The sequence below is a fragment of the Onychostruthus taczanowskii genome, unplaced genomic scaffold (genome assembly GCF_017590055.1).
Source record: "Onychostruthus taczanowskii isolate IOZ18803 unplaced genomic scaffold, ASM1759005v1 scaffold2, whole genome shotgun sequence".
NCBI lineage: Eukaryota > Metazoa > Chordata > Aves > Passeriformes > Passeridae > Onychostruthus > Onychostruthus taczanowskii.
In genome coordinates, this window is record NW_024499239.1 from 6771589 (window position 1) to 6893526 (window position 121938).

The window sequence follows — 121938 nt, forward strand, 5'->3', positions numbered from 1 at the left end:
ACCAAGGCATATATGAAATACATTTCAAAGTACAGATATCAGCTCATTTACAGCTAATTATAATAGGCAAGTGGTGCAGTAAATGGAACACCCGATTTTCTCCCCTCTTTTTTTTCCTTTTGGTTGAAGCTTTTGTGATGTTCTCCAGGTGACTCCTATGCATAATGTAACACTAGCAATGCTGTTTGCATAATAAGCTATTTTCTACCACAGAAGCAGAAACATTTTATCACTATAGAGAAGGCTTGGATTATGAATATATTTTCATATAAGTTGATTTATGTGAAAATTACCAATAAATGCATTCTAGCCATAAGTAAAATGTTTGTTCCTACTTTAAGGAGTAGTATTATTTGAAACTTACAGGGAGGAGGAATGCACATCCCACCAAGGGAAACTACTTCATTAGTGTGATTCAAATGTCAGAGCTTGCAGTCACCTTCTGAGGTGTGGGGCTCCCTGAGTTTCCTCCAGTGAAGTCAAATGAGAGTGGAAAATGCTCAGCGCTAGATAGAAGTATTCTGCATCTCACTACACTAAATTCCCAGCTCTGTGGCATTTAATGCAGTATAAACACTAAACCAAACCTGCCTCTAACCCATTGACACCTTCTGCAGTTTTCACAGCAGTTGGTTGTTGCCCTCTTATTTCAAAGGCAGCTACACTTTAATATTTTGAGGTTTCCTTATTAGTCTTTCTTTAAACATTTTTATTTAAATTGGAACAACACTGTCAGTAAGACCAGCTCTGGAACCTCGCCTCCCTGTGAGTGCTCTAGGAGCAGAACTCTGAAGGCTCAGCCCAGCCCAGCAGAGCCAGACAGGCACCAGCACCTCCATGTGCTCACAGAGACCCTCACCACTCTCACACCCTCACTGCAGCAAGTGGAGCAGTGGCCTTACAAAAGCCCCCACATGGCCCTACAGCCATTTCAACATCAGCACAGGACCACTGTTCACGTGTTTGGTCACAGATGAAATCTGACCTAGATGCATATAAAGTACCAGTCTCAAAACTGACACCCTTGAGACTGAGCTGGTGCCCTTTGAAGGCAGCAAAATAGAGGGCTTTGGATGTGGCCATTTGCATTGGAGGGTGTCCCAGAACCAATTAATTGCCATTGCAAGTGTGTTTTTGATGAGCTAGGGTAAAGAGGCATTCCTCAGGGAGTGCTGGACTTGCTCCTACTCATTGAGGAGCTGTTCCTGCAAAGTACAGTCTGGGAGCAAACCCTGGTCCTCCTGAGCCTGTGGAGACCTCAGCATAGCTGTCTGGGACAGCAAGGTTATGTCTCAGCAGAGCAGATCAAGCCTCCACCTTTGAAATAATGAATAAACCTACACCTCAGTTTTTCAAAGCTATACACTGCTCAGATCTTCTGCTACTGTAAATCAAGGTGGTTTTATCGACACCAGAGGAGTTCTGCTGGGTTACATGAGCTGAATGCCTGACCCAATGCTGGCAATCAAGACTATTTCTGCTTAGTAGGTAACGCACAGAAGAAAACTTTTCATACAATATGTCAATTGTTTTCAAATCTACAAAATTAAAAGGCTAACTCTGTAGTTGGAGGGGTTTGACTACTGCAAATGAACAACATATACCATTTTTTGCCTGAAACACTAGTCTGTAGTTGTAAACATTGCTTAATGTCATAATTTCCCTGTAGATTTTGTAAACTTCTGCAAAGCCACTCTTTGTAGAAATCCATTTATTTCACCTGCATTATACCAAATAGGTTGGTGTGAATTTTCTTCCAAATACATACTTATTTTTCTAAATGCCTTCCAGTTTTACTAATTAACTTCTCTCCCTTTCCCCTGCAGGTTTGCCTGTGACGAAAAGCACTGTTCAGCAAAGAGCCTTGAGCAGTATGCGCCACTCTTCAGCTCAGCAGCTGAGAAAATGCTGTGACTCTTCAGCAGGTATCACTGAACCTCGGTGGGAAGCTGGGTCCTCCACAGCAAGCTCAGCTGTGCTCAGGCCCACATTGCTTGTGGTCCAGCCCTTGTTGATGGCACGATACACAGTGCATTGTCTTTGTTCGAGATCTGACAATGCTTCTGCCCTGAGTTGCCTCCAGGCAAAATCCTGCATCATTCGCTCCCACACTCTGCTGCTGAGAAGTGTCTGTACCTACCTCTGCTTCTCATTTACATTTGCTGTTAGGGTCACCTTATAGAGCACAGCTCACTGTATTTCTCACCAGAGAGATCAACATTTTGTATGAAAAGGTAAATTAAACCCTTCTCCTAGAAGGGACATTCCCTGGACACATCCAGATTTCCTACATGACCCAGGCAGCACTCCTGTGCCCTGAAGTCTGCTGCTTAGGTGTCCAGCTCCACACCATTAGCCCAGAGGCACAAGTCAGCCAGCTCCTGAAACTTGTGACCTGTGTTGTGTTTTCTCCCTCTCAGGTGAGCATTGCAATCTGCATATTTTGGCTCAGAATCCCTTTTAATGGGTACCAGAAATCCTTGCAAGCCTCTCCTGCATGATGTCCTCTTTGTGCTGTGCCTGTCTCGTAGCCTGCTTGGTAGCCCCCACCTCACATCCAGGAGACTGGTTAATAGCTGTAAAGATGCCTTCACAAAGTTCCTTTCCCCATGAGTTTCCTGTCTGTTCTCTGTGCTCTGACATTTGCTGCTGGCACTGGTGCCACTGGCCCCAGCTTGGGTCTCTGAGCCAAAATCTCTGATATAATGAAGGAGAGGCCCAGGTTACCCTACTGTGGACATGCCAGGCTCTCCTAAGCAGAAGGTACCAGGACAAAGAAGTCCTGGATATGCTCCCTCACTTATCATTGAATCTGGGGATCCCAGCATGAGCAGTCTGGTTCAGCTTCCCCTGTCCTGCTCCTGTACATAACAAAACTGATGCTAATTCACAAAGTAGCACTGACCCCTATATTTTCATATTTTCAATTTTAAAACATTTTAACCTGTATCTATTTTACTACCATTAAATACATTGGAGTCTCTTAAGATAGTAACTAGTATAACTGCTAGAGCATGGATTCAACTAATTCATGTTCAGATGAGATGGTGTGGAGACTAAAGGTGGAAAGCAAGCTACAGAATAGGGGTATTAGATCTTGCACTCTTAGTTATACATTTACTATATCTATAACAGCTCACTTTTCCATTTTAAACCCTACTAAGTGGAGTCTATTTAAATGTACTGCTGTAGTAATAAAGAAAAGGTCAACTCAATGTCTGTCTTGGCCATTAATCAATCTTCTCTATACTTCCTAATTATCTTGATTGCCTGATTGAATGAAGCATGGGACACTGATCATCTATATGTTCCTTGGTTATATCTGTTCTTGCTTTTTTTTTTTTTTTTGAGACAAGAGAGGATTTTTTTCATGTAGTGACTATTTTTCAAAAAAGATCACCAACTTCTTGCTCTGATAACCATCTCCTTTGCTGCCTTATCTCCCACCATTTTCTGTAGCAGTTTTGCAGACTGTTCCCTATAAAATGTTGAAGTGTCTTTAATCATCTCAGGCAGCAATTTTTTTGTTGTTTTTTCCCTCTCCTTTTCAGCAATCTGGGATTCCCAGCATTAGTCTTGCTCTCTGTCTCTCTCTCTCTCTCTTTTTCTCTGTCTCTCCCCCCCTCTCTGGTTATGAATTGCAGGGTTTTTTTGTTTTTAGAGAGAGCTTAATGCAATGCAGTAAAACACAAACACAGGAACAAATTATAGACATGAAAAGATCAGATTTTTTTTATAGTGATAATTCTCTTTTACTCCTGGGTGTCACATATCCATGAGGGACCCCAGAACTTCACCAAGAGCAGCCAGATATCTTGTTACCAAGACGCTCGGGGGCTGCACAGCACATCTCCATCCCCAGGTGACAGGAAGGCCTTGTGGAAAGAGTGTGGCAGGGGACAGGCAGCAGGTCACATGCAGCCTGCAGAGATCTGCACATGCAGTCTGCAGAGACCATGCAGCCCAGGGACTGAAAATACATGTGACTAATGGCATACAGAAAAGGACAATTGTGCTGCTCCCATATGAGCTCTGGGAGATAGTTTGGTCTCAGTTCAGCTGCGCAGGGTGACAGGAGACCTGCAAGGATGTAAGCCTCATCTTAATTTTTCTGTACTGAATTCATTGGGAGTTTGAGAGAATGTTTGAAGAATGCAAAAGGGGATCCTTTGGAAGCATTTCTCACCCCTTTGATTATCTCTACAGCTTGACTGAATGAGTCATAGAACACAGCTCCTTCAGATATCCATTAATGCCAGGCAAACAAAGCATATTCAACACATCACTGTCTCACTGTGAAGTTTGTTTTCTTCCTGTTCATAAATAGTTTGAGAACAAATGTTTTCATTGTTTGAAATCTTTGGCCAGTAATTTGTGCAACTTACACAGAGCCTACGATTTTCTGAAGTAGCTTATGGTGAGCCCTGTCTTCCTTCAAAGCTGCATCAGCAGGCAGGCAGCATCCACGAGCTTTCAGTGACAGGCACCAGCAACCTCTCCAAACCTCTGCACAACCTGGCCCTTGCTAGAACCAGTGTGCACTGGTGCTGTGATGCTTAGGTGCTCCAGCCACATCCAAAAGCCTGGATCAGACTGAACTTCTCCATTATGATATAAAAATGGAATAGGATTATTGCTGGGCAAGTATTCTCCTATGTTTCCTGGTGTGAATGCTGTAACTGAGAGAAAACTCGAACTCTTAACATCTCCATTCTCTACACAGTGACACCCCCAAATCAGGATAATTTCCCTAGCAGCTCTGGGGCAGTGGGCTGAGGCTGGTGGAACCTAAGCCACTGCATTCCCCAGTGCAGCAGCAGGACCCCCAAAGTGGGGTTGAGCCAGCGGGCACCTTTCCAAAGCAGATACTCCCTTAGTTCCTGAAAGAGATCAGCTGAGATCGCTGGGGTGTCACCCTCATTTCTCCTCCACTCAACCTTACTTCTATGGCAGAAACCACCCACAACGATGCCTGAGCACTTCCTGCTGCCCAGCATATCCTGAGCCTTGGTGCTTTCCTGCTTTGCACATTAACCACACAGCAGATGTACCTGTCTCTGCCCTAAAGATCTAGAGAGTCTGGTAGTATGACTTTCTTTCTTTTCTTCCTTTTCTTGGGAGCATTTCGTAGGAGCCAGCTGCTGATTTTATACATTGCAGAGCCACACTTGCAGTACCTGGGTGGATGCCACCCCTGGCAAATGGTTCACTCTGCTAGAAATAAACAGTGCAGCAAGGTTAGCACAGGTTGAGGGAGATTACTGTTGTATGACTCTCTTATTTCCTAGTCTTCCAAAGACAAACTAGCAGTGATAAATGAAACGGTACCCCTAATGGAAAATTACTAGCTGCAAAATTACAAACTTTAGATTCAGTAATAGCACATTCAGGCAATATTTACATGACAAATAAGAAAAACCTCTGACAGAAGAATCTTTCATGTACTTGTCTGGCTTTATCACTCAGCTCACAGTTTTATCTTGCATTTAATCATATTGCCCTTCATGTGCCATCCAGTAGCCAAAGTACTAAAATATCCTTAATCTCTCTGTATCTCATTACAATGTGAGACAATGGTTTTGGAAAACTTTCTGTTAAGTATGATATATCTCAGCTGCACAAAGTATATGCTCAAAATTCATACAGTACATGGAATAGTACTAAAAATTCTAGGACCATCTTAAAAGCGGGAGAACTGGATAAAATGATGCAGAAAATAGAGAGTGATAGGTAGGTAAAATGTTATTAATAGATCATAAAGACAAATGAAAAATATCAAATGCAATTTCATTTAATAAAGAACACAGAGCAATACATATCAGTAGGTCTGATGGCATAAGACTTGCTTTGAAGGTTGTATCCTTCCATCCTCCGAGGATGACATCTGTTTAGGGCAAGTACAATTGGAGATAAATCACTTTGTTTTGTTTTTGATACCTAAATCTGTAGTCAGTATGGCATAACATATTTTCAGGCCAGAAGAACATGATACAATAAGACAATAATATTTGTAAAGATTGTTATTTACTCTATTAAATCCTTATCAGCTTTAGATCATATATATTCAGGACTGTATAACACTGGGTCCTTAATTGCATGTGATTTTTGTCACACCTTGGTGTTAAAATTATTCATCATCTACCTGCATTTACAAGTGGAAATCCCTTTGAAAAAAAGTAAGTGTGAATAACATTGTTATTCTTGTTATTGTTGTTGTCGCTATGATTATTATTATTATTGCTATTATTTTAGCCTCATCTTGATGGGGTTTTACATTCTGAAGAGTATCAAGTGGCATTGTGGGAGTCGAAGTCTCTGGAATGACTGAATTTGGGATGCTGCATTATACTGCAAATAGCTGGCAATTTATTAGTTACACATTCCATTTAATACACCAGTTTCTGTGTATTTTAAGATCTCTGTTTTTAAGTCTCTCTAAGACCCCTGTTGTTTCAATTACTTATCACTGTGGCCTGAGGTATCATTACTGTGCTGAGGATAATAAACAACTCCTCCTATTTCTGCTGCTGGAGCTGTGACTAACTTAGCATGATCAAGAAGCAGCATAGGATGGAGAAGTAAGTGCCATATGGCAGGTAGTTGATCCTAAATCATATTCCACTCTGCCAGCTTTATTTTGTGGTCTGGGGCAAACCTCTAAACCTTACTTTTTGGAAGAGCTGAGTATCATATGAGCCCACAACATTTATTGACTACACAAGATCAGATAGTGGTTTTGAAATCATGTATCTTCTGCTGTTTCTTTGCTGTAATAGGGTTGAGGTCTGTTGTTAGGAATAGCAGGAGTCTATTTAACACAGCAAATTTAGAAATGCAACATTGAAGGACTAAGCATCAGAGCCATTCCATTTGCATTGCAGCATGGAGCTGGATGTGCATGTTCTGATGGGGATCTTTAGCACTTAGGGTCTGAGACGTTTGTCTTCTCACATGAAGTCACAATACCTTACTGAGTATCAGTTTTGACAACTATCCCACAACCCTAATGTTCCCTTTAAAGTTTAGATATGGTTTCACTTGGTTCTTCCTGTGAATGTCTTACTAATATTCTCTCCATAGCATATTTCTATATTCTCTTACCCATTACCAACATGTGACCAATTTAAATCAGAATTTAGGTCATTTAACCTCTGCTAACTTGTTTTAACCAGGTTCATTCTGTTGATCTAAAAAGTCTTAGTTTACAAGAAATTTGTCAGCCCTGAAGAATGTCGTAGTTCAGAGTTATCTCATCTGTGTCTGTGCATCATCTGACTTATGTCAGTTTTAATGACAAAGAATTATGTCACCTTTCATTTGCTTAGAATGCCTCAGAAGTTATATATCAAGAGCTTTTTCCTTTATGGAAGAGTAGAAAATTAGTAGAAAAACATTCCCTAAACTAAAAGTTCATACAGAATCCTGCTGTTACCATTCTTGCAATCATGTCTTTTAGCTGATTTATTCCCATTAAATCTAATGTTATAGAAAAAAACTGCTTTGCAAATATTTAATGGCTTCTATGAGTCTGAAAAAGTGAATACATAAGTTAGTGCCTCTTTCAATATCTTTTTTTCCCCCCAGATATTCAAAAGAAGCAGTGTCTGGTTGCTTTTTCCTGCAGGTGGGAGATTGTGAGGTCTCAGGCATTTGAACATCTTTTTCAGTAGTTTTTTGGACAGGCTAACTTGCAGACTTGCTGACATGAAAGTGGATTTACCATCCAAAAAAACCCTGACACTTCAATAAGAAGGTTCAGAACACATTTCCAATGCTCTTCTATCTGTGCCCAAGCATAGCCAAGGTTTCATCATATTGCCTGTATCCCATCTTCCACCAGCAGCTCTGAAAAGAAACTGCCTTGCCCCATCAGACTGCTGACCCAGGTGTGTAGACTTTTCAGAGTGCTGGGAAGTCACACAGCTGTGAAAGATTCCCTCTGCAGGCACCTTTAAACTTGCTCCACCCATGGGTTTGCCATCACAGCAACTCTTCTAGCTCAAATGTCTTTGTGCTGTATTCCTGTGATATTGTCATCTGCAAGGCAGGTGTAAAATCCTGCCTGTGGCAAGGCACAAGTGTAATGGGAACTGGCACTGGAGACACATCTTGGAAAACAGAGCTGCTTGCAACCATGTCAGCCCTTCAGGACAGCTGTCCTCCACAGACCTGGCCCTGGATGGAATATCAGCCAGCAGAGATGAGTTTTTAATACCTCCAGGATTATTTTGGAAAGAAATTCTCTTTACAAGATGGGAAGAGTCCACAGAGAACTCATACAGGTCCCCATGGATGGACTGTGAGCAGAGCAAGGCTGCCACGCTCTCCAGAGACAGTAGCTGCTGGTAGCTGGGTCTCTCACAGAGATGAAAAGACTGATGGCTTCTTCTCTATCCATTCAGTGGAATGGTGAGTCCACAGTTTGGAAGAAAAAAAAGAGAAATATCGTAGAAAATTAAACAGAGAGACAAGGATTGTTTACAATCTCTGCATTAAAGATGTGCAATGGGATGAAGAGATACCTTTGCCAGTGCTGAGGGTGTTGTGCAGAGACTTGTTGCAGTGCAGAGTGTTTATACAATGCTTGTATTTTATACCCCACACATAAATGGCAAAACAACCCCCTCCCCAAATAAGTAATGACATTTTTTCAGAATACAGATAAGTAAGGGGACAGCTGCATATGGTCAGCACTTTAGGTTATGTCCTTACAATGAGATTGTAATTCCTCTCACACTTACTTTTCCCCTCTCTCCTTGAAAATCCTATTGTATGAGTCACTGTTGCATGGCAGATGTAAACACCAAGCTTGGTTTTCCTCACATACAGAAAGCTCCTCCCTCAATAAAAACTGAACAGCTTTCTTTATTTTGCCTCACCCAGATATAATCTTGAGGTGTTACATATAGATCTGCATTACAGAAAGTTACAGACATTTTACAAAATACAAAAATGAAGAATTCAGGTCTTTTGAAGTGAAAACTGGCACTGCTTTTATGTTGCTTTATCTGCAAAGGCATGGAGAGCCTTAGACTTCAGAGGGTGTAAAAATCATCACTCACATGTTTGGTAAAATATCTTTAATTTCCTAAAAATAACATTTGTACATGCTAAATCTTCTAACTGTAGATTGTTTGGTGTTAATTATACATAATACCTTGCTATCTGTCAAGATTTCATCAAAATCTAATTCCCAGAACTAATATTTCATGATCTTCAATTATGTAAAATACTGACTTCTAGTCCAACGAAGAGTGAAATAACAGACCTTAAACCTTCAGTGGAGCAACACTCTCATTTCAGGCCTGTCAGGGAGTAAAGGAAGGACTGGTCTTCACTTTGGGAAAAGAAAGGCCCATTTCTTTTGCAACCCAGTGAGTTTTTAGCAACAATTGTTTCAAGAACCTCATTAGCATAAGAAAAAGGCTCTTGGTAAAAATGAATTAGCAGTCACAGTGCAGGTGAAGGAGGCAGATAATATATACAAGGTAAATGGAATAAATTGTGAATGTGGTCAATCACATGGCTGTCATCTCCACCTGATTTCTGTCTGACATACACTTCCATGTCATAGGAAAACAGCCCCATTTCAGTTTTGTGCTTCATGTGGGAACACAGCCTGTACCTGGAGAGTGTGTCAGCTCCTGTGTCCCTTTGGGCGTCCCAGCTCCAGAGCTCCCAGGGTTGCTCACTATCACTGGCTGGCCCAAGAGCACTCCATCCCATCCAGCAGAGGGTTTTAACAGTCCCACAATCAGCACCTGTCACTGGAGTCAGGAAGAGAAGACTCTGAGGTGCAGATATGTATGCCTCAAACAGCTGAGAAACATCGTGGAAGATTCAGCTGTCCTCTGCTCACTGCTTAAAACACCCACTTCCACAGTTCTAAGGTAAGATCCTGCTTGAGTTTGGAGTAATGAACAGGAATGGAGTCTTACAGGGAGAGTCCTGCAAAAATTTTAGGCTAGGTTTTTGGTGTGCACAGAAGCATCTCCAGAAGGAGCAGTTTGGAGGATGGGGTTTGCAGCTGGTAAATAGACCAAGGAGTCACATTCACCTCTCCTTTCCTTGTGGCAGGGATCCCAAACGCTGGGTATTACTGTCATCGTTGTCCTCATTAGTTTGTATGGAAACACTGGTAACTGCAGTGCTTTGAAAGCGTGGCTAGCAGTGGTTGTTTGGAGAAAGAACAGAAGAAAAAAATAAATGAGCCCTTCACAGGTCGATCCTCCCAGCCCCTGGTCACCAACAATTAATGACTTCTTGGCATGGGCAGTGTACCTCTAGCTCCACGTAACAGTCGGCAACAGCCCTATGGCCAATGCATTTCCCTTTTGGATGCACTGTCGTTTGGATCTTCTCAGAGTCTACGGTGCTGAGTCCGTGTGTATGGCATGTAAAATAAATGTGTTTTAAACTTGCTAGTTGAATGAATGCTCCCCAGCTTTCACAGATGAAGGAGTACTGAATCATCATTCTTCACTCACCTTCCCTACACCACACATTCTTTTAAAAACCCTTGTTATAACTCTTTCCAGGTATCCCTTCTCCAGACTGATAAGTCCATGTTTATTTGAAATCTTTTTGTATGAAGGTGAAGCTGAAGCCTCCCTACTGCACCTCACACTTTGAAAAATGAAAAAAATGTAGATATTATACTGTATAATCTGAGAAATAATATTTGATCATGTAATTAGACTGTATCATAGGCAAATGCTCTAGGGAACAGAGTTAATGTTGCATGTACAACCTTAATTTTATTTCTTGACTTTTAAATGCCGAACTAGGCAACTTTAACATTTTCTTAATGCAATTTTTGTATGGAATATTATATAGGCTATTACTTATGCATGCATCTTGAAATCTGGAATACATTAGGCTGTAGCACACAGACTGTGGCACACACATCTGTGTACTAGATGTCAGCACTGGTCTTGACTGGCACCAGCTCAAAATTACACAGGTCATTTCAGAGTGGTGGTCTCAATGTTTTTGAGTGTCACTGTCCTGTTGTTTATTTGGTATTTCTGTAAGTCTTACACAGGAGTGTTACAGAGAATTAGCTTGAGAAGTAATTTTTTTTAATGGATTGATGATACTTTTCACAACCTCCTTTTTACAAAGCTAGCCTTATTTGAATACTTAGGCTTCAGCAGCTTAAGAGAAAAGTATGTCCTCAGAAGCTTTAATAATTATGAAAATGTCAGAGAATACTATAAAAACATAAAATAATTTTCCAAACAGAATGACACCATGGCTTTACTTCCTGATCTCTGCAGACCTCCCTGGGTATGAAGTGTACAATCAGAAGCTAAGAATTTCCCCTTTCAAGTGGTAAGTGTAAGAAGTCCTTTTCTAGCTACAAAGGGCTACAAGATGACTGACTTCAAGGCTGACTTGTAAAGGATTAGACCTTGTCCTTTCTCCATCTTGTTCTACACTGTAATGTCAGGGTATCTCTGAAGCTATATGACAATTTTAGAGGTTAGAAGAAATCCTTTGCAAAGAGAGAGTACTGAAAAAACTGCAGGGTAGACACTTAGATAAACCAGAATATAGGAATGATTGATGTAGCTATCTAAATAATTCAATATTCAATCATCAAATAAAAAATAAAACATACCATACATGTATTGTCATGAATTTGTGACACGAAAGTGTACCATTGGAAATGGGGTTTTATTTCCCTGGTCAAAGACACCTAATACATGTCAGCATTACAAAAGTTTAATATCATATGACAAGAGGAAGATATCTACTGTCTTTGGAGGTTACTCTTGAAGAATGTCACCATGGACTGGATGGAATATACCACTAATAAATCACAGCAATGTTCTTCCAATAGACTAAGTGATTTTTGAAAAGGGCAAAAAAAAATCAAATAACGTATTCAGCTAACAGGATTTGATCAGCCGATCATCTAGTGAATATTAAAAGAGCTGATCTGATGAATAAATTATTCAGTAGAAGAAGGCAAAATTAACAAATTATGTATTTGCTGAACAACAGCTAAACCATTCAGCACATATATAATTAAATATTTATTCATACATATTTATAAATAGTTCTTACACTTTTTTTTGTTTCATCCAGGTGAATAAAAACTCTCAGCTCTTTTTTTCTTTCTTCTGAAGAAAGTGGAAAGAGCCTGTCTTCAGAAAGCTTGATCTCAGGTCAGCATTTCATTGAAGCCAGCTTCATTTGCATTTTTAATCTATGTAAGTGAACATGTGAAATCTTAAATGTGTGTCAGGTTTTAATATTTAGCTTTCCAGTTTTCTGGAGGCAAGTGTATGTATCTGCAAGTCTGCAATTGTAAAGAAAGGCTATGTCTGTGTTCCTGCTTTGGTTAGATGTATTGGGGCAACACAGCTGTCTTTTTTGATACTTGGGTTTTCCAGGAGCCACAGTATCTTGCTTTCATACAGATATCTGGCTAGGAAACAACAGTTTCTTTGGAAGTCATGGTCTACTCCACCATTAATAGAGCTGGCCAGAGAGGAATTTTTCCCAGCAAAAGAAAATTACAGTAACCATAGTATTAAAAAATAAAAGTGATTGAAGAAGTACAGAGACAAAAAAAAAAAAAAAAAAAACGGCTTTTTTTTTCTTAACAACCTAAATTCTACATAAGTGAAATGGTTGTTTTTAGAGGGACAGCAAAAAATGCTTCCTTGAAGAGACACTCATCTATCAGCTTGGAAGATTTTAATAAATTGTTAAACATTACTCCAAATTAAAATGATGTAAATTATCTAAATTCTGATCTCATCTAGTCTACATAAGGATGGCAGAACCAGCATCAAACCCACTAGATACTTTCAAGGGGAGAGGCTGATAGAAGGCTTCCTCAATTTTAAATTAAGATTCAGAGAAAGAGCATTAGCTAAAGTTAACTCTCACCTCTCTGTTGGTATAAATGGGCAAGTTCTTCTTTTGTATGCCACAAACTCACTGCCATATAGCAAAGAAACAAGAATATAATAATGAGGATGCTCAGGATATAAAGAAATTCTCATGACAGAGTAATCACAAAAGTAAAGTTGATGGACACTCAGGGTATTCTCATATCATTTTCTGAGACAACCTCACACATCTCATCTTTTTTTTTTTTTTTTCCCAGATCTTTTGCATTTAAACAAGTAAAAGCATACATCTCTGGATGACTTTTGGTAGCAACTGATCTGTGTCTGGAGAGCCAGAGGTGGGGGATGCATCAGAAGAACTCCAGCCTCTGCAAACACAGCATCTGTGCATTTACCTTCAGCAAATGTGGTTTCACCTATTTTTTTTTCCCTAAGCAAATGTAGCTTGTTGTGGACACATTCCCACACATATAGACTTGCATGGCAATGGAATTCCTTCTCACATGAAACTGCAGCAGTCTCCTGGCCCTGCTTCCAGAAAATTTTGCCTGTATGTGCTGTTGCCTTCTTTTCCCATCTCTATTAATGTGGAATTCAATTCAGTTTATGTTTCAAAGTTTTTGGAACCTCTCACAACTGAGCTATTTTGTGATGCACTAGTCAGTGTGCAATTGAGGTCTCAGGAAACTCCAGGCTTTGCCCATCACTTTCTTCTTTTCTAGGAAATTATTTTGCCCCCAGCTTTTTAGGACCTCCCGCGGGATTACTAGTGCTGCTTCTACATGATTACTAATGTAGAGGAAGTCCTTCATTTCAGTTCCATTAAGTGGTTGAACTCTGCATTTAAGGATGCAGACAAGCTGTTGTCATTATTTCATGTAAGTTTTAGGGGCTGCCTGAAAATGGGATAGCGATGAAGGGAAATTCAGGGAAGAATTTGTATCCTTCTGTTCCTAGGCTCTCTTTAAAGTTGGGAAAGACATCTAATACAGGCTGAAATCTTATTTCAGCAAAGAATCGTGTCATTCCCATGCCTCCATCACTGTTGGTATCTTCAGGCCCATGTTTTTAGTCCAATTAAGCTGAGTTGACTCTCTGCTCAGTAGACACCACAAGGCTGATCTTGTGTATCCTGTTGTGCTTAAACCACAGTCAGGTTCCCCATCTTGATCAGTTTAAGGAAGATTCTGCTTCCAGCTGTTTTCCTCTGTCCATCCCATCAGTGTTTTCATTGTAACTGATGTGCACAGCTTGCTTGACAAAATTTGACCATATTTTTGAACAGCCACCAACTGTGTGAGTGCTGGGCCCAAGTGTAACACTTCAGTGCAAAATATCAGTGAAATCTCTGCTTGGGGAAATCAGCATTTTCTACTCTAATTGGGTTCTAGCTCAGTGTGACTTCTGACCTGCAAGGACCGCCTTTTTGCAGGCCTGGGCAACAGAGATTGGAAAGTGCATGAAGGGCCAGCAGGACCAGCGAGAGTCGCCCAGGTTTAGTCGAGAAGCTGGGTCCCAGCCTGTGGAGCAGCAGCTCTGCCTTTAGGTGCACAGCCAGCAGACCTCTCAAGATGCTGGTCTCAAAATGCCAAGTGTGCAAAATGAGGACTAACTAAGCATTGCAAAGAACAGCTCTGCAATACAGAGCAACTGTACATTATACAGTGATGGCCAACACCAAGAGAAAGCACCAGCAAGCTTGGGCAAGGGCTAGGGAAAGAGCTAATGCTCCAGAGAGGCGAAGCTGTTCTAAAATGCTCCAACACAGACAATGAAGATTTTTTAGGGCAGATGGAAGTTTGGACTGTGTTATTTCATTCCTTTTATTCATTATACATTTCTAAAAAATGCTCAGCAACAAGTATCCTATACTGTTTCTCCCTGCTTGAAACTGCTTTATGTAAGCTATCTTTAATTAAAACAAGCTTTTTCATGTGTCCACAATTGATTCCTTAAAATATTAATATTTTCCCCTACATTGGGTATCATAGCCATTACTTTTTCCTGTGTATCCTTTAACTATATTTAAATAATTCATTTATCCATTTTCCAGCCCTCGGGGAGACTTGGGGTTTCTTTTACACCATGTGATCCCATTTAAAACAGAGGTTATTTCCTCTTCCTAAAGTTATAGGACATTTTCTATCTTTCTAGTGTTTACTAGGCATAAGAAATCAGTTAGCAACCATTTTATTAAGACACAAATGTAGCATGGAAATATGTGTCTGCCTGTGTATAAATGCCCTTTCCACTGCTCATCAATCTTTTACTAATTAGAAAGACAAAAATATTTTAAAACCAATTAATGTCACTGAGAAACATTCCAGTAATTCTCAAAATACAATGTAACCATGATAGATACATTTCAATTATTTCAAAGCGTGTTCGCAGAGCACTGAGTAAGCATAAGGGAAAAGAAGAGCCTAAAAGCTGCGCTGCTTGGCTGATGAATCTCTGACATAGGATGTGGATTAAGGTTTAAGTGAGACCAGCAGTTCACATTCTCCCTCAAAAAGCCCCTGAGTCACCTGATTAAAGTGCAACCTTGACAAATATGCACAGCGTTGTCTCTCACAGTTGGAATCACCAAAGAGGCTAAAAACAGCACCGTGCACTGCATAATCTCTAACCTCAGGGGACAACAAAAACAGAGAATTGCTGTGTCAATCTCATTTCCTTGTTAGGCTCATTATCATAAATGCGGGCCTTTGGTTTTGAATGCTACACTTCAATAAGATTTACCTATCAACAGCTGCCGAAATATTGAATTCCACAGTCATCTTTTCCTTTTGATGCTTTCCCTTTTGTTTCTTTATCCATAAACATGAGCAACTGAGCTAAGCTTAAATTAACTAGCCGGGGTTAAATGTTTAGGGCAGCAAATTATGGCTAGCCTGCCTGCAGAGTGGTTTAGATTACAGAGGACAGTTGCCAATCTCAGCTCTCATCCTACACTCCAAATGTGCAGAGCAATATTGGCAGTTCATGGCCAAATCCTACATGCTTTAGCTATCACAGGAACACTGCTCCCATGAATAAGTGGAGCAAGATTTAGCCCCTGCTCGGAAGATAGGGATGAATCACACTTTTATTCTTTGAGTACCTCACAGTACCTTCAGCACAGACATGTTCAGTGATTGATGGCCTGTGTCTAGATTGGGCATTTTTCTATACACTGACAAATATTCTCTTTGCTATGATTTCTAGGAGCAGAGGAGCGTATACTGCAGCAATGTTGGGTTTCTTGTTTTTCATTGTGCCTGTTGTCTTTGTTTTGATTAGGTTTTTTACCGAGGGTCAGTTACTTCCCATCATTTTTCCACTTAGAGTGCTCTGCAATAATCCTGTTACAGATCCCCAGCCCTTAGTGTCAGTGAAACAGTGAAAACTTGAATCAGTAAACAGGTAGGGAAAGACACAACCTTCTCTTCAGGGTCAACCCCCAAGTCATGCCACAGTCTAAGGGAAATGAAGGTATTTGGCTTTCTGAAAATGAGCAGCTGATATCAGCTAAGAGTTTTGGGTTTTTTTAGTTTATCAAGGTAAAGGCTAGGTGTTAACTGTTTTCATCCAGTGTGCAACCAATCTGGGTCTGCAATTCAGAGTTAAATGTTTGGTTAATAATAATTTCATGACTACATGCTGAGACCACAGGGGAGCAGTAGGCTGTGCCACAGGGAGCAGCCATGGAAAAGGGCAGCCCAAAATGCTCACAGAAGATACAGCAGCATCTTCCCATACTTGGAGACCATCACTTCACCAGCCTGCCTCTTTGCCAGTCCAGACCCATGTTCCTCCACTCCAAAGGCACGTAGTCCTCCTGCAAGAGTGGCTGCATGCCTGTACAGAGCTCAGGAGCAAAATGGGGTTTCCTTATAAAAGGGCATTCCACAAAGGAAAAGGTGGGACCACCAGGGTTAAACACTTTTATATCACAGGACTGACCTGCAGGGATCCATCAGATTAGGCACAAAGCACAGTCATTTGGCCACAACACCAGAGTCCCTCATCTGAAACTCAGGGAAAAACATAAAAGGAAAGGTGGGGAGACATCCACAGATTTTTTTAGGTATACATACCCAAAAGAATCACTGAGAGCAAACCAGGGGAAAAGCCAAGCTTTCCTAAAAGCCACTGTGATATTTTAGTAGTGATGGGCACTATCAAAAACCTCAGCAGAAAGAAATTCAGTGCATATTCCATTTTCCTCACAGATGAGGTCCCTGCATCATTTCAGTGGCTTTGAGCCCCATTAACTCCAAACTTGCTTCTCTTTTCCTGTCCCTGGAGAGCCAGCATCTGCCCAGTGATCTGCCTGGACCCTGGCAGAGGGCAGCTTGGAGGGCACGACCTGTCACTCCAGGTTTTCTCTGTCTGTACAAGGCTCATGTTAGGGAAGGATTGTTCTTTCCACGAGGAGCTCAGGGGTAGGCATCTACACCAAAGAGCACTGAACTCTATGAATGTAGTTGACACCTGAGAAAGTAATTGTGGGCTGTTTATTTGAATCTAACTTTTAGCAGCCTAATACTAACCTTATACAATTTTAGTACTGACCTCCAATAGCTGCTGTGGCAGAGGCAAGTTGGATGAGACAAGGTAGAGGACACATTTAATTTCTGAGTGGGAACAGTTTTTCTCACACATATTTCCAGTCTTTATTTTGCATTATTACAGTACTATTTTTTTTTTTTTTTAAACACAAATGATCAGACTCAAGCAGGAAACAAAGAGACTTGTGATTGATTTTGCTTAGGTAAAACAGCGATTTCTATCACACTAGCCTTTACTTGATGCTTTTGGCTGCTACAAGGAATTGATTTACTCGTCATAAAAATCAAAACCAAAGCCACCGCAGCTCCTGGTACACCCTGCATGAAAAGAATGCCTGGATTGCAGAACTTAACTCCACTTTTCTGCAGTATATGGGCAGGAGTTAATTACCATCAGCAAAGGGTTGCATTTCATTACCAGTAAACCCAACTCTGACTAAATAAAAAAAGCTGAAATGGGAGAGTGATGACCACAATAAGTGGCCAAAATTCCACGTGGTGAGAGGAATGATTTCCCACTGCCGACACTTAAATACAGCTAAGGTGTTCTGCAATTTTACTTCCACAAGCCAGAGGGTTTATTGTAATCCTGATAAATTATAGCAACAGAAGCAGGCGAGAAGTGGGACAGAAGAAGGGAAATAGTAATGCAAAATATAAAATTGCTTGGCAGAAAAGAATGGAGAGAGCAAGTGAGCAGTTTGTTATCGTTTATTTTTCTTCAACATATCATTCGGTTTCAGCTGTCTCCCATCTCACCCAGATCTCCACCATTTCTCAGAAACGTCTTTCGATGGCATCTCATTCTCCTCCTGTCTTTCACCATCGCTTCATTATTTCTTAACTGTCCCTGAAAGGGCCGGGCAGGCGACAGGGGGAAAGTGAGCCGGGGACGCGGGACCAGCCTGCGCCCCACGCGTCCGCCGCATTTAAGCAGTTTGCAAAAAGCGGGCGGGGGGCGTTGCAAATAATGTTAAATGTGATTAATCTCCCGGATTCCTGGAAATCTGACATGCATGAGTTACAGCAAAACCTCTTTTATTTCGCCATGAAATGCTTTTGCATAATGAGAAAGAAAATGTCCTCTGTGCCCTAATCAACTCTGACAGGTCCTGGACTCCCAAATACTTTTATTTATGGCATTATTTATTTCACCTCTGATAACCGGGGAGGCGGGCCCGCGGCTCGCACCGTGCGGGGAGAGGAGGGGAGGGAGGGAGGGATGCCCGGCGGGCGGCGGGGCTTCGCGCCCTCCCGAGGGGACACAAAGTTTTCGCGGGGCCGTCGCTCGGCGGGGCGGGGCGGTCTCGTAGCCCGCGGCCCCCTCGGGCCGGGCGGGCCGGGCGGGTGGCGGCAGGGGGGCCCGGAGCCGCTCGTCCCCCCCGGCAGCTCACCTGCCCCCCGGGGGGGTGCCGGGGGCGGCGGCGGCCCCGCCAGCGCCCGCCTCCCCGCCCCGCTGCCATTAGCAGAGATTACCCTAAACACTTGCCGGTCGCCGCCCGTCTCCCTCCAGGCATTGGCGCGGCCGCCTGTCAATCAGGCCGGCGCCCCGCCGCGCCGGGGCTCCGCCGTGCCACAGAGACGAGCCGCGGCGGCGGCAGACACAGCCCCGGAGCGGGGCCGCGCCGCGCCGCGCCGGGGGAGGCGGCGGAGGATGGAGGAGGAGATGCAGCCGGCGGAGGAGGGGCCCAGCACCCCCAAAATCTACAAGCAGCGGGGTCCCTACAGCGTCCTGAAGACCTTCCCCGGGAAGCGGGCGGCGCTGGCCAAGCGCTATGAGAGACCCACCATGGTGGAGGTGCCCCGCGGGCGCGGAGCGGGGCAGCCCTTCCCTCACGCCGCCGAGCCGCTGCCCTACGCGCCGCACGGCCCCTTCCCCAACGGGCCCGCCCGCCCCGGCGCTGCCCCCGGCGCTGCCCAGGGCCACCCCCGCCCGCCGCCGCCGGCCCCGAGCTCCTCGGGCCGCTACGGCCCCTGCCCGGCGGTGGCGGGGGGCGGCGGCGCGGAGCTGAGCGCAGGTACCCGCAACTCCTCTCTCTCCTCCGCGCAACTTCGCGGGGCACTTTGCAGCAGGCGGGAGCGGGATGGGGGCTGCGGGCTCCGCCGCCGACGCGCGCAGCCCTCTCCCGGGCGGCTGGCGGAGGGCGCGACGCCCGCGGGGTGCCCCCCTCGGGGCTGGATGCGGGCGGGGACGCGCCGGGCGGCTGGGTCTGTCCGGTGCTCGGGCAGCGCCGAAGTTCCCGCGGCGGGCGGGGCCGCTGCCCGGCCGGCGTCGCCCCGGGGCGGTGGGCAGGGGTCGCCCCGGCCGGGGCTGTGCCGGCAGCCGCGCAGGACTTGGCGGGGCAGGCGGCGCCGCCGGTGCGCACCTGCGGGGGGGAGCTGCCGCCGCCGGCGGGGCGGACGGGGGGAGCCCCGGGCCGGCCGCGCCGCTCCGCTCCGCTCAGCCCCGCTCCGCTCCGCCGGGGAGGGCGGCAGGCTGGGGCCGGCTACCGGGGGAGCTGCTGGTAATGGAGAGGCTGCTGATAGAGAGGTGGTGATTTTAACAGAAAGAAAATAGATCGGCTGCTTGCCTGCGCCGTTTTCATAAGATGCAGTGACAAACAGGAGATCAATTTTTCTTTTTTTTTTTTTTTTCTTTAAAGGTGTAAGATACCGAGATGCTGAACGCATATCTTTCCTCTAGTGATGGCTTGGAGTTAAAAAACCACGTAGATCTTGATATGCAACCTAAATTTGGCATCAGGAAATGGGAAATTGCATCTTTAAGCAGAGTACAATCAAAAATGAATTACAATAAATCCTATATAATTGCATAGGTCATTCTCTTTAATGAGATTTTATTAACCTGACTGTCAAGCTTTTGAGTCAGGCAGATATTTTATCTTCTTCAACTGATAAAAGTGTCAGCTATAAACCACCATATAAATATTCATAAATCTACACATCTGTGGCAGCCTATCAGCATCATTCTTTTGGACATTAAAAGCATTCTAATTACTTTCTGTCTAGCAGAGCTGAAATGCTGCCTGTTATAGTATGTGCTTGGCAGGCATGATTGCTTTTGTTTGCCATCACAAATAGCAGCATCCTATTTTATATACTGATGGTCCAGAATATATTCAGGGTTTGACTGAACAGGATGAATATTATGAAGCACCATCTGGTTTTGATAACATCGGGTATATTAACTCATCTGTTAATTTTTGACACATCATTGATTTATTTATTTAGAAAAATTGGATCCTGTTTTGGTATGTTGCTGTTTGCCTTTGTAACAAATGTGATGACATTTCCTTACTAAACAGGGAGATACTCTAGTTAATAGGATATATGGCTACGTTTTAGTGCCTGGTTTTGCTTAGAAGTAGCCTTGTACTGGATGAATTTAGCATGTCTTGTTACAAATAATTCAAGTACTTTACCAAAAAGTTTAACTCTTGAATAGATTAGTCAGAGAATTCACATCTCTGGGGCATAGTTCTGTGATCTGTGGCAGAAGGTCATCTTTCTTTATGAAATTGCTTCTTATATGAAATGCCCAAATGGTGGTATTTAAGTATTCTTTGTGGCCCACGATCAAAACACTGATGATAAATATGACACCTACATTTCTTTACAGAAGCAGATTACGCCGTGGAAAACATTCACCTGTCTGGTAGATGATATATGAGGCCATATTCACGGCAAAGCCCTCTGGGCTTCGATGAGCAGAAGTTTGGACTTTCTTTTTCCTGAGTACATTGTTCTAACCAGGCACTAGAGCAGGCTTCAGAGCTTGTCTGGTTTAGTTCTATGCTAAAGAGAGTGAAGGAACTGCCATTTGCGCACCAAAGTTCTTTGAAATCTCTGTCCCTTCAACTGCACATTCAGGCTTTACTTTAGGTTCCTATATGGGTCCCAACTTACCCTTTGCTCCGGTAAGTGCCGAGAGAAACAGAACAGGAGAAACCAGAAACTTGCTACGGAGTGTACAAGTAGTATTTTGCACAAGTTGTTACCAGAGGTGGCCCACAAAGTTGGAAAGGGGACTGGAGCAGGTCCCTGTGAAGACAGGCAGAGAAAGTGAGGGCTGTTCAGCCTGGGTAAGAGAAGGCTGCGTGGAGACCTCATAGCAACCTTCCAGTATCTTAGGAGAGCCCACAAAGAAGCTTTAGAGGGACTCTTCAAGAGGAACTGAAGCAACAGGACAAGGAGCAATAGGTTCAAACTGAAAGATGGGCAATTTAGGTTCGATATGTGGAAAAACATTTTTACTGTGAGGCTGATGAGGCACTGGAACAGCTTGCTGTGGATGCCCAACCCTGGTTTAAGGCCAAGTTGGATAGGTCTTTGAGTAACCAGGTCTAGTGGAAGTATCTCTGCCCACAGCAAGGGGTGTGGAACTAGATGAACTTTAAGGTCCCTTCCAAGCCAAAACATTCTGTGATTCTATAAAGGAATAAGCAAGGTTTAGATCTCCTGGGTATTTTAATCCCTAAGGTAGGGATGCTTTCCTGAGTTGTGTGCTCATCCTTCCTGCTTGGTGATGAAGTAACACCACTAGGATGAGCAGGAAGTTGGGACCCCAGTGCTGTATGTATGTGAAGAAGTCCCATTGTCCAGAGGCTTGAAATCCTCTTAACTAATGTGTGAGCCAGTTTAGTAGCACAGGCTGCCTTTGGGGAAGCAAAGTTGGGGTTTTGGCCCTGGAGAGTGACAGCATTTGCATGTTGTGCATGCACAGTCACCCTTGTACTTTGGCCAGCACCTGTGGGGTGTCTGGGCTCCCCACAGCAGCAAGAGGAACAGGCTCAGAACACCTCTTAGCCACAGGTTCATCTCAAGTGGTGGGTGTTGTAGGGAGGGACAGATCATCCCCTTAGCAGGTGTCTGGCTGCACATGCATTCTCCACAAGGCAGTCACCATCCACGATGTGTACAGTTTTCCCACTTAATTTATCCTCAGCACTTGGCAGGTGCTTACTTGAATAAAGGGGTGGAGTGCTGTAGGGCAGTTTTGTAGGGATGCCCACGTCCTAAGTTCAGTTTCAGAGACACCCCTCTTTTTGCCAATACCTTTTCACTTGTTCAGGCAACAGTGAGCAAATAGCTAGTAAAACACCACTCCTGGGGTGCCTAACTCTGTGCCAGCAACTTAAACACTTAATGCAGTTGATTCTTTTAAGTTTACTTCAGGCATGACATTTCTGGCCCTTTGGGATTCACAACTCCAAGTTTGCTGCTGAAAGTGGGCACCTCAAACACAGTCACAACTAAAGATGCTTCCATATTTTTGCAGCTTTTTCTAATGGTTAGAATTCTTCCCAAGTGTTCCCAGATTTTCCCTCAGTTGCTCTCTAAGAGACCACTCTCACCCCCAGACTCCAGCAGAATTGCAGGAAGAGGGTTTCGGGAAAGGAAGAAAACCAGGAATTCTCCACCCGGTACCATGGTGGAGAAAAATTTAGCTTGAGATCCCATCATGCAGGGAAAGATCCTGCATGAGAAATGTCATCTTACAATGAGAAATGTGAAGCTGCATTGCAACACAATCCTTCTCTCTCCTCTAGAGGTTACTCTGGCTGCTGTTGCTGCTGTGAGCCACACAGATGGATTCATTCAAAGCACCAGCAGATACCCATTTTCTTCTGTAAAATATCAATTCTTTATTAATCTATCCAGATTATTTTTCTGGCATGAAAACTCTGTCTTTGGTAGTATGTGCATTGAACAGTACCATAATCCACCAAAGTCCTTTTCCTTAGGAAAGCAGGATATGGCATGCCTTACAGTGCAGCTTAAAATTTAGGGTGGGCTTTCACGGAAAGCAGAGGAAGAAGAGCAGAGCTGGTAACACCTGTTAGCAGTGCCAAAAACATGGCATATTTAAAATGACCAGTTAATAAAGCTGTTATGCCCAGACAGAAAAACAGTTTGTTCTGTGAAAAGCGAAGATGAAGTTCAGTGTTTTGACCTTGCCTTAGAAATTGTGAGCCCTCATCTGAAAGCAGATCTCTCAGATAAGTACTGAAATGACCAGACATTTGTAGTCTTAATCCACTGTACTGTCTCAATGATCTTCATGCAAAATGCCCAAGAAAACATTGTGTAGTCATAGGAGGTGTCAAATGCTCTCAATATTGTGACGTAAGCACAGATATTTACAGCAGTGGTCATATCTAAAAACATGACCCCAAGTCTCTATGCTTGGATAAAGGCCCAGTTTGAGGGGTGCAAGGCTGTAGCCCCAGGATCTCAATTAATCAAAATATTGTAATAAACAAATCAAGAAATACAAATAATCAGGTGAGAGGGCTGAGTCACTGCAAGGTGAAGAGTGAGACGATTGGAATTGCTAGGGAGCCTGAACGTCACAATCTCACTGAAAATTAAATATCAAAGAATACATTCCCCTGCAGGGGAGAGTGTATGGTGTTCAGACCCACTCAATACTTAAAAAGATGACTTTTTAAACCAGCTGCCCAAGAATACAAAGGAAACTTCGGAAAAGCCACAACCTGAATCGAGATCCACTGAGACCCAACACAATGCTTATTAATAAAGCTGTCTGATCTAAGCATTGAAAAGACCCTTAGGTGTGGGAAAAGCCGAAGTTATAACTGCCAAATTTTCCAGACATCTTTTCTGATGCATTAGTTAGTGTAAGTTATCAGACTGAGTTTCAGACATTCACTCTTCCTAAACCCTGTTTTCTGGTGGTTGAATAGACAAGAACCTCCCCTAGTCCCAGAGTCAGTGAGAAAATGATGTAAAGATGAATGCTGTATCTGGGAGTTGGTACCTGATTTGCCATGTGGTAGTATCTTCTAGTTGCTTGCAATCTCAGACAATCTAGTTAGGAATACTTATGCTTTTAGTATTTTAATCCTGTTCTCTTAGCACTTTATGGGTCTTAGGCAGCAAGTCTACCTCCAGGCAAATGTCTAGTTAAAGTCAATAGAAGTTCTGTAAGACTAAAGACTCTGGGGTCTGAGACATTAGGATTACATGGTTGGTGAGCAAGGTAATAAGGAAAAGGAATATCACAATAAGACTTTAATAAACTGCTTACACTGTTTTAGTCCAGTGCAGTGATTTCACTAGAATCCTACTTTCATAGAAAATACATACATTATATTAAATCAATTAAGAATCATAGATTGGTGTTTATTCAGTAGTAATCACATAAAAACAACTTTTTGTCGTTTCTTAAGTGATTAGCCATTGCACAGTGCTTGCATTTCTAATTATAGTCAGTCTGTAAAAGCTGAAATCCCAGTTTCTACAATGTATGCTAAATGGGCAACATTTTTTTTTTTTCTCTATCATAAGAAATAACTGCAGTTACCATTCTCATTTAGGGTTGTTCAGACTGTGGCTGTGTGCACCATTACTGGTGTAGAAGTCTCTTCAAAGCAGAACCTACTTCGGCACAGAGACAGATATTTCCAGAATATGTGCTGAGAGCATCCCTCACTATTGCTGTCCAGCAGTACCCAGAAAAAATGCATTTGTGCATCACTGGGTTAGCCTTTCAAATGATCCCTGCTTTGTCATGGCTCATTTTTATGTCTTTGGGTATGGGTTGAAGTTAAGAAAAAAAAACCAGTAATTGCTGTTATTGTGTCTTCGTAATAGATCTGATACTGAAGATTAAATCAATAATGTCATTTCTGTATAAAATTTCACTTACATTTTAAACCATTATCACAGTGAATATGCCTAATGCATTAAATTTTAAAACAAAACTAATAATTAATTTAATCTTTACTGATATTAATGTGTATTTTGACATTATTCAAAACTAATAATTTGAATGTCAGGTTACTTTTTGCTAGTTTTAGAATAAACCATAATATTGGAGTAACATCTCTTTTAAGAGTGTAATCCCTTTTCAGTTGTTTCATTCCTATCTTGTCCCCATGCAACAAGGATATGCAAAGAATACGTAACTGTTTTGTGAACAGAGACAATAATGATTAAAATACAAACAGTATAGATGACTTCAGGACTGGAATCAGATTATAGGATTAAAATGAATGAAAAAAACATTCTGTAGTAGGATTGCAAAGTTACAGTCAACATCATCCTGTAAGAATTTTAAAGGGGAAATATGGAAAGAAGTAAGACAAATAAAGCACATCTTGGGGTTGTTAGTGATGCTTGAATTTCCTGACTTCCTTCTGGTTTATCAGGTCTCAGCTGGAAAGCTGCCATGTCACCAGGATGCTGTTCTTTTCATTCATATTACATCTCCTGTGTTGTTTTGCAGTTGCATTGATTGTAAGGGTTAAAGACAGCTGGTCTTTGGTTAGTGTAGGAATGGAGAAGGAGAGGCAGTGGTGATGGACCTGGCACCTCATTGTCACCCACTTGCAAAGGGAGCAGCAGTGCCTGTGCATCTCTGCCCTTTGGAGCTGTAGTGTGGACAGAGGGTGTTGCATAAAGCTTTGGATCTAAGATGTGTTGTAGAAATCTGCCTTCCTTAGTTTGAACCTGTGTCCAGGAATGTGATATGGCTCATAAACACAGGAGGCTGATGGTGAGGATGCTTGCAGTGGTCCTAAGGCCACTCCAGTCCTTCCCATGGAGCCCCTGGACAATCCCTGCATGGCCCCAGGCAGCCCACCTCAGGTTCCTGTTTTTTCAGTTCAGTCCTCAGGAGATCACATCAGAGTTTTGTGCTGGGGAGGTCTCCTCTGGCTGCATTTGAGACTGAAAATATTTGTATGCTGCTTCAGCCCTGCCCTCTTTGCAGAGATCTAGAGGATGGTACAAATGCAAATTAGTGTTGTTTCACATATTCTTCAGGTCAGCTGTACTGATCTCAGTGTAAAGTAGATTTTCCACCAGAAAGTGGAGAATCTTGAAGAAGTGCTGTGAAAAGTGCCACCCCTTTAAGCCCTGAATTCTGAACATTTCTGGTTTTTGTGCATTATGAGTGTGATGAGGCTACTGATGAAGTTTCAGTAAATGAAGGTCTGGGGTACTTAGTCTCATGTATCTGTAGCAGGTTGCCTTTTCAGAAGTAAATGCATTTGTCACTTTCTAAAAGTCAAGCCTGCCTGAGAAGTGCTCTCCAAAATTGGCAGTGCTTTAACCTACCAGCTTCTTTTTCCTTTTGCAAAATGTTAGTTACATCTGTTTAGATAACTCGAGGAACTTATCTTTGAATAAGGTAAAAAAGATTTAAAAGGCACTGTTTTTACTGGGGAGCCTAACAGGTTGTATCATAAATATCTTGGTCATTTTCTATCTGGGTGCAGGAAGTATTATAGCAGCTTGAGCTGCACATGTAGACATTGCAGAAATGAGGCATCCTGCTCCGTAGGTTTAGCTTGTAGCTGCTATTGCTCCCTGAGACATGACACCTCCTGTCATGAGAGGAAAGCTGACTAGGTGCAGCACGGCATCCCTGTCCTAATTCCAGAGCTGTGCTGCTGTCTCCAGAAACTGCTGCACAATCCTATGTAGAGTTTCCTGATTGTGTGCAGAGCATCTTGAAGAACTCCACTCTCCACTGTGCCATACTGGCCTGCCTGCAATCATGTAGGATGCCTTTGCTTGATTTAAGAAGAGGGGTTTGTGCTTATCACTGTGAGTAGTTCCTGGACATATCTGGAACCTAGAGCAAAAGGAGCAGAAGCAAAGTCCATTAAATTGAGGGTCAGTTGTGTGGACTGTCTTGTGCCCAATGTCAAACAAATGCATCAAAGACAAAAAGGAGAAATAACAAAGCTTGGAAGTCTTGTTGGAGAGGAACTGGGCATAGGACAAAGGTATAGTGCAAAGTCCTACAAATATGTACAGTTAATGCCCTCCAGCAGCTTGAAATAGGCTTTCAGGGCAGTACTTACTTGAACTTGTAGCAAATTGGATGTAATTTGTATTTTCTTCCCCATTTTCCTGACTTAATCCCTCCGAAAGAAGATGTCAGTAAGCAGTGTCTATCATCACAATGCATTTCTGATTAACAGCAAGGGCACAAGGGCACTCTCAAAATAGAAACAGAGTCAGGATTGTTTTAAATCACAGTGTTGCAGAAGTATTAAAGCAGAAGCCATCATTTTAATATGTTCAGAAATAAAATGCATGCTACTGTAAACAGTTGTGTACATTCATCTAGCTGCTACTGCCTGGTATAACCTCTTGCACTAGGTTTCTGTGATTCATCTTTTCTTTTGTTGCAGAGAGTCGAATGATTCTGGATGCCTTTGCTCAGCAATGCAGCCGGGTTCTAAGTCTCTTAAATTGTGGTGGAAAACTACTGGACAACAACCACTCTCAGTCCATGATTTCTTGTATAAAGCAGGAAAACCCAAATTATAGTGAAAGACAAGAGCAATGTCAGCTCGGGAAAATGGTCCATAGTCAGACGTCAGACATTTTAGACATAGAGATGCAGTATATGCAAAAGAAACAACAAACCTCAGCCTTTCTGAGAGTTTTTACTGATTCCCTTCAGAACTATTTGCTTTCTGGGAGCTTCCCTTCTCAGAACACCTCATCAATAAATGATTTTAGCCATTTGGCAGATGTGGATCCACTTTCAGCCTCTCCAGTACACACTTTAGGTGGATGGACATCTCCAGCAACATCAGAATCTCATGGTCATCCATCATCTTCTACACTTCCAGAGGAGGAAGAGGAGGAAGAGGAAGAAGGTTACTGCCCTCGGTGTCAAGAGCTAGAGCAGGAGGTAATTTCATTGCAACAAGAGAATGAAGAGCTTCGTAGAAAGTTGGAGAGCATTCCAGGTAAATAATCCTCTGCCATGTAATGTTGCCATTCAGTGATAAAAGTAATGTGGGTAATGGTTTATTTCAAGTTCTACTAATTTTTAAAGGTTGCAATCATAATAGTCAAACACTGGAATTTGTCTCCAGCCAAAATTCCTAAAGGTGTGCCCAGTGGGAAATTACCTGCTGATACTCATCTCTATGAATATTGTCCTACACTAGTAAAGTGTGTTTAGGTGGGGATGTACTTGTAATCCCAAATTCCAAATATCAGGTGGTTTGTCTCAGTAATTTCAAACATATGCTTTCATAACTCTTTATCTGTCTTGTTCTTTAATTGACATTACAGCTTATAAACATAATTCCCTTCTGGGGCTCCTTTCTTTGGTTACTTTAGGAAGCTATTCAAAGTTACAGGCATAATTTTACCTGAAATAATTTTGGCTTTTACTTTCAACTGCTTCTCTTAAATTGCTGCTAGCTTAGTGAGAAGCATTGCTACATCTCCTCCCATTCATCTTCAAATAAATCTGAAAAAAAAAAAAAAATCTGACAACAACTTTTCCAGTTTAGCATCTGGAAGCCACTAGGAGTGAGAAAGAAATCAAATAGAGCCCCTTTTTGTGAAAAGCTTCTCTTGCTCTTTAAACCTAGGATGTCTCACTGTTCAGGTGAGCCAAGATACTTGAAGAGTGTTATGGGATAAGAACAAAGTATCTTGGATCTGTATTTTCTAAACTTTCAGCACAGGCAAAAATACACCTCAAACAGTAATATTAAAAGCAAACTGAAATTTAGCAAAGAAAGAAGCATACAACATGCTTTGGACATGTGTAAACACTAGGGAACTGCACCTTTTTTACCTGAACTCGAGGTGTTTAGGGTAGATCCATGAAAATTTAATTTAACTGATCTCTAAATGGCAGAAAAGCATGTCTAGTACAGCATGATCTGCAAGAGAGAAAATGCTTCAAAGATGCTAACTATGCAGAAAGGAAGAAGGCAGTAACCAACCACTGCCCCAGCATGTAGAGGCAGTTGCAAAATCTGAGCAAAATGCAAGCAGTAGTCTTCATAATTCTTCTCTCCAGGTATCAGTGATGGACTGTGCATTATTTATATCACATCACATTTTTCTTTTGTGCATTGGTCCATAGGGATACGGACAAATCCCATAAGCAGCATTGTTCGGTGCAAAGAAAACCCAACATTTAGAGTAACTCCCTCACCTCTCCCAAAAATATAGAGTTACCATAACTCATGCACTCTCACTGGTTTCAGCAGTGGTTAGTACATCATCTGGTATTGCATGACAAAGGGAATTGTGTGGACTTCAACTCCTGTGGAGTCCTGCCTTCAGGTGTAAGGCCAGAAATGGTCCTGTAGGGTCTGCAGTCTGACTGACAGCTCTCATTCAGTCACCTGTACTGAACACAGTATTTTTTTTTTTTTACTTTCACTAATGCATAACATGTATTTGACTCAAGTAGTATCTGGGAAGGCCTCCAGCCTCTGGTGAGCAGTGGCTGTATCTCTTACCTGACATTTGGTTCCAGTGCTTAATTACCCTGATGAAAATATGTGCCTTGTTCCCTGCCTGACTACCTGAAATCAGCTTTTAGCCATTGACTTTTATGCTTTGCTCCACTAAATGAAGTGCTCTATAGGTCTTGGTACTTCTTCTGATTGAAGGTACTTACAGACTGAAAGCTGACTTAATTTCCATTTTAAATAAACAAAGCAAACAGTACTGTTTGAAACTCCTCAAATTACTTGAATCTGTCTTTGCAATTTTTTTTCTCCCCTTCTGCTAATTTCTTTAAAATCTGGGCACTGGAAATGCATGCAATGTGTTCCTGTGAGCCTGATCAAAGGTGAATAGACTCTTCACTTGCACCCATGGTTTCCCTGGTGGGTTGTGCAGCTGAGCTTCTCATTCTGTGCATATTCCTTCCTAAAAGTACACACTTTGTATTTGTCTGTGTTCATGTACTAAGTGTTGCAGATTGCTCTGACTGTCCCACTTGCCCACTGTTTGCTGATTTGTCAATTTCTGTATCATCCAGATTTTTTTCAAATTGTTTTAAATTAACTTTGTGATACTTTTTAGGAATGTTGAATAGTTTTGAAGGTGTTGTTAGTCCATGTTGGGCCTTTCTAGAAACATGTCTATTAATGGTGATTCCTGCAATGACAAATATTTGAGATGTCAATAGCAGGTTCCTAATATATGTATGATTTGGTCTGCTGGTGTTGAGTGTTGCCCTTCAGGAGTCTAGGTATCTTATATTGTTCAGCCCAACTTTTATAGGCAAATCTGTGTGCTTATCAAAGAATGACAGGTTAGTCTGGCAAGATCGACTTTCCATAAGACCTTTTTGACTGGAATTAATTATATTCATATTCTTCAGTTCTTTGTCATTTGAATCCCGTTGTGATTGTCTGTATTTTGCTAGGATTAATGCTGGGTTAAGCAGCAAGTATTTACCTGGGTCATCACACTTACCCTTCGTCTCCCTTTAAAAGTGACAAACATGCATAATCATTGTCATTTTGCACCCCCCAGGAGTCATGAAACTCCTTGTTAACAGTGTATCAAAGGAAGCAGACAAACATAAAAGATGTGCCAGGAGGCAGGACTTCATCTGCCAACAGAAAATCATCATCAGATACATCTGCTGCTTTCTGGTGACATTCCCAAATAGATCTGAAGTGACCCGTGTGTTTGGGGAAGTGCTAAGAGCCACGGAAGGTCCCTCAGGTTTTGCCACATGGTAGAACAGAGATCCTTAGGCAGTCACACAGCCACCACTAAGCAAAGTTAATCAAAAATCAACTAAAGGCAATGTCTAATTATTTTTGTCTCTAGTGTTCATTTTGCTCCTGTGAGCTTCTACTAGCGAAAAAGCTGGCAGAAATTTTTCTGTGACTTGAGGTGCCCAGCTCTGTATGTAAATAGGAGCTTACTCTCTGTGCTTTTTTTTTTTTTTTTTTTTTTTTTTTTTTTTCCCATCAAGACATTGCATGCCTCAGGAGGGAGACAGAAAGCCCTCTGCAGAGTGTCAGTGTTGTCTGCCACCTTCTATCACATCAGAGTAATCTCAGAGCACAAACTTTCTTCCCTGTGCATTCATCCACCTCGTGCTGGCCATCTGCCGGGCCAGGGAAGGCAGTGAGCATTTGGAGAGGCAGCCAAGGCAGCAGCTAGATGGGTGTGAGGGTTGCCATACTGTCTCCATCGAGCCACTGAATGAGCAGGATATTTCACATAGTGGTTTCTCTTCCCATCCTTGGGGCAGCTGGTCCAGAGCTGCTGGATGCGGCTGGCAGGGGATGTGGGGCCGTGGCATTGTGCACCATGCCCTCCCCGCAGTCGCTGAGGCTCCCACTAGCAACTCTGCCAGCAGAATGTAAAAGCAGCAACCCCTCCCTTCTGCTGTATAATATGAATCATTTTATCCTTCTCCTGAAATATTTTGCATTTCTTTTTTTTACTTTCCATATGCAAAAGCCCTTTTAAAATCCATGAGAGTTTGCAATCTAAAAATAGTTGCCGCTATACATCTCTGCCTCAAGCTTTGCAAAGCAAGGCTCACAAAGAGACTACCACGAAAAAGAGTGTTTTCTCTGCAGATGTAAAGGCAATGACACTTTTTTTCTTTTTTAACAAATATTACAGAAAACATATTCTCCTGTAGCTTTTGGACACAGAAAATAAGATTTTTCAGTTTTCAGGACTCTGCCCTGTTGCTGCAGAACCCTTCAGTTCTGTAGGATCTTTTTGCCTGTAGCCTAGCATCACTCTGGCAAATCACCACTGGAGAGAAACGATTACATGGATAAAATATCCCATATATTTTGGTTGCTGGATGGGTAGATTTTTTTTTTCTCAAAAAAACTCCATTGGATTTGACTGAAACAATACTTACATTTGTATGAAAACTTAATTGTTCCAGCTGTAGAATAAATGAAGAAAAAATCATATTTCAGTGCTTGGGGTTTAAAGCAGTGCAACTTCGTTCAACTTGTCCAGTTTTCCCAATATTTATTTTTTTTAGGGCAAAATATTAACCAAGAATTTTCAGTTTTCAATTCAACTGAACAGAAGCATTTTCATTCAGTGTGTTATCATGTCTTTTTCTGAAAAATAATTAAATTTTAGGTAATTCCTGGAAGGAGTTTGGCAAAATTATCACTGGCTCTTTAAGGTTTTGAGATCATTAAGAATAAAACAAAGTAATCCATCCACATGAGAAGAAAGGTGTCTCCTAGTTTCTTTCCTCTGTATAGAAATCACTATGGCTGTGATACTTTCCCAGTAGTGAATCTAAAGACATATTTATGGAGCTGCATACAAGATGTGGATTTTAACTGTGAGGATATTAAAGAGTTCTTCATTATTATCAGTGTAATTTTCTCACACTTTTTTATCTGAAAGGGAGAAAATATTTCCAGGTGATTGAAACAAAGGTCTATAATCATGAGTTAGGGTTTGTCTCCTGTTGCTCCCAGCTTTGCCGTGTGGTTTTGGATAAACCAATCTGAAAGCAGTGAAAAAGGTGTAATTTAGTAAGTATATGGAGCAGTGTGTGACAAGTACAATGATTATTCTTACTTTGTTAGCCCAGCAGCAAAAAATACTCCAGCAAATAGCAGAGGGATGGAGAATGAAAACCCCCTCAAATGCTGAGTCCTGGTCACCTATAGAGACTGCATGCATGGTGGCCAAATGGAAGTAGCCAAAGCAAAGTGGGATTTGCAGGTAGAGTTAATATCAATGTAATTGAAAAGTCAAACAAGTTTTCCAGGAGGTTTTGTATGCCCAAGGCTAGACTCTTCTTCCTGACTATTGGATGATATAATAAAAGATATTACTTTTCCCTACAAATCCTGTCTCTTTATACTTTCAGAGCCTCATGTTTCCAAAGGGCCTACCACAGCCACAGTGTAGATAAAGCAGCCATCAAGGGTTATGATGAACACTTTTTCATGTCCTTTTTTTAGTCCTTTTTCTTGATGTTCACATTTAACCACTTCTTTGGTTTCCCTTGATGTTCTGGATGTTTTGGTCTGATCTGTGGCCTCGTTCTGCTCTTCAGCTTCAAAGTGTGAAGTTACTGTGAGAAGAGAGAGCCTCGAGCACGGTCACCCAGTGTTTGGCACAAGAACCCCTTTGAATCTGCAGCTCAGCTTTGCTTGCTGCTGGGGGTGACAGCTTACTTTGCTAAACCAACCTGAGTACAAAAACTTATTGAAACATGTAATTGCAGCAAGACCAGGGCTTGCTTTATCTGTTTTCTCTGTTTTTCTGGATACAAACCCACAAGAATTTGGGAGATCAGGCTTCTCAGCCCGCTTGGGAAACCGGAGCTGGTGGGAGTTTTGTGGGGAGCTGCAGTTCAGCCTGACAAGGATGAACTCCCAGGTCCCAACTTTGGTTTGACCTTTGCAAGTAAACATTTGTTTTTTAGTGACACAAACTGCTGTCCCTTCTCACAGGGGACTTCCTGGTTTCCCTGTTAGTTACCAGCAGTGGAAATGTGTAGTAGAGGGGTTTACAGAGGATGTCCCTTCCAAAGGGAAGACTTCGCTACTGAACGGGATCACAAGGGGCTCCTTCTAATGAGTTGATGGAAAGTGAGAGAGCACAGACAAAACTAAAAGCCACAGGAGCATGTGGCAGCATCACTTAAATGAGATGCACAGCTGCCTTGTTTTATCTCTTTTAATCTGTTGTTTATGCAGAGGTGTATATCCCAGGGGCGTATGGGAGGGGAACATTCTTTTTTCTGGAAGAAATCTATTGCAAAAGAAAATTAAAAGTACAATGGTTTTTCAGATGCAGATTTATAGAAATTAAATTATTTGCCTGGAAAACACAGCTGAGAGGGATTTTTAAAGTAATGGGATATTTGCTTGAATTTTTCTCCCTTCCCTGTTTTTGGCTGGCATGTAGGTCAATTTAGGAAATCTTTAACACCCTCCTACACATTGTGTCAATTCTTTTGATTTCTGCTGTATGCATTCACTACGAATGGATGCTAGTTTTATTTTACCATCCAGTTACAAATATCCAAATTTTCAGGCTCTTGAGCACTGAGATCAGTTCCTCCCCTATCTCTCCTTGCCTCTTGCTGTTTTTCCAGCCCATCACACTCCAAACAAACTTGTCTTCATGGACCATCCATGCAGCTTTTGCTGGCTTTCAGCTGACTATTGAAATAAATTACCCTATGAGCTAAAATAATCCAAGCCATGCACACTTGTCCAAATCTCAGCCAGCAAAGGCATCTCCATTAATGTTGTAAGAAATTCACACAGCCCTGTGGTTCGTCAGCACGTTCCCTATCATTTGTTACATCTTTTTGACAGTCGAGCATCAATTTAGAAATGCCCTGCAATGAACTCGGAGAGCAGCGTCGCTCAAGGTCAAGTGAAGGAGGACACGGTGCAGTGCTGAGCCAGTCTTAGCTATCAGCTGCTACCCTGAGCAGGGTGGGTGTACATGTACACCTTTCCCAATTTTCCTTCCCTCTGGTGAGTCAGAGGTAAATGGTCTTGAGTGCTGAGGGATTCATCTTCTGCAGAGCACCAAGAGGAATACTAGCCAGTGTCAGCTACAGAGCACAAAATCTTGTTAATTTACAGAATAACCAGATTTCTTACTGTCTGTTTATGGGGCTGAGGCCACTGCAGAGAGTCACACAGCCAAACTGGGGATGAGCCATCCCTTCTCACTGGGACTGTCTGATGCTGCAGGAGAGGTTGGAGATAGATACACTTTATTTACCTTGGAGATGTGCCGTATTTACAGCAAGCCCAAGCGTCTCTTCACAGCGCTGTGCTTTGGCAATGTAAACAGCCCTGGAATGTTTTACACTGGAGGCTGCATTTTTGGGAGGATAAATGAGAGTTCTCATTTTGACAGATACCAGTGTAAGTGATTATGTCCCAGTAACATTTATAGTGACCAAAAACCCAGCTCAAACCAATAGTAGGGATGTTCTTGGCCCTTCATAAAAATTTGGAAACAATTATCAGAGGCAAAGGTTTAAAAAGAAAAAAGAGTGGGTGATAATTGGGAAACATTAAAACCATGTCACTGAAGGCCCCAAAAGACTAACTAGGAGGAAAAGTATCATGTTGGTTACAAAACCAACCGGTTTAGAGGGAAAGTAAAGGAAGAGTTAGAAACATAACAAATAGATTCGAGGGGAAGTTAATGGTGATGTGTAAAAAGCAGTTGGGTCAGTGGTAAATTAATGATTAAAATTAAATGTGGAGTATTGTCTAGAGAAGGCTTCCTTTCCCTGGAAAGATAAAGGAAAAATATGACATCCTAACAACAGTGTTGGACCATTGTCAGACAGAAGCAGATTTTATCAATAATATGGAACTGTTCATTGAATATTTCTGTTCTGGTACTTGTGAAGGGTAGCATGATGCAGTCACACAAATATAGTGATGATGGCAAGCTGGTAGAAATATTTTCCACTTCCATTGTACCTCTGGGTGCTATCAGCAGCTTCGTGTGGGACTGCAGCCTCAGCTGCCTGTCCCAGCTGCCTGCCCGTGCTGGGACACTGAAGAGCAGTAGCTGTTTGGGCACTGCAGCTTTTCCTCCCTAAATACACATCAACTTTTTACCAAAGGCACAAGGCAGCTGCTACCAAAGGGTGATGTTTTCAAAACCATGAGGTTTGGACAACTCATTTCAGGAGCTAAACCCAATGTGAAAAAGACAATTCTGACCATAATTTTTCTTTATGCTTTGTAATATTTTGGACACTTCAGAAGACTGAAGGATGGAAATAGTATCTGATTTTTTTCAAAAGGATGTGAGATGTCCTGGAGGACGGTGATTTTGTTGGCCTGATACTGAGCCCAGACAAACTTTTTGCACAGCTGATGCCGGTTTCAATTAATAGAGTGCTAAACCAGAATAATGGCATTAGTACCAGGCTACATCTTGCCAAATTATGGTTTTGATGAGATGAAGAGTTTGGTTGATGAGTATTGCAGATATTCAGGGTGTTACATAACATTAAATTACAAAACATGATTTAAAAACACAAATATCTTTGTATTCAGGAAAACTGCCATGATGCAGTTGAATTTCTGGAGGGATGTTTTTTGTGAAACTGTTCACAGCCCATGTTTTTAATACTTTAATCCATGAGCCCACAGTCATTGCTTACAGCTTGCAGAAGGTGCAGAGGTAGCTGTGAGAGAGGAAGATACAAGGTGACAGCCCTGGCTGATCTCTGTGTATTGGGACACAGAGAGCAGAGCTCTGCTTGCTTTCAGCCCCTGGGAAATGCACTGAGAAAGGCACTGAGTGCCTTCAGTGCACTGAGAAAGGCTTTGGGAGGTCACAGTGACTTTCTGCCTGGGTATTGAGGCACAGTATGGCCAAAAGACCCGTGGCCATCACCTGTACAGACATGTAAGGAGGTGCAGGGACTCTGCTTTTAGCAGGAGCCCAGCACCTCTGGAAGATCAGTGTTGGGCTTAGCAAAGAAAAAATGGAGAAATTACTTTACCACCACTAAGTATGTAACAAGTAACAGGCATTTTCCATTTCTTTTCCAAAAAAGTTTGTAAACCCCAGTTTGAAGGAAAACAAAATGCACACTTGAAGTAAGGTTTGTGTTCCAGTGGTAGAAACTGCATCACTGGGAGATGATTGCTTGAGTTCTACAGTGTTTTACTCACTGATGCTGTCTGTTGCAAGGAGGATTTAGTCCAGGGAGTTGCTGTGCTGTGTGGCAGCTCGGGCTGAGAGATCATAGCCTGGATTTTGTCACTGGCACAGGGCATGACCACCACAGTCACTGTTCAACTATTCATTAGACATTAGGATCCTCTGCAGAGAAAACTGTGACAGGCTGTGCTGAAGAAGCGCTTGTTACAACATGCAGATACCTAGAATAACAACAATGTCTTAAACTTGGATCGGTAACAGCAAACACCTGCCACCTCCTGCATGTGTCCTGGTTAGCATCTTAGCCAGAGCAGCCTTCCCTGGCACACCAGGTTCCCTGCAGGGCCTCCTCCTCCTTGCCCTGTAGCTCCAGCAAAGACCTTGCCCTTTCGTTCTCTACAAGCCGGGCTACTTCGCCATCTCCAGTGTCCGTTCTGAAATGCTGGCACTTTCAGAAAATAAAAGCTGTGGAAACTCTTCCCTAGTGGGTAGGAAAATTACTGCCTCCCCACAGGCTTTCTGCTAGATCAAAACAAATGTTATCTCGATGTTGGTATCTCTCCCACTATGTAGAGTAAGAACAAATTCCTGTTGGTGATGTCCTGATAGTGGATAGCTGCATAAGCATGCAGAGTATCAGCCCATGGGGCTGTGATCTTGTTAACCCTGTAGAGGCCCCATCAAAGATAAACAGAATAAGTAAACTAGTAGACTTAAATGATTATTCTTCTTCCCAGCTGGGACCCCCAGGCTCTTACGAAGTTCCGTTTCCTGAAGGGTTTGGAGGAAACAGTTCTCAGCAAAGAGAATATCTGCAGAGCTAGAAGAGGGACACAGCAGCAAAACCAGAGCTTTGACTGTCCACCTTGTGCTGCCCTCTTTGTGGTTCCTTCTAGGCTTCAGATAACATGGCAGCCCAAGAAGTCTGGATTTGCACGTAGCAAAGGCTGACATTATTTGTATCAACAGCAAACTGTGCTGTGTCATGGCTTTAAAGGCAGAAGTGATCAGCATCCTCCAGTCACTACAATGATTAAAAAAATCAAGCAATGTTGTACTCAAAACTTTGCTGCTTTTATGAGGATAGACGTTTTTATAAGCTTTGGCCAGCTTTTAGTACTTTCATGTTTCTCAGTGGTAATGAGAAGGCATTTTATCAGCAGCATAGAGTTCAAGTAGAGCTGCACTTCATCTGCTGGGGACACAACAGGTTAAGTAATTTCCTGTTGTCTTCTCAATTGAGCCCCATCCTCTTGGAAGAACATAGGTAAACACATCCTTGGATAGCCTGCAGTGAGATTACTTACTGTGTGAAAAAACAGAAGCAGGAGTAAATACACTGATGGGCTGTCTTTACAGAGAAGTCAACGTGGGGTGCAATAACACAGAAATTTATTCATCATATCAGACACTTTGCATGACTTCTTTGTGCAGACTGCTGGATGTAACTCCTCTTGTCCCACAGTAAAGGGTCTGTTTTGCACAGAGTAATTTTGTTCTGCACCCTGTCTGCCTAGATGGGCATAGTAAGCTGAGTGGTGTGAATGCCAAGGAAAGAGGGAAAAATACCCATAAATCCTACCTTCAGACATTCTTGGGTGTTTCAGTGCTTGCTTTCAGATTGCCAGCTTAAGATAAAGCCCAAAACACCACATTTTTTCAGGTGTAAAGAAATAATAAAATGCCAAGAAATAGTAATAAAAAAAATGAATATAAATTTTTCTTCTGGGTAGCTGAAATGACGATTAAATCTGAATATTTCACAAAAACAACCCATTCAAAATGTGAAAGTCATAAGGTACCCTAAAAACTATGCTTATTTAGTCTTGCACAAGTCAGTTGTAATGTTGGATTAATATCTGTTTAATTCTCCTATGGTGTTTCAGGCTCAGGAGAAAAGAGCTGTATTTCAAAAATACTCCAGAGTTAATCAGGGATGTGGCAGCATCTGCTTAAGAGAGACCCATAATTGAATCATCCCTAATTAACCTATCACCTCAACAGAAGGGAATAGGATGTTGGTACCACTACTGAAATGGATAAGAGGAATGGGAATGGAAAGAGGGGAGGATGAGGGCAAAGAGAAATAAAGCAATTTGCCTAACACCTAGTTTTATGATAAATTTGGGAGGAGGGAGGAAGTAGAAATTGGAATATACCAGTCATTGAATTTCTTTAGTATATTTAATCAGACTGTAGTTTCAAAAACATTTAAACATATTTACATGTTAATCAATGCATTATTTAGGTCCAATAAATGTTTCCTCATTTGTATGGTTTGGGATTTTTACAGTATTTACATATTTTTTTTCTTAGTATCATTACTGCTGACCTAATTTGTATTTGTAGTAATTATAATTTCAAACTTGGGAAAAAAACCCTTTGAAAACCAGCAGGCAGAAAAATAAAAGTAATTTCAGAGATCTCAGTATAGGCAATACAATACTTGTACATTTATTAAATGAAATACCTTCACAAATCAAAATGAGAAGTATTTCCTATTTGAAATAAATCTCACGGACATAGAACAGAGATACTAAGGAACACTGCTTGATTTAATACTGTTGTTCTATTTTGTGCTTTATAGCTAATACACAGTAATTGCAATTTGTTTCATACAGTGCCCTGCCAGACGGTTTTAGATTATTTGAAGACTGTACTTCAGCATCACAACCAGCTTATGGTGCCACAGCCAGCAGACCATCCAACCGAGGTAGTGTACAGTGAAAAAAGCTGCATCTCTTTGTGCTTGATCATTCATTACAAACATGTGGGCAAATAAATCAGTAGGCATTTAGTAGTAAAAACAGGTTAAAAACTGTCATTCTTAAGTACAGTAATCCCCTTAATGGAGGAAACACATCATTAGTATAATCTAGAATTACTTTACTGAGCAGCACCTAACTCCCTCCATCAGCACCAGGTGTGCTTGCCTTGCTTTTGGTAGTTTTTCTTCAGAAACACCATTTTTGGGGTAGAATTTAGGATAGGGCTACCTAGTGAAATGACTGAGAGTGGCTGCATGTGGCATGCAGCAGTTCAGGGTGTGTATTACTTTGCTCTTCCATTCAGTTTTATCCTGTGCAAATTGATATATACATATTTATATTTATCATTAGCTGCTATCATTCAAGTAAATTCCAAGGATTGATTTTCCTTTTTTTAATGCTCTTTTGGTTAACTAAAATTTTCAAGTACTGTAAAAACTGTGGCTGTTCTGTAATGTCTCACAAGGAATAGCTTGTCACAGTGTGACAGAATTTTTTATTCAATTAAATGCACAGATATGAATCTTTTATTCATAAATTTCATCATGTACAAATACAAGCAGAGATGCGTTTGTATTTTTGGTTCTTCCTTCAGAGTCTGCTTATTTCATTTCTGGGAGGTTTTATGTTTGTTTTCATTTAATGACTGCTGGACACACCAAACCACATCATATATTTAGCAAGAGTGTTTTGCCCAGAAGTGCTTTACTCTCTGAGGAAGCAATGAAAGTGTGTCTGTAGCAGGAATCCAGTAATTGTTTAACAGAGTAGCATAACACTATATCATGCCTTGGAGAAGAATGAGGAAAAACATCCTACATTTCAGGGGGAACAAGAGAGAAGTGTTATAAAATTGAGGCTGAGGAGTTAGGCAAAATTTATTACCCTCTCCTCAGTTAATAGCAATGTGAGCTCTCATGAAATCTAGATGCTGGGCCTTTCTGCACCCTATTTTCATCAGTGCTGTATATATAAACACAGAATAGCTTCTAGGATAGCTTGCTGCTTAGCAAAGCCACCCGTGAGCATCTGTTCTTAATGCACACGAGCAAGCCTGGAGCCTCACCCGGTGCCATTGTGGGCTTGCACTGCATAAGCCAGGCCTGGCAGGGCTGAAAAGCAAGGCAGGACCTACAGCTACCTGCAGCTTATACTTTGCAGTGGTATCAGTAAGAATGGTCATTGCTTCACTAAAGGGGTTTTTTAATAGGAAAAAAATAGATTTCAGAGATTAAAGGTAGGAAAATAACTTACTTTATATAAAAGAGATGTGAAGCTAGCTGCTGGAAAAAAAAATTTAAATACCAGTATGAGGATCACATGGTCCTTTGTACTGATGTAGTGGAACAAGCCAAGGGAGTACTCCTGCCAGCTCCCCCTGTGACAGAGTGGTCACAACTACTTCAGCCTAAGAATATATTACCTCCAAGAGCTGTCCATGCTGCCCCTCTGCTCTTCTTCCTTCCCCAGCTCCTTCACAGTTTTGGAAGAGGACAAGTAGCTGGACTAGATGGATTGAAATGTTCTTCCGTGGCAGAGCTCTTCAGGCTTTCCAGGGGATCATGTATGGGCAAAAACTAAAGCAGCTGCCTGTGTCAGGAGTGGAGGGGCAGGAATTGACCCTGACCTGTTTGCAGTAACGTGAGGAGATACTGAAGTGCAAAGAGAAAGCCCCAAATTTAACAGGGCTAGACTGTAGGTGAAGGGTTTTTCTCTTAGGGGTGAGAGCTTGAGTTTACAGCTACAGGAGAGTGAGTGAAGTGTTGAGGTGTTTGGGGAAGGAGTGGCCCTTCAGACAGACAAAGCCCATCTCTTCCCTTACATTTTGGCTTCCTTTGCAGCGTTTTGGGTTTGTCCATAGCTGTCCTTGCAAGGCAAAGAAGTAGCAGACAGCCACACAGGCTGAGCCCCCAGTGAATGCTAACCCCACTGGGAGGTGGTGTGACTCTAGATCATAGAGATTGTCTAATGATAATCTCAGCACAGTCTTCACTAATTTCAGTCTTCCATATATTTATCAAACTTGCAAAAAAAAATTAAAAGCAAATACCTGAGGAAAAACTTCAAAGATGCTCTCAAGCTGTCTCCCAGGATACTATAATAAATATGTGAAAGAAGGCAAAGGTAGTCCTTAAAACTTAGTCTTCAGATATCAAAGGCCTGTGAGAAGTGAGAACTTTGCAGCACTTGCCCACAAGTGTGGCATGTGGCTGAGCACCTCACTGAGCATCAGACCTGTGTTTCTCTAGCTCACTGCAAGCTCCTGTCAAACCTGAGGGCTGCACAAATAGTTCACTAATTGGGCTACCAGATCTATGTGTTTTGATAGAGAGGTGCAGCTGTAAGAGTGAATGAGTCTCTAGGAGGGTGTGGTTTGGGTTTTTATTGTGTACTTCAATTATTTCAAGTATATTAACAGTGCCATCTTACATTAATTGGGTAATCCTGAACTATAGCGTTTTGTGGGCAACAAGAATTAAATACAGTTTAGGTACAATTGACTTAAGAGGGCTTATAAATGTGTGTGGATTACAGGAATCCCCATAATTAGTCCCACAGCATTCATTTAATATTGGAATATTGAAGCACACAAATTATGAAGGTTAAAAGCAAAATTTCTTTCCAGCTGACACAGTGGCATTTCTTTAAAGCTATAATTTGAGTTAATACAGCATTCATTAATAATAATGAAGCTTTTAGTTTTCATAGTTGCTTTACTTATTTTCTCTACATTTTTCACAGTAACATAATTGCTGTCAAGTTTCAGGTGTGTTCAACAGAAGTAATAAATTTATTATAAAAATAGACCAAAAGAGTCACCTCTGAAGAAAACTATGAGCCGTGATGAAGTGATCCATTTGATCAGGCTCTTCAAAGACCCTTTTTATGCATTTTACCATATTAAGAAGAAATATTACACTTAAATAGTATGCCCAGTTGCTGATTCTTAACTCATTTTAACCTGCTTGTGAAAATGTAAATTATCAATAGCTACACCTCTCAAAACTTATTCATTTGTACCTCACCTCATCTGAGTTCTAGAAAATGGAAATGTAATTTCAGAAGTACTTATTCTCTGTAAGAGCAATTACATGTTCACTTTGGGTTGTGTTTCACTCTCGGATCATGGATAGTTAAAAACATTTATTTCTTTTTGCAACTGACATCTTCACTTATTTGCCTTGCAAAATAAGCAACAAAAATATTTGACTTTTTCAGGGGAGTAAGCAGTTGCTGAACAACTACCCTGTCTACATCACTAGTAAACAGTGGGATGAGGCTGTAAATTCTTCCAAGAAAGATGGACGACGGCTCCTTCGCTATCTCATCAGATTTGTTTTCACAACCGATGAGCTTAAGTACTCATGCGGCCTTGGGAAAAGGAAAAGGTCAGTGCAGTCAGGAGAGACAGGTCCTGAAAGACGTCCTCTGGATCCAGTTAAAGTAACATGTCTCAGAGGTACTGCATCTTTTCGCTCAGTGTCCACCATATGTGATCTCATTTCACCACATTGGCTCTGGCTCAGTAGAAGCGTTTTTGGCTGACAGTGGCAGAACTAGAAGGGGTTTCGCAGGCAGGTGACAAGCACCCAGAAACAATCCACTTTCTTTTCATACATACATGCAAGTGTGTATGTATGTATAATATATGTGTTTGGGGTGTTTTTGATGGGAAAAAACAAGGCCTCTTACGTAAGAGAGGACCCAAATGCAAGGGCACATGACACTAATACACTTTAAAAAGCAGTGAAGCAAAACCAGACATTCCTGACTACAATCTTTTTATAATAAGTTCAGGTAATTTGTTAACACCAATACACAGCAAAACTAACCAAAGGAATAGTTACAGTCTAATGTCTATTAAGGATGATGCGCAAGAACACAGTGCATCATTGGAGATAGAAGCAGAGTTTCAGAGTAGGTTTGGAAACATCTTCTAGGTTCAAGAATATCTTGAGGTTAATTACAAAGTATACATAAGTGTGTTGTCCAGGATTTAACTTATTTTTTGGCATACTGATGCAACATTGCCAGAAAATGTTAGGGAACAACTTTCCCCCATGTTTAGCCTGAAAAGGGAGGGGAGTTTTGCAAGCATTTCACAATGTTAGAGAGTGAGGATATTGCACAGAAAGGGTACATACAGACTGCAAAGAATGTTGTGTACTTTGGTTTCCTAAAATTGTTTGAAAAGGCTGGTAGCAAGATTTATAATAAAACATACAAAACAGGACTTTTTAAAGCCAAAGTAAAAATATGTTTTTAGTTTCAACATCTGCATTGTATAAATGCATATGCTTATTTTTTCTTTAATTAACTCACAGTTAACATTATAGTATTTTTTGAGCACATACATGAAATTTTGTTTGAACTAACCTCAACAATGTTTTACTAATCAATGCAATGTAAAAAGCTATATTGTGGTCAGTCAGTGATAAAAATATCTTCACTCGTCCAACTGGAGTCCAAAGTGGTTATACACATCATATATACGGGCCTCTTCCCATTTAGGGTAGAAGAATCCAACAAGGCTAAGTAGATAAGACTTGTGGTTAGGGTACAATATTGATGTAACCAGGTAATGAACTCAGATTTTACATGCAGACAAATTAGGCAAACAAGCACTTTTTGTACTACAAAATAATCTTTTAAGCTGCTGTATGAGACTCTACCAGAGCTAAATTGGAGGACAAATCCATCATACACTATGCTGCAGAGGTCTAGAGAGTCAGGGACCCAGAAGTTCTCCTGGAAAATGAAGGCTGGAAACAAGTACTTTAGCATTTATTAAGTTATTTTAAGTGTCACCTAATAATTTATGCACAAGCACAGTGCTGGTACCCTTTTCTTCCCCTTTCTCTCACCTGCCTCCCAAGACTAATAGTAAACACGGAATTTTGCTTGTGGCCGCTGTCTTTTTGAGGTTCTGAACACACAGAGCATGGGGAGCACTCCTTGGGAGAAAGAGAAAGGGTAATTCCTTTAATTATCAGAAACTTGAAGAGGAAGCCAAAACATGCAGTAGGTAATGACCAGCTAAGAAAGCAGAGTAGACAGCTCTCCCCTTGGGCCTTTGTGTGGAGGTGGGAACGTGACAACTTTCTCCAGTGCTGAGAGTTGGCCACTGGCTCCTACTCATTTACAAGCCAAGTAACAAGTGTCTGACTAATTCTCAACCCAGCTAATTATGCCTTTACACCATAGCAGAGAGTGCAAATTGGTTCTCTGTCTGCACTCAGAGTTTAAATATATATAAACATTTTTAATATATTCCTACAACTGACTGGTGTCTGGAGCCAGTTTTAAAACATCCTGGCAGGCTTAAATTACAGCATTACTTCTTTACATGGTAACCATTTCTCTGAGAAAAAGATGAGTGTGGGGGCACATGTGAACATAACTAGGTAGGAATTACTGTTGCCTGTGTGGATTTCCAGGGAAATGAATTTAAAACAGAGATCACTTTTGCAGACACACTGCTGGAGGAGCTATGCAAAAATCACATCCTAATTGTCCAACAGATGAGATACCTTGCAGGCACGGGAACTCATGTAAAAGCACAGCATTCCCTGTCTGGAGATGTGGTGACAGTAATGAAGTTACCTTACACCACTTATTGTGCTGTTGGCTTGTCAACATTAGAAAATAGAATTTAAAAATATCCTGGGACACACAATGCTGCATGAGGGAATAACTAATGTTACAGAATAAGTAAGTAGCTCCGTTTCTATATGAGGTACAGTGTATCCAGTATCTCTAATAAGATGCCCTCACATTTAAAATCATATTTGGATGTTTCCAAGTCCAAATACACCTATTTGAGCCATGTCTAGCAGTTACAACTCCAGACTTGGCAGGGCACCTTCTGCAAGTCTAGCATATAGCACGTCAAAGAATCTGAAAAATAAATCATAAAAAATGTAATCATCACATACAAATAGCTGTATGTGGCAGCAGCAGCTATTTAAATAGCTAAAATGCATGTGGTACAATTCATTTTCTCCTGCATTGAAAACTATTGCAAGGCTCCCCACATCAGCTCTCTGATCTCATTTAGCTATTTCTAAGGCCAAATTAGTCTCTGAAAAAATAGGTGTAAAATACAGGGAGATTAAAATAGCAGAACTTAAAAGAAAGATATCCCAAACAGACAGGAGCACCAAACTGAAATAATGGCAGTGACATTTTCCAGCAGGCTGGAGGCTCCTGCAGGTTGCAGGTGCTGAAGGAGCCAGCAGAGGGAGGTCAGAAAGATCCAGCAGCAATCACCTTGAGGTTTAGATACCAACAGGTTTCTAATGAAATATGTCCTGGCTCGTGTTAGCTTCCACACATATTGCACATGCTGAATCACAGCCCTCAGTTCGAATTAGTTCTTTGTATTTCCACAAGAAAGGATATTATATCCAGGTCCCATGAGTCACCTAGGTAGCTCAGGTGTAACAACATACACTGCATGTGGAGAAGCACACTTATGCAGAAATACAACAGGTCCAAGTGGCATTATCATGGCATCCCCATAAGGCTTTACTTCTGCTTAAGTAGAGCAGCAATGCCTCCTTTCTTATTTCCCATGAGCTTTTGACACCTGGGCGGTACCAGACGCTGCAAAGACAAGTTGCTTTTAATCCTTGCATGTTTTCCTGCAGAGTTCATTAGGATGCACTGTACCTCCAACCCGGACTGGTGGATGCCATCTGAAGAGCAGATTAACAAGGTGTTCAGCGACGCCGTGGGACACGCGCGCCAGGGCCGCGCCGTGGGGACTTTCCTGCACAACGGCAGCTCGTATTACGAGGGGACTGACCACCCAGGGTCACAGGACGAGGTCTTCAACAGAGGGATGCAGGATGGGTCTGGAGATTGATGGCAGTGAGAACCACGTTGTACTGCAGTAGCAACCACTTAATGTAGGAGAGACTGTTTGTTAAACATACCTAACCCTGCTGTCATTTAGGAGTCCAAAGCATGTTTGAACACACACTGCATACATTTCAGCTTCTCCGTCCTACCATATCCCAGTCAACAGAAAGAAATCCATTTCAAGACCTGCTTTACGGGACTTCTCAGTGCCTATTATTTCCAAACCCTTCATAGCTCACTCCAAGGGAACGTGCAGTCCATTTCCTCCAGCTGTAGAGGAAAGGTCATTTAAAAACTATAGAAGTGTCAAAAGAAACAGCAGCTACTATCTATCTGTTCAGCCTAGTGATAACAATCCCAGGCCCGGACTCGGAACAGCTTTGCTTTCCCTGACTAGAAGATTTGTACAAGTCTGCACACTTAAAACAAAAAAAAAAATAAATAAAAGAGTGGTTTCCCATTTGCTAACAGAAAAGAACATAATTGTAAGTGCTACCTTAAAGTACCACACAAGACAGAAAATCCAGGGACTTTCTTAGCCAACTCTGTCAGGAAATTAAGCTTCCCGAGTAAAACAGCAGCACTCATCAACAGCAGAATCCTTCAAAGACCCAGAACAATAACAGGCATTTCTAACAGATAAAAATTGCATTGTATATCAGATAGACAGTATATTTATCTAGATTTCTAGAGGATTAGAGTTGATCGTGACAGTTTTCATTAAAACAAGATTGCTAAAAACAAATTGCCATTTCAGAAGACAGATTTTCCTTTGTCTGTTCCTATTCTGCAGCCATATTACATAGCTTTAGAGGTTTTTAATTGCCTTTTCTTGTTTTCACTTTAATTTATGCTTTATATCCATTCCTTGAAAGAGGTGAGGCAGTGTGCTGGTTTTGCTCAATGTTGCATTCAGGGAGGGGTTGGGCTAGAAGAACCTGATTTGGTGTCCTGTAGTAGGTAGACATGAGACCCAGACTGAGAGCTGTAAGAAAAGAGTATCGGAGCAGAATTTGCAATGGTGCACAACATTGGAAGCAGATACTAGCTTTAAAAACAAGTCAATCCACAAAAACAGTTTAATTTTAAATGTTTAGGAGTCCATTGTCCCTCTAAATTGATCCACGCCAGAAACATGCAATGCCAAAGAAACGATGCCCTTTCCTTTCCACATCAGAGTTCCCATCTCCTTACCTTTCTGTGCTCACTCAGGCCAGTTTTGGCATCCTCCACAGCCTGAACCAGCGCTTCCTGAGGCAACATTTCCCCACTGGCAGGTACAGGGAGCTGTTCTTTGGGAAGAAAGCTCACTCCACTTTTGCCATCCCTAGTGCTACCTCATCAGCGTTGACTCTCCTGAACGCGTCTCTCACGCTGCCCCAGCTTTCCTCACCGCCTCGTGCAAGCCACGAGCGCAGCTACTAATGGCTCCCTTTGCCCTTCTCCTCCCTTCCCACCTTCTCCCTAAGCACCAGGCAAGGCGGGAGGTGCTGGTCCCTTCCTCAGGGACCAGGACGGGCTCTCTGGGATGCAGTGCTCCTCGAGGCCCAGCCTGGCTGCAGGGCTGGGGCGGTCTCTCCGAGTTCAGCTCTCCCCCCAGGAGCCCCTTCCTGGCCTGTGCCTCCTTTGCCTGTGGCTGTGACAGGTCTCTCCAGCCCGTGGGGCTTCTCGGGACACGGGCTCACCGTGCGCTGCCGTGGAGGGGACCTCGCTCAGTCCCCATATGCTTTAGGCCCTCAAATCTCCAATACCTCTGGGTTCACTTTAATTCTGGTGATTTTTTTTTGAAAGGGGTTTGAAAGGTACTCAGTGGCCCCGAAATAATTAATTTATTTTCTTAAAGTCAACTAGCAGTTTAGTCACAAAGGACCTCACTAGACCTTTGTGACAGCATTCCTTCATTACAGGCAGGAGGTGACTTTCTTGGAGCGGTCACACCACGTGGTGGCCTCCGGAGGAGAAATTCAGTGTATAGAAATGTCACAGTACAGATATCCTATAGTAGCTTTTCGGTGTTGAACTTACACTTTTTTAAAAAGAACTATAATAGAAGATGTTACATTGCTCAGATGGTGTAAGTCTTGCTGGTCTATGTTTAATGTGGTGACACATGCCAGAACTATTTGGTAAAACATGTCAGAACGTGTGAGTCAACATTATACTGTAAATTTGTCCACAGCGATATGTATCATGCTGTGTTTTTGTAAACATTGTGATGGTTTCCTTTCAGATGCTTAATTGTATGATGTTTAACATATAAACACTTTTTAACAGTCACAGAACAGAATTACTGAACTGGACAGACCTCTCACTTAATAACTGAAAGATTTGCTGAAGTAACTAGTAAGCCTAGCTTTATTTTTAGTGTAAAAAGCATAGCCAGCATCCTGGAGCCACTCACAATCCGCTACTCTCATCGTGCAAAAGAACCAAAAGTATAATTTCACCCTGAAAGCCACTTTGGCAGTAGAAGTGGCTTTGCAGGCTTGGACCTTTCTTTATCAACAAAATTTTGTCCTCAATTGCTTATGTGCACTGGCCAGTGACAAGAATCATGGTCACAGACAGGCATTAACAAACACCAGCTCATATTTTTGTTCATGTTTTGTTTTAAAATAACAGAGTATAAAAACTTTTGTCAGTTGTCTGTTTTCGATTGCCATCGTGGCCACTTGACCCACACATTTCATTTTAAAAATCCCAAACCTTGCACAACAGCTTTTTCCAGTTAATTTGTTCATTAGGTGTTATATATTCATACACATTGAAGCATCTAAATATCTGCAGTATGTTAGATGTGGGACCTGAAATAATAGATAGCACATAAGCCCTTGCAGAGGGAGATATCCATATTTAGGCAGTGTGCTTTATAAGCCAGCACATCCCTTCCCAGCAACAGAAGGAAACTGCTATCTATCATGTCACTCCAGGAAGTCCCAGGAGGACAGAGATTCTTGTCTTATCCTTCCATATGCTTTAATCTTACTGTCATTTATGTGTCTGCCTTCTCTCAAACTTTGTGTAGCAGCACCGCACGCCCATCTGTGCCAACATGCCTTCGCTATATTTTCTATGACAAATATTTGTGGAGAAACTGTGATTAAAAAAAACATTAATCCTGATATTTTTATCGTTATGGTGTAGTTAATTCTATGAATACTTTCTTATGATGATTGTACTGTGTAGAGTAAGTACAGGTTAGGGATAGACCTTTATCAGATATTGTACAAAACAAAAGTGCATAGTGTAATATAGACTAGTAAGGTTTTTGTGACTATTTCTATAGGATGTGTGAATTGTTTTCTATGTGGCAACACACATTTCTTTTAAAGAATATAAAATCTTAGAGAATTTTTTAAACAGTCAATATTTTTTAATTATAAAGACATTTGTTACCTACAGTTTACTATTTCAGGTGTTAATTCTAATTTGAATATTGGTTTTATTACTACATACCTCCAGTTCCATTTGTTCTGTTGCATAAAAAATGCACAATAAAAAGTAGTCTCTGGTTAAACTGTCTCTTTCTTTCTCTAGAGGCAATCTTGTGTCAGTGTGGCAGCCATGATACCTGGGTGTCACTATAAATATATATTAAAAGTTTTAGATTTATATAAAGGGCTAGAGCATTTTCTTTTGCATTTTGTTTGTTTGGTATGAAGCACCAGAAAGCACAGGAAAAGATTATGAGGAATTCAAGTACGAATGTAATATAAATCATTTTCACCTCAATGTACAGCCACAGATTTATGTGCTGGTGAAATAGAAAGACTGTTAAAGGAAGTACCCATCTGCAATCTTAAAGCCTGGATTTTCAAGCAGTGACGTTTAAATCCCATTTTAATTCAGAATCCAGTGATGACTGAATGTATCCTGTTCACTTAAAAGCTTTAGAAAATCCTGGCTCCAGATAATTTGTAGAGGAATTACAGTGACAAACATTCACCATGGCAAACCACTGCTGCTGGGCTGTGAGGCCAGGGCCAGCCCACAGACTGGTGTCAGCCAATTGAAATGGTTACCAAAAGTACCATTATAAAACAGTGGTTTTGGGTGCCTGTAATGCTGCAAAATTCACTGGGGTTGGGCACGTGTTCTCTAGGTCAGGGGATTGAGTCTACTGCTGTTTTTTGTGAAGATCACAATTAGTAAGAACCGTTTACTAATCCCCCCACCAAAATAATTTCTAGTAACTCTGAGAAATGGAAGCAGAAAATCTGTATTAATCCATCTGCAAACAATTATAATTAGCTTCTCTCTGAAAAACTTTGACTTCCCAGACTTTTGGGCAATGGCTGGAAATGTCTGAGGGTAGATCTGGAGGCAGGAGGGAACAGCGATGGGCTGTGTGCAAACCAAAAAGGGTGTAGGAGCAGTACAGGCAGGAGCCCGGCAGGGAAGAAGAGAACCTGAGTAGGGAAAGGCAGAAATTTGGTTTATGGAGCTCAAAAAGAGAGATTAGGTCTAACAGCAGGGCAGATGCAAGGGGATAAGCATGAGAGGTAGTGCCTGGGGCCGGGCAGGCAGACAGAAGGGGTACAGAAGAGCTACCTGGGATGGGGAAGAAGCAGGCCTGGGAAGGAACTGCAGTGGAACAAGCAGCACAGATGGGGAGTGTAATTCAAGAATGTTGCATTTTATCACTCTTCCACCTGTTAAACACACTGGTAAGGCAATGGCTAACCTGTGCTGCTGCTGTGCTGCAGAGCTGGTGCCCTCAGAAGCGTGGCCCATGCTGGCAGTTATGTCTCTCCTGAGGCATGAGATGTCCCTGAAGAGAACTTTAAGGTCCAAGACAGACACTGAACTTCATGCATATGAAGGTATTTCATTTTTACCTCATTCGCTTTGAACAAGCTCATATTATTAAAGTGTTTGTCATCTTACTTGAATAAGATTACTCACTTTGCAAAACCTTGTCCTCAAGAGTTCAGCTAGGCAGGGTTTACTCTGCCTCCTTCCCTCTGCTGAGGCACTGACAGAAGCCAGTGGACTGCCAATAGCTCAGGCAGCATGGACAACAATACAATACTGACTTGCAAAGTGAGTTTCTGTTTGGAAACATGCACATAATCCCAAAAAGAACTCATCTTTCCCTACCTGACTTACTTATGCTCATCAGTAACTACAAACAGTACCCCAGGGCTTCAGCACAAGGTGAGTGTGAATACAGCTCCAGGAAATCATCACATAAATCTTAGTTATTGACAGAGCAAGCCAACACCACTGAGGTGACCTGACCACTCCTTAAGGCCTATTTAAGTCAGAGGCTCTGTCTTGGTTATTTCCTAGTGAGTTCATACATAAGCAGCTCTCCAGGGATAAACCTTCCCTGCTGCACCAGGGAACCCCTTGGAATACTTGGCAGATCTCATATATGACCTTGCCCTATGAATGCAAAAACCCTCCTCCACAGACCCTTCAACTTCTGAAGCATAAAAGCAGCTTCTACTGCAAATGTATCACACTAAGGAAAAAAAAAACACACCAGCAGATTAATTAGCTAAATTGAGAGAAAAAAAACCTGACATGAACTTATACAACAATAAGTTGTATAAGGAAAAAAGCTAAAAAACCCTTTTGTCCTCAAAAATGCTTTAAACTTTCCCACTCATCTGACAGATATAATTGCCTCAGCCTAGGTTGTCTTTGTAAGAAAATGGAAAGAAACAGCTTTGCTAATGACTCAAAGTAGTTTCCCATTAGAAAAGTTAATATTAAATTTAGTTCCCATTTAGGAACAGGGTCAATAGTAGAGCAGAAAAAGTCTAATTAAACCTTTCAAAAATGCTTGGTAGCAATGGGATTGAAAAGCTGCAATTCTTCCAAAATTATGTGAGAACCTCAAAGAGCCAAAACCTAAACTACTTATTGATGGAAAGAGAGAATTGTTGTTTGCTAAAGGATAATCCAAAGAAGCAGAGCAGCAAGTTCCATCACAGTCTCTTGACAAACAGAATGTCAAGGAAACTCCTGCAGTATCTTTCCCACCTACAGCATCAGGAAGATTGATCCAGGCTGAGACATTTCCACAAAAAAAAAGTTGACCTTGGCACATTTGTAAACCCACCAACTTCTAGCCAGAGTACCACTGCACATCTTCCTCAATGATCCAGAAGTGTCCAATTACCTACTCATCAGACGGAGCACCTGGAACAGAGATATTGGAATTAGTCTTCTATACCTAAAACCCTTGTTTTGAACCACCTGGAAACTGATATTTTACAGTAAAGGTCAAAACCAATGAAATCAGTGCAAAGCATAACGGGAAAGGAGCAGAATGGGCTCAAGCCATGGCCTTACTGGAAATTCTTTCTTGCCTCAAGGTTTGCAAGTTGTCAAAATTTATTAGCATCTTCTTTCACAGTATTTAATTTTTATGTTTTGCTGAGAAAGTTGTCTTTCGGTCTTTCATGAGAAACATCAGTGAGTACCAATCTGCAGCCAAAGACACCTATGCACAGTTACAACATGCAGAGACAGAGGTTCATATATGGATGCATTTTTATGTGCATCAAATTCAAGATGGATTTTCTTTATGACCACCTTGGAGAAAAATAAAACCCCCACATTTAAACCCTAAACTTAATGCTTTGTGTATCCAGAGTAGGCTGATTTAATGGTAAACTGCTGTTGAATCAGTATTTGGGGTTAAAAAAATACTTCTCTAAAACACTGAATATCAGTTTACACCAGAGCAGTGAATAACATTTCAGCCAGAAAGGTGTCAGAAAGAGAACCTAGAAAAGATCTTACTAAGCCCCAATTCAGTATCAGAACTGAAGTATAAATTTAAAGAAAAAAATAATAAAATCACAAAGAGCTTGGGTAAATCAATACACATTATTTACTGGGAGCTGAGCTGGCACAACTTCTGTGAAAGCAGAAATTATGTATTTTTCCCAGGGTTTTCAAAAAAAGTTTAATTCAAACACTAAAGAAATGTTTACTTTTCATGATCTTTTAATAAGTCCCTCATAAAATATTTGCAAAGACAGACAAAACTCATTCTTGAACAGGACTTTTTAGATCACCTTCAACCAGCTGACTGCAAGGTCCCACTTCAACCCATTACCCCGATTTAACGCAATTTTTTTGGAATGGCCTTTCAATAAATGCCACAGACAGCAAATAAAGAAAGGATTTTGAAGATTCCAGGTTACATTATGTGAAATGACAGAGCTCTCTCCCTCTTTCAAAGTGGCTGAGACCACTTACTTGGTTATTCCAACAGCCCAAAGACAGCCCAGTATTTGAACTTGACCTCAGATAGACAAGAGATGAGGCCCTCAAGCCTGTCACTTCTCTGTTCAGGTGGATCTTGTGCCATTTGGCTCATTAGAGAAAAAAAAACCAAACACAACAAAACCATAGGAAACCAAAAAAACTTCCCTTGAGAAAGGGAGTCCCTTAACTATGAAGTGAAACATCTTTAGCAATAAGGACACAGGGCATAGCCAAAATCTTTCCTGCAATGTGTTGCTTGACCACTTTATTTCTGATATCTGATACCATACAGACAAAAACCAATTTTTCAAGTTTCTCCAATTCATCAGCCAGACTACTGACATTTTTGACTCTTCTTTCCAACCACATAACATTTTTTAGCCCAATTAGAAGTAGTTCTTCCCATAACTGGATAAATAGGCAGTTTTATTGGTATTAGTGATAAAAAGTGGCACTTAAGTGTACCAGACAGTACATTAAATCCTTTCTAAGCTGACTAATTTTGAGCTTTTTCTTAAGAGGCTTGGACAGCTTTGCTGGGATTGTGAAGCTATGGTTACTACGCAAGCCTAACACATAAATCCAACCTCTTCAAGGAATTCTTCACACCCTTGACAGACATGTCAAGGCACAGACATGCAATCCACCTTTCTTCATGTCATCCTTACACCTGGATCAGGACAGGTAGCCCAAACCAGAGACAGTGCCAGTGGGGCCTCTGAGCCAGGCAGAAAGAGCTTTCCCAGTACTGGGGAAGGAACCATCACCCTCTGAGGGCAGGGAGTGAATAGGATGAAAGGCAGAGTTGCCAGTGAGGTTCAGAGAACAAATACAGACCTTGGCCAGCCTGGGCATGTTGCCCCCTCACCCAGCACATGCTGTTATTGAGCAGTGTGTGCCAGCATCGTGAAGGGCCTGGGCATGTTGCCCCCTCACCCAGCACATGCTGTTATTGAACAGTGTGTGCCAGCATCACAGTGAATAACTAGCACAAACAGACAGACAGAACCTTTGTTTTGCATCCATAAAATAGTTATATGCAATTGGAATTCAGAAACGCAGCCAGTCATCAGCAGCCTTATTGCTTACTTTTCCAATTCATATAAAATTGCTTAAATTAACAGAACACGACCCTCACTGGCTATGCAACATTTTACTGAGTAATTACCACTTCCAGCCACGATACAGAATGTACTGAATTCAAGTATAATTACAAAACAAAGAACATATGCAGGTAAGTATTGCAATGTCTACACCTCACAAATCAAAATTATTCCCCCATACTAATATGGAGTAACCAAGACACAGAATGAAAAAGCCAATACACCAAAATGCAGGGTGTGGGGTGGGGAGGGGGCTGGTGAATCTGATTAAAAGGATGCATGGAAAAATGGATTTTGACTTTGACATTGTCCTTTGAAAGTTCTACCACAAGTGAAAAATCCTCACTGTTGACTTTCAAGTTTCTTGGCAATATCCAAAATGCTTTCCAAACAGTTTAGCCATTTTTTTGAGCACTTTTCACACAGTCCTTCAGCATATTTAATTTGAAAAGAAACTTACAAAATTCCCTTTTATATTACATCATTTATACATCACTGCTTTTTTTTTTTCTTCTGGCTTCAGATTTGAAGCAGCTAATCCCAACCTCAAAAGTTTTAAACAGTCTAATTTTGTAATTTAGATTACAAAAACCAAATTTATGCCAGATTATGGACGTGTATTCCGCTATTTTAACAGGCACCTCAGAACAGAGCTATGAATGCTGGCTATACAAAAATTTGACTGGGCTTGCTGTTAGTGTAACACTCATAAAAAGTAACCACAACCTTTTATTTTAATTGGTGGCTTTAATTTACACAGGCAAAAAATGTCCACAAGCACCCTATGTAATACAGAATATTTTCTGGTTAGCTATTATAATTTGCTATAGTGTCTGTGGTATTTAAAATATATACATCCTTTTCACATTACATTTTGAATGTTTTATCTCCTTTTCAGAATGTGATTTAATTAGAAAGCTTGCTTATCCACAGACATCTCAGCAAACTGAAAAATAAAGACTGATGTATTCATCAATGACTACAGTCCACTGCAAGAGTTCTGCAGACCTCAGAACAGAGCACTTCTTTTCCCACAGCACATTCAGTATGGTGCCTCAGTCATCTTCTGTCTAAAACAATCAATTCATTTTCTCTTTAATTCACTCCAGCTCTCACTTCCACAAATAACATTACTCACTCTCAACTTACCAAACACATACCTCACCAACAAAAACTCAGATTACAACACCACCCTTAGCAGCTTTCAGTGGACAAATAGGTTTGGACCTGCAAGGCTGAACACCTTATCAGGACAAAGTTAGACAGGGGCTCTGATTTCCAGTATAAGGAAAAGAAAAAAGTTTTCGCTGGGGGAATTACTCAACTATCAGAATATTGGGAAAAGAAAGAAAACATCATCCTACCTAGTTTTGTACATTATAAAAAAGATAATTTCTTACTGTTCTTTTCTTCTCCAATCATTATTTCTTATTTCTGGACAAGTTTTTTAGATGATTTTCATCCTTTCCTATTTCCAGATGCTCAGTGTCTTGGGTCTTTTCCTTCCTTGGATTCTTTTCTTTTAATCATATACTTTTAGTTTAATTTCTTTTGCTTCAGCAAAGCCTGACTGACTGCAGTTTCTATAGACCATACATCCACTTATAGCTTCTGTTTTATTTTCCTCAAAGGACATACATTTCAAAAATTGAACTATTGTGCTTTAGAGCCTGGATTCCTATTTCTTTTTTATGTAATACAGTGTCTGCTTTTGATCTTAATGATTTGTGTCTCACTAACAAGAAAGGAAAAATTACTTAAGCTATGCAAACCCTCTATTAAAAAAACCCAACTTTTTGGTACATCTCAACTTCTCATTTACATTATATGCAGGTAAACTGCAAGAGAGATGTTAGTGGTACTTTCTATTCAGAGACAATAAGAATAGAAGCAGCACTATACTTAAGCTAGAAGGGAAAAAAGCACACTGTCATTTTATACTCACTTCTGTAAGCCTTTAGGTATGCACAGAAGGGCAAGTTTTGTACAGGAGTCAATATTCATCAATTGTTCTACCGTGCCAAAATGCCTCAAGAACACATGACTGTAAAAGGAAACTCTTTTTTTTTTCAAATCTTAAACTATATGGTGCTCTGGTTTCCTCCCTACAGAAAACATCTAAGTCAAGTTTAGAAAAAGGATTAATTCATTGACAATTTTCAAAAATTGCCACACTTGGAATAGACAAGGGCACAAAAACTCTTTGTATGAAGACTGTATCTGATGTACTCATCACTATTAGAGACACTTCTATAATGCATATTTTTTTCTTTGTTACAGAAAAAACAGCTAAATGATTACAAATAAAGAGGATACAGGACTGCAATCAATGTATAACCTAGACAAAACATACCTAAAAACATTCCTGTACTCTCTTTTTATCAAAGAGAGGGCAGTAGAAATCTCTCTAAAAATGAGGCTCCAGACACAGATGAAAAACAATCTGACAAGATCAGAAAACTTGGTTTTGGCTAACATGGTTTGTAGCTTTCAGAGCAGTAATCACTGTTCTTAACTATTAATGAACAAGAAGTACAGTACAAAATTCACAGACCAAGAGTAGAATTCAGCCCTGCTTTCAAAAACAGCTTCTTCTTGTAATAGCTTGTAATTCTTCTTGCAATAGCTTCTTCCTCGAAAAGTAAGAGTCACATTAAAAAAACCAATAAAATCTGTGTGGGACTACAAGGAAGGAAAAAAATAAGAGTCTAAAAAGCCTTCAGTTCAAGGATGAGTCACAGGGAATAAAGGGTGCCAACTTGTCCTTAAAAAAATGTGTTCCCCCCACTACTTCTTGACCAGAACACAAACCCCCAAAGAGCCCCTGTAATACAGCAATCCACTGGGGTGTTTACTACTAGCACTGTATCCTTAATAAATGCTTCAAAACTAGAGGGGAAAAGGGACACCACATCAAAAGCAGAATTCTAGTGTATAATGGAGACAATTTAGACTTGAAGTTCATTGCTGGGGGAAAGACAATCACTTCAAAATTTTATCCTTTATGGAAAAAAAAATCTATAGAAAAATGTATTATTAGTATCCAGCCAACTTGGACTTCAAATACATTAAGATCATTCAGTATATTGGAACACTAAGACAAGCTTTTAAAACACTGCAAGGTTTACAGAATTATGAGTCACTGCACAGCATATAAGAAATCTTCCACAAAGCAGAGAGGGCAGCCATAATTGGAACAAAATTTGAAAATAATAGAACCTGCAAGGCCAGTCTACAGAAATAAATTATTTTAAAACACCACACCTTAATTGAAAAAATCCTAGAATATGACTTTATTTTTAGGTAAATCCTCACTTATTTTCCTTAAAATCTGTAGAAAACCCCATTTTGTAATTGCATTTGTGATAAAGAAAAATTCACTCCTTCACACATGTACAGTTTTTTAATCTGAGGACTCTAGCATGTAAATGTAAATTTATTACCTAATTGGTTTCCTCAAAAACATTAAAATAAAAGTAAACTAAGTAGTGGACCCACATTACCTCAAAGTTTTGACTATAAAGACAGTTAAAGAAAAAAAAGCAGTAAATATCTCATATCTGTTAAAAACAATTTGTGAATTTTAACATATAAATTAAAATGTAACAGCTTGGAATTACCATTCTTTTCAAACCTGGCAGGCTCAATGAATCAGTACTTCCATCCAACTGCATGACATGTAAACTTACAAGGTTCTGCCAAAAGCAGTCTGCCTGCCTTTTTGTAGTACATCACCATCCAGGCCACTTAACAAAACACAGCTGGGTCCTCAGACAGGTCAACAGTAATGTACCCAAAACCACTCAAGCCTGGCATCTTGAATTTATCATATCGTGATGCTATAATCAGCAAACTAGGAGACAAGGAACACAATTCTCTCTCGGAATATAAACAAAAGGTGTGAATGGGTATTCTTCTGACTCAAATAAGGAAACTAAGATCAGAATTCAGATGAATTGCATCTCCAATGAATAAAAAAATCCATTTTAATAGGCTTTTAGAGCAGATGTCTTGTAAGAATATAAGCTCATACCTCCTCTTGAAAATGATACAGGAACACTTTGCTAATAAGATAACATTTACTAACCTTGCAGGGAAAGTTCTGCCCTGCAAAGAGCACACTGACACTACTCATTCATCAGTAACTCCAACATGCAAACCACTTGGATCACATTGGCTGTCTCCACTAACCTCTACAGGAAGAACATTTTCCCAGTTTTACTTCTCTTCAGGTTTTTGATTTCTGAAATATCTGGTTTATTAATGTGTTTATTCAAATTCAAAATCCATATAAATATTCCAGGGAGAAGAAAACATGTTATGCGCTACCAGATTCCAGTGCTCTTCATGAATAAGACTAATACCAGGAGAGTGCATACTGAGATGAGATGAATTTTACATAGAAGGGTGAGGAGAAAGGTAAATTATTTATAATGTGCTAAAAATATGCCTTATTTATTTGATATGGGAGAATTACCTTTAAACTGCATTTTAAATCATCAGATTTAAATATACTAACTAGTTTTGCAATAGGAGAAAAGCAGATAAAGTAAGCCTTCTTTTGAATTAGCTATAATAAGGTAATATGCTATAAAGAAGCCACCAGTGAATAGGGATTATGGAAAAGGGTACCAAGAAGATCCTTTCACCCACAATTACTGTATGTGAAGCCCCATCAGTAACTTAACTCTGGAATGTTTTTCTACTTAAAATGACCAGCATGCAAAGTGCTTTGCAGTTGTCAAAAAGGCATGTTATTTTAAATTCTCACTGTTCACTCATAAAGTGACACCTAGTATGAAAAAAAAAATCTAAAATGCTTTTAGTGAAATCTGTACATATTGGTCTCCACAACTATTTGCAGCAATACTTTAAATATCTTAAATTCATTTTTGAAGACTTGTGTTTCATATCAACATTTCTTCTTTCAGGAATTCAGCCATTATTCAGCAACTGAGTTACTAGGATGGTCTTATTACCACCTGTCACCCATGAGCAAATCTTACTTTACATTAAAGTGCATAAAGACTTTTCCTCAGTGCTACTTAAATACGGTTATTTCACCTGTATTTCAACTTGCATGTTCAGTACTCATGACCTTCTTAATAAAGACTGGGTCTCAAAGAATCTGGTACAACTTGAGTACCTACTGCAGAAAGCCTTGAGACAATTGTACACAGCACTAGAATTTCACATTTCCAAGTTATAAACTAATCACTTATCTCTGATTGTTGAGGACCACTGATAGAATTACTCTACTTTCCCAAACAAGCAAGGTCAAGATATACAAAAATTCAGAGTAAGTGGTTTTGAATTCAGGTAATATCTAAAGGCAAATAAATTAAAAATACAATGTATTCATTTGTTTAATTATAAATAGATAATTTTTTACTATTATATATTCCAGCTACATCTCTTGTATCTTCTAGCAAAGACCATATCTGGCAATAGAGTCTATTAAAATATAAAAAGCCAAAAATGCCAGGTAACTTTTAATAAGCACTACCATAAATATCTCCCAGATCACATCTGAAGATACTTACAAATAAGAAAACAAGTGTTAAAGTAGGGGAAAAAACCAAAATTTAAAGAGAGGAAGTGCACCGAAATTTGTACGCAGTAATTTTTCACAGTAGCTCAATGTGCTCTGGCTAAACCCATCCAGCTGGCTCCTCTAAGGTGAAAAGCCTTGCTTTCCTCAAGTGCAGCTGCAATGGTGGCAAAAAGCAGGATTCCAGGTCATGGTACTTGAGATAAGGCCAGCGCCCATATGAAACAATTTATCTCATAGAAAAGAAAAACTGTGAAACAATCACACAGTTGAAATGTTACAATTTAAGGTTGGCAGGTTCCACTGGAACAAACTCTTCCTATCTAATCTTAATATCTCCCAAGAACCTTTAATGATATCTTGAAAGAAACTAAAGAAGTGCAAACAGACTGCAAAGGGACACAAATGGGAAAACTACATGTGTTGTGTAGTTTCAGGCAGCTGTATTTGCCAAACTAAACCTCAAGTTGTAAGTTCTGAATTGCAGTAAATATACTTGGACTGACTCTCCTGTGGAATTTAACTCAAGTAGCTTTTTGAAACTGTTTTTCCATGGAAATTTTTGTCTGCAAGTCTAGCGCTCTTCCAGAAACAGAAGCAGTGCTAACAGTCCAGGAAGCCTAGGGCAAAGGAAGCGAGGTATGGTGCTGAGGTCACTGCAATCCCAGAAGCTTTTCAGCCCTTTACATTACTTCTTCCACAAGGGTAGCAACATGAAGATTTCTCCTGCTCAAGTCTACAGTATCTCCAAATCCACATGACGAACATCAGGATTTCGTTGCTGAAATAAAATTTAAAAACAATATGTTGAAAATTTTCAAGTACATTTTCACACATGGTTACAAGTAATGTGTTTCTGGTATGATGCTGTCAACTGGATAACACATCCCCTTTCTGGGTAACATAGGGACTATTTTAAAATGAGGAAGAATTTCAATAAATATTGTCCATATTATAAGGCATTTTTGGAAGGCAAAGTCATTTTTTTATTTGAAAAACACTTTTAAACATCATGGATAAATTAGTTATGCTTTATAAAGTATGGAGGAGCTCTCAATTTTAACAAGGCAGTAGAGTTTTATAGAAAACTGTTCAGACACACATATATATGTATATATCTCACTTTCTTAGAGTTTTAGCAGATACTTTCCTGAATAACAGGTAAGATTGTTGAAATAATTTGTTCTCTGCCACTGCAGCTAATTATAAACATTCATAACACTGTTTCTATGAAGAAATATGCATTTTCTGATATTCTAGAAATATGTTATCACCATTACATGAATTGTACAATCCATGAGAAAGTCATGACTTCAAAGACATCCAGCATGTGAACCTGACTAGTCCATTTAGTAAAGCATATTCAATACCAACACAATCACTATATATGCCTATACTACAAAGCAGTATCCATGTTCATAAAAAATTTAGTCATGATCCTGCTCCTCAAAAACCATGCATGAAGAAATGATTCAGACGGTGCAATTAAAATCAAAAATAATATTTTGATTCTTAAACAGGACAACCCTAAGGATAGAAACTTAAACTAGAATATTTATGAAATAAAACAAGCAAGGACAGACATGCTCTTGAGTAGTGTCTCAAGGCCAGAAGAAACAGCCATAGCAGGACTGCATTTATCTGGGGGTCAGTATACTTGTAGTTCTGAATTCATACCAGGAAGGTATGACTGACAGCCCCAATAGACTTACAAAATCAAAAATGGGAACAACCCTTTCTTGCATCAGCCAGAGGATATTTAAATTGCGGAATGAAAAAAAAAAGATAAGAAGACAGCTGATAGGCTTTTGTAAAGTAAAATAAACACTGTACAGCTTCAACAAGAGTAAAAGATATTGAGTGGCAGTCCCATCATCCAGAAATATTTGATACAATTCTAAGAACCAGTTAAAAAAAAAAAAAAATTCTTTTTTACAGCGAAAACAGAATTCAACAGCCTATAAATAGCCTGGCATTCTGAGAATGCAGTAAAATAGACACATTCAGGTCTACTGAATGAAAATTTTTTCTGTTGGTAAAAAATGGAACAAAAAATTTAATAAATAGATAAGTGGCAAAGTAAGGATTTGCTGGTGGCCAGAACTTAGATAATAATACTAGAGCAAGAAAATCTGCATTTGTAGTATCAACTTCCTTCCCTGTCTCATATTTACAAATTAAAACCCAGAAAGTAGATGCAGAGATATTGTTTCAAATATATCACAGAATAAGCACTCACTAATAAGCAGTTAAATTTACCTTTAGGTCCTTTTCCAGTCTGTCTACTTCAGCTCCCAGCGTGTCAACGATATTCTCACCATGCTTAAGCATAAAGGCTTCTAATTCTTCAAGGGTTTTCACTTGCTGAATTTCCTAGGAAGAAATTAAATTTAAGAGATTGAAATGAGGAAAAGAAAATAAAGGAATAACACTCCAGAGGGTCTTGACATATTTCAAGAGGGAGGGAAAAATAAAACCCAAACAAAACACTTCAGCTTTTGCCATTTACTCTCAAAACATCATCTGTTCTTGTGTCTCAAAGACACAGAAGAGCAGCATCTATTCGATGAAAACAGCTGGCTCTGTCATTACACCTGCATTTAATACAAACCTTTCTTCTATCTTCAACTGATTTCCTCCTTAACTTTCCAAATAAGTTTAGAGAATTTCATTCATTTTCTAGAAGTTTCTGAGGTATTCCTCACAGCAAGGCAGCGTAGGGTACCCCTGTGTATTCTTTCTCCATTTTCTACATTCTTGCTATTCCATTACACTGTCTTCTCTAGGCATCACATAATCAAGCCAGCTGAAAGTCCACAAGGATTATGACAAATACTGCTGTAAACATGACTCCTCCATAATATCAGAAACTTGAAGACAGTTGACAGGAAGTCAGACTAAGAGACCAACAACATAAACTGAAGGAATGAGATTGAGGAAGACAGGATGTTAAACTCCACTCTCCAAAAAAAACACAGACATCAGCAGCACCAAAGCTGGTACTACAGTACTGCCATAGAATCATACAATGGTTTGAGTCAGAAAGGTCCTTAAAGATCACCTATTTGTTCCCTCAGTGCCATGGGCTGGGACACTTTCTGCTACACTAGGTTACTCAGGGCCCTATCCAACCTGGCCCTAAACACCTCAAGGGATGGGGCATCAGCAACTTCTCTAGTAAACCTGTTCCACTGTCTCACCACCCTGGCCACCACAGTAAGGAGTTTTTTCTTATATCTACTTTATGTCTATCACCTTTCAGTTTAAAGCCATGAGCTTTGCTTAGAGGTCTCACACCAACCTGTCTGGAAGCCATTTGTCCTGTAATTTATCTCAGCTGAAGTATGTTTAGAATAAATAGGTTATTTCAAAAAGATACAAACTATGAAACAACTTATTCTTCTTGTGTATACAAGTGCATGACTTGTGCAGCACCTTCTTTTCCCTTCTCACTACTCTAAAACTGAAGAGGAATAATGTAATTGAGCAAGCTTAAAACGTATCTCAACCACAATAACCCATGACTACAATAACAGCAAGTCTAAAAAGAAAAAAAACAAGGTAATCTAAATGATACCATTTCAACAAATATTTCACAACTGTAGAAAGAATAACATTGACAGCAGTGCTAGTTGAATGAGCTGCTTATTTGAAAAAGTACAGGTCAAAAGGCAAGCACACTGTCTGCCTTTGACTTCAGATGGCTGAAGCCTACTGAAAGGAGCTACCCTTCAATGATGTGTTTATAGCTGACCTGAGGTTACTACATGTAACAACAACGACCTGTGTAAGAAACAGTTGCCAACCTAGAATCAATCAGGAAGATCTTTCCCAACAATACTCCAAGTATTGTAAGAACTAGTGGAGGCTGTATGCAACTGCCAAAGGGAATAGCAGGTAAACAACAAAAGCTAACAAAGTCATGAAAAGAAGACTAGTGTACTAAAAACTGCAACAGCAAAGCAACTGGCAATCTAAAACCAGCCAACTTGCAGTGTCCCAGTGGTACAAAGCTGACAACATTCTTCCTCTCAAAAGTTTATTAAATTGAAGTCCTGTAGATGAACAAATCAGATATTGCACTATACAGACACATATCTAATTCTTATTTTGACATTAAGATGTTTTTAAAACTGGGATACTGACTTAATGATTTTAAAAATTGCAATGTAACATTTAAAGGTAAACTTAACTTCTAAGTCATGCTTAATGGACAGACAAAATGCAGATATCTGTATTTCATTTTGAAAGGGGAGAAAAGAATTTTTTTTCAACAAACAAATGTATATAAGAAAGGTACCAGTGAAAACAAAAACACTGTCTTGCCAAAACATTTTGCTCACTTAAAACTCTCCTTTTAATTTAGATAAATAATTATTTCATAATTCTGCCATATAGAATACAGCAGAGAATAGTTCTGTCCTGAAAAGAGGGCTTAAGAAAAGCTACTCTGAACTACACTGAAATCAGAGACTGACACTTACTAAAGATTGTTAATTCTTAAACATCATCAAAGTGCTAAATCACATGACACAGGCAATCCATATTCACACTGAATCTGAATGGCTGGACCTGTAAACCTGCACCACCAACACCCGGGGCAAATGGCTCTGCCAAAACAGATGCCTATTTGCAGGTGACAAGCTTCTATAGTTTTAACTGCAGATCTTGTAATTCAATAAATGTATTGGAAGAATTATGGTCTCATCAATTTTTTTTAAACGAATCTGTATTTTCTAACAAAATAACCACAGAATCATAGAATATTAAGTGTGGAAGTGACACACAAGGGTTATTTACTCCAACATTTATATGAATGGCCAGTGCAGGGAGCAAATGCATAACCTTGGCATTATTAGCACCTGGCTCTGACCACCTGAACCAATCTCAAGGGTAATGAGTTTAAAAAAAAAGTCTGCCTTCCTCCTTCTCAGGCCAAAAGTAGGTATTTTTCAGCAGCACATAATACAGTTCTCTCTAAGTACATTCAAAAATCTAACAAAGTAAGAACATCTGCAACCCTTCAAAAGAAGTGAAATGTATCTCATCTACTTGCAAGTCTTGGGTTTAGAGGTACTTGAAACTGAAAAGTAAGTATCAAATATTGGGGGTTACAAATGCAATTTTTTCTACATACTTGTAGCAGCTGTTCAATATCTTGTTTTTCCAGGTAAGACCGAGTAACCACACGTCCATCAAAGTCTACTTCTGCCTTGAATCTCACTTTGCTCATTCCCATGTCTGTGGCTTTAACATCATGAATTGCTCTGAAACACATACATTTTCAAAGACAATGTAAAACAACATAGAACAAACCATTAACCAGTTTGACTTCTCATGTTAACTATACTGTCACAACAAAATGTTCCTGTAATCTTAAAAGGTCAGTCTTTGACAAAATAACCTCATTTTGCCCACCCACACTTCCATTAAATACTGATTTATGTTTAACTGGTTACATCACTTCCACAGGTTTTTGCAATACCAAAATATCTATAAATCACTGCAATAGAAGACAGACAACCAGAAGCATCACAGATTTAGAACTAGACTAACAGTATATTTAAAAAATTCCACAATTAAAAATGTGAGCATTTCCCCATTCTGCATTAAACGTTTAAGTCCAACTTACTTTCCACTGCAGAGAATTTTTCGTGCATATACATAACACTATTTAACAGTCTTTAAATACCCTCAATTCTGAGGAAAGGAACTTGTTAATTAATGAAAGGACACATTGCAATTATAGAAGTGTCCTTTCCTGAAGTTGGTAAAGGCATGATCTTTTGGAGAGTTTTCAAAATACATTTGACTTAAGAAAAAGTTATGGATATTGTGTTTGGAACTCATTTTTGATCCTTCAGAACTATTAATCACAGCTTACCAAGATACACCTGCTTGTAAATGCTAAAAATCTGTATTTATTTAAAGGCTCCTAATAAATACTAGAACAAGAAACCTCTAATGTTTATATTTTGGTACCTTGAAAAATTCTGGGTTTCTGTAGCACAGTTTTGTTCCAGCTTGTTGGACAAATTCTAATATGTGCATATAGGTAGTAAACAACAAGCTCTTCATTTTTCTGGGATAAGAAGCAAACTCAGGACCAAGACATACAGTGATAAATTTCAAGAGTGAAATAAACACAAAATAAAATACTTGACTTTTTCCTAATTATATTAACAAAAACTCAGTTTATCTTCAAAGCCAAGAAAATTCTAAATCATCACTGCAGAGCAAGTTTACATATTTTCCTGTCAACGTCAGAAAAAAAAAGTTGACATTAAAACATGGGACACGAATCACAAAAGGTTCACATTTTAAAATTCTTGCTTCTGACATTTTCAAAGTAAAACAAGCATAAAAGATTTCAAAACTTTTAGTTTTATTAGCATAAAAATGCATTCTTGATTATTTGGTAAATTCTAACACATGAGCAATGCAGCTCACTGGATGGAAAGTACCAAACTTTACCTCCATTTATTTTGCTAAATCGTGCAATGTCACAGAATCTGTAAATTTAGCATGCCCTTTGTCTTAAGCAAATTTACTCTTCCCAACTAGAAATGCTTCTTTGTATATGAATGTTTATAAATCAGAATTAACTTCACAGGCAGTAGTGCAGGAAGAAAGCAGAAGGCATGTATGTTGGAAGGAGCCTGTTAGAATGAACAGCCAAAATAGAACAGGAGACAGAAACTTTAAGATGAGTAATCACAGGAAATTTTTCCAGAATACTTCTTGTAATACTCAGGGTAGAAGAGAGGAAAGCATATTAAAAAAGAAACAGAACATGAACTAAATATAGAGACACGAAAAAAATACATCTTAGTAAATATTTAAGCAGATTAAAAGAACTATCAGCTTACTGGTAGCAATAAATACTTTCCAGCTCCATTCCAATTCACACAACTATTCTGTGGGAAGTTATCAAATCAAAACAGTATTAATTGGAGCAAACTAGATGGCATCAAACTACCTCATCCCGAAGAGGGTATTTAAGATAATAGATGTGGTTAATAAAGATAATTTGGAGCCATGTGATTCAAAAATGTTGAAGACATATCAAGTGGCTATCAGAACTAGGCAAGAAGATAACAAGTGGTATTTCAGATTCTCATTAAGAAGTAGCCTGATAAAATTCAGTGAAATTATGCATATTCCATAAATATGAAGGAAAACAGTCTACCTTAGTGCATATAATCTGCCCAGGAAAGATAAGACAGTGAGTCAGAAGGAGAAAAATCACTAATCATTCAAAAATACAAATGTGAGTGCTGAATCTTAAGCTACAAAGGTTGCTTATGGGAGTTTCTGCATGGTTAGTAGACACCATCAATTCTAACTAGGGAAAAGAGCACGTTTCAAATTAATGAAAAATTTGTCAGAGAACATCAAGTTACTGGTTTTGAGCAACTGGTTGTAATATTTTTGTTTTTCGTTCAAACCAGAATGACAGATTTTCCAGCACAACAGAAGCACCACTATACAACAGCTGTTACAATGAAGTAAAATTAAAGGTGAAACTGTCACTATGTCTAGGAATCTGTGATTAAATTCCACAAGAACAGAATCAGGACAGAGTCTGTACCACATCACATATTTTATTTCACTGTTATGAAGGGCTAATCTCCCACAGTTCAGTTAAGCTGAACACAAGAACGATTTATGCACCAAAGGTGTCAATGACAGTTAAGAACTGAATGTATAGCAAAAATAAAATCAAATCATTTTCCAGCTGAGAACGACTCTGAAAACTATTCAGGATCATGAGTTAAACATGGGACACAACTAGAAATTACTAAGAAAAATGAAAAGAAATGGGAAATTATAAAGTCCAACAAGCTGAAAAGAGAAGCAGAAGAAAAAGTCACAGAGTGTGATACAAACCAACTTTTTTAAAGTATATCAAAACCAAAGGATAACATGGAAACAAGTCTGCTACTAGACAGAAATGGAAAATTGTTACTGATGAAACAGAATAGGAAAAAACATGCAGTAAGTGTCTTAAAAAAAAAAAAGCAAGATTAGTACAACAAAGCATTTCCCTACTTAGAGCAGAGAAGCATATTGGATATTTAAATGAAAGAAAATGCTTCTAATCCAACAGGTTCCATAATTTATATTCAAGAGTTAAAAGAACTAAGAATAACTGTGAAGGCAAATAAATTTTTTGTCTTGCAATACTGATGAGAATTAACAAAAAAAAAAAAAACAGATTAACAACACTGTGCCAAAATTTAAGAAGAGTAAATAAGTCCATCTATTTAAGTGAGGACAGCTTCACCTGACAACTGAAGGAAAAATACTTAGAAAGGTGGAGAGAAGAATTCTATATTAAGAACACTAATTCCAGTCATTAAGATTTTAGGCAATGTAGGTGTTGTCAAACAAGCCTGTTATAAAAAAAAATAAAAATCAAGATTTAGTTGAAAAAATATCACCACCAGAGACTTATTTTAGTGGGACAGCAGTTAGTATTGTCTGATAATCAAATTCTTCATAATTAGCAGTGGATCACAATGTTCAGTCAAGCTACTGCTGGAATGGTAACTTAAGTGTGGTGCTAACAGGGGCTGAGGGAGTAGATATCAAAGCCCCTAGATCCTTCTGTCAATTTGGATCTAAAATACTTTCTGATGAATACTGAATGATTCCCTAATATATCTCCTGATTTGGCAAAACACATCTGAAAATAAACATTGCAAACCATGCCTGAAAGAATAAGGGAAGAATATTCTGGGAGCAGCAACAGCAAACAGCATTGCATTGAGAACTGAAAGCCCTGAAAGGCTGAAATAAAAAAGCAAATATTAGTCACTATTAGAAGCAGGCCAAATCAGGAGCTTTTTCTTTTACATTTGGTTTCAGAAGTATATGTAAGAGTGCAACACACTACTACACATCTCCATTTAAGAAAATGTGAGAGTTTGAATGTTCAAGAAAATGCTGACACTCCTAGAAGTCCAAAGCTTATATTGAAGAAAATATACAGGTAGGCCTTGGAAGAAATACCTAATGTTAAAAGGCTTCTTCATTTCACTGCTATAATTTTTTTTTCCTTATTTCAGCCTTTGGTTTGGTTTTTTTCAGCTTTTTCTCCAAATCATACCTATCTATACCTAGTAACAAGCAAGGGTAATATAAGTTTACATTGCAGAGAACTGAAATTAAGACCAGGTGTCACCTCAGAAGATGTGTTACCCAAGCTAGAGATAGCAGGCTTGTTGTAAGAACTGGATCAAAGACAAACTGGGCACTGAAAGGAATCAAAGCTGGTAACATGATGGATCTAAGAAAGAGATAACTGAAGACAAAGTGCATACAGAGAGTATGATAAGCACCTAAACATGTTTCAGCTTCTAACCTCAAATAAATAAAAATATGCTGTTTCTTGCAAGTCTTTATTTCTTTTAATATTCATGCCTTTTTTAAATTAAGGTACTTATTGTTTTAAGAAACATGTTTACAGCAAGAAGAACATAAAGTAAATCTGCTCTATCGAGAAGTTAGAGCCACCTACAAAATAGACTACAATATAAAATGGTATTTGGCCTAGGAGAAATTTTATTATTTCATCCTGAGATGAGCAAAAGCCACCTGTGCACTTTGAAAAAAAGAACTACAGAAGTCATGTACAGAAGTCATGTGAACTCACCTACTCTAACACAGCACTGTTGACACATCCTTCACCATTCAGACTAATCCAGGGCCACCACAAATACTTAATTTACTGACATGTGAAAATTCTAAGAGAATTCTATTCCAAATAGAACTTAGAACTGTGATGGTGCCAGCACTTAGTTTCTTTCAAGTACTCTGGTATTATTAACTAATGGGCTTGGAGTTTTTCCCCTGCACAGCTCAAAAATTACTACAAATAAAAAAAGCACTAGAACACTTCAGCTGATTTACACAGAAATATATTCCTAAATAAAGATCTAAAAGAAAACAAAAAGAAGTTTGCTTCTAAATCAAGATTAATAGGGTAAAGCTAAAATAGCTCATTGAAAAGCATTTAAGCAAGATTTAGAATTACAATGAGCTATAAGTTTACTACAAATCACAGACCTGCTAAGAAGGAGAAATTAGCAATGAGTTAATTTATAAGCATATAACATGAGGAATCCTTTGCATCATATACTACTGCAGCATGTCCTGCCAACCACTACAGAATTCCATGCACTGAATATTAACAGTAACAGAATTTAAATATTTAGGTGCTAATAAACTATTCAAACATCATAATAGTATCATTTAAGTGCTTGCATTTCATGAATTTGAAAATAGTTTTACGTTTGTGATGGCTTTCTCATTAGGTCATTGTCAATTCCTGCAATAATTGTTACAGTTAGAATGTATCTGCAATGCTATTTTAGCTGTTGAACACCCAAGAGGTACAAGTATTCTTTTACTATAAGTTTTAGCACAGAAATAGAAGTCAGCAATAATAAAGACTCTAGAATCCCTATACAGAAGATTCCACACTAAAAGTAATCTTACCAGATTTCTCTCATTAAATGTTTTCTTGCTTTTTGGTGTTGATAGTAGAGACTGAGCTGTAAAGGTTCTTACCTCACGACAGGATCACTTTCCAGTAACTCGGTGAGCCGCTGCAGCTGCTCAGGCTCAATGGATCGTCCCAGCAGCGCCTCCGTGTTCGTGTAGATCAGAAATGCTGACACAGTTCCTAACAAAGTTCCAACACCCAGAGACCCCACACTGTCATAATAGGGGTTTCCTAAACAAGATATAGTGAATTAGTTTCATGGAGTATTTCTAAAACATAGCAGAGAACTCTAATTTCACATTGAAAAGAGTTCATAGTTTTGAGGGGTTTTCTGGGTTTTGCTTTTTAGTGAGATTTTTTTGGTTGGTGTTTTTATTTTTTCTAGTCAGTAATTTATTTTACTTTTTTCTTTTCTTAATTCAGTGGAAATTTTTTCCTACTGAGGAACATGATGAAGCTGGAACAAAACAATTTATCATAAAACAAAGGCTTAAGTCCCTCCTGTCCCCTGACCACTCCTGTCTCCTGCAGGACTAATAAATGAGTAAACTCTTGTCTGTACATGTTTCTATATTAGTAAACATAAATCTATACACAAAGTTATATACACTGAAACATAGATAGCAGAACAAAATTCAGTGTTCTTTCATCAGTAACTCAAAAATTTGCAAGTATTAACCATTTCTGCAATATAGTACTTAATAAGTCTCAAACATTTATTCATGTTCAGACCTATAGAAATAGTACTGTGTTTTTAAGTTGATGAAGGAAACTAGAAATGAAATTTTAAAATTCCTTCTATATAAAAAGTGAAACTTGTAATTAAGTCATTAGAAGCCACAAGAAACAAAACTCCAATATTTATTCCCTTTAAAAAATCAATACTTAAAAAGGGATGAATAAGTAAACATCCCTCTTTAGAAAACAACTATGCAGCAAAGATGTACTTTGAACCACTTGGCATACAGATCATCTTACCTTTAGTAAAAAAATAACTTATTTTGTAGGACAAAACAGCTCAAACATCTGCTTACAGAGTACAAGTATCAGAAATGAAGAGCAGAGACATATTTAAGTCAACCAATATAAACGAAATTGTCTGTTCATATCATGCATGGGAAAAATCCACGTTCTGTGCAGAATTTTACCTGTTAAAGAAGTCAGTCCCATACAGGTTGCAGCTACAGCCACGCTCAGGACGGCTGCAGCATCCTCCAGTAACACCACATTGGTACTAGGATCACGACTCTGCACAACTGCACACACAACAGAAAAAAGTTACACTGCTCTGAAAATTTAGCTTTACTATGTTATGCATTAACATAGTAAATTAACTTAAACTATAATAACAACAGCAATTTAAAAGAACAATTTATGTAATTATATAGGTGTAAACTGAATTTTTCCATATGCTCACACTTACAAAAGCATTTATACATACACAGAACAAGTCCAATTATGGCAGCTTCTCAAAAATGTTAGAAAAATTAAAAGGGGCATTTATCCTGAAAAATACATGCACTTAGTCAAGTATTTAATAGCACTCTTAAATCAACAGTTCTCACCTAATTTGTAAAATGTTATTTGTTAGTAAAATAGAAAACAGATCAATAAAGGGAAGGTAAGAGGGAAAACAGAAAATTGTTTCTATCATTATGGAAATACTAGTGAACAGATTGTTTATTTAAATAACACCACATACCTTACTGCTATAATGATACATACCATATTGATAAAATGAAAGACCCTTGGCTCGAGCACTCCTTCGAATTTCATTTATAGCAACAAGCAGGGTGGCTGAAACAACAAAGTTGTGGCTGACAATTGCTAGAGGCAAAAGGGCTTTTTTCCATTTTGAAAAGAGAGCTTTTTGTTAAACTATCATAGCGACAGATAACCAAGAAAGCTCTGATTGTTGGTACTTTGAATAAAGTATAGTTACTTCTTTTTTTCCACAAGTGTGTCTCCCATACAAATCAGAACAGTTATATTTGTTGATAGTTTAATACCGAAAAGGCAACCCATGTCTACTTTCCAAATTTTGTGTTCTTCAACTTCTTACTATACAGACACATATAAAAAAGAAAAGTTTTCACGTTTCTTTTTGTCTATTTACAAGTATTTGCAACAGAGCTCAAAATTTCACTGTGTAAGCAAAGATCAATTATTACTCTAATTACTGGCATTGTAATCTTAAGAGATTACAAATACTTAAATAGAAACTTGAAACTGCATACCTCCTTCTGATACCAATGATCCTGCTAAAATGCAGTATGCCTATATGGAAAAAACAAGAATCAGATATGATATTATATTATATGCCTATTTCTACAGATCTCTTCACCACAGGCTATCCAAATGTAGCATTCCAGAACCACATTACCCAGAGTATCATGTAATTGTCCCTAAACAGATAGAAACCAATAATAATTGGATCATGCAATATATTCCAAACAGGACAGCAGGACCTTTTGGAGGGCAGGATATGAAAGGAAGATGCAGGCTTTAGACAACAGCTCATTTTGCTGCAGGATCAACTACAGTTTAAAGATTTTTTTTTTCTTAAAACACATTTTCATTACAAATGGTTTGAGTTGATTGTGGTGGGACTCAGGAAGTGAGTTTCAGACTATGCCACTATTTTTTATTAAGTCACTGGTGTTAAATACAATACCAAACAAGATTAGCTTACCCAGAGAAGAGATTCCACAGGATGAGGGTGGAGTAAACCTATGATCCCATGATACCAAGAAAGTCCTGCACCCATCATGAAAATGCCTACTCCACTAATCAGGGAGGCAATATAGCGCATATTTGTGAAACCATATCTAGAAGAAAGAAAAAATTATTTTAGGAAGATTCTACATCGCTACAAACATATCTCAGAGTTTGCCGTTAATTTTTACATGACTTAAATTATCATCATATGACTTGGCATCTATTTAAATCAAAGCTGCTAAATTCAATCTAATCCAAGGGGGGAAAAAAACCTACTTGAAAAAGGATATCTAATACATGTAAGGACATCAAGCATAAATGTTTTTCTCACTTGTTTTTAAACAGCTGTATTAGCTCTTATACAATGACTGAGGATTTTATTTTACAACTGAAAAGAAACCTAAAATAAACAACATTTGTACCACTTCATGATTTTAGTGAAATGCTACTTCTAAATGTGGACTCTAGTTTTGTGAGCACCCCAGTATTCTAATAGGAATAAAATTTACACATTTCTCAGTAGTTCAGCTAACACTTGCAGTTTTTAAGCGCATTAGAGGAATTAAAGCAATAATTAAAGTTTGTGTTTATTCCTTTTTTTGCTTTTAACTCCATCTACAAACAGTGCACTTCTTTTGTCAATATTGAGGAAGAACGGAAAGGAGTGAGAGGAAAAAATGAGATATGATGAATATTTGCACAAATTTAAGATTTACGTTTTCCAAATTTTAACGATGCTGTTAATGAAAAAAAGCATAACTAATCCCATAAATTAGACACATTTTTGAAGTAGTATGTAAATAATTAAAGACTTGTCCAAACATATGAGGAGTAAAACAGCTCAACACCGAGAAAATATCATGGAGAGTACAGCTTATAACTTTCATGAACTTGTAAGAACTTATCAAGTAATATCCCTATAACTAGATACAAACAAAGAGCAGTTTATATCAAACACAACTCCTTATGGTACAAGTAACTAGCTTGCATAAAAGCACTTTGTCGAAAAAAGGAAGAAGACAGTAATTTTTTTTTAATCCTGTGATTCACATGAACAGTGTTTAAAAAGTAGATCTATTAGTTGGAAGAGGCAGAAGAGCCCAGAACAACTTAGAGAAATAACAGCAATTAAAATAAAACAGAGCAGAAGCATAGCACAAAAAAATAAAAAAAACCCAACACATGCATCAAGCCATTGAAATTCCAGCTCCTGGAGCTTGAAAGAAAACCCTTTTCTTATTTTAGCTCTTGTAAAATCAGAAATAATATGTTTCAGAAATGACACAAGCCAGCAAATTAAAACAACAAGGTGATGCACAAACAAGAACTGATCTTACTGCTAAATATAGTTACCAAAATCTTTATTTACTCAAAAAGCTTACGGATGACTAGGGTCAGGCGTCCTTGCAGACTGACTGATGCCCAAAGCTAGCAATGCCTATTTAAGACAAGAGGTTAAAAAAATATATTAGAAACTTTCTGTATCAACTGAACTTGAAAGGTAAAGGCAGATGTAATTTGTTGAACTGCATATAAGCTTTGCTACTGATATCTTATTAGAGGTGGAATATAATCCTCAAAATTTGTCATCTAAATTTACCACTCCCAAAAAATTGTTAGTTATACCTACATATATAATATATATGCAATTATATGGTGTGTATATATAATTACTGTTAATTATAATTTAAGAATCGCAACTGGAAATGAACATTAAGTGCAATCACAAGTGTTGTTGCTGTGCTTCAGTGTGAAGGAATGAAGTTGCTCAGGGAACAAAGCTATTTAAATAAATCCCTCTTGAAGAGAAACTATACTGAGGGTGTGGTGTAGTAGGGCGATAGCAACATTTAAAGCAGTAACTTTACAATGCAACTTGTCAGCATGTTTTGAAGGAAGAAATAACCTCTTGCTATCTAAATTGCCTACCTGGGGTATATTCAATTAGGCATGTATTAAGTTGTTGATGCAGGAAGTTATAAATCTAGACCTGAATTTTGCAAAGCTTGTGTTTTATTTAAGACTATGGATAATGAAACATAGTAACAAGTAAATTAATATGAAATAAAAACATTAAAATGCAGATACTTTAGTCTTAGCAGCAGCAAGCTGCTTTGAGAAAGCAAGGTTTCTCCTGTGTTTTTCCCAAAACCACACACTCAATTACTTGGAAAAACAAAACAAAACTCCCCATTTCAGTGGAACATTCAACTCTGGTATTTAAAAAACAGAGTAGCTCTTCAATGCATATAATACCACTATTAAACTTGGTTCACCTATACATTGACACACTTGGCCAAGTGAAAAATCACACACTTTCATACTTAAATTTATGGGGAGGCCAGCCTTATCAGTTGAATTAGGAGCACCCCTGTCTTCACTTTACATCTGGATCACCTGAAAGACTGTGTGAAACCATCAAACAAAATGTGAATTGTCAACTCAGTCTTTCTGGACAGAGAAGCATACGGGGTCCAACTCAAGCAAAAACTTTGTCAAACCTATATTAACAGACTTTTCAATATATTCAGTCTGCTCTAAGGTCCCACAGATTCCTCAGACTTGGAATTGGAGGAGCACAAGACTGTTGCATTTTATGAGTGACAAGCTACCCAACAACTCCTTTTGCTTGAGCAGCAGGAGCCTTTCCTTCAACCCGTTCTTTAAGGGTTGATTTTTTTTCCCCCCAAAGCCTTGCAATATTATTTCAAGGTCTCATAACATATGTTTCAAGCACACTATAGAAAACACTGGAAAAAACAACAATAATTTTATCCCTGCACATTAATATTACGTGTCAAATTCTGAGCCTGCCACTCCACTTTTCAAAGTAAATGTGCCACATATGGGGCTACTTGTGCTGTGACAGGCTGATAGGTAATCAAGGAATAGAAAAACAAAACAAGATGCTCAAATTCCCATCATTATTCTACCTAGAGATGAATAAGTAACAAAGTCTGTCATTGTATTACAGTAACTGACAGGAAAAGCATTTCTAGTTAACATTTAACCAAAATACTAACCAAAATCATTTTAGTTTCAAGTACCATTCATGATCCATGAAGTAGCTGAGTACAGTTCTTACTGCAACTCCACTCTTTCAACTTATTTCTAAAAATCTTCAAAATCTACATTTTGTCTTCTCATTTTTACATTAATACAAATAAAGAAGCAGCCTATTTTTTTTAATTCAAGTGCATTGCAACTACTCTAAGTATCTGTTTTTATTCCCAGTTTTATTACAAGTACTAACTTGAACAGAATGAAAAAAAAAAACTCACCTGGTTACATGTGTCTGCTAAAGAATGTATGGCTTCTGAAAACATACTTGCAGAACCCGTGTAAACCCAAGCAAGTAGCTTAAAGAAAAAATTCAACCCATTTCTGAAAACAAAGAGAAGAAATAACAGAATATTTGATGTTTAATATTTTCAGCAAAGCTGGAAGTGCTGTACAATCATGAGTTATCTGCCAGAAAGGGTCAACTCAAATATCAGCTTAATAATTAGAGAGCTGTGCAAACAGATAATTCTTAGAGATTTTCTGCATGGTTACTGTGAAAGAAGTCCTTTCAGCTAAACTTGATAAAGATACACAATTTACTTTTCAGAAATCATTAACTTCTAAGCAGTTCCAAATAAGTTACACTTCCTGAAAACTACCATCACACTCACTACTCAGAACAACAAATTTTCTACCAGTGGGAGAATACAAGTCTTTACAATTTCCTTTTCTGTTTTCTCAGTCCTTTGCCTCCTATACATCCTCCACCAATGCTGTAGTGCAAGGTTCCCTACTTCATCCTCAGTCTGAGCCATTCTCAGCAGGATACAGATGTGAGACAACAGACAGGAAGACAAGGCTGTCACTGGATTACACTGTAAAAATTATCTATGGAACTTCTCCATTAAGATGCTCAGTGTGAATTATGAAGGCATTTATACAGCTACAGGTTTACTGGAGTAAACATTGTCTTAAGATGCACAAAGGTAACTATTAACACCAAAGTCCAAGTCTACATTCTCACTTCAAACATTATCAGAATCAGTAGGTTAATTGCTATAAACATATTGCACAGAAAATCAGACTAGAGGATTATAATATCCTCCTCTATATTTTTAACATGAGTTTCATTTATTGCCAATTATTTAAGTATCTAAATAAATTGTTATAAGAAACTATTAACAACATCTTCTAGTATTTTAACATGTGCCAGAAATTATATTCAAGTTAGAGGAAGCAAACCCAGCAGATTCTGAGAAGGCAGCTTTCAATTAGAAAAGAAATAACAGTATACAGAGAAAAGTGAATTCTTTTCTGTTGATCATATGGAACATTCTTTAAAATGCATGAAAAGCTTCCTCTCAAGAAGGAGCAAGAAAAATGGACAACTTCAAATACCTGCTTCTTCAGGTCCTTCAAAATTTTAGTTTTTACTTTAAGAAACAGTATAGGGTGATCAACTCAAAAAAATTGCTCTTCTCTGTAACATCTTTATCTTAGATACACACAACACACACTGTTACTATTTCCATGATAATATAAATAAATTACTTTTATTGCATAAACAAAACTTTTTTTTTGTGATTTTTTTGTGGTTTTTTTTGTTTGTTTGTTTGTTTGTTTTTTGTTTTTTTGGGTTTTTTTTGTTTTACTTACATGCAAATAGCTACCATTACCACCTTCCCTGGTCCCTTGAAAAACATAGCTGCTGTACTGGAGCGTGGCTACATAAAGAAATAACAGATTATTTAATAACTAAAGCTTGATCTCATGAGACACCTACCATGCAAATTAAATAAAAAACTTTGCACTGCCCTGTAATGCAAAAATTCTTGAAGGCAACTAATTTACTACTAAATGTTCAGCCAGACTGCAGTTGGGTCTTAGGTATTTCTACAAATGGTTGGCCATTTAAAAGATAAACATCCAAGGAAGTCTCCAGCAGAGGCCACTGCAGCCACAAGGCCCAGAGCCCACTAAGGAATCATTCTGTACATCCAAGCACCTGGATCTAGGTTGTGTGTCTACTTAAGCAAAAAGGAAAGGCCAGCAGTGCATAGACAAAAGCATTCATCTTCTAGGGTCTTTTTTCTTAAAGAAACTTACTTAGGTTTTTTAAATTAACAATATATTCAGTACATACAGTAATAGGTTATACTTGAAATCATGTGTACAGCTGCAATTTTAATAAGAAGGCAACTGAAAGAAAACCCTCTTTCTGGTGGATTACATTGTCACAGCAGGAACCCATTCAAGCTGCCATCACAACATTTACTACTGCATAACAATCAGATATAGATCTGGTACATCACAGTGCAAAAAAATCTTCCAGTAATATTCAGTTACACGAATTTTCCTTCAAAAGGTGTCATAACATATTTCACTACACTTTTCTAGCCAAACACTTGAAAATGACCTCACCTTAGTATTTCCAAAGAACTCCTTATATTCCCACAACAGCCTTTGGTTTCTAAACAGATCTGCAGTACAAAATTTGCATCATGAATATGTATTAGCAACCAGCAGTTTCAGGAATTGAAGTCTACTTTTTTATGCAGCAGCCAACTTCTAATAAGAGCTAGATGATCTATGAAAGAATTCTTCCCTTGATATTGTTAATCAGAAACACATGTTGTTATATACTCATGCAAAATGCCAAATTCAATTTGTTATTATCCTATAGATGGTTACCATTTCTACCAACAAATGATAATGCACAGAGGAAAAAACCTCAAAATATACTTCTGCAAATTCATTTTATTTATATCCAAAAATTTTATTTATATCCAAAAATTATTATTCAGGTCAATAAAAATGTTGAGGCTCCTGACTGCACTTTCAGTATACGTCACAAGCTACTGATTTGGCTGTGCATGTAATTGATAATACCAGCAAGGATAACAAAAATACTATTACACAAAAAAAATTATGCGGGGGTACTTCTCCCCTTCTGAAACACAAAGGCAAGCTGAATTCTTTTCAGAGTAAAATAATTAATGAATAGTGACATGGTATAAAGATTTGGATGAGTTTTAACTTTTTAACTCTTCTCAAAATTCTCAATTAGATAAAATGCAAAAGCATTGAAAATGTAAATTATCATCTAAAAACTGAAAGCCTCCCACCAAGACTATGACTACAGATCTCCACTGAATATATGTTCTTCCTACCTCACAAAGATGATAAATTGCAAGACAGTAACAAACTGTATCTGCATAGATAGTAACATTTTACTCTAAGATTATGCCATAAAACCTAGTTAGCAATTGCTAGTTACAAATTTACATGTTTTCAATAAAGTAACACTATCTTGTAGATTTCTAACAATCATACTTCCTTGCTACATTTCAAGGTATTTGAGAACTCTACTCACTTTCTCTGTACTTGATCTCTGCCTCTTTACGTCGCTTTCTTTCTCTGGCAAGAGCCTCTGGACTACCCCAAACTTCAAGAGACCTGCATGAAATAAAAGTATTTTAAAAATGTTTCTATTCACCCAACTTTTTTTTTTCAAGCATAAAACCATACCATTGAATTCTTATACACAATGTAATTATAATAATCAGGATATAACATATGTTCAGATAGAAAATGGAAAACAATATTGCCCTTTCCCATTGCAAACCCGACTTTTGAAACTCTTTTCTCTCTCTCATATCATGCTTTTTAAATGTTCTTACTTTGCCTCTACATCCGACCTCAGGTACACCGTGAAAGTCTCAGTGTCATCATGGGGACTTCTTCGTTTAATTTTTCTCAGCTGGTCTAAATCACTATGGAAAGTGGACAAAGAGTGTAGTGTAAGAAAAGGATCATATTGTCCTAATTTGACTTTTATGTCTGGGTGACCTACCATTTTCATATTACTAATTTGTTGTACAAAAAAAGGGAAGTTGTCTACTTCAAACAGAACAGACAGACAACATGAAGCAAAAGATCTCTAGCAGGCTATTGAAAACTACTGCTTTTCACATCCCGAAGTCCAAATCATATCTTCATACTTCAGCCACTTACAATTATGTTCACCACAAAAACATAGAAAAACATAGAAAAAGTTGTGCAAAATCACTCTACAATCACAATTACTTCTCGTGCAGAAATGAACAAATATTCAGAATTTAAATTTCAACTCAAACCCATCATACCTGGATTTAAGACAAAACTCATTTATTGCTCTGACTCCAGTGATGAAGTTATTCTGTGTGTATTTTGGTCCATATTCTCTTTTTTTAAGGACTGGTTTCACTTTAAAAAAAATAGATACACAAGTCACTCATAGAGACTACAGCAGAAACCTCAAAAATTAATTCAATCTAGTATCACACTGTCATATCTCTTACTGGAAATCTGAAAAACAGTGTCAGTGATATAGAAAATTGACAGTGAAGATAACGGTATCTTCCTCATTGTGGAAATGAGTAAGGTAGAATGATTTACCTCCAAAACTACTACTTTCTAAGCTGCAGTTCAGGGCTCTCAAACCATACTGTCACAGTCAGCTACTTCTCTAATTTTGATGTCAGAGATGGTGCTTGGCTACACAAATAGCATTCAAATATTGCCATTTGGAAACCCTTGGTCTAACAACTGAAATAGCAACAAACTGCTCCATTTCTATTTTTTCCAATAATCAAGTCCACTTTCTGCAGCTAAGACTTTTGACCTTTGCAGAGCATAAAGAGAAATGAGACAGACTGTATACATAATTTTTCTCAACTATCATGTTCAAATTTAGTACTCAACATTGGGCATTTATTACAATTAAAAACATACATGCTTTATTTATAATGTTTTTTAAGTCTGGAAGATGTACTCTTATCACATCAGATTTTCATGCACAAGGAAAAGAATACCATACATATTCAGAAAAAGTATAAACGGAATTTTAAATTTATGCTATTATTTTCTACTTGTACATAATTTCATCTTATTCTCAAATGTAAATCACTGTACACTAACATGCATTAAAAACACATTCATTGGAAGACTAGTTACATTTAGAAGATTATAACACAGCTAAGTAACACTGTAATGTAAGTAACATTACAGAATACAACTTAAATCAAAAAGCTCAGATTCTACTGGTGAGACTTTAGAGAACACGTGAACTTCTTGCAAATCACAGGATTGATACCATTTCTATAGCTGGTCCAGAACTACTCCTTAAGTCACAGGATACTTACAGAAAGACAATGCTTTCAAAGACTTTGAGAAAATTTTCCCAGAGCTCTACATTTTCCTGTTTCTGCGTTTTGATGCTTAATAGCAAAATATATTTATTGCTTGACTCTCCATGATGCACTAACAGCAAAGGTTATCAATATTTATCATAATAATCTGATTTCTCTCATCCACATTGAATTTGAAGAATTTTTTAAGTCCCTGAATAATCACATTCATCCCACAAAGCTCCTGAGTGAAGGTAAGGAAAAAGACTTTAGATATTTCCTAAAAACAGTACACCATTTACTAAGGTTAGAACAGACTGATAATTTTTAATCAAGAACACTTCCCATCCCAAACATACACCCAATTCATATTAACCTTACTAAAAAAAACAATTTATGGATTTATCAAAAACTTACTAACTCGCCTTTCAGAAATACAGGTAAATTTCACTAAAATAAATCATATATTGTACATTGTATATATTGTATTGTAATTGTATATTGCACAGTATACCAACAATCCTACTCCTAGTTCAAATAACTGTATAAAACTGTGGTAAATGTGGAGGGGAAAAAAAAAAAAAACCTATTTCCAAAAGAAAGACAAGCTCAACAAAAGGTGATTAAAAAGCACGTTTAAGATTAGTGAGCCTTTAAAAATCTTACTGTCTTTCTAATACTTAGTAATACTTGGAGCAGTAAGTTTCTCAGCCAGAGCAGCATTTCAAGACTAGAATTCCACTTTCTAGACACTAGCAAAATCCTTAACATAAACATTTCTACTTGCACATCTTTAATTAAGAGAGGAAAAACTCTTACTGAAACATCTATCTATTTTCACAATTATTTCACAGAAATTTCTCCTATCTACCTTGCATTTTCTCCCTGCACGCATACACTAAGAGACAATAAATCTAAAGAAACTGACACCCCCTGCACCACTGGGGATGAGATGGTAGAGAAAAGCAGGAAAAGATTAAGCCTGGGAAGAATTGAAAGGTTAGAGGAAGGTATTTTAAGATTTAGTTTTTATTTCTCAGCATTGTAGTCTGATTTGACTGGCAATAAAATAATTGATTTTCCCCAAATGCAGTCTGTTTTGCCCACGACAGTACTTGGTAAGTGATCTCTCCCTGTCCTTATCTCAACTCGTAAGCCTTTCATTACATTTTCTCTACCCTATCCAACTAAGGAGAGGAGTGATAGACCAGTGGCACCTGGTGTCCAGCCAGTGCCAAGCCCACCACATTACTACACACAAATGGGAATTTTACAGAACTCAGATTAGGCAGTTCATGTGGTCAAAATATATTTAGAAGCAACACTGATTAGATTAACTCAGCAATAAGAAAGAACAGAGGAAGACTTAGAACAAGGAATGGGGAAGATAAATATTCAGCTTAGTCACATTAAGTCTGAGAGGGAGAATGGACATGCCTAAAAAAGAGGCATGCAAAGAGGACAGACTGCAACAACACATGAAAAAAATCACTCTTTTCCTAAGGAACTCTGCAGTTTAAATGAAAATTACAAACAAACACAGAAGAGTGAGTAATTAGAAGAAATACTGCTATGTTTGATTTTTTATGAGTAATTTTCAAACAAACAGTACCAACCAAAGCTGGCACACAAGTGTGTTTGAAAATGCTATTCACATAACTTGCTTACACAATTGAAGAGGAGCCACAGTTTCCTTACGCTCTTTTTTTTTTCTTTTTGACCACTAGCAAACAGCAGTAAAGTTCCACTACACTAAATATTTCTTTACCTTTTACTTGGATTGGCTGCTTAGGTGAAGACTGCTTTTGGCCTGCATTGGCTGTATCTTGTCCTGTAAAATAAATTAAAGCTCACTGTAAATATCGGAAGTACCTACTTTTCTATTTAGTAAAGAGTTTGACTGACATAACATTAGAATATATCTTAATATTGCATTGCACCCTAACAATGAGAAAATGCATTTGCCTGATTTCCAACATCTAAAAGTCAGAGGGGAAAAAAAAAGGAAATATTTAATATAACATTGATCAATAAACTTCCAGCAGCTTGCAGAAGAACACCAATTTGGAACATATTTCAGAAAGCGCTCCAAATTTAAAGAAATATATTTTAACAGTGCATTTGTGGTTTGGGACAAGTTTTAAAACTGTAGGTCAGTAAATATAATTAATTCTATATGGCTCATGGCTTCTCTGTATCAGAGTGTTTCAGAGCTTCCAAGCTGGGATTCAATTTTAAGGGACGCTTTTTCATTCACAAAAAGTTAGCTCCTTAAAACACAGACTATTTAAACTAAAATTTACAACTCATAGGTAACAAGCTGGAGCTAGAATGAAAACAAAGTCTTTTAGCTGGTTTTGAAACCTGAGGATATGATTCTATTTAAAAAACCAACAAAACATAACTTACAATAGTGAAATGAACCTTAATATTTGGAAAACCACAAATTCCAGTAATTTTAGTGAGATTTCTAGTTAGAAACCAGAATTAATACTTGAAATTCAAACAAATATTGCATCTCTGGTCTCCTACATCTCAACATAGCTTTCAGAATAAAAACCTTACGGTTCTAACGTGTCAAACCTATATACCCACTCCTTTGTGCCCTACCAGTCTATAACATTGGAGGTTTGCCACACATTCATAGTCATTCACAAAATTAAAAATTACCTTATTAGAAATGATATTTTTTTTAATTAAGATTTTTTAGCAGGTTAGTGCTAAGTAATGAGGTACTTCTAGCCTAATATAGTACTTAAATTATTTAAAGACCAGATTCTTTTGAAGCTTAGACTACATAAGTATGATTCAATAAGGCAATTAGTTTATCCCCTAAAAGCAACTGAAAACTACAGCTAATAATTCAAGGATACTTTTTTTTTTGAAAAATAACACTTATACATTTAGGAAGTTGATCTTACTACATAACAAATAAGGTTGCACCATAACTAACTAGCATTCCTTAAACAGTCATCCCTTTCACTTGAAAACAAAAGAAACAAAATCCCTTTGTTGTTCCTTTCCTTTCTTTTCTTACCTGGGAAAGCACAAAAATATTAAGATTATATCCATGCACAGGGATCTGTGTACATCAAGTACCCTTTCAAAGTTTATTACTTTGGCTTAGAGTCAGAACAAAATCATAATGCATCACTGAAGAAAAAGGATACAGAATACTTCCACTCACAATCAGTTTCTCAGACAAGTAGAGGTTGATACAGTAGAATTGTCAAGACTGAACAATGTTTAAGAGTCACTTTTGTACTTCAAACATCAGAATGTAATCCTCTTAGCTGGCTACAGTTACTAGCTTTTAAAGACTGTTGCAAGCCCCAGGAATTTACGAGTTACTAAAGAAGGAACAAATATCTGCTATCCTGACAAGGAAAAGGAAACTTTCTTTAGAAGACCACTCCATTGTAGACAAAAGCACAAAGAAAGAGAGCTTTCATTTTGAAAAGCGTCTGTTATCTCCTAAGCACAGTCTTCCAGGCTGTATCTGTGCAGTCCCACAGTTAACAAGCATCAAAAACAGAGGACGTTACAATGAAGCAAGGACAAGACAGTTCTGAATTTCACAAGAACCTAACAAGCACCAGATCCACGACTGAACAGCAGGGAGGGTCAGGTTATGCACACTGTATCAAATGTTGAATGTGAATGCCGCAGTTCTAACAGCTGTCAGATTAGAAAGCTACAGCTGATGAAACAGCTCAACCCTCTTTACCAGTCATTTATAGCCTGGCCTTGATGCCACAATGCTCAGTAGTGGCACTCATTCAATCTTTACCATTAATTCCTTTGACACAACACACCAGAAATACTACCAAAAAAATTCAAATAAATAAGTTGTGTTGCGAAAGATGAGTAATACATGCCATTTCTTATTCCTTAAATTACTTAAGCCCTTTCAACATCCACATTTCTTCCATCACTTTAAATTTGATTACTCTAAACGTAAACCCTTAAAATTTTAGAATGACAAAGAAACAAATTTTAGCATTCCTCCCTGCTTATGCATTTGAATTTCTATATAGATGCCCACAACCAAAAATACTAAGAATTCTGCAATCGTAATATCATACAATTTAAAAAACTGTTATAAGCAAATATATTAAGCTTTTACACTTTTATAAATACTCTTTATTGTAGTTTAGTACTACCTGTTTCAACTTTATGCAGGGTTTCTCCAGGGGCTGATCCATTTGTATCTTCTGATCCAAGATCTTTCTTCTGACCATTGGAGGTATAAACTCTCACTTGACTCATCAACTGCACAGGCAGGCGATTACATGGCAGAATATAAGACAGGCTCCCACTTTTCACTGAAACTTTCCATCCTAACAAGGCAAAGAAAAAAAGCTGTTTCAGGCAGCCATTTTGGAAGGAAAAATAAGGAAAAGCGGTCCTGCTGTGGCAGCATAAGTTATGGAAAGTTAGCTTGTACTAGTACTGATCCACACTCATTTTAACCATGTTTATGAACTACAAAATGACAGTACATAGCATGCTTTCACTACCTCCCTTCAAACATCCACTTTTAAATTTGATTCTAACACTAGGGAGTTTTTCCCACACTCCAGTATGCATTTTTCCCAGAAACCTCTGGATGATCTTAAGCATTAAAAAAAAAAAACAAAAAAAAACCAACCAAAGCTATTTGACAAGACTGGCTTTGTGATACATTGTCTCATTCTAATCATACTGCCTCAAAGTCTTTAAAAACCATATATTGATAAAAAAACAAATACAGATCACTACAAAATCGTTAGCCAGTGTTGCCATTTCATTTCACTCTGTACACACTGTACAAATCATGGCTTACCAATGAAGAAAAACTGAACTGTGTACAAATTACACAGTTGCTACAGAAATCACATAGAGAAACAGACATCATTGTACAAAGCATTTACAGGGAAGTGTCTCAAACCCTGCAGCATTCACAACAGACAAATTACAAGATAAAGATGAAAAAAAGTCCATTGAGAAACCACCCTGGGTAGGCAATCTTCCATCTCAAAAAGATTAGCCAAAAGCAGAGTTGCAGTACAGACCAACCTGTATCAGCAATCAGTTTCTTTTAGGGAGCACAATACTTCTGTAGAGAGGGTAAATAACACCTCCAACCAGAAATGCAGCAGGGAAACTGTCTGCTTTGGAAAGCACTCGCTAAAAAATAAATACATTTTTTAAAATAATTAAGAGATAGAGTCTCTTATATAAATAAAATTATAAAAACAATTAAGCAGATAAAATCATACCAAGCATGACGACTTAACCATGAATAACACAACTCTCACAAAAAAAACCCCACCATTTTACAGAACTGTCCATTCTGTAAAAGTCTCAACAGCTTTCCTTTTTAGTCTTCTGCACACCTGCATGTCTACATGCACTCACCTGAACCTCACTGAAGGAAAAAATTCCCCAAAAAAGGACAGCTCTGACAGTTGTCACAATGTGACAAAAGCCCTTAATAACGCAGTTCACAGAACTTACTTATTACGAATTTATAAAACCCTACAATAAACACGTGGCACAAGATGAGCAGTGTTGTTTCCTAAGCTTTCACGATACTGAAGCAAGGGAAACTTAATATACTGAAAAAGGGGAAACTTAATCAGCACATTTAGAGGGTATTTTTCCTACTCATTCACACACACACAAGAAACTGCAAAAGAAAAAGGGCATTTGCTGCAATTTAACCGTGACTACCCAGAAAGGAGAAGAACTGCTCGGAATTCAAATTCCCTGAGATCTGTGGCCTAAAGCGAGCCAGGGCTCGGGCCAGCAGAAGCCCTGTAAGGCCGTGCTATATTTTATGTAATTACTGCAGACTCCGGCCCGGCCATGACACGCCTTTTTACGTCAGACGGGGCTGGCACAGCCCGGCCGAGGACACCCCGGCCCCGCACCGCGCTCACGAAACACCTGCGCGTTTTCCTTCTTTTTACAGCCGACCCTCAGAAAGCAGCCGGCGCTTCCCGGACCGCGGGTGCCCGCGGCCGGGAGCGGCGCTACCGCCTCGGGAGGGACCCCGGCTGCCACCACCGCCTGCGAGCGCCGGCACTCGCTGCGCCCCAGGCGAACGCGGAGCTCCGTCACAGCTCCCTACGAGCCCCGGCCGGCGCGGCGCAGCGGCCCGGGCCCCGCAGGACTCACCGTGGCAGGCGCGGGGCCGCGGCGCCGCCTGGCACCGCAGGTACAGGCGGTAGAGGCCGCGGCAGCCCCGCCGCGGGGCGGCCAGGGCCGGCATCATGGCGGCGGCCGCTCGGCAGCGGCCGGCAGGCGGGCGGCGATTCGCATCGGGGCCGCCGCTGACTCACCCGCCCCGCCCGCCGCGCCTGCGCCTGGCCCGGGGAGCGGCTGGGCCGCGTCGCGCCGGGCTGGGCCCGGGGAGCGGGTGGGACGCGACTGCTGCACCTCGGGAATAGCCCCTGCCCTGCTGGAGGGCAATACGTACGGGTACGTGTAACAAACGTACGCGCGTTGCATTCCTTAGCACAGCAGAAACACACATCAGAGAATTTTTTTACTAGGGTCACAGAAATAATTAGGTTGAAAAGACCTCCGAGATAATCGAGTTCAATCTATGACCGAGCACCACCCTCTCGACTAGACCATGTCACAGCCAGTCTTTTCTCGAACACCTCCCATTCCAATGTCTAATGACCCCTTCAGGAAGAAATTCTTCCTGATGCCCAGTCTAAGTTTTCCCTGGCCCAGCTTCAGACTGTCTTCTCATCCTGTCACTTGCTACCTGAAAGAAGAGCCTGCTCCTACCTGGCTACAACCTCCTTTCAGACAGTTGTAGAGAATGGTACGGTTTCCCCTGTGCCTCCATTTCTCCAGGATAAATACCCCCAGCTCCCTCCAAAACTCCCCATAAGACTCGTGGTCCAGACCCTTCACCAGCTTCATTGCCTTTCCCTGGACAAAGGCAACATTAAAGCTTGTACACTAAATCTGTTTGCACGGTTTCTAGATGGAAATGTGGTCCCCTAGCCTAAGCCATCTCCTAAAATGCACTTCCCAGATCAGTGCTGATAAAATGAGATTTTAAATGATGTCTTCCTCCAGGGAGAGTGTCATGTGGCTGATCCTGTGCTCCAGGGCTGTAAGGGCTGCTGTGCCCAGCTGTGACACCGCCTGCCCTGCTCACCTACAGCCTGGCTCAGGACCATGCCTGTAATCAGTCCCACTGGCACTGTATTACACTCTTTTTTATAAAAGGGGTGTTTTCTACTATAGATTTGATATTGGTTTACATGACTGAAAATGTCTCAGGCTTCCTTGTCTTCATTTGCACACTGGGAGGAACATGGGAGCTCACCAGAAGATAGGTTGACAGGGAATTTGGATAATTAATGTACCTGATAATCCACAAAGCATTTGATCACTGAGAAGAGTTATTACGGTGCCTACCTTTAACATACACAATTAGATTTTAAAACAAAGTTTGTTGGCACATCTTTACCAGCCACCTAGTGAGCAGCATTGCCAAAACAAGTTTTCCTAGAAGCCCAGGGGAGGCAGATTGAGGTAGAATACTTCCACACAATAATTAACACTCATCTTCCCAGTAGTACAATTGCAGCCATACCAAATGAATCAGAAGCATTGCAACAGATGCTGTATCATTAAGTACCAGATGAACAGCACTGGAGTTAAATACTAAATTGACTGCAAGTTGTAAAGTAGCACAGGTGAGGTCAGTGTTGGAGTCTAACATGCAGCTGATTATTTCCTGGCTGCTTGTTATTTTGGCAAGAGCCTAACAGTAAAAAAAGAAAAAGAAAGAGGAGGTTAAGAGTCCCTATTTTTTTCCCCTACACAAAGATATTTGGAAGCATATAGAAATCCTTGAAACATTTGTCCCTGAAGAGTCACTGCTATACTCTAGAAGAGATGTTAAGTTCAGGTTTATTGTTTCCTCTCTAAAACCAAATGGAACCACTACCTATTTAATATTATTTTATCCATCTGAATAACTGAATTTGTTTTGTCTGGTTTTGGTACTGTAAATATGAAACAGGAAGGAAAATAATAAAACTGGAATATCATAGATTAACAGATCCTGGCATGCAGCTGCAGCATCCTAAGAAAAAAATATCAACCTTATTTATGAGCATCTCAATCATTAGTTATCAATCACTAGCAATGAACAGAGAAACATCCTAAATTGCATGGTATTTCATCCAAACTGGCTACTTTAAGCCTGTATTTCATAAAATCAAGTTAATTAAAAAAAAAAAAATCTCATTCACATTCAGGTTGCTAAATGCTAAACTGATAAAAAATATTATTTCTTTTGTGCTACCTGAACCTCTGTCTAGGGGACCAATTGTGTGAAGATCTTGGTATGTTGCTCATTAGAGGGGGGAAGACTTGCTACTTGCTATCAATCATTTCCTCAGGCCTCCTTTTGCAAAAACTCTAGAGCCCTTTTTTATACAGCATATTACCTTGCCTACAAAAAATTATAGGGTTAAGTTGCCTTACCAGGTCTTCAGGAAGAACAGGGACTATGGTTACAACCTTTTAAGGTTTACAACCTGTTTTATGGAGACACTTGAAAAGTTTACATAGAACTGGTTGCACACCAGGGAAGACAGGTGACTGGGTTGAAATACAGGTCTTTAAAAACTTTTTTTCTTATCCCTGTTTATTTAAAATAACTCAGTAACTGATTGTATTACTCAAGTCCACCATGATAAAAATTCTAGTATTACTATCTAGCAAGAAATAGGTGATATGTAAGGGCTAATAAGAAATGAAGGATATTTAGTGTTCCTTGTATGAAAAATGAAGTAATAGAAAGTAAATTTGAGTATCTTTCTATTCTGAAATTCATTAAATATTGCAAGTTCATAGAGTGGAGAGAGACTTGCAATGTCCCCAGATCCACTGGAAGAGCTGAAGGTATTGACTTAATATAGTTTAAATTACTCTTCAGAATTCAGATATCCTGCCTTGTGGGTCTCTCATACACCACAGAAAGGAAAAGAAGGGAAAAGGGAAAGACTTTTGATTTTTGTACCTTTTATATATACAGTTAACACAAAGCAGCTACCAATAGTACAAAAAAACCTGTGAATACATAATGTCCAGTGTTCCCAAACAGCCTTTAAGATTTTCAGGCAAACCATTTAAATTCACAGAAAATGAGACAATATTTTATGACAGGCAGGTGCACGAGCGGAATGCCTCTTCTGAAGCACAGAATGGTGCATCTTCAGAAGCTTGCATAACAGCACTCTGAGTCATGCAGCTCTGTAAAGCTGTTTCATGGTCATTGGGTCAAAGATCTACAAAAACGAGAAGTAAATATTTTCATTTCCAGCACATGGAGAAGTGTTTTCAGTTATTCACATGCAGTTCATTCACCTTAACATCAGCAGTCATCTGCAGCTTCTTAAACTGGGGGAAACAGTCCTCAACAAGCTGGTTCAAACCCAGCAGCAGCTAGTAAGTGCCAAAGGACAGTAAATCGTGAAGAGGTATTATTCTTCTGAGAAATTTAAACTGAAAATTACTTTCCTGTAGCCAAGAGACTCAGGAAGAGCATATTACATTACTAAAATTTTTAGCTTCATAGTTGCAAACCAGCCACTAGAGGTCAGTGGTTTGGAATAAAATTAGCACATAGAGGAAGAATTCAATTTCATTTCAAATAGATAAATCATACAATCAAATAAAATTTCCAGCCTCTGAGCAAGGAAAAATAACTCTTAAGGCTTGCAGCACTTACCTTCATCCAAAAGCAAGAAAGCTAGCTTAAAATTCTTAAAAACAATACTAGGTACATAACACAAAATACTGAAACAACTACTTATTCTCTACAGTAATATACAGACATGCATAAGAACACAGGACTGAAGGAAGCTTCTTTAATCAGTTCCAGTGTCTTGCTCCTTGTCCTATAATTTCTTGCATGAACGAAGCAAGGACCAGCTTAATAGCAGCTTGATTCTTTGGCTCGTAAGGAAAAAGGAAAAAGAATTACAAGAATGTGAAATAAACTCAATTAGTACTTTTGAAGTGCATAAAGGCAGTATATTAGAAACACCTTGCAGTGCAACAATCTTCTTAAACATCTATTTCCTTTGCAAATGTGTAGCACTCTGCAAAGAGAGAAGGACACCAGAGGACAGGAAGAGGCTGTTTCATCATGAAGTGCAAAGTGTATTACCATTTCCAAAAAGGGGAAAAAACCTCCAAAGTACTACATTTTATTTAGTCATTTATCTACTGCTGTAAATATATATACATCATCCAGTCACAGTACATACATATTAATGCAACTGAACATCTTACCTCTGCCCCAGAGTGATGTTAAAAAATTTGAGATAATTAGAAATGTGAATACAGCCATTGGATGCACAAACACATTCTGAACTCGATGCTTGTTGCTGTACCTGTAGTTTTCTAAGGCTTCAATATTTCTCTGTATTACACAGTTACACAAATGAAAATGCCACTAGACATATGAAAATTCAGAAAGTCAACCTCAGATTTCCATCTACCATTACAATGATAGATGTAATGGCTTTGATCCATGGCTTTGATTTAAACTTTATTACTGAAAGGATTCACAATTATTTTTCTTCTGCTTTAGTCAGAACCTAACTGAAGTTGTTACAGCAGAAAGTAAGTTGAAAGGGATCGTAGTGTGGAGACATCTGTTTGGTCAGAATTTCTAGATTAAAAAAAATAAATCCAAAAATATTAAAATACTAAGTTACATCATGTTATAACAATACTAAGTTATATTGTGTTCTATGCAAACATACATCAGGACAAAACCTCATGAGTTGCACATACAAGGTCTTCCCCCAGATTGCCAAGAAAAAAATATAGCAAAGCAACATGGAAAAGCCAAAAAAAAAAAAAAAAAAAAAAAGCCAAGAAGCCCAGATTATTTCTTTCTTTACTTTTTCACTGCAGAACTTCCAAAAATAGTAAGAGAAGAAAACATAGTTCACTGCAGCTGTTTTCCATTTTAGGTAAATCAAGATTAGACTGTCAGCTCCTGTACAGTATGGCTATTTCAACTGTATTTTAATGGAGAATAAAATATACATAATTTACTTGAAAATTTAGCTTGAAAATTTAAGTACTATTCAGAGGATACTGATGGCATGAAACCATGACTGGTGAAATGGGGTTTGTGAAAGCAACAGAGCATCCAGCAGGACTTCCAGACATCTTTATATCAGAGAACTGGTGTGGGTCTTGGAGTGTCCTGCGTAGGGTCAGGAGTTGGACTTCCTGATCCTGACTGGTCCCTTCCAATTCAGTATATTCTATGATTCTGTGATTTTCTGTGTTCTCATTATTTTTCTCCCCATTCTTCTATCTTCATGAAAACTATAGTAGATACTGCTTTAAATCCTACAGATAATCTAGTCCTGCATGTTTTACAATTTCTGATTTTCAGTTTCATTTTCCTGTGAAATATCTGAACTGATGCATCATCTTCATCTAAATTACTTTTAACACTGCTTTTAATACTGGCAAAGTAACACGAGTTACTCATAGGGACACATATAGCAAATGAAAATATCATGACCTGCACTTGCTCCAGGAAAGCAGTTTCCTCACGCCAAATCACAGGTATACAACTTTCTCTGCTAACACCTGCACTGAAAACATAGCAGTAGACTGGGCACATAGATAGAATTTTTTTCCACAGGACTTGGTACTATCTATGCCAGATATAAAGCAGAATAGTTACAATAAATTAAAGGCAGGGATCAGCTCTTTTTTGTTTTGATATATACCCTAATCTTCCTGTTTCTCTAGAAAAAGTAAATGAGGTGTTGCAGTAGCTCACTGCATTCTGCACTATTCCAAACACATACACAAAAAAACAACACCCAACATGCACCTGGAACACTTAACACAAAGCTGTTGGTCAGTAACTCAAACTCACTCAGAGATCTGAACTTAAATAAGTGCTGTTTTGCAACACAAACTGGTAATATTTAAAATCCAGAAGAAATACAGAATTTGATTTCAAGAATATCAACAAAACAATAGGTATCAATACAGAAAACCATTTAATTTGTTTCAAAATAAATATTTGACATACAAAGCACATACAGTGAAAAAGGGTCACAATAAATTACAAATGGAACTACTTGCTCATTCACTGAGAGAAGCCCTTGGTATTTCCAATTTCATACCATCAAATTTATCATTCTTGCTGATTTAAGCACAGCACTGAACAAATATGGATCCCAGTGCTTTCTTTCACAGGTACTGGTATGGATAATTTACTGCAGTGATCCAATTTGAAAATCAGTAGGGACCGGTAAATCGCTGCATAAAAGAAAGAGCGAATGAGGTGCTTTTTCCTTAGTGTCAGCAGCCTGCGATTATTATGTTTATTAGATTTTCTTGAAAGGGCTTCACATTTTCTCAAATATGCAGGAGAACTATATTTCCCCTCTGAGCCCTTACATTAGCATTTTGTGCCTCAGTCCTTGAATACAAGTAAAAGATGAATTTTTCAATTAATTTTAAAAGTTTATACCATCTGGATGGCATAGAACTAAGCAATGAAACTCCCTTACCTGCACAACATCTGCCATTATCACAGAGCTAGCTTCTACAGAGGAATTAAAAAGTAATGCTGAGATTTTGTGAAAAAGATCTTTGAATCCACATTCAAGATTAAATTCGGTTACACTATCCATACTGATATCTTTCCGTCTTTGGAATAAAGAATTGCTTAAGGTTCTGTCCTTTAAAGGTGATTTAAAACAGCAAGGCCTGACTGTTCCTGTGACTTTAAAAAAAATACAGAAGTTATACACTAACCAATTTCAGTGTATATATAGTTTAATCACAAATAGGTGTACCACAGCAATTAAAAATTATAGACAATTAAAACAGCTTAGTGTACCCTACTACCATCTAGCATGTTAAGGGCTTGGGATCTTACTCTGTTGCATTATTTTTTGTCAGAGATGGTGATACAAGGGGCACACCTAGCATTGCACGTGAAAATCAGTTTTGACTTTAAAAGAATATGTCGTTTTAGCGCACTATCTTCTTTACCCTTAATCTGAGCACTGTAAAGTACAGCACTTTTTATCTGAGCAATGTAAGGTACAGTACTTTTTGAAGTATTTAAGACCACAGTTACAATAATTTTAGGAGCAGGACTAATAAGTTATATGTCGAGCAGAAACAAATTAGTTTCATCTGGGCACTTGTCCAACTTTTTTCTATTTCCTGCTCTGCCAGAACTCTTACATCAGGTAAGTGCTCTTTCCTTCCATGTCTCCATTCCTGTCTTTAAAATGGGTAAGAACTTCCTTAATAAACATGGCACCTGTACAGCAAATGTTGCAATACAGGTACCTAACGATAAAAGGGTCTAACACAGACTGTACAAAATAACTGGCTATGTTATTTGTTTGGACAATACAATCACATACATAGTTAACAGCTCCAAAACTGCTGGAAGAAATAGTGGCTCATAATTATAATTCATTTTTATTTAAATCCTTACAACATGAACAGATATTGCTCCACTTAAACACCCATCAAAGAAAGGAGGAAAAACATAAAACTGACAGCACAGAAATGACAATATATGTATAAAATCAAATAAAATGCAATAAACGAGAGGATGGATGTATTGGTGAGTTACTTTGCGTGTAAGAAATCCTAACTGGCATTAGCTATTCCAACAGACCCAATGGCTCCTGATACTTTATCTACAGATGAAAACAACAAGTGTTAAGCTGGAACATCATTTCCACAGAATGCTTGTACAGAGCAAGGGTTTGGTCTACCCACAGAATCTGTGCAACAGCACTTAACTTACAAAAGGTGAGACAACAAAAAGCAATGAGCAGTATGATTTATGCCAGTGGAAGCAGTTATCACATTAGGTAGGAAACCTTTCAGTAATACAAAATCTCTTCTGCTTCATTTTGGGATTGGCAGGCACTTTATGGTCAGTTGCAAAATTTCTCTACAATCACAGACTTCTGTCACAGCCTCTGCATCACAGTTAGCTGTTGACAGCATAGCAGCATGAACATACAGCTCTATTCACCAAAAAACCCCCTCAAGCTATCAGGATACTACATTTATTTTACATTTAGTTTAATCATTAGAATAGAAACAGTCAAAAAATGTGGTGAAGAGGCAGGCTCAAGGATAGAATGTCTTTGCCAGCACTGAGGAAAGTTGATGTTATCACTCAGGCAGCTGAAAGGCTACAGTAAAAATCGAAGTTGATGCAGAGCACAGGTCAATTGCTCTATTTATTTGGCTTGAACGTTATTCTTACAACATTGTTCCATGTTTTCTTGACACATCAGAGAAATAAGTTTTACCAGGCCACAAGCTGCTCTTTTGTCAAGCAAAGCCAAGAATATGCTACTAGCAAAACCAAATCAAATCCCTTTTATGGAATTTACTTCTCTTCGTCCATTTTCAAGACTTAGTAGAAAGAGATAAATGCAGTTTCACATCTATTTCACAGCACTGTCTTCCAGCTCTTTACTCACAGCATTGTCATTCACTTACTCCTTTTTAAGCCTTCTCCTGCATGCATTGAGTTGGATCTCTACTTAGCATCCTTCAGTTACAGCTGCATTACACTGGATCCAGTTTAGACTCCTCTCTAATTTAGTACCATCATACAATTAGGGAACAGTAGAATGCAGCCATAACAGCAGTCAGACCACAAAAATTTGCTCAGAAGTAACATGTTATTTTGCTTACTGTAATTACAGATTTATTTACCTTCCACTCCCAGTATGGGGGATCAACTTAGATGACCAAATTAATTTTTACATCACAGTGGTGCTAACAGCTGAAGAGAATCTGATGTCACCATTCAAAAAACACATCATGCAACATGACAGAGAGTCTAGAATCGTGCTGAGGAACTGAAACAGTAACAAGTAGGTCTGGATTTTTCTCTGATTAGATACCATTGTTGCAGTGCTTATACTTGAGCTAGATTTTGAAGAAAAGGTGATCAATTTTTGCACTTTAGAAGGCAAAAAATAATTTAGAAATGCACAAGACATTATATTCCAATTCAGAAGCAGCAGTGGGAATATAAGAACATGCACACGTACACACAGGACAGCATTCTGCTCAACTTCCAGGTTCAAGCATCAGTAAGTTGTGTTAAAGAGAGAAAATGAGCCTGAAGAGCTTAGCGAGTTACATTTAACACTCCTTTTATTGCAGTAGAAATTTTAGTTTTTATCAAATCCTCAAATTACAGAATATACACATAATCAATCTCATTGCAAGTCTTTAGTAGCTGTAGAGCATTAACTGCATGCAGTTGCTTCTGCAGTGTGTGAGTATTCTATAAATAGCTAATCACGTTCAGAGAGCAAGACAAGTAGTCAAAGAATATCATATTCAATTACCAACTGCTTCATCAGTACCAAGAGGTTGAGCAAAAAAAATGAAATAAGTTTATAAATACATGGCTCTGATCTAAAAACTAATACAACTGGAAAGTCGTAATGATATCCATATCACAAACAAGATAACTCAATAGTTATAGGAAAATACTTTGCTTCAAGACTGTTTTTGAAACTGTTTTCTCATAAGGTTTCTCTGATCATGGAAGAATAGTTGAGTACTACAGAATTTTACAAAAGGCCAATGAAAGCCCTTTAACTTTATGCAATTAGAATACTAACACTAACTACAGAAAATTCAGCAAATATTTTGCCTTGAATTTCTGGAAAGAAGTTGTGTTCAGACAGTATTATTTTTATTTTTCCATGACCTACCCTTCAGCTGCTGGGTGAATGCATAACCAGTGTAATTAATTTATACACTTAATTTAATATTCACTTTTGTAGTCATGACACTGGCTTCAGATCAGTCATCAGATGGATTTATGCCAAGAAATCCTACACCCATATGTTTCAGAAGCTGCCTAAACAGGTGCAATTCTTTATGCAAATTTCTCATCACAATGAGGGTCTCAGAAACTCAAATAACAATTTATACAGAGCTACCTACAGATTAATTTTCTAAAAAGCTAACATGCTTGAATTACTGCAGTCTCACATTTGTGTGGACACGAGAACAAATCTGCAATGACTCTGCAAAAGTTACTTCATTAACATTGATTAGTTCATTTGAGACATGGTTAAAAGTTTAAGCATTGCCTCTTAGTCTTAAATCTACAGGTCAGCAGTTTGGCTTGGTAAAACAACTTGTTATGACAAGAAAACTGCACAGTTTTCTGTGATCAGTCTTGGTATTTCTTCCAACAGCATAATGTAAGATTATGTCACAAGGTAGAAACATGGGAGAGTTCTTTTAAAGTATTATTAATAAAAATAGCCTCTCCTTCAGAAAGGAGTGTTATCTCTGTCAGCTTGATAGATTTTAATCCCTTGTGTTAACTTCAAAGTGAGCCATATTTCCACACTGAGTATAGCAAATTGGACAAAATAGTTCTACAAATACATTTAGTAAGCAGAAGAATACTGTCCAAAGTGTACTGCATAGGTATATGTATCAACTGCTATCCACTGGAGACATCCTAAAGTAGCTAGAATTCCAACTAACATAAACCTAGAGAGCACAGATCTCTTATAATAACTTTCAATCAATCTCAAACAATCATTGATTTAGAAAAACAAAACAAACAACAAACTTGTATGATAGGGCATGTTTTAGATAGGATGCAGCTACTTTTTTTCATCAATTAACAATACAGCACAGTTAATTTAAGTTTCTATTTTTTTTTTTTGATATGCTAAATTTCACATTATCTCCGAGAAAAGCATTTATGTATTTTTATACAGCCTGGAGTGAAATCAGTGTAAAACCAGGAATTTCCAATCATCAGCAGAAGTGCCAGCTGCTCATAATGTTCCCAAAACACGAGTGCCTGAATTTGGCTATGCAACAGTTGGTGCCAATCTGCTTATAAAGGAAATGCCACTGAGGCATAGTCTTCTTACAAAAACAGGGCACGAGGGCTTCGTTATTAAGTGTTCAACAACAATCCTGAGCTCAGTGAAGAGAGTCCTGAAAAATCAGATTTAAAGACAGTTTTAAAATCCTACAGCTTTTATCAGAAGTATTAGCCACATATATCTTTTTCATTAACTTCTTTTCTCAATATCACACTCACATACACATTTTAAGTTAAATTCTTTAGACCAACTCAGTACTGCTTCCAAGAGCTTCAGAATTCTTGACTTTTAAACATTAACATTTTAACTAACTCTATACTCAGCTGGAAGTTACTGAGCTAGAGACAGCAGAAAAACTCCACCTTCAAGCAAAAAAATACAAAAGGAAAAAAAATACTATAAAGGCTACACAAGCACTATAAAAAATAGAAAAAGGAATAATGCTTTATCACAAATAGTGTAAGGAGCTGGGAGGATATTGTGTTTGTGCTACTTCTTGGCAATATGCAAGAACCCTGCACTGCAGAAGCAACTATTAGAAGACAGACATGAGAGATAAAATCATTGTCAAAAATTTTCCTTAAAACTACAAAAATGCCAGCAGAACATTTTGGATAAACTAGTTCTACTGAATGTCAATTTTAGTATGTACAGCTTAAATTATTTTTAGATACCAAAGTAGTAAAGCAGTTTCATAGATGTTGTTGGTGTTGTTAAAAACAAATTTATGTAGCAGGATGGAACAAATGATTTCCAACAAAAATAGGGAATAGAAGGCAATTAAGCTTATGATTCTCACACCTGTCTTTGCATATCGTGGCAGCCAAAGCCACTTTCTTGGCACTCTAGCAAGCCACTTTCTGATCAAGTAGACTGGAAAGTCTGTTCATAAAATCTTATGCTATGCAATGCTCATAAGAAAACTTCTAAAAAGCACTCACCTAAGACAACACTCACAGGAATATTTATGATTTCAGAATCTAAAGCAATAATATTGGCTTGACCGACTTTCAAAATCAGTAAGGTTCTATTTCAAATACAATTAGCTTTACTTATGAATTTAACTAAAAAAGGTAATGAACATGTTTAACATCATCCACATCCTTTTTTTCTCTTAATATTACACAAGTTTTTAAGTGGCTATTCATATTTGGGCTTAGCCTCAGATATACCTAGAATCTAAAAATAAAGGTATCTCTCTGATAAGAAAGACTTTCTATTCACAAAGTGTAGTTTAATTACACAAGCATGTTCTGAAAGCTCCCATTCAAGAATGGTGGTACTTTTCTGATCACTTACATTCAGTAAATCTAACCTTTAACCAGCCAGGCTTTTATTTAGTATCCAGGTGTATTTCACATTCTACAGTTGCCACTTGCAGATGTAGTATTAGGAGTTCTGCATTCATTTTAGAATGAGAAGTTTCTGAATGCCTCAGCACTATGCAGTTAAACACGAACTCCCAAAATCAATTTAGCACTTACCGACAGTACGGATTTCGCCGAGAAGAGTAGCGTAATGTAAGAAACCTATAGTAAATGAATGGCTGCAGCAGACTCCCTTGTCCACTGAAAGAGAGGAGTTCAGTAGAGCTTACTAGTGACAAACAAAAAACCAAAACGGAACACCAAAACCAGGAATTTTTAAGAAAAAATTTTTTAAGAAAGGCAAGCGAACTACTTAGGCTCAAAACAAGATTTGGGTCACATTGGATCAGAAAATATAGATCTGACAAGCAAAAGTACATAACTATACACTTAGAAATGCAGAAACATTATAGAATAAAACTGCTCAATGAAGCAGTTAAAGAAGTGCTGTTCTTGTATTGATTTTATATTTATGAAGTGTTTTCATATGCCTCATTTCTGAGGTGGACACGTGTTCCATAGCAAGAAAACACTTGCTGGTAAGCCCAGAAACTGGCTGACATAAGCAGTCCAGTTACAGTGACCCTGTTCAATCTAATTGCAGCACTTTGAATATCTGGACCATATTTCTAGCATTTTTTGTATAACTTCTCAGAACACACTGTAGACAATTACAGATGTATAATGAGACTTTAATGCCAAGCTAATACCCAGTTACAGTGAAATTAGGCTTTGGTATTTCACAAAACTGCTGTTTGACATGGCTGTGCTGTGAAATAGTGGAAACATAACACACAGATCATACACAGTGAAGCACAGAAATGCTCTAATTTTAGTGACTGAAGCCACTTTAAATAGCATATTATTGAAAAATTGTGTTTGAATTTAAACATCATGATAAGTAAGTTCCAGTAAGAACTCCTTCAAGTATTAGCACCATCTCTAGGCAGAAGAAAAATATAAACTGAAAGTGAGCTACATGAGGGAAGAAAGAGGAAATCTTGAAACCTGTACAGTATTGACAAACAAGTTATACGCTACAACATTTAAAGAACAAAATCTCACAATAGCTGCATTTAGCAATTCAATTATTTTAAAATTTAGCATATGACCTTTTACAAACACTTCAGTATCTACCAGATGACATATCAAGCAGCAATATTTCACATACTACATTCTCCACAGAGAGGCAAAAGGAAATAAAAAAGCTGTACTAAGTTCAAAGCACTTGAAAGTTTCAAATACTGGATAGAGTGTATCTGTCAGCTGGTAAGTGGTCTCAGATGGAATGCAATCCTTGAGGGCTGAAGCATTGAAATGTTCAGCTGATATATCAAAATATAAGACAAATTATGCAACATATCCAAGAAAGTAAAGCCTCCCTTCTACTGCTTATGAGACCACTCAAGACAAATGTTCCCACTTTGCTATAACTTGTATAGAACAAAGGCTGCAATCCCCCTCCAAATATTAAAAGGCAATGACCCAAACTTCTGTGACTGGCAGGTCATTATGCCTGCACAACTTCAGTAGGATTCCAACATGTTCGAGATCCCTAAAATGACTTCAACAGGCAACACAGCAAGCAAAATCAAATGGAATAAAAAAAAAAAAAAAACAGAAGGGTCACTGCTCAGAAGGGGCACAGGAGAGAATGCAACCTACTCCTGCCTGCACACTTTTTGCATAATGAAATTTTTCCATTTAAATTTCAGGAATCTAATTGTCAAAAATAATAGTTCACTTTCAGTGAAGCTGAAGATCTTAATATTCTACTAAACAAACCAAAATTAAACTTACTGAACAATGTGCTGATAGAAATGTAGGCGAATTCAAGTGTCAAGCCTGAAAAACTCCCATGTGACTCATCACCCACACTATCAAAGGGAAGGGTTTTTGGTGCTCAGTTACATCATAGTGAATGCCTTTTGATGTCAGGATGCACCAACTTAAGAAGCCTAAGAATCACTTAAATTTTATTTGAAGTTCAAGCCTGTCAGCCTGAGCCACACAAATGGAGTACTATGAGCCACAGAGAACTCATTTGCAAAAAGCAGTCTTGTGTAGCAAGTTTCTAATTATTTAAATATTTATTATTATTCTTACCTGAAGAGCATAAAAACTGTAGCTGGCATCAGGAAAATTTCATTGCAAGCAATGAATTTTAGAATATTCTGTTGATTAGCATTCAGTTTCTCTAAGAGATTTCTCAAAAAAGGCAAACTATTTGAACTTCGTGCCTTAAAAGAAGAAAAAACTATTTACAGAAAACATAAAAGTTACATCCATCTCCATTAGTACAGAGAAAACAAAATGCAAACAATTGCTATTTATCACCCATTTCAACATTTTAAGACTTTATCAGTTTTGAGATTAATATCCTAAGGAAAACTGCAGGCTTGGAACTCCATAATTTACAGAGTTCAACTAAAAGCATCAGATTTTGCAATTCCCTCACCCACCAATTTTAGGTTCAACTGCACAGAGACAGCCACGAGCCTTGTTCAGTCCACTAGGAGGAAGTGGCCATGGTAGCAAGAGCCCAGTTAGGAACACCAAAGCCTGGAGTTACGTTAAGATGCACAAGGCAGTGCACTTAGCAGCAAGTCCAACTGGCAAGTATTTTGCTTGCTAGTCTCACCCCGTAGTTTGTTACTTTATTACTGAAATAGAACTGTAAAATTCAGACGCTGTGGTTTAGCTTGAAAAAGACAAGTCTTAAGTTTCAACTTAATTGTTTCAAAGATTTTGTTTCCTTCAAAGAAAAGCATTTGAAGAAAAATAATTAGTGAGAAAATTAATTAGCTGAGATTCTGTATTACAGTTTCACTCTAATTCCTCTAATGCAGCCAAAGAAAATCAAACCAGAGCTGCAACTCAAACCTGTTTATAAATCCCAAGAATACTAACTGTATTCATTGTAACATATACATATCATACTTACATCAAGAACCTTCTTTGTGTATGTGGCAGCATGAAGCAAAGAGAACAGCAGAACTGGAAAAATACTCACTGAAGCAAGCCATAAGGAAAATTACAGGGTGTGCATGTGCTTTATTTCTCCATGATGTTATACTACACCAGTGATAGCTCGATGGATCTTTGCAAGTTTGGCTGGAATGACCTTTACTGGATGAAGATATGCAGACATCTAAGACCTATATTTACAGCTCTTCCTTCTGCTTCTTACACCTCTTTGCTATGCACTTTTATTAGCTTCAAATTAAAGTCTGTCTTGTGTCTGCAAGTATGCAGAAGTATAACACACACCATTAGACACCAGTATGCTTCTACTGAAATGCATTCTCTCTGCACAGAAGGCACACCTGAGCTTACTACTCAAAACCTCTGAAATATGCGTAGTCGTAGTTTTCCTTAGAATATGCTACAAAATTAATTTCTTTACCAAAGAACATGCAACTGCCAGCCATTCTGATTTTACAGAGCAAGAATGTAGACATTTCTCTGCCAGAAGGATTTAAAGAGTAGGACTAAATTAAGTGTACATCGTGTGGCATAAGGAAATGTCAGCTCTGACATGTCACCTTTGACAATCCACAGGAGCAAATTTTGCAGACTTTATCAGTTGAATAACTTATGTGAGACAGTTACTACTGAATAATTGTCTCTCTACAGGATGAATGTCTACTACAGTGAGAAGACATGTATAAACCCTGCACTGGCAATAAATGAAAATTACCATCTCCTCCAAATATCACTGGAGGCTGGTCATAAAATCTACTAAACTTAAGCCTCAAAAAAAGAAAATCTAAGTAGCCAGAAAATGCAGTGCTCTAATTATAGAGCTGATTAAACTGAATATGTATCAATCAACATAAGCCTCTCATATTTTACATAGAGTATGTTCTATGAATAGCAAACATATCAAACTAGTTCAACTAGCTTTTCAAATCATGGCAAAGGTGATGAAAAGAATCATGTTTTTAATATATTTAAAAACATTAGCAGGATGACACAAGAAAAGGATACTTGTAACAGGGTAGGAATTGACAAAGATAAGGGAGTACAACAGGTAATGGCAGCTGTCCTCCAGCAAAGCCTGAGCCAGAAATGCCCTGCTAAGCTGGAAGTGCGGTAGCCTTTGGTGTAGTCGGAGGGCACTGGTAAGAGCATTTGCCAGCAAGGCACGCTGGTAAAAGCTTGCTGCTTCATGCAACCTGCAAATCATCAGAGGAGATGTTACCATGCGAACCAAGCTCAGAAGTCTTCTACCTTTGAGAATTGCATCACAACTGAACAATACCTGAAGTATTTATTTATATTATTGTACATAAGCACTATTTCCAGAAAATAACTCAAAAGCTGTTTAACACTGACTTTACTGCAGGTGCCTAAGACAACTCAATGTAATACTCCATTTACAAACAAAAACATGCATTTACCACTACTTTACATTTTTTCAATAAATTTTCCAAACACATCTACAAGTGTTTTAAACCAATTTAAAATCTGTAAGCTATTATGACAAAAAGCATCTAAGTAACCTGAAAAAAAGCAATTTACCTTACATGAAAAAAACAATTCTGTGCAAAGAGAACCTAGATTGTTTGTAAATATTTATATTTCAGCATACAACATTTATATTTATGTTACAGTACATACCCTAGAAGAGGCAGGACAAATAAAGCGGAGCAGTAAACTGTGAACAAGCGGGAAATCCACATTGCTGTATCCAACTTGTTAGCCATCAGAAATTGCTACAGTGGAAAAAAAATAAAAGAAGAAAAAAAACCCAGCCCCACCAGAAGTTGGTATCTTAATACTTGCATACAATGAACATTCTTCCCAACTCTATTAAATTTCAAATCTTTCCCCAACCTCAAATGTAAGCAAATTATAGCTTGAAGCAGAAATTTTTTTTTTGTTCTGTGATACTTGGCTCATATGATGTTACTAGCCAGATCAAAAATAGCTCAGCTTCCTCAGAACCAAGAGGCTCCTTTGTACATTGCAATCAAATACAGCGGTAAGAACTTCTAGAAAAAGTTTTTCTATCCAAATACACCTCACTAAACAGCTTCACAAATGTTATAATTAGGGTCTCTAGACCTGACGGACTTTTGCTTCAAGGTTTCTTTTAGAATTCAATGCACAAACCTAGGGCTAAATCTCCACAATTCTTCCAATTGAAGGAGGAAAAATATAGGGTTAGGTAAAGTTAGCATAACCACATTACAAGGAAAGCGGCATCATTTTGGCTTACATGTTCCTGGCCTTCAAAAAGCAGAAAACTTTTCACAGTAATCCTGCACCTCTTCCCTAACCACTGCCCTCCTCAGTCCTGATATAGCCAAAGTGCCCTAAAGGCTCTAATGAAACACAGAATGTTTTTGGCTATATGTGCATCAGAGTCAAAACAACAGCTTCCTTCCTTCTGATAGAGTTTCAATTTTTCTCCAAATTTGGACCAGCTTTTGAAGTGTCATCTTTTCAAGATGACATGCATTTCTAGTGTATGTCTATGGAAATGACCAGAAACCTACAAGCGTCTTCATAATATAATTTCGTATCTTACTTGCACAATATAACTACAGAAATGGCATGAAGCCGCGTCAAGGCTAGGTTAGATTATCGGGAAAAGGTTTTCCACCCAGAGGGTGGTTGGGCACTGGAACTGGCTCCTCAGGGAAGTGGTCACAGCACCAAGCCTGACAGAGTACAAGCCTTTGGACAATGCTCTCAGGCACACAGTGTGACTTCTGGGGTGTCCTGTGCAGGGCCACGAGTTGGACTCGATGATTCTTGTGGGTGCCTTTAAACTCAACATATTCTATGATTCTGTGAAATACAGATGCTAGTACACTGAATTACTTCCAATTCAGCCATTTTCAAGAGCGGCGGCACACCAACAGCACGTTTTCAATCGGAAAGCGAAAGCTGCTCGTCCCTGCCGCACCCGGGCGAGCAGCGCTCGCTGCCATCCCCGCAGGACCCCCCGCCCGCCGCCGGAGCAGCACCGCGGCCGGCCCGGGCCCCCAGGCCCCGGAGCTCCTTACCACGGCCCCGCCGCCGGCCCCGCCTGGCATGGGCCCGTTCTGCGTGGAGTCCGCCATGGCCGCACCTGCGGGGAGAGAAGCACCTCAGTCTGTGGGACACGGGCGACCGCAGCCGCCGCCTCCCGAGCTCCCGCTCCCGGCCCGGCCGCGACCCACCGCAAGCGCCACTCCAGGCACGGAACACGCTCCGGCAGATCCCCACTCCCGGATGCGGCCGGACGCCACTTCCCGCGGGGCTGCCGGGCAATGTAGGCGGTGACTGGGATGCTCCCGACGGCGCCTGGCGGCGTCACGGGCCGGCGCTGGGAGGCAGCGCGGGGATGGCCTGGCGGGATCGCGGCTGCGGTCGCGGGGCGAGCCCGCTGGGCAGGACGCTGGTCCCTTCTCCGCTGTCCGTAAAGCAGCCCGGACATCAGGTGCTCGGCTCCTTCTTTACAGTTTGTTCAGGGGCGCTTGTGCGTGGTGACAGCAACAGCAACAGTATTAATGCTCGCTGCGGCCCCAGTTTGGGGACTGTTTGCTCACTGAGGCCGACTGGACTTCCAGGGCTCTGGGTTTCCACAGCAGCCTGGCGAGGCTCAGTGCTGAGCATCAGCAATACAGATGGGAATCGTAGCGTCACAGGACCCGTGTAGGGCGATCCGCAGTTCCCAGTGCTACAGTGGCCCCGTGGTGTCAGACAAGCGGTGCAAGGTTGTGCCCCTGTGTTTTAATGTCATTGGTTCCCTATAATGTAAAAAGACGGGGGAAAAAACCCAAACACGCACTGCTTCAAAGCCACATGGGCCTAAAGACTGTCAGCGGTATTATGTTAAAAAGCGGGATTTTTGAAATAAGTTTCTGAAATCTTTGGTGAATAATCATCAAATCATAAAGCTAGGGAGCTTTACTCAGCTACAGGTACTCAGCAACCTCTGACAGAAGGATGGCACAAAGCAGAAGCAGCCTTCTCTTCACTCTCCTACATGTAGCTTATGTAATTTGCAAGGTCTTGGAAAGGTTTAAGCCTCCTTTCATTAATCTTCCCCTTGCCTTTAATATTGACGGATTTTTTTAATTATTTGTGCCGGACAGCTGTGTGAACATATATCTGTTCTCTGTTGGAAGTCAGTAACTCGTCTGAAATGTCATCAAAGCAAAAGAAAAGAAAATGCAGGCCTGGCGACCGAACCTTTGACTTTTGTCTGCTGTGGCTTCATGTAGTTGTGCTTCTGGCTTTCTCTCAAGGATGTGCAGCAGGTTCCCCCTCCTGGCAGCACGGGTTTCAGGACAGCAAGCGTCTGCGCCAGGTTCTAACCGTTCCCAGAGGCTTTCAATTCAATTACTCTTTAACAGCAAGAAAGACACATTCCTGTCACCAAGGATGCTGGGAATCAACATCTGCAATCAGCCTCATTTCTGACTTATGGTGATTAAACCTGAAAATTCATTGGAAGACACTCAGGAAGAATGTGTAATGAAGTAGGTTGACAAGAAAGGAGCAAAAGAGTCAGCTGATAGGCATTCTAATACTATAACAATTACAAATAATCTAAACAATCTCAGGCTAGTTAACACTTTTAAACTGAAGATGCAGAACCTGGTTTCTTGCTTCTTTCCCAACCATTAATCTCTCATTTAGGTGACTGAGAAGTAGACACAAGAACTACCTCCTACTTTGAGATGATTTTTCTGCACGTGGAGGAGACTCTACTAAACAGCAGTAGAGAGTTGGGATTCTCAGTGTGTCTGCTGGGCATTCTCAGGTGTGTAATAAAAAGACTGAAAAACATTTATGCTAAACCAAAATTAAGACTACAAATATAGCCCAGTAAATGCAAGTTGAACCATTACCAGATTACTACATTTCAAAATGAAATATTGATATATCCAGGAGATTTGTTTAGATGCAACTGAAACATGAAAACCACTGAATGTTTAACTGAAATGTCACAAGTGGAAAAAAGCCTGGCCAGTGTTCAAGATTATTGGTATTTCTTAAATGAACCTAGGGTGACAATTCATGTCTTTAGCAAAAGTGCTTTTTCATTTCTTAGCACTTGTAATTTAGGAAGTACTCAATGCACTTTTATGCAAAGCAATAATTTTTAGATTCTGGTTTGGTCTCTTGGCCATAACAGCAAAAGTTGTCTTTCATAATTTTGCTTTAATTTCATTTAAATAGAATGTTAAGCCATTATTTATTTCTGAAAGTTCATGGATTAAAAAATGTCGTACTTTAATACAAAACGTCCCTCTTCACCCTTTGCAACCAGTCCCCTTTTCCTTCATACCAGTCCTTGTTCTTCTGACTTTCCCCTTTTGTTCTGCACCTGTTGTTGCTTCTTGTTTGATGTAGTCTCTTCTGTTAAGCACTTCAGGCCATGCTACTGTTTAGTTTAACTTGCAAGAAAACATTAATTATATTTTTAGAAATCAAGTGTCAGGTATTGGCTCCTCCTTTTCCCAATTCTCCTCTGCTCTGACATTAATGATTGAGCCAAGAGGAAGAGCAGAAATTGATCTGTGTGTTATTAATGATTTTGTTTCCGACAGTTGTAAGAGAATTCTTCCATACCATCAAGGCACCCGTTTGCTTTCACTGGTAATTGATAGTTTAGAATTTAATTTAATTTTAATTTATAATTTAGATATTTAGAAGAGTATCACTATAATTGCTAAGGACTTATCTACCCCATTAGCAGTACAGTCCCATTTCTCCACTGTGGCAGTCCAACACAATCAGCACAGACACGGCTGAAATTGTAACTTGCACTTCCATGTTTTCCCTCACAAAATTTATACACCTATCAGAGAATTACTGACAGTGATGATACCTGGGATCAACTTGCTCTTAATTTAAAAAGTTATGGATGCAAAGGGGTGTATTTTGACCTTTTATGCCCAGATGAATACACCTACTTCCACTAATCCATGTGATATCTCCTGGGAAAAAAAATAAAGCACCTTAGTATGTCACACATTTTAGAATTTTATGGAAGAAAATATGAATGCAGTGCTTTACATTTGTTTAGCAAGGCAGAGACTGAAAGGCTGAGACTCTCCAGAGGCAGTGCAAGTTTACTAATGCTCACATCACCATTAATTAGATGAAGTTCAATAAATACTTTAGGTCAAAAAGGTTAGTAATTTACTTGTAGGCACACAAGCAGTAGCATATGGGTAGAAATGGAATATATAACTCCAGAAATGGAATATGTAACTCCATTGCCAGTTTTCTTCTTAGTCATTATGTGTTTTCAGATGAAATCATATGCAAAACTCCATAAGCAATTTGAAGCTAGTTTGAATATCCAAAGAAGGCTCTGATGGTGTTTCAAATTAATAACTGAGAACCTCATTACAGACACTATGGAAATACTTTATAAACAATAATTCTTTGTCAATGCATTTGACAGCCATAATAAATACTTTATAGAACTTGTATTTTGCATTTAAGGTTGTTTTAAATTTGAATTTTTTATTGTCTTTTTAATAGCATCACCATCCCAAGCATGCAGTCTCCAGTGGCATCAGTTCTCAATAATTTTAACAGACGATGGCGTAGCATTGTTTAGGTGGTGTTCATCACCTTGCAGCAAGGGGCACTTGAGGTTCAGATAGTGATTTATCCCTTTTGTCCTTAATTTGAAAGAAGGTACTGTTGCTAACATCTGTATGCAGTTTTCATTTATTTCAAATAAAAGAGAGAACATTCCTTCAAGATTGATAAGATTACAGTTCCTCGTAGCCAAACTAGCTCCATTATTTGTATCAGTAGTGTATAATGCAAAGATAAAATAAGTTTTTATGCAAAGTTCTAATGAACAATTTGGTTCTTGTTTGAGGTTATCTCAGGCTGGCTATCCAAATCTCAAGAAACAATGAAGGACATTGGGTAAATGCCTGCTACATTTTTCAGAAAAAAAACAGAAGTCTTCTGTCTCTACCAGATTGCATTGTGATTTTTGCTGGATGGTCTGTAGCAATATCAAATATGTTCTTTTTTCTTTTCCTTCGCAGCTGGAGTTTCCATTTACTCACCCTTCCTGGAAGCATTACCCTTTTAATTACTGAGTGTGTGCCAAAGCAGTGAAAAACAAAAACCACAGTTTTTGAAGATGTGTGAAATAGATGTGCAAAATTCCTTCCAGTTGTTTTCTGTGTCAGCATTTTCATAACTCTCAGCATTTTGCTATATCCCTGTGTTATGAAAATAAATGACACAGAAGCTTCAAGTGTAAGCTTAAGACTGTACAAAGAAATATGATATCTGTATATATGTGTTTTATAGGATTCAAGGCATGGCACAAGTATTGTCATGTGATTGAATCAGAGAGCAGCCTTGCCAGTGTATTTTCTTTGCAATGTCCTGCCCATTAAGGACATGAAAAATATTGAAAATTTAAGAATGGAAAGAAAGATGGGCAAGTGTTCTTTTAAAAATTAATTAAAGGAAGGTTAGGAAGATTTTAGAAATCTGCAGCAAGAGCCCATATAAACAAATGGAGGAGCATAGTGAATTATAGATGTAAACTTTTGACTGCCTGTAGTGCTTGATTATAAATACCACAACAGGAGAGATTGATAAGCATCATCTTGCAAGCTCAGAGAAGTATCTGAAAGTGTATTGATCAATGCTGGACTCAGTACGGAGTTGCTGGTAAATGGCTTCCTTATCTCATACTGATCACAGGCTACAATGAGGGAACCAAAAGAGGATAAAGGACAAAACCCCAAACCCGTGAGCTTTCTCAACAAGAAGTTCTGTTACAATGCAAAGAATGTTAGCTCTATGCATGCAGAGAAATGTGAAATGAAGTAATACACTTTTTTAAATAATGTCTGTTATAGGATCTGAGCAAAACCCCATAAAGATTGATGACAGCAACTTAGCATGGTTCTGCACTAATAACTAAAAACTAGTAACACTATAATCTGTGGTCCTGTTTTCTTCAACAGAGATATTATTACTACATTCTGCCACTCTTTCAGTGCAAGCAGAAGCTTGCAGATAAATAATTAGGGTTGCAAGCTGTATAAACTGAATAAAAACGAACCACTGAGAAATATTTTTGCTTTCATCTGAAGGTGACAAAACCAAAGACTCCTTTTGACAAAAGTGTACCAGCCAGTATGTCAGAAATTCCATCCCATTCAGATAGAAAAGTTTTCTCACACAACTACAGTAAATGGGCTTCACTTTTTTGTTCTCTGCACCCACAAAGCTGCCTCTGGTTTTGTTTACAAGCATCTTTAGGCCTTTGATCATGTCTGTCTGCATCATCTGTGTTCTTACCATCATTATAAATGTCCTAGACAGTAAAGGTATACACATATGTATAGAAGACCTTATTAAAATTAGAGTAGGCTTCAGAGAAAAGCTTTAGATTTTGAACAGTTTTTTACACAATCCAGTATGTTTTCCTAACCAGGGTAGGTTTGAGTGATCTCATTTATTATATTACATAAATAGTTCTTGATCTTTTAATACATACTCCAAGTTCTGAATTTTCCAAAGCATTTGGATAAACTCAGAGATCAGTGACTTTCTGCATTTTTTGTGAGACCCCAATCAGAAATTCAGTCACAGAAAACTGGATGGGTGATTACATTATAGGAATATATAGAAGTATTTTTAACATTTGATACTGGATATTAAATTTAAAGCACAGTCAACTGACATGTCCACTGACATGTTCCACAGATATTTCTATTGCTTATTTTTATTCATTGGTTTTTATTCATTCACAGCCTATCCAATTCCAGACATAGTAGGCAAGTGTTCCAGTTTATTTATTTTTTATATTATTTTATATATATATAAAATTTATTTTTATATTAGTTTATTTATTTTATTTATAAAATTATTCCCTGTATTTTTAATTTTATTCTATTAATTAATTGTTAGATTAATTTAAGTTTATTATCATTGCCAAAAAAAGGTATATACATATTTTATCCAACTGGCTTTTGTAGCCACTGATAATCAGTAACAGCTTAAAACTTAGAAAATATAAAGAATACATGGAAAGACAATCAGGTTAATTCAATTTGTCCTTCCAAACACTCATGGGTAAAGTCCATCTATTTAAATCTGATTTAATCATGTGCCGAAGTGGCATGAAATTAAATGAAATCAAGCTGTCCATAGCCCAGAAAATGTTCTTACTGAGATATAAAAATCCTCAAGGATATCAATTAGTCAGATAGTCTACTTGATAAGTCAAGGATAAGTTTCTTGCTCAGTCACAAAGCTTCTGATTTTATATTCTGATATATTGACCAGAGTGACTGGTAGGGAAGGATATTCTTTGAGGCTCATAACTTTTTATTGAATTCCGTGCTGTGACTTTTGCAGAAATGTCCTGTCTAACACTTCTTCTTTATCAATCTTTGCTTGTTTATACAGAGTCAGTAGTAATTACTTCATTAGGAAGGTAAAATACAGGGAGGTTCAAGTTCAAGGGAGATATTTGGCATTTACACAAGGAAAATTGTAAGCAATCTAGAGAGAGTCACAAGTAAAATGAAGAGTTAAACACAGAGCAAGATTATGGACATGTATGACAGCTTCTGAAATTTAATAGTTAATGTATTATCAGTCAGAGACTTGGGAAGAGAAGCACAAGGAATTCAGGATATGGCTATAGAACACTGAGTACACTCGCTCTTAGCTTCTTCACTGAGGTTTAATGGGACTTTTGGTGAGTTATGCTATGTATTCTTCCTGATAGGAATTTCAATCTGCTGCACAGTTCTGAAAAGTAAGCAAATTCTCCTAACTGAAAGATAAATCAGAGATTAAAAAAAAATATTCTCTAAGTTTGCTTTACATTGCAGTAGGTCCAAGACCACTACAAATAGTTCTCACTTGACACCTTTGTTTTAATCTTCATGGATAACATTAGGAAGAGGGTCTTTATTAAAAACCTTGAAATATCAAAAACTCTGGCAAGCTCATCACATGATTCCTTCATAGTATTTTATCTGCAGCAAGAAACAATGTGCAGATGCAACATTTAAAATAATACTGACAGAAGCTGGAAAAAATGTTCTGGAAGTTCACCCAATGCGACAAAATTCAATGACTGCATGGACAATATCCCAGGAAAGATGCTTAAAGGAAAATAAACCCAGACAGTTTTCAGTATAATTCTCTGTCAGCCCATTGAGGAGACAGAAGATATGAGAAAATATCCTCAGCAGGTATATTCATGATGAGGGAGGTAGGAAACAGGGGAAGATGTTTGGCCACTCAGAGTTATTCATGGTAGGGATTTTGAGCAGCATTCTAGGATTAAGACTGACAATGTGGGGAAAAAAGAAAATGTAAGAAGAAGATGAAAAGGGAAAAGTTTAATTTGTTTACTAATTTTAGCACAAATTTTAAAAAAATCCCCCAAAACCAGAAAAATAGAGGTATTAAAATAGCTAAAGAAATGTCACCCTGGAGAAGCTTGAGTTTTAAGAAGAAATCTGTAGCAAGCTTAGTGACAGGAATGTGCTTGACAAATGAGAGATGAGCAATAAATGAGAGAATAATTTACAAGCAGCAGGATATGAATCTGTATCCTTGAAGATTTTCAAGATTCAGCTATAGTCCTACTTCAAGTGGGGAGTGGGACCACCTAGTCCCTGGGATCCCTTCCAATCAATATTTGTTTGGTTTGTGCAAAGTGAGAATCTTAAGCAGCAAAAATGAAGAAACTGGAACAACTAGTGATGGATGTGACACCCACTGTTGTCAGGATAGCAAATACCTCGTGGAGTTTCAGACATGTTGTTAAGAGGTACTGAAGGACAAGGAGTCTTAAAGATTTGTAGGAATTAAAGTGATGAGTAGCAGTGAAGGTTAGTAACAGAATAAATGTTTTAATGAATTCCATCATTATGAGAAGTGTTGATTTCTAAGATACAAGCACAAGAATACAGGTTATTTATATCCACTCAGTGCAGCTACTCTGAAATGCTACAGCTCACAAACTTCCTCATCAACACTGCATGAAAAAGCTGAGCTACAGCACCAATCTTGGGTTTGGAAATAAAAAAAATTCTGTTATAACTATTTGTTAAATATAGTTATAACTGGACTAAACAATTACAAGTTAACATGGTCCAAAATAAATTGAATAAACAAAAAGTATTTCTCTAAGCTTTTTATATTTTACAAGAATATCAATCAATAAATTAAATTACCAGTGATGTCATCCATTCAGAGAAATTCAATTAAAAGTAAAATAAGAAAAGAAAAAATTATATGTGCTGCAGCAGAATGTCTGTAATCCCTTCCCCAGTCTCTTAAAATGGCCAGAAGGGGAAAAAAAATCTCAGTATTAGGGAGTGTAGGTTGGTGACATGCATTAAAAACTAGGGAACTGAAGCAGATTATAAAGATTTATATTCTTCAGAGGCGTAGCAGATTTTATGAGAGGACAGTAGAAGAGAATTGCTCTGTATTAGGTAACAGCAGGACAGACATGCAATTAGTTAGGTTGAAGTTGATATAAAATTAAATAAGTATAAATTGGTAATCATATATTTAGAGTAGAAACAAGAAGAATCTGTAATATCCTTACAGTGAAAACAGTGGAATGAGAACATCTAAACACTCTAAAAATGTGGTTTAGTAAATTTATACAGTTTGAAAACCTGATGATTCCTTCTGGGATGCTAAGAAGAAAGTTGCTGAATCATCCATAGAGGGTTTGAATTAATTTTGCCTATTCATTGGGAGGCTTGAAACAGCATCAGACATAATTGTTTTTACTGTTTTGTTATAAAGGACACTATGAACAAACCCACAAAATGAAGAGGATTTCTGTGGTTAGTGCATCCTTTGAGAACTGCTGCTGCTGGTTCTGCCACACTAAAACTATAAATAATTATTAATTTTTCATAACAAAAATGTTTATCCATCATGCATATTTATTCTTTTGTGATGTTATTTTAATAATCTCAGAAATGTTGCAATTCTGCAATTTCTGAGAGAAAACAATTTTGCAAGATGTCTGTAAAAAAGCATCTCTGAGGTTCTGTGACTAAAATGAGATGGTATTGTGGATTCCATAGTTAAACAATTAAAATGTCTCTAAAATTTTTCCCCCTGCTTTCAAACTGGGGACAGAATCCTCTTAAAGTGTCTAAGAAACAAGTCACAAGTCATGAAAACAGTTTGTCAGTGCTGTCTCCAAGCACAAGGTAAAATCTTGACTTTTGTCTGAATTTCCAAACATCAGTCACTCAAACTTCACTGAGTTTCCAGTCATTGGCTTCCTTTTGGATCTCTTTTGGGCACCAAGAAGGTCAGCACCTCCTTCATCAGCTATAATCCCGAGATCAGCTTCTCCTCAGTAGCACACGGATGCTTTGGCCCTGAGGCACTGATGAGCTGGCAGCCTGAAATGCGGACAGAGAGCAGGTCACAGAGCTTGTCCTCTTGAAATGCACAACAAAGATGTGACACTTTTGGCCAAGACACCAAACATTCCTTCAATTAACGTGGTGGAGTTGCCCATGACTCAGATAAGGATGCTGTCAGAATTCTAGAGTTCAAAACATGGTAACCATAAAAGGTCTGACTGCTCACAGAACCTGCTTCCTCAAGAATGTTTTCTAGTGCGTCTGTTTTTATGAAGACCTCAGCTCAAAAGAAACAATTAAAGATGTTTTTCCAGAAAAAAAAAAAAGCATATTGAAAACATTTGCTAGTCTAATGACCTTACTATGCCATAGTGGCAGTGTATACTTCTAACTCTTAAACATGATCTGTATTTTACAACACTTTTATGCTAGAGGTGCCTCAGGCATAAACCGTAAAATTTAATTATTTTCACCTGTGAGCATCAGTTCATGCAACAAAATAAAACTTGTGTCAATCAAATATTTATTTGTCTTGGCTTTACATATGCTTATCAAAGGATTTATCATGTAGCAATAGAACTGGAAAATAATAATTCAGAAGTAAAAATTAATGAGTCAAAAAAGACTATAATTAAAAGTTTAGAGATATAACTGTGACTTTTGATTAATGCTAAAATTATGAGTGAATCATCAGGTTAGTACATTTATATTCTAAAGTGGTTTTACCTTTAATTAGAATATAATTTAAAATAGCCTTGTGATACACAAAAAAAATCAGTCTAAAAAATAAATAGATTGTTGTCCTCTTTAATTGGTCAAATACATGGCTATCATGAGGACACAAATGTCTTTTATGTCCTCCTGACAGGGTGACATCCTGTGTACTAGTGCATGGCCTAGAAAAGAGATGAAATGCTGCAAAACTAATAAAAATAAGAATGGAGGACCAAATAGCAGGTAAGGAAATGGTTAGTGGTCAAATATATTATTTTATGCCAAAAGAATAAGCTGGGTTTTCACATCTCTTCTGAAGATACCACATCTTGCTCAGCAAGAGATAGCAGGGCCAGAAGACAGATCTGTTTTCATTATGTCCCTGTCAGTGCTGGAAAACCTCACAATTGATTCTGTTTGATAACGACACCATATCAGACAATTCGAGTCTCCCTCCCGCTCAAGTCCAGTGAATGAACCTCAGTAACACAGCAAATCAGTGGTAACCTTGGTTTTGAAATGCATTTTGTTATTCTGGAGGTAATAAGAACTCTTACACAGTAAATGGGTGATGAACATGGGTGAATTTCTTGTTTCTGCAGTTTTCTCAGGGCTCAGTTTAATGGAGATTTAAAGCATTATGATCTGGCAGTTTGCATTCTATGTGTACTGAAAAGTTAAACTCTTACCATGCCTTTTCAGTAAGGTCATTTATGATAATCCAGATATCTAATTATCCAGAAATTGGATTATGTCTGCTCATTGGTTTTGAAAACTAGGTAGACCAGTACATTTGTACTTTTTCAGTAGGCACTAAGAGGTGCACTTACCTTGGTTGATTTGAACCCGCCTACTTCAGTCAGGGCCTCAGACTGTAAAAGCCCAGGAACAAAAGAGAAAACACCAAGATTTCTTTTAATCTGAGCAAGTGCAACATTCAACAAAGTCTCAGTAGCCTCATTTGAGGCCTTTAGAGGTAATGATTACAAAAGCAATAAAACACAGAACAGTGATGACTGCAAATAGTACATTCATCATTTATCGTATAATTATCTCATAAAATTTCACTGGAGACCCTCACACTAAGATTCTTCTTGTTTAAAGTATAAAACAATCTAACACTGCTAAAAAGGTCACTAGAAATGAATAGTGAATAATATTTATTACAAGAAGGATAGTTAGGAGACAAATTTTATATATTGAAGGACTTTTTCAGTGGTGTTGGCATCCCAGTATTTCTGGCATCTGCAGATGTCGAATTGCATGATATCTTGTAGGAATGGTATTTCTCAAAGAACAGCAAAGTTTACTAGGAACCAGAAATAGTGTGGGGGGAATTTCTTCTTAAAGTCATAAGAGAACTTTCATGCTATTTATCTATTCTTTTGAAAATGGAACACTCATGCCATCTAATCACGACTTCCTCAGATTCTGCAAGACCAATAAAAGGGGCACATTGATATCCAGTGAATAGAAATACAGTATTGCATTCTGGATTTTATCTGTTCTGTGCATTCTTTATATTCAACCCATAATATTAAAAGATTGTTTTCATGAACCTAGCTTGCTCAGTCACTAGTCATCTGATTTTGCTCTGCTCTGCAGATCAGTGTGAATAGTTTTTCTTTCCTATTTGAATACTGAATATCAAGCCAACTAGTTTGAGAAATACTTTAAATTATGTCTACCATATGTATTAGTTATACATGAATAGAGACAGTGTTTCAATTTCTATCAGTTGCTGAAAGCTTTTTCAGTAATGCTAGCAGCTGAGATCAATTTTAGTAAAGACATTAACACCTGGTATCAAAGCAGAGCTTTATTTTATGAAGAATAAAATTCCTAAAGCTAATACCAAAGAGTTTACTTGGGTTTAATCTTTGATTAGACTGTCTACTGGTTTTGAAATCAGGAGTGAAAATCAACTTAGTGGTTTCCTACTTGTTCCTTGCAGATATTTGTCCAGGTAACAAGTCTCCACACAATTCAGTGTTTCTATCAATCTAAAAGTAAAAGCAACTAGAAAAGACAAATATTTTTCTAGATGAAATAGAGTTTGGGTTATGGTTTAAAGGACCACAAGAACCCATGTATGAGGAGGTTCAATTGTAAGTCATTAGGTGAGAAAGACAGAAACCCTGTGCCTTAGTCTACTAACTGTTATAAGGCTGCTGAAAGATATCCTTACAAAATGTGATGGCAGTCTTAATTCAAAAGCCTATCTGCAAATATACTTTTCCTATCTATTGCAGGAAGTTTGGCCTCTCCCTGCAATCCATCCCACAGAGTCATCTGGCAGTCCCTCAGTGAGGTCATGCTGGAGATACTGTGTGCACCTTGGACCAGCATAGAAAGTATAAATGCAACTTCTAAAAGATTAATGTGCTGAATCCACAGCATCATTTCTCATTGCACCAGAAATCCAAGGTAGTCAGGATGATGCAGAGGGCATTTAAACTGTTTAATAAAAAAGATTCATAAAGAGAATTTGAGCAGTTGTGATAGACTGACCACACTACCAGTTCCTCTTTCAGTCCTTGTTCTGCTTTAGATTGCTTCCATAAATTTTCTTCAAACAGAATCTGTAAGGGAGACAAAAACCAATGTGGACAAACGTTGTTTGGTCATTTGGAATCAGTCATTCTGCCTAGCCCTTTTAAATTCAGCAGTACTGATTACCTATCCTGTGAGAGTTTTCAGAGACAATGGTACACAGGCACCTTCTGACTTCTCCTGAGCAAACATGGCTCTTGACCATTACTAACACTGAGAAGCTGTAGAGATAACAGAAATCCTGTATTCTGATCTTTTTTTTTTCTATGTCCATACCATGCATGAGGCTCAGAGTGGCTTTATTGTTGGAACATTTTAACTGGGAAAATCAGCACTATCAATTCTATGCAGTTCCTGTAGGTTTCAAGAGAAATTTCCCATCACAAAGGAAATTGTTGCTCAAGATCAAAATTGCTCTTAATAAGCTAACAATTGCTGTACTAATTAAAGACATTTCTGCTGCCAGATTTTTTTTACAAAAGCTATAAGCAAATGAAAATATTTTCGTACTCTAAGCTCTGATTCTGTCAGAATGGAATTAATTCCTCCTGAATGTTTAACTGCATGTCAGGAAATTACTTGATCCAACACCTTTACCTAAAGATTCCCCTCAAAATTAAACAATCAGATAAGAAGAAATTACTTAATTTTATAAAAGATACTATGAGAAAATAGCTCATAGTCAACCTAAGCAAATAAAATTGGCCTGGGTCTTTTTTCTGGGCATATGGATAAAATATACAAACACTGCCTATATACCCTGCCAGGACTACTTATTAGGAGCAGTCCCAGGTACATATTTTCCCCCAAAATATCATCCATCCCTTGGAATGGGCCAAAAAGCTGCCAACGAGCACTGTAAAAATTGAATAGGTCTGGGCAAATATACAGCCCCCCTTAGATATAAAAATCACTCCAAATGTTATTCAAAACTAAATAAAATCACAGGCAATTGCAGTGTTTTGTCTTTAATTCTTGCAATCAGTCTGGCTATCGCCACACACAAAGACCAGCCATATTCTGCCATCAAGCTGTCCACAAGCTCTTTCTACCAGAGAAAAACAGGCTTATGATCAGATATATTTTCCTGAGATGCTGCAGTATACACAGCCACATAATTGCATTATACCTCTGCTCCTGACTGTAAGCAATGAACCTGGCAAGGCAGGGCTCTGGGCTAACCGTTTTAATGGGCCATTTCAGTTGCTTGTTTTCAATAAAAAACTTTCTGCATTGTATACCAAGATTTAGGGTCCAAAGAGAATGTTATTAAGCTTGATAGATTTGTAGTCTGTTCCAGCAGTAACAGATTTAATGTAATATGGCAAATTTGGAAAGAAATGTAGGATATTTCAGTTGCATATTCCAAATATTTGCATAGTTACAGCCAAAATATCTGTCTAAAACATATTGCTGAAAGTGGTGAGAGAAATGCTGCGGATGGGTAAGGTAGGAGAGACACATATTTTAATAAAAAATATGCATGGTTCACCTTTTCCATTTATTTTTGGTATATTGAAAATGACTGAATACAAAAGAGTTTGTTTGTTTCCTGGATGTTTAAGTGAATATCAGTCTGGAAATAAGGGAGTATACAGTCTATTAAGTGCCATCTGTCTCTGCAGAGAAAGCTGCTACAGAAGACCAATGACCAGATTATCAGCTTTAACTGCATCTGGTGGAGCCCCTGAAAAGAGCCTGAGGTGAAATTAGAGGAATGTGGTGGAGGTGCCGATCCAGCATGTTCTGTGCTCCACCACCAGACCCTGCTCCTTGGGAAATGAGGGTGGGGAGATGCCTAGTTTGTGTCAGAAGTGGTTACCCAGGAGGTGCACATAAACAGAGGGGAAATCCTGAAATGCTGGTAAACAGAGTTATATACCAGCAGAGAAAATGCACTTATCTGTATACTTTAGGTACTTCGGCAGATTTTGTGGAAGGCAACACATGTTCTGGTCACAGAGGGGAAGCCGCTAGTGTTTCTCTTCCTCTGAAACATGGTGCTTATGGATCAGGGAAGGGTCTTGAGGACTGCCCTCCTGCCTAAGGGAGTATCTGTCTACACAGCTCAGTATAGTGTCATTAAAGATACCTCTAAAAAAAGTAATTTGAATGAGAAGTTTTAAAGCTCTCTGAGAAGAGTAAATTAGCAGGGGTGAAAGGTGATCATTTACAGGTAACCTGGGTGTCTCCTTACAGTATCTGTAACCAGGAGTCACTGAGCACAGCCTGCAGCATCAGAATAGCAAAACTGCGGGGCTTCCCTGCTAAGAAATTAAGCTGTAGGAACAGCACAAAGCATGGTTCCAAAGACACTGAACACTACAGACTAATGGAGTGCCTGGAGGGAGCTCAGTAAAGCCTTCATAGAGGAAAAGCAACCGGTAAAAATGAACAGATACTCTTGTGCCTCTAGAGCAGGCTTAACTAGTGAGTATTTAATATGATGATAGAATGCTTTTAAATGTGTTTTAAATGTTAAATTGAATAATGGTTTGCTTGTTCTAAGTACTGCACCTTCACACAGTACTAGCTGGCCTTGTTCTGTATTGTGGTAGAACAAGATTTTTTGTAGGACTGATACTCTCTTACCATTCTCATTTCTGAAAACCTCATCCAAGTGCCTCTGACAGACTGTGCTTCCTGCAGCTCTTGCACAGGGGAGATGCCTCCATTTCCCTGATCTCCCCTACAAAAGCCCTGCAAACAACTCATTGCACCACAGAGATGAAAAGGACACATTCAGTCTAGCAATGAAGCTGCTGTGTCGGATAAACTGCATACATTTCTCATTTGGTTTCACCTGAAAACTTTTTTCCTCCTTTGATGGCCCTTTTAGTTTCAGTACGTGTTGCTCTTTAAACCAGGCTGACAAACAAGCTAAGCTCTCTCCAGTAAATACCTAGGGAAGGGAATAGACCAGGCAGGAAAATGGGCTCCTTTCGCCTAAATTTTGTGCAGATTCCTCAGAGGTGATGTCTGCTGCCTGTGTTTTGAAAAGAAGGATGAAATCAAGATGGTGGGAGAAAAGGACGTGGTGAGAGCTCGGGGCCGGATGACTGCTCTGCCGACCTGCCTTTCCTCGCCCGCGGAGCCCTCTGGCAGCTCGGGAGCTCCCAAAACACACACACACATTCCCCGAGCCGCCACGGCCAGGACGGAGCTCCGCGGGCTCTGAGCTCCGACCCGAGCAGCGTGTCGCGCCCGGCGGTGGCGCCGCAAGGTCCCCGCACCGCGGGCAGAGCCGGCCCCAAGGGACCCCGC

General features: G+C 38.7%; 3 protein-coding genes across 5 annotated transcripts; 1 reads left to right on the forward strand and 2 right to left on the reverse strand.

Annotated features, from left to right (window-relative positions):
* Positions 1-19073: 19073 nt before the first annotated feature.
* Positions 19074-46812, forward strand: BEND4 (BEN domain containing 4). The gene is made up of 5 exons (XM_041402923.1): positions 19074-19437; positions 27589-28155; positions 39463-39554; positions 42829-43069; positions 46260-46812. The coding sequence occupies exons 1-5, from the start codon at positions 19074-19076 to the stop codon at positions 46475-46477; spliced, it is 1482 nt and encodes a 493-aa protein (XP_041258857.1). The 3' UTR covers positions 46478-46812.
* An 11260-nt stretch (positions 46813-58072) lies between these two features.
* Positions 58073-88065, reverse strand: SLC30A9 (solute carrier family 30 member 9). Of its 3 annotated transcripts, none has more exons than XM_041402543.1 (19): positions 87916-88044; positions 86812-86922; positions 85917-86093; positions 83522-83584; positions 80731-80830; positions 80266-80358; positions 79959-80041; positions 79007-79065; positions 78242-78309; positions 76864-76966; positions 74965-75020; positions 73557-73692; positions 73102-73141; positions 72590-72661; positions 72013-72120; positions 70930-71095; positions 65492-65621; positions 62614-62727; positions 58073-61135 (listed from the first exon to the last, which is right to left on the reverse strand). In XM_041402543.1, exons 3-19 carry the CDS (start codon positions 86020-86022, stop codon positions 61091-61093), a joined length of 1542 nt encoding a protein of 513 aa, XP_041258477.1. In that variant the 5' UTR covers positions 86023-86093; positions 86812-86922; positions 87916-88044; the 3' UTR covers positions 58073-61090. The 3 variants fall into 3 exon arrangements, with proteins under 3 accessions (XP_041258477.1, XP_041258475.1, XP_041258474.1); XM_041402541.1 differs by lacking the exon at positions 87916-88044 and adding an exon at positions 87154-87461; XM_041402540.1 differs by lacking the exon at positions 86812-86922 and having other exon boundaries at positions 87916-88065.
* Positions 88066-95151: 7086 nt separating this feature from the next.
* TMEM33 (transmembrane protein 33) lies at positions 95152-106294 on the reverse strand. The gene is made up of 8 exons (XM_041402712.1): positions 106222-106294; positions 106066-106130; positions 104672-104766; positions 104039-104226; positions 102993-103060; positions 102155-102288; positions 100166-100249; positions 95152-98793 (listed from the first exon to the last, which is right to left on the reverse strand). The coding sequence occupies exons 2-8, from the start codon at positions 106120-106122 to the stop codon at positions 98664-98666; spliced, it is 756 nt and encodes a 251-aa protein (XP_041258646.1). The 5' UTR covers positions 106123-106130; positions 106222-106294; the 3' UTR covers positions 95152-98663.
* Positions 106295-121938: the final 15644 nt, after the last annotated feature.

Coding starts and splice junctions, on each gene's coding strand:
- BEND4 (XM_041402923.1), top strand. CDS start 19,074: ATGGAGGAGGAGATGCAGCCGGCGGAGGAGGGGCCCAGCACCCCCAAA. Junction 39,555..42,828: donor CAGCAGACCATCCAACCGAG/GTAGTGTACAGT, acceptor TGACTTTTTCAG/GGGAGTAAGCAGTTGCTGAA. Junction 43,070..46,259: donor TAAAGTAACATGTCTCAGAG/GTACTGCATCTT, acceptor GTTTTCCTGCAG/AGTTCATTAGGATGCACTGT.
- SLC30A9 (XM_041402540.1), bottom strand. CDS start 88,012: ATGATGCCGGCCCTGGCCGCCCCGCGGCGGGGCTGCCGCGGCCTCTAC. Junction 86,094..87,915: donor GCGGCCCCGCGCCTGCCACG/GTGAGTCCTGCG, acceptor TTGCCTTGTTAG/GATGGAAAGTTTCAGTGAAA. Junction 65,622..70,929: donor GAAAGTGATCCTGTCGTGAG/GTAAGAACCTTT, acceptor TATGTGTTTCAG/AGCAATTCATGATGTTAAAG.
- TMEM33 (XM_041402712.1), bottom strand. CDS start 106,122: ATGGCGGACTCCACGCAGAACGGGCCCATGCCAGGCGGGGCCGGCGGC. Junction 102,289..102,992: donor ACACAAAGAAGGTTCTTGAT/GTAAGTATGATA, acceptor TCTTCTTTTAAG/GCACGAAGTTCAAATAGTTT. Junction 100,250..102,154: donor ACAGTTTTTATGCTCTTCAG/GTAAGAATAATA, acceptor CCTCTCTTTCAG/TGGACAAGGGAGTCTGCTGC.